At 36.5% G+C, this 104,378-nt stretch overlaps 12 protein-coding genes, 2 long non-coding RNA genes and 2 other non-coding genes across 22 annotated transcripts; 9 read left to right on the top strand and 7 right to left on the bottom strand.

The window, feature by feature from the left end:
- Positions 1 to 24,747: 24,747 nt before the first annotated feature.
- LOC147948777 (uncharacterized) lies at positions 24,748 to 25,292 on the bottom strand. Its single transcript, XR_015573732.1, has 2 exons — positions 25,163 to 25,292; positions 24,748 to 25,065 (listed from the first exon to the last, which is right to left on the bottom strand). It is a non-coding gene; the product is annotated as an uncharacterized LOC147948777 (long non-coding RNA).
- Positions 25,293 to 27,416: 2,124 nt separating this feature from the next.
- On the top strand, positions 27,417 to 28,883 carry LOC104724054 (F-box protein At5g49610). The gene has a single exon (XM_010442502.3). The coding sequence runs from the start codon at positions 27,680 to 27,682 to the stop codon at positions 28,754 to 28,756; it is 1,077 nt and encodes a 358-aa protein (XP_010440804.2). The 5' UTR covers positions 27,417 to 27,679; the 3' UTR covers positions 28,757 to 28,883.
- A 365-nt stretch (positions 28,884 to 29,248) lies between these two features.
- LOC104724044 (uncharacterized) lies at positions 29,249 to 29,957 on the bottom strand. Its single transcript, XM_010442492.3, has one exon. It carries the CDS (start codon positions 29,827 to 29,829, stop codon positions 29,320 to 29,322), a length of 510 nt encoding a protein of 169 aa, XP_010440794.2. The 5' UTR covers positions 29,830 to 29,957; the 3' UTR covers positions 29,249 to 29,319.
- A 1,480-nt stretch (positions 29,958 to 31,437) lies between these two features.
- On the top strand, positions 31,438 to 32,290 carry LOC147948776 (uncharacterized). Its single transcript, XM_087468501.1, has 2 exons — positions 31,438 to 31,446; positions 31,520 to 32,290. The coding sequence occupies exons 1-2, from the start codon at positions 31,438 to 31,440 to the stop codon at positions 32,288 to 32,290; spliced, it is 780 nt and encodes a 259-aa protein (XP_087324627.1).
- A 10,381-nt stretch (positions 32,291 to 42,671) lies between these two features.
- LOC147948775 (uncharacterized) lies at positions 42,672 to 44,698 on the bottom strand. Its single transcript, XM_087468495.1, has 3 exons — positions 44,561 to 44,698; positions 43,341 to 43,475; positions 42,672 to 43,244 (listed from the first exon to the last, which is right to left on the bottom strand). Exons 1-3 carry the CDS (start codon positions 44,696 to 44,698, stop codon positions 42,672 to 42,674), a joined length of 846 nt encoding a protein of 281 aa, XP_087324621.1.
- On the top strand, positions 44,425 to 48,199 carry LOC104751689 (uncharacterized). Of its 3 annotated transcripts, none has more exons than XM_087484714.1 (10): positions 44,425 to 44,843; positions 45,091 to 45,869; positions 45,941 to 46,070; positions 46,161 to 46,561; positions 46,643 to 46,723; positions 46,800 to 46,898; positions 47,060 to 47,221; positions 47,343 to 47,429; positions 47,597 to 47,668; positions 47,760 to 48,199. In XM_087484714.1, exons 2-10 carry the CDS (start codon positions 45,147 to 45,149, stop codon positions 48,045 to 48,047), a joined length of 2,043 nt encoding a protein of 680 aa, XP_087340840.1. In that variant the 5' UTR covers positions 44,425 to 44,843; positions 45,091 to 45,146; the 3' UTR covers positions 48,048 to 48,199. The 3 variants fall into 3 exon arrangements, with proteins under 3 accessions (XP_087340840.1, XP_010471995.2, XP_087340841.1); XM_010473693.3 differs by having other exon boundaries at positions 44,428 to 44,843; positions 45,088 to 45,869; XM_087484715.1 differs by having other exon boundaries at positions 44,468 to 44,843; positions 45,085 to 45,869.
- Positions 48,200 to 48,896: 697 nt separating this feature from the next.
- Positions 48,897 to 53,353, top strand: LOC104724027 (uncharacterized). 2 transcript variants are annotated; one of them, XM_010442484.3, is made up of 11 exons: positions 48,897 to 49,236; positions 49,398 to 49,555; positions 49,655 to 49,815; positions 50,027 to 50,124; positions 51,109 to 51,203; positions 51,354 to 51,444; positions 51,631 to 51,779; positions 51,884 to 52,062; positions 52,166 to 52,433; positions 52,529 to 52,692; positions 52,878 to 53,353. In XM_010442484.3, exons 6-11 carry the CDS (start codon positions 51,355 to 51,357, stop codon positions 53,033 to 53,035), a joined length of 1,008 nt encoding a protein of 335 aa, XP_010440786.1. In that variant the 5' UTR covers positions 48,897 to 49,236; positions 49,398 to 49,555; positions 49,655 to 49,815; positions 50,027 to 50,124; positions 51,109 to 51,203; position 51,354; the 3' UTR covers positions 53,036 to 53,353. The 2 variants fall into 2 exon arrangements, with proteins under 2 accessions (XP_010440786.1, XP_019090640.1); XM_019235095.2 differs by having other exon boundaries at positions 51,089 to 51,203.
- Positions 53,354 to 57,556: 4,203 nt separating this feature from the next.
- On the top strand, positions 57,557 to 61,745 carry LOC104724015 (peptide-N(4)-(N-acetyl-beta-glucosaminyl)asparagine amidase). 2 transcript variants are annotated; one of them, XM_010442471.3, is made up of 16 exons: positions 57,557 to 57,888; positions 57,988 to 58,155; positions 58,260 to 58,358; positions 58,466 to 58,552; positions 58,658 to 58,740; positions 58,988 to 59,101; positions 59,253 to 59,307; positions 59,389 to 59,475; positions 59,561 to 59,616; positions 59,710 to 59,769; positions 59,858 to 59,945; positions 60,052 to 60,807; positions 60,895 to 60,955; positions 61,043 to 61,145; positions 61,225 to 61,359; positions 61,499 to 61,745. In XM_010442471.3, exons 1-16 carry the CDS (start codon positions 57,757 to 57,759, stop codon positions 61,581 to 61,583), a joined length of 2,169 nt encoding a protein of 722 aa, XP_010440773.2. In that variant the 5' UTR covers positions 57,557 to 57,756; the 3' UTR covers positions 61,584 to 61,745. The 2 variants fall into 2 exon arrangements, with proteins under 2 accessions (XP_010440773.2, XP_087340822.1); XM_087484696.1 differs by lacking the exons at positions 61,225 to 61,359; positions 61,499 to 61,745 and having other exon boundaries at positions 57,632 to 57,888; positions 61,043 to 61,149.
- Positions 61,746 to 62,052: 307 nt separating this feature from the next.
- LOC104724006 (biogenesis of lysosome-related organelles complex 1 subunit 2) lies at positions 62,053 to 62,770 on the top strand. The gene is made up of 2 exons (XM_010442460.3): positions 62,053 to 62,301; positions 62,397 to 62,770. Exons 1-2 carry the CDS (start codon positions 62,218 to 62,220, stop codon positions 62,688 to 62,690), a joined length of 378 nt encoding a protein of 125 aa, XP_010440762.2. The 5' UTR covers positions 62,053 to 62,217; the 3' UTR covers positions 62,691 to 62,770.
- Positions 62,771 to 68,938: 6,168 nt separating this feature from the next.
- On the top strand, positions 68,939 to 70,660 carry LOC104723977 (uncharacterized). Its single transcript, XM_010442408.3, has 5 exons — positions 68,939 to 69,183; positions 69,570 to 69,683; positions 69,773 to 69,968; positions 70,101 to 70,120; positions 70,396 to 70,660. Exons 2-5 carry the CDS (start codon positions 69,586 to 69,588, stop codon positions 70,424 to 70,426), a joined length of 345 nt encoding a protein of 114 aa, XP_010440710.1. The 5' UTR covers positions 68,939 to 69,183; positions 69,570 to 69,585; the 3' UTR covers positions 70,427 to 70,660.
- A 299-nt stretch (positions 70,661 to 70,959) lies between these two features.
- On the bottom strand, positions 70,960 to 82,613 carry LOC104723984 (uncharacterized). 3 transcript variants are annotated; one of them, XM_087484681.1, is made up of 15 exons: positions 82,437 to 82,613; positions 74,738 to 74,816; positions 74,081 to 74,528; positions 73,918 to 73,986; positions 73,730 to 73,831; positions 73,576 to 73,644; positions 73,364 to 73,486; positions 73,102 to 73,149; positions 72,899 to 73,005; positions 72,744 to 72,815; positions 72,538 to 72,589; positions 71,772 to 72,397; positions 71,475 to 71,684; positions 71,273 to 71,393; positions 70,960 to 71,190 (listed from the first exon to the last, which is right to left on the bottom strand). In XM_087484681.1, exons 3-15 carry the CDS (start codon positions 74,504 to 74,506, stop codon positions 71,131 to 71,133), a joined length of 2,085 nt encoding a protein of 694 aa, XP_087340807.1. In that variant the 5' UTR covers positions 74,507 to 74,528; positions 74,738 to 74,816; positions 82,437 to 82,613; the 3' UTR covers positions 70,960 to 71,130. The 3 variants fall into 3 exon arrangements, with proteins under 3 accessions (XP_087340807.1, XP_010440722.2, XP_010440751.2); XM_010442420.3 differs by lacking the exon at positions 82,437 to 82,613 and having other exon boundaries at positions 74,738 to 74,885; XM_010442449.3 differs by lacking the exon at positions 82,437 to 82,613 and having other exon boundaries at positions 74,650 to 74,753.
- LOC147948774 (uncharacterized) lies at positions 81,380 to 82,060 on the bottom strand. The gene has a single exon (XM_087468491.1). It carries the CDS (start codon positions 82,058 to 82,060, stop codon positions 81,380 to 81,382), a length of 681 nt encoding a protein of 226 aa, XP_087324617.1.
- A 2,019-nt stretch (positions 82,614 to 84,632) lies between the features above and the next one.
- On the top strand, positions 84,633 to 85,167 carry LOC109127329 (uncharacterized). Its single transcript, XM_019231929.2, has one exon. It carries the CDS (start codon positions 84,822 to 84,824, stop codon positions 85,062 to 85,064), a length of 243 nt encoding a protein of 80 aa, XP_019087474.1. The 5' UTR covers positions 84,633 to 84,821; the 3' UTR covers positions 85,065 to 85,167.
- Positions 85,168 to 87,761: 2,594 nt separating this feature from the next.
- On the top strand, positions 87,762 to 89,029 carry LOC147948773 (uncharacterized). The gene is made up of 3 exons (XR_015573731.1): positions 87,762 to 88,173; positions 88,270 to 88,424; positions 88,527 to 89,029. It is a non-coding gene; the product is annotated as an uncharacterized LOC147948773 (long non-coding RNA).
- A 5,612-nt stretch (positions 89,030 to 94,641) lies between these two features.
- LOC147948772 (small nucleolar RNA R71) lies at positions 94,642 to 94,748 on the bottom strand. The gene has a single exon (XR_015586043.1). It is a non-coding gene; the product is annotated as a small nucleolar RNA R71 (small nucleolar RNA).
- A 2,196-nt stretch (positions 94,749 to 96,944) lies between these two features.
- Positions 96,945 to 97,051, bottom strand: LOC147948771 (small nucleolar RNA R71). Its single transcript, XR_015585895.1, has one exon. It is a non-coding gene; the product is annotated as a small nucleolar RNA R71 (small nucleolar RNA).
- Positions 97,052 to 104,378: the final 7,327 nt, after the last annotated feature.

Below are 104,378 nucleotides of genomic sequence, written 5' to 3'. Positions count from 1 at the left end.
TAACAATTATTTTGGAAAAGAAAATCTTAAATTTACAATTTTTATTATAGATTAAACTTTTTCATCTTAAATTTACAATTTTTATTATAGATTAAACTTTTTCAAACTTACATAGATTTTATTTCCATAGATTTTACCTTTTTCCTTTTCTTTAAAAATCTAAATAATATATAAATTCTGGAGATTTTTTTTAAATTGTTAATTAGTGAGGTGGCTAATCACTATTGGTGGGTTTTTAAATTTTTCTTTTTCTTTAAAAATCTAAATAATATATAAATTCTGGAGATTATTTTAAAATGTTAATTAGTGAGGTGGCTAATCACTATTGGTGGAGATTTTTAAAAATGTTAATTAGTGAGATGGCTAATCACTATTGGTGATTTTAAAGCTTAGGTGGATGCCTTTTTAATTTTTCTTTTTCTTTAAAAATCTAAATAATATATAAATTCTGGAGATTTTTTAAAATGTTAATTAGTAAGGTGGCTAATCACTATTGGTGGAGATTTTTAAAAATGTTAATTAGTGAGATGGCTAATCACTATTGGTAATTTTAAAGCTTAGGTAGACGCCTTTAAAAATGTTAATTAGTGAGGTGGCTAATCTCTATTGGATGTTTAAAATCCTAGGTGGACGACCTTAGGAGCTTATACTTTTTATTAGTATAGATTTATAAGAATAAGAAGGAGAGTTTGGTTATGTCTTTGAAATATTAACTATAAAATAAATTATATTGACGGAGGAAATAATAAAGACTTTGTGTTCTCTGTTCTCACGTCTCTCTCTGTCTCTCTCTGTTCTCTCATATTGATCGTCTTCAATTTAGTTCTCTGATTAAACTGTTTGTTCCTCCCCCCTTTTCATCGTCTTTATGTTCTGTTCTCTCCGATCGAATTCTCCAGCAGTCTAAACCCTCTTTTCATCGTGTTCTCTGTCTCTGCTAAATTGTCTCTTCTTTTTGATGATCAGCTTTGGATCTTATGCGAGCGAGTGTGTCTATGTGACATATTCATCTTTTATCTTTATCTAAATTTTAGGAAAAAGGCAAATTTATAATTTATAAAATACAAAACAAAACATTTTTTCTGTTACTTAATAGATTGATAGGTTCTCTTTATAATTATGAAGAAGAAAAAAAAACTACACAAATCTGTTTTTTTTTTTTGTTCTTTTGGTCCGGTAATAGTATTACCGATCACAAAAAAACGGCTACGTTTCCAATGACTTCATCACATGCACCTTACCCATGTGAGAGTGAAACTCATTACTTACAATTTTATTATCACAACTGATTTCTCAAAAGTTACAATAGCTTTACTTATGAAGGCAAACTAACTAAGAGACTTAGAAAGAATCTAAGTTTCTTTAGTACTTTTTTCAATTTGCTTATGATGCTCTAGTAGAAACATCTCAGCTAAGGCAGCAAACACTGCTGATCCAAAAGGAAGAACATTCTCATCGAGGAAGAAGTAAGGGGAATGAACGCTAAGTACAGAACCGATTTCTTCGTTTTTTATGCCGATTCCTAGATAGTAACCAGGTATTTCTTGTTGATAGAATAGAAGGCAAAATCCTCACCCGCCATTATCTTTTCACCCGGTTTCACCGTCTTGGGTCCAATCAATTTTTTCAAAACCTTTTCAGTGTATTCGTGTAAACTTGTGGTCGTTCACTATTGCTGGATACATAGGATGGCTATCTTCATGCATGTTTATATGCTTTGCATCTATAAACTTCAGCTTCTCCTTCAACCACCTGTCAGCAATAATTGCGTTAGCTTTCATTTGAACATTCATGGTATGGATCGTGGAAGAGAGCTTGTGGAAATAGCAATGGCTTGTTCCATGAAATTTTTACTAGAACAGAGTAACAAGAGACTCAGGAATCAAAATCAATAACTATACTCTTACTGATCACCAGGCAAAAGATGTAATATTCAAAGGTTGTTTTGAAATGCGCGTATGTATACATACCTCTTTCAACCTACGTATCAACAAGTTAACGTCTAAAGCTTTCTTAAACAATAGTTAATATCTGAAAGAAAAAAAAAATTATCTAGAAATAGCCTAAGAGTCTAGAGACTGTGACATAGAAGGCTATTTTTACTAAATTGTTGCATTTTCATTCAGCTGGTATAACTTTTTCGTTCATTATTCTTGTAATTATTTTTATATTTCTGTTTGGTTTTGGTTGAGTTTTGGATATGTCCGCATATAATTGAACAACATACAACATTAACAAACTAATAAAGTGGAATTTTAATTAATATATTTACTCAATCGATAATGTACTTATGTAAAATTCTACAGCAACGCCTTAGGTTATCATACGATTTTGTGAAAACTAATCTAGTTAAAGAGCTGATGTGGCAAGATTTTAGGATGTTAGATTTTTGCTGAGGTGGATAGCTTAAGGGCATCTCCGCTGGAGTTACTCTATGGGTTGCTCAACCCTTTTAAAACCTAAAAATAAATCAAAACTAAAATATATGGCTTACGTTTTAGAGAATCGTTTTTTTGGGAAGCACCAGAAGCAACGGGAAGCAACCAATAAGATAAAACACGCTACGTGTCACGTTTTGGTTGGATAATGAGTAAATAAAAAAGAATTTTTTTTCCCAATTTCTTCTTCCAATTTTTGCGACTCTCTCTCTCTTCTCTCTCTTCTCTCTCGATGGAACCGGCTAACCTCAAATCCATAGAAATCAATCGAATCACCGGCAAGCGCTTGCCGATTGTACCAACATCGTCTCCAGATCTTCTCGACAACAGCCATCTTCTTCACTCAAATTCGCGAATCCTAGTGTCACTTCTTCTCTCAAGAGGTTAGTCGATCAAACTATGCTCAAGGAGAAACCCAAAGATGTTGTTATTACTTCCGAGACTGCTTCCGAAAAAGCCTCTCCATCTCCTGCTCCTGCTCCTGCCACGAACTTTAGACCCGTCACTCGCCGTATGTCTGCAGATCTGGGTTCTCCGGCCTCTGCTATCTTGTGGCTTGTTCTCTATTCTTTTGAGATTTTTTTTTATCAGTCAGATAGATTAGATGAGATGACTACATAATATCTCCATGAAGCTGCAGGTTGAAAGGTACAACTTATTACTTTCCCCAACTTGCAGCATGTAGTACACTAGTACTAAAACACACATATCTCTTACAAATTGGTGTGTGTGTGTGTGTGTTATTCTTTAACCGACAACTGTTAGCTTGTTAAGAACATACTTTATCGTTTCTTATTTTCCTGTGAAAGTTGTAAATCCATGTAGGAAAGAGCAAAGAGCAAGGCGCTGTCAAAAGACTTGTCTCATCTTGCGGCTGTGCCAGGTTTATAGTTCATGTCTCTGCTTTGTGTTTTTGTGACCTGTAGTTTCATGTATTAACTTGTCTCATGAAGAAAGATTAACTCAATATAAGATTCACCAGTGCAATTATATATGAGCTTTAACACATGATGTTGTGTGTGTGTGTGTTTGATGTGTAGCGGAGGATGAGTTTGACATCCATTGTGGCGGTGAAGAGATACTTGTTATGTTGCAAGTAGCGGATTGATAAACTTCACGCTGCACTACATTGCATACTTGGATATTCCAATTAAAAGGTATAATGTGGATCCATCTACTAAAGAATCAAAAGCACAAAACCTAAAAGCTTGAACAAAGAATACTTCCTTTATTAATGTTTAGAAAATCTTCTCAAAACTAAATACAAGCTCTGTTTTTCCTTATGATCATACATCCTTCTTATGATCTTTATTTATATGGTTCTAGACTTCCTTTTCTAAAACACCCTAACTTCCTTTTTAGTTAGGATTACAACTTTCCTTTTCCTAACTAGATTTATAATTCCTTTAAGGATATCTATTCTAGAACATTCTAGAAGCTTAACCAACATTTACCCTCTTAAGCTTCAAGTTATTTTTCATGAGATCTTGAACTCCGATCATCTCTCTCATTTCAGAAAACTTGTTCTTCGCCAAGGCTTTGGTAAGAATGTCTGCACGCTGCTCTTCTCCAGGTACATGCTCCACTTCAAGTAGTCCATTCTCCACACACTCACGAATGAAATGGAAACGTTTGTGAATATGTTTACTCCTTTTGTGAAAACAGGGTTCTTTGTAAGTTCTATGGCCGACTCATTGTCAATACGAATCATAGTCTTCTCATACTTTTTCCCGGTGACCTCACTTAGCAAATCTTGAATCCATATAGCTTGCTCTGCCGCTTCCATATCTGCAATGAACCCTGCTTCACATGAGGATAAAATAACTATTTCTTGTTTTTGCGAACACCAAGTTATAGGAGCTCCTCTGAGATAAAACACATGACCTGTTGTGCTTCTTCCGTCATCAGGATCCGTGTTGTGGCTACTATCACTATAGCCTATAATTTCTGGTGCTCCTCTCTTGTATGAGACTCCATAGCTCACTATTCCTCTCAAATACCTTAAGATTTGTTTCAGTACAATGCCATGTGATTTTCTTGGATTATGCATGTACCTGCTCAAAATCCCTACCGAGAAAGCAATATCTGGTCGAGTATGTAACATATATCTCAAGCATCCAATCCTTCCTCGATACATGGTCGCATCAATTTATGGTTTATCAAGTCCTTTTGACAATTGCAACCCGAACTCCATTGGTATTACCGTTGAGTTACAAGAATCTAAACCAGCTTCCTTAAGAATTCGACGAGCATAGGCTTCTTGCTTGATTTCTATTCCATTGATTCCTTGACTAACTTCAATACCAAGATAGTAAGTAAGCTTACCAAGGTCACTCATCTCGAACTTAGTAGACATTCCTGCCTTAAACTCCATGATGATCTCTACTGTACTTCCTGTGACAAAAAGATCATCAACATACACGGCCACGATCAAAATCTTAAGTCCTTCTTCCTTGCGATACACAGAACTTTCTTTCTGGCACTTGTTAAACTTCATGCTCTTAAGGATTTGATCGAGTTTTGTGTTCCATGCGCGGGGAGCTTGACGTAGTCCATAAAGAGCTTTCTTGAGTTTGAAAACCTTGTGTTCTTCTCCCTTCTTTTCAAACCCTTCAGGTTGTGAAACATAAACGTCCTCTGTTAGTTCACCATGTAAGAAAGCGGTCTTAACATCGAGATGATGAATTTCCCATCCATGTGAAGCTGATAATCCAATCAACATTCTAATTGTTTCCAGCCTTGCAACTGGTGCAAAAACCTCATCAAAGTCAATCCCTTCTCTTTGTGCATATCCTTTAGCAACGAGTCTAGCTTTGAACTTGTTGATTGTTCCATCAGCATTCCTTTTGATCTTGAAAAACCACTTAAGACCAATCACTTTAACACCAAATGGTTTCTCACCTAGATCCCATGTATTGTTTTTGTTGATCGAGTCGATCTCTTCTTGACAAGCCTTTGTCCATTCGACTGATTCTTTTGCTTCATGATAGCTTATAGGTTCATCATTTAGCGACAGGAGGAGCATTCACAATCTAGATCAGCTAGAAGTGCAGGATTGTGTTGTCGACTAGATCTTCTAACCGGAACTGGCTCTGTTTCGACATTTTCACGATCCTGCACTTCCTCTTCTTCTGCAGTTTCTTGATCCTCTGTGGGTTGCGAACTGTTGTCGGTGAATGGTCCTTGTCCACTGTCTATAGTTTCTGCCCATGTCATTTGAAACATCCCTGGTTGATCTCCTTTGTTGTCTGCTCCCTTCCAAGTCCAAGATTCCTTCTCATTAAAGACCACATCACGACTTACCACCACTCTTCTCGTTTTTGGGTTGTAAAGTCGATATGCCTTAGTTCCTGGTTCTATGCCGAGATGGACAAGTGTTTGTGATCGATCATCAAGCTTCTTTAGATGTTCAGCTTCTACCTTTGCATGAGCGATGCAACCAAAATTCCTAAGATGTTCGATACTCGGCTTTCTTTCTCTAAGGCATTCATATGGTGTTTGATTCTTTAGAGCTCGAGTAGGAACTCTATTGATCAAGTATGTTGAATGTCTTACAGCTTCTCCCTACAAATAATTTGGAACATTCATTACCTTAAGAATGCTCCGAGTCATCTCCATCAATGTCCGGTTTCTCCTCTCAACTACTCCGTTTTGTTGAGGTGTGTAGGGTGTTGTAAGGTGCCTTCTGATTCCATTTGCATTACAAAAATCTTGGAAATCTCTTGCTGTAAACTCTCCACCTCTGTCTGCGCGTAGAGTTACAATCTTCTTGTCACATTCCCTCTCGACAAGTGCTTTAAACGATTGGAACTTCTCAAATGCTTGACTCTTCTCTTTGACCAAGATTGTCCACATATATTTGGTGTAATCATCCACTATTACAAAGATATACTGATTTCTAGCAAGTGTGGCTGGTGATATAGGTCCACACAGATCAGCGTGTAACAACTCCAATGCTCGAGTAGACCTATATTGAGTTGCATTCGGAAAAACATGTCTCGTCTGCTTTTCTACCAAACATGATTCACACAACTCTTTCTTACTTGTGATTAGGCATCCCTCGAACCATCTCTTGTGTAGATATAGAGTTCATCGTTGTGAAACTGATATGACCAAGTCTCGCATGCCACTTCCATGAATCATCTTCTATCCTCGAGTGTAAACAAGTTGGTTTGCATACCTTTAGGCTGATCTTGTAAAGTCTATTGGGAGAACGAGTTACTTTGACTAACAAGCATCCATTAGGATCACGTAAAGTGAGATAATCCGCCCTCATTCTCACATCGCAGCTGTATTCAATAGCTTTTCCTAAGCTAAGAATATTGCTCTTTAATACTTGAATGTAGTAGATGTCTGTTAAAAGTCTCTGTTCTCCGTTTTTTCCTTCAAAGAGGATCGATCATTTTCCTCCAATGCTGACACAAGATCCATCACCAAATTTTACGGTTCCTTTGATGTTCTCGTTTAACTCAGAAAAATATATGTTCTCTCCTGTCATATGGTTGCTTGCACCATTATCCAAATACCATATCCCATCTTCTCTTTTGTTTATCTCGTACTTCTTTGGATTTACCTTCTCCTCATTTAAGTACACGATTTCATGCATATATAATGTTGTGTTTGCTTCCTCTGTTTTGTTTTTGTTGAGTTCTTGTTCCTTTACGAACTTCACTGGACAAACAGAGGCAAAGTGTCATGGCTTCTCGCATCGAAAGCATATAATTTGAGATATGTTCTTTTGATCTCTATTTTGAAAATTTCCTCTTCCTCGTCCTCTGCCTCTGTTTCCTCGACCACGTCCTTTGCCTCTGCCGCGTCCTCTACCTCTACCGCTGTCTCCTTCCATATTTGAGAACAAGAGGTTTTGTTGAGTTTCTTGTGCTGCTTGCCCGTTTATATGAGCCTCAAAAGCTTTAAATCTTCCAATGATGTCTTCAAAACTAGTTTTGTTTAGATCTAAGACTTGTTCAAGAGAAGCAATGAGGTGTATGAATTTATTGGCGGGCAGGATATTTAGAAAATTCTTCACCAACATTGGTGCATCAAGAGGTTGACCTAGAGAGGCTGATGTCGAGGCTAACTCTGATAACTTACATGAGAAGATATTGATAGTATCTAAGTCTTTCATCTTCAGATTCTCGAATTCAGACATTAAGGTTTGAAGACGAGCTTATTTGACGCGCTCTACTCCTTGATTTATCGATTTGATAGCTTCCCAAATATCCCTTGGTGAGTCTTGGTCACCAATTTGCAGAATTAGGTTATCTGGTACAGATTGATACAACAAAGCTGTTGCAACATCGTTCTTCTCTTCATTGTCCATTCCAGGCTGAATTACAATCCAAGCTTTGAGAACTCTTAACGCCGCCTTCATCTTCAATGTCCAGACGGTGTAATTGGTTGAATTCAACATCGGACATTGAACTGCAGAGGTTGATGTCGGCGTCTTCTCCGATGGTTTGGTCTCAGCCATGATTCGTATGAGCTCTCCATACTCCAGGATTTGCTCTGATACCAAATAATGAATCAAAAGAACAAAACCTTAAAGCTTGAACAAAGAATTTGTTGTAAATGTTTGCTTCATATGGGCTTATTTGGTCTGAACCAAGAACTGGGCCTCTATTGGTGTGAAGCCCATACAGGATCCGTGTTGTGTGGCATGCAGGACTAAACCGACATAAGCTCTAGGGTTTCACTATAAAAGGGAAACTAGGGTTGAAGAAACATGTATGCTGAAGAAAGCCGCAGAGCACGCACTAAAGAAGCTGGAGGTACATTGGTGACGGCTGTAGGGCACAGCGCAGGGCGCTGTGCATGGCAGACGCAGAGACGCAGGGCGCAGTGCAGAGAGCATGCGCAGGGCGTCGTACATGGAGCTTGAAGCTGTGCGCAGAACCATGATAAAGGAGCAGAAGCTCGACTGGGGTCGAAGGGCTGAGAGTCGGACATAACCTTGTCTAGGTTTAAGATGTCTTCAGGACACTCTGATGAGAGACGAAGGTGGAGCTGCTTCTTTGGGGTTATGGAGGTGTTTATGGGTTATACATGGAGAGGAGAGCTGAACCAGAGACAGAGAAAGAGGAAGAAGAAAAGCTAGATCTATTATGTGTTTTCTTCTTCAGGTTCTATGTAGTTGTTAGTTCTCTAAGCTTGTATATGTAATACTATGTAAAACCTTGGTTGATTGATAGTGGATGTTTGTGGGAGAAGGTTCCCACACGAGATGTACCCTCTGCATGAGGAGAACTCGTTAAATCTCTGTGTTATGTTTATGTTATGCAAACTGATCTGTGAAGTAGAAGAGGAGTAGGGGCAGAGTCGCGGTCTGCGGTTCACTACAGAGGTGAATCGGGGTCTGCGATTCTCAACAAGTGGTATCAGAGCACAAGCTCAGGAATTCACAGACTCAGGCATGACGCTAAAAGCATACAAGGAGGATCTGGAGACTGTTGTAGAAGACTCGAAGGTTGAATCAATTATGGGGTTGGTTTAAGGTGGAGTTATCTGCAGTATTTGATTCAGGTTCATGGATGGATGTGTGAAGGTGATTTGCACATGGCTGTGAAGAAGGAATTGAAGCATCATCCATAAGGCTCAAAACTTATCAAAACAGGAGTTCAGTTTTCCGCTGCGGTCACAAGGTACATGTGATGTTCTGTTTTGAAGCTTCTGAATACTCAAAGCTGTTTCAGTTTATGAAATCTAGACACTAGGAGAACGCAAGGATGTAGACGTCTTCAACTATTGAAAAGTCAGTTTTCGGTTGTTGAAAGTCTGTGTAGTGGTGTTTAGAAATTGGTTGAAGGTACAACTATTGGAGTCACAGATTTACTAAGGGACACCTTCAAAGGTAAATCTATGTAAGAGGGTTGTTAGGTCAGCTAGTTGTGTCTAAGATTCAGATGAGTATGAAGATGGACCAGGCAATTTGTGTTGAAGTGGTCAGATTTGAGAGGTGTTGGGTGAATGGTGAAGTCTCAGGAATGGATCAGGTTGTTAGAGATTTGAAAGGACTACAATCAAGGTAGGTCTACAGAGAATGGGAATGCAGAAGAGTACCAAGAGTCGAAGTTGCAGCCAATGCGATTTTATTTGTCAAGGTGGAGTTGGTTCTTCAAGGTGACTTAAAATCTCTAGAAGACTTTTGTAGACGTTGCAGGACTGTGCAAGAGTTTGCAAGTAAGTGCAAGAATCTACAAGGCTGGCGGAAGGTGACTGGGGTTAGGTTTTGCATTGAGAAGAGAATTAGAAACAGAAAAGTTTTGGTTCGCCTGTTTGCATCTACAGAGATGATCTGGTGGATGAATCTTCTGAAGGTATAACTTGTAGGAAGTTTAAGTGTTTGTTGACACTTAATAACGAAGCATGTGAGTATAAGGGGAGGATTCAAGTAGATCTCTGGTGGTTAAAGATGCAGGTTATGATAGACAAGACTAGTAGAAGACTAGTGGGTCTAGCAACATCATTAAGTTTTCTCAGGAGAGTCACTTACACGAAGGATAAGTGAGGATTCATCAATGGTAAAGACATGTCAAGTTGTATTGATGAATGGTGAGAAAAGGTATGATGCTGGTACCAAGGTTCTTCTTGGTAAGGTCTGCAAACGTGAAGAACTATTGCAGGGTTATGTTAACAGTAGGTGTGGCTTCAGGGATTCTAGAGTGAAGCACTGAAGGCTGTTACAAGGAGACTAGCAGAGGTTTTTAAGCTGTTGGTCGGACATCTGTTTTAACATGAGGTTGAACAGGAGGTTGTACTGTCAGATCGTACAAGCTGGATTCAAGAATCAATTGGTTAAACAGATGGGATGTAAACTCAATCTCAAGAGTAATGCATTGGGTTGAGATTGTTTACATGATGAATCAGAGATAGTTTCAGGATTGAAGCATGTATGATTCATGTGTTCTGCAAGAGATTCAAGGAAGTTTGGTTCAAGCTCAGTGCACATGAGGGGAATCAAAGGTCGACCAAGTAAATCAGGTTGCAGACGGATACAGATGATATACAATCATGATAACAGGTCTGTGGTATTTATCAGAAACCATGGAAGAGGTTGTGTGATTGTTGTAATCGTGTTCGGAGAGGTTGATGTCTCAGGTTTTACTAGTTCTAAAAGTTTCAAGATCAAGGTTCCATAAGCAAGCAAGGTGTTACTTGCGGGTGAATTAGAAGTTCTGGTTCTAGGTGGAGCTGTTGTGAGGAACAGGAGAATCAAGTAAAGGTCTTCATAAGTGTTTCTAAAACCAAGAGAAACAAGGTTGAAGAAGATGATTCGTGTAAGGAGTTACACGAACTTGTTGGGACAGCTGAAGAGCATCGTAAGCTAATCAGAGAAGCTGTCAAGAACAAGGTGAAGTTGTATTGCTTTGCAGACTGAAATTTCAAGAAGTTCGAATATAGGGACAGTCATAACACTATCTAAGGATTCGATAGGTGCGGGGGATTTCAGAGCAATGTCACAGGATGACATTGGAGAACACAAAGGAACTTTCAATGATTGGTTGTGTTCTGTATTGATTATCAAGAAACAAGGTTGTAAAGGTTTCTTCAGTTGTCGGGTTCAGTGGTCGGAGTTCGTCTGCAAGTGGGATTACAGTCATCAGAAGAAGGAAGCTTGAGGGAGAGTCGCGAATCTCTTTAAGTTTCTGAAGATGAAGTTAAAAATTCCTAAGGTGGACAAAAGATAAGGATCATTGGGAGTTGCAGATTCTACAGGAGAAGACAAGCTTTGTTTTTCTTTTCAGGAAAGAATCAACACAAAGGGGATTTTGTGAGTTGGACCAAATGAAGCAAAAGGTGGAGTTTGTTGTAAATGTTTGCTTCATATGGGCTTATTTGGTCTGAACCAAGAACTGGGCCTCTATTGGTGTGAAGTCCATACAGGATCCGTGTTTTGTGGCCTGCCGGACTAAACCGACATAAGCTCTAGGGTTTCACTATAAAAGGGAAACTAGGGTTGTAGAAACATGTATGCTGAAGAAAGCCGCAGAGCACGCACTAAAGAAGCTGGAGGTACATTGGTGACGGTTGTAGGGCACAGCGCAGGGCGCTGTGCATGGCAGACACAGAGACGCAGGGCGCAGTGCAGAGAGCATGCGCAGGGCGTCGTACATGGAGCTTGAAGCTGTGCGCAGAACCATGATAAAGGAGCAGAAGCTCGACTGGGGTCGAAGGGCTGAGAGTCGGACATAACCTTGTCTAGGTTTAAGGTGTCTTCAGGACACTCTGATGAGAGACGAAGGTGGAGCTGCTTCTTTGGGGTTATGGAGGTGTTTATGGGTTATACATGGAGAGGAGAGCTGAACCAGAGACAGAAAAAGAGGAAGAAGAAAAGCTAGATCTATTATGTGTTTTCTTCTTCAGGTTCTCTGTAGTTGTTAGTTCTCTAAGCTTGTATATGTAATACTATGTAAAACCTTGGTTGATTGATAGTGGATGTTTGTGGGAGAAGGTTCCCACACGAGATGTACCCTCTGCATGAGGAGAACTCGTTAAATCTCTGTGTTATGTTTATGTTATGCAAACTGATCTGTGAAGTAGAAGAGGAGTAGGGGCAGAGTCGCGGTCTGCGGTTCACTACAGAGGTGAATCGGGGTCTGCGATTCTCAACAGAATCCTTCCTTTATTAATTTTTAGAAAATCTTCTCAAAACTAATCACAAGCTCTGTTTTTCCTTATTATCATACATCCTTCTTATGATCTCTATTTATATGGTTTTAGACTTTCTTTTCTAAAACACCCTAATTTACTTTTTAGTTTAGGATTATAATTTTTCTTTTTCCTAACTAGATTCCTAATTCTTTTAAAAATATCTATTCTAGAACATTCTAGAAGCTTAACCAACATCTACTAGTCTATATAGTCATGTTTGCAAAGTGATGAGTTGATTTACTTTCTCGAATTTAACCAACATCTACTAACCAATACCCTGAAGAAACTCCAATGTCTCGACTACACCCACCACCATCTTGTTCCCCCTCAAGTACCAGGATCCGGAGGTCTGGCGCTCCTCTGGAATAAGGACCTGGAAGTTGAGATCCTTAGCTCCTGCCAAAACATCATCGACACCAGGATCAAAACAAAAGGAAAGTATTTCTACTCATCCTTCATCTATGGCAAACCAGATAGAGAAAAAAGAATGGAAGTTTGGAACAAAATCTCTCTACAAGGCGAACATAGAAGTGATCCTTGGTTCTTAACTGGTGATTTCAATGAAATCATCAGTCAGAATGAGAAATCTGGTGGTCCCCCTAGATCTGAGGGCTCCTTCTCGGACCTCAGGACCCTAATGTCCACTTGCGACCTGTATGATCTGCAACATACAGGCAACTGCTTATCCTGGAGAGGAAAACGGTACTCACACTTGGTAAGGTGTCGCCTAGACCGAGCTATGACTAATAGCGAATGGACCATCTCATACCCTTCAGGAAGAAGTGAATACCTCAGATTAGAAGGTTTTGACCATCAACCTTTAGTGACGTCTTTTGATCTGATTAGGAGAAAAAGAAGTGGCCTCTTCAGGTATGATTGAAGACTCAGATTTGAACCTGAGGTCAAGAGATTAATCATGGACGCATGGAACCACACCCCAGAGGCAGATGTAGACACTAGACTTCATCATTGTCGAATGGCCATTATTGCCTGGTCAAAAGAGCAACAATTGAACTCTCAGACTACCATAAATGATCTTAAAGACCAGTTAGAGGAAGCAATGTCTAATGATGACTACCCCCAAGAGGAAATCAATAGTCTAAACCAAAGGCTGTTGACCGCTTACCTTAAAGAAGAAGAATTCTGGAAACAAAGAAGCCGCCAACTTTGGCTTGGGAGACAAAAACACAGGCTTCTTCCATGCTGCAACAAAAGGAAGGAAAACCATCAACAATATCTCAGTTCTAGAATCAGACCAGGGTACTGCAATCTATGAGGAAAAAGATATTGTAGAGACTATAGCCAAATATTACCAGGATATGTTTTACCTCCCAGGGAAGCTCCCCATCGGTAACACCAGAAATGAATAAAAGGCTCATCAGAATCCCTTCGCAGGAAGAAATAAAGCAAGCCTGCTTTGCGATCCACCCAGACAAGGCTCCTGGACCAGATGGATTCTCTGCTAGCTTTTTCCAAACTAATTGGGATACAGTGGGAGACCAAGTAGTAGCAGAAATCCTTGCTTTCTTTGTCACGGGAAGCCTCCCCCTGAAAATTAACCACACTCATGTTAGGCTAATCCCAAAAATCAGAGATCCAAAGAAAGTCTCGGACTATAGACCAATAGTGCTACATTCAGTGTACTACAAAATCATAGCTAAGCTTCTAACAAAGAGACTTCAGCCTATCCTGAATACTAGTGTCTCTCAAAACCAATCGGCCTTTGTCCCGGAAAGAGCTATAACAGATAATGTCCTTATTACCCACGAAGCTCTACATTATTTGAAAACCTCTGAGGCGAAAGAAAGATGCTTCATGGCAGTTAAAATTGACATGAGCAAAGCCTACGATAGGCTAGAATGGGAATTCATACAAACTACGCTCAAAAGGATGGGTTTCCACACCCAATGGATCAACTGGCTAATGCAATGTATCACTACGGTTAGTTACTCTTACCTTATCAATGGACAGGCAAAAGGCCGAGTACAACCCCAAAGAGGTATTCGCCAGGGAGACCCCCTCTCTTCATACATTGTCATCCTTTGCAGCGAGGTTCTGTCAGGGTTCTGCAATAAGGCACAAGATCAAGGAAGATTAGTGGGCATTAAAGTGGCAAAAAGAAGCCCAAGGGTTAATCACTTACTTTTTGCAGATGATACGATGTTCTTCTGCAAATCTGACCAGTCAAACTGCAACCAGCTTTCTTTGATCCTACAAAAGTATGAACAAGCATCGGGACAACGTATCAACCAGGACAAATCCTCAATCACATTCTCCTCAAAAACAAAGAACGAGGTTAGAAGCAGGGTGAAGCGAGCTTTAGGTATATCTAAAGAGGTTTAGGTATATCTAAAGAGGGAGGACAGGGTAAATATCTAGGCTTACCAGAGCTGTTTGGACGGAAAAAGAAAGACCTCTTCACCCTGATCGTGGATCGTATCAAACAAAAGGCTGTTAGCTGGTCTTCCCGCTTTCTCTCCTCCGCAGGAAAGCTCACCCTCCGTAAGTCCATGCTATCCACCATGCCTTCGTACACAATGTCATGCTTTAAGATACCAAACTCCCTCTGCAGCCGCATCCAGTCTGTCTTAACCCGTTTCTGGTGGGATTCAAACCCTGAAAAGAAGAAAATGTGTTGGTTGTCTTGGGACAAAATGACTCAATCATACAAAGAAGGAGGCTTGGGCTTCAGAGATATCCAAACCTTTAATGATGCTATCCTTGCTAAAATAGGCTGGCGCATCCTCAAACAACCACACTGCCTCTTGGCAAAAGTTCTCCTGGGGAAATATTGCAGAAACTCATCGTTTCTTGAATGCTCTGTGCCAGGCTCTGCCTCACACGGGTGGAGAAGCATTTGTGCTGGGAGAGATCTCCTAAAACTTCAACTGGGGAAAGTGATTGGATCAGGGTAAACCACCCCGATTTGGGGAACCCCATGGATCTCCCTATCTGAACCTGTTACCCCAATGGGCCCACCAACTGAATCAAATGCAACCTTCATGGTCTCGGATCTAATCCACCCGGTCTCAGGGGAATGGGATTTAACCCGCATCCAGCAAACTCTCCCACTCTATGAAGCTGAGATCCTACAGCTAAGACCGAGTAAACATGGTGGTGAGGACCAATGGGCATGGTTGGCATCGAAAGATGGAATATACTCAGCAAAGTCAGGATATTACGAAGCCCTCAATACCAAGAAAAAACTAACACCCTCACCTGTTCTAGCCCCCACAAGAATCCCGGATACCGAATTTAATTGGAAGACGAATATCTGGAACTTGAAAACCTCACCAAAGATTAAACTTCTACTCTGGAAGTTGGCACAGACAGCATTCCCAGTGGGAGAAAACCTACGCTCCAGGAATATCACGAGTGAATTAAATGCCCACACTGTGGTGAACGAGAAACAGAGTCTCACGCTTTCTTCCACTGCCCCTTTGCAACCTTGGTTTGGAAGCTGGCTCCTTTCAAAGAACAACTAACACCAAAGGGGATAAGCTCTGTGAAGTTGGGAATCAATGTTACTTCAAAGCTGACCTGTCTACCTCCCACCGGAATTGGCTCTGGTCCTTTAGCACCTTGGATCTTCTGGGCTATTTGGACAGCAAGAAACAGACTGATTTTCAGTAAGATACAGCCGATAGCGGAGGAGGTCCTGAACACTGCAATCTTACGCGCAAGAGAATGGCAAGCAGCCCAGCCAACATCGCGACAATCTCACCAATCAAGTACCACCCAAACTGTAATCTCACCCTCTCCAATCGTTGTGGTCTGTTTCACTGATGGAGCATGGCTAGATAAAAAATCTGCAGGATGTGGATGGGTCTTCAAAGATCAATCAAACACAACCTTGACCTGGGGATCCATGGCGTACCCCCACGTGCGGTCACCTCTGATGGCCGAAGCACTCGCAACTTTCACGGCGATGAAAGTTGCTATTGAATCGGGCTTCACACACCTTTGTTTCGCTTCAGACTCGCAATTGCTAGTCAGAGCTATTGACAGGAAGATCCAATTGTTGGAACTCCACGGGATTCTATATAACATCCTCTCACTATCGTCTCAATTCACCTCTTGTACTTTCTCGTTTGTATCACGAGACAAAAATCGCCAAGCAGATCTCTTAGCAAAAGAGGCTCTTCGATTTCTCTGTACTGAAACGTAGTCGTTTTTCTTTTAATGAAAAATCTTGTTTGCCAAAAAATAAGAAAAAAAAGGGGAACATTTATTTAATTCCGTAATGGAATGCTCAATGTGCCACCTATTGGTCGTAACTGCAGCCAAGAAGAAACGATTATGAAATCTATGAATCACCAAAAACAATTGGCCATTCAAGTTAGTCACTTAAATATATTACACAATGTATCTCTCTGTTTGTGTTGAAGGTATTTTTTCATGACAAGTAGGATTGTTTCTGTTGCTGCAGTTACGAATCTAAATGACACAATGGCAAAATGCAAGGCTCTGTTTATGTCTTGAAACACAATCCATCTGGAGAAAACAGTCGATAAAACAGGACAATTACATGGAGGAAGCTTTCAAAATGAGGAACTTGCTGCATGAGTTTCTTGAAACGCATGGAGGTGTTGTCGTAATCCAGGGTATTGCAGCTGAAAATCTTACTAAACAGAAACTGAACTCGAAGATACTTCAAGTTTTGGCTTAGTCAATTAGTTCTGTTCTTTTGATTCTCACTAATCAAGATTTTGATTTTTTTCTCACTGATCAAATTTTTTATTGTATTTTGTAAAATATGTTTAATATTTCTGAATTATGTAAAATATTTTTGTTTTCTTTTAAATGTAATATAAGTAATTGAAATAATTAATCTAAATTTGATAATTAATAAAAAATTGTTTTAAAAAATAATTAATGATTGAGCAACTTTTTTGGGTTCTCTAGTGCAAGGATAATTTTGCTTAAGTTCTAATTAGATTGTTCTAATTAGTTTAATATAAAATATATGATTAGTTTATATTTGAGCAACTCAGTTGACTTGCAGGAGTGGAGATGGTCAGGGGGCTCAAATTGTCCCTTTTATTAGTAGTAATTACTCCACATATGCTCTAAAATGTTCAAACCATTATAGGATTCTATAATACTTAGTTTGTCAAATAGAAATGAGAAACTTGAGAAATATCTCGTTTGGTATATTCTTTTCAAAATATCATTTTTATCTATTCAGTTTTAAATACTCCTTATTAAATCTAAGATTTTACTGTATTATAAGACATTTGTGAATAGTAACTATTACTTGGAGACTCGGAAAAAAAAAGAAATTAAGAAATAAAAAAATGAGAGAATTCTTATTGATGTTAAAATATCATATATATATATACTAGATTAGGACCCGTCCGATGTGCGGGTTTAGATTTTTTAAAATAAAATTAAATTTAAAAGAATATAAAGTAAATTTTTAGTAATCTATCTATAAAAGTAAATAGATACACCGAGGTATCCAATAAATAGATACACCGAGGTATCAAATGTGACATTTAATGTAAAAGGAGCGATTCTACGGTTGAGACAATTAATCACGTTTTCTTTGACTGTCCTCGCTCGTGTGAAGTTTAGGATTTATCTCCGACTCTGGTCTCTTATCTCTGAAGTTTATTTTGTAAACCCCTTCCCTCTGGCTTGGGCAACTAACCGAGGAATTTCCTTTTAATTTATTGTTTGGTTGAAAAAAAAAAGTAAATAGATACACTTTTAGTTAAAGCAAATAGTTGTAGATGAGTTCAAAATTATTAAAATAAAATGAAATTTAACAAAGAATATATATATTCTTTTTGTAAGTAAAATCAATGTATAAAAATAAAGAGATAAAATTTTAGTTATAGAAAATAGTTGTTTTTTTGTGCTATAATACACTAATGTATATCCATTTACAAATATACTATTGACATTACCACTAAAAATGTATTTGTACACACACAAAAAATTTACTTGTAAAATATACTCTTTTGTCTTTACTACAACCAACAAATTTTATTTACGACACATTAAATAATCTATTATATATCAATTTACTTTAATATTTTTATAGTTACAAAAACACATACGTTAATCTTACATACTCATATCTTATATATATTACTTTTTTTGTCAACAAAAGAAATCAGCTCAGTTGAGCCAATTTGAGGGTAAATTGTTTACAAATAAAATAGGATGCGGATTAAAACGCGCTCGGCGTGCCAAGGAATCCGCTCGTACATTAGCATTTCTAGACACCGGAACCAAAGAGAAAGAAGAGAACTCCTCCCTGTCAGTCTTGATATCTTCTAGGTATGTTGCAAAGGCTGGCCAATCCTGAGGCGAAAACACCATCTTCACCAAGTCGGAGCAGTCCGTGTAGAAGAATACCTCCCGGCAATTATGCCCAATCATGCATCGCATCGCCCAAATAAAAGGTTCAACTTCGGCATGTAACGGAGACAGACTACGCCGGTAATTGGTTGCACCGTGAATCGGTGGTGACCCTTGAGATGAAGTACAAACCCACCCCGCACCTACAAAAACATTTGTTGCTTTCCAAGAACCATCCACAAAGCATCGATGCCCTGAAAAAACCGATGGGAGGGGAACATCACACCCCCCAGCCCGAGGAAGCCCCCCGCCAGGGGAAGAGGGAAAGTCGTCCAACTCGGCCTCCACCTGTGCCTGCTGCCAAGTGTGTGCTTCCCCAACCACCACCCGAACAACCTCATCAGGTCGCTCAACCTGATTCTCAAAAGCCCGAGCATTCCGTGGTTTCCATATATACCACATTATCCAAGAGAATGCTGCAATGTGTGATCCCGGGTTTGTAGAACCCAAAAAATGATCCACATTTGCATAAACAGACTCCATAGGGAAGTGTTGTGGCCCCACGGGAATGTGAGCTAGAGCCCAGACCTGGCGAGCTGGTGGACATAAGAAAATGGCATGATTTATAGTCTCCACCTCTGCCCCACACCGTGTACATTCGACATCACAGTCCACTCCTCGTTGTCTCAAATTAGCCAAAAGCGAAATACAACCCGTCAACACCTGCCACAGGAAGTGTTGTAGTTTTGGTGGGCATGAAACCTTCCAGACCTTAGCAAGGAGAGGAGTAATCTCTGGACCAGCCCCAGGAGCTTGAAAGGTATTCGGGATCGCCAAACGTTCCACCTCATACCCTGACTTAACCGTATATTTTCCATGTTTAGTAAAATGCCACCCGAAATAATCGGCCTTCGAGCAATTACTTAAAGGCAAAGCCTCTATCAAAGCTGCATTCACGGGATCAAAATGCTCAAGGAGCATATCCCTGCGCCAAGTATTTGTTTGACGATTGATCAAGTGAGTCAATCGAAGATCTGGGTCCTGAACAGGACCATTACTTAAAGCTGGTCTCGGGAATTGAGCTGGAATCCAGGGATCATGCCATATAGAAATGGTGTCCCCAGATCCAACCCTTTTAATAAGCCCCTTATTTACCAGAGAGCGAGCTGATACAATACTTCTCCATCCATAAGAAGGAGAATATGACCGTATAGGTTCCAAAGGATTTGAATTCCGATAGTACCTACTCTTAGAAACCCAAGCAAACAATGAGTCTGGAAATTCCATTAACCGCCAATTTATTATTACAATAACAGTATATATATATTTATTATTACAATCTTATATATATTACAATAACAGTATTTTTAAATAAATTATTTGATTGGTGAAAAAAAATGAGATAATTTATTATTATTATTTCCAACTTCAACAATCTTTTTCTTTATCTGAAATCTGAATGATACAATTGATACATGTCACGATCTTGTTAATGAGTAAATTTTGTTTTTCTACTTCAACAATCTTTTTCTTTTTGTAAAGGTGAGTATTTACATTTTCTTTAAATATTAATTAATTGTATAATTTTCACAATCATTTATTTATCTTATAAAAAAAAGTTATCATTTTACTTGTAAAATTAGCAACTTAAAATTAAAATAAGTAAACAATATTATAATTTCAAATTTCAAATTTCTATTTATTAAGTTTTCTTTTCTCTATTTTACTTTTATATAAAATATTTTTATGGTAGGTTTTGAATTTTTACATTTTTAAAAAAATTTTAATAAATTTAGAATTGACGCGTGTCAACATCCGAATGATATAATTGACACATGTCACGATCTTGTTAATAAGTAATTTTGACATCGAACTTTATATAATAAGATATATATATATATATATATCTATATATTTGTATTGATTTTATTAATTAAAAAAACATAAAGATACTAAGTATTTAATTTTATTTTAATTCTATAAGAAACTAATAAAAGATTAAGGTATGTATTACTTATGTATAATTTGATCTCTTAATCATTGATATTATTATAAAGATTAAGAATAAAGTATTATTTTATTTTACATTTATCTTTTATCTCCTATATATTAATAGAGGAACTTTTTGACAAAAAGCTGAGTTGTCAGAATTACAGAGCTCATGATACTCTTTCATTTATTTGTCATCAGCTTTTAAAAATATTTACATTTATTTACCATTGTATTTTTTCAAAAATACAATTAACACCCAAAATTAAATTTTTATATTATCTTTCTAACTTAATTATATCTTTTAATTATATTTTCATAAAATCTTTAAAATGAATTTTAAGAACCCTTTGTTCATATGATATAATAATATAAGATTGATATTATAATAACTCTCACTGGTTAAATTTTAATTATTATACAATTTTTTTATATAGATATATATTACACAATCGAATTTTAAATATTTCAATTACCCATAAATATAATAGATTTTGTAAATAAAAATTGCAGTAAAAATATTATATAATTATTTTATATCACACTATGTGCGGGTTGTTACCTAGTATACTTTTAATGATTAAGATATTATGTATAATTTGACGTGTGTTTGATCAAACATACCATATCTCCATTCTATAAAAGCAGTTCCACAATATCTCAAACAGCCTTAGCTACCAACCATATCCTCAACATATTTTGTAATAGGTTTTTTTTTCTTTTGACAATATTTTGTAATAGGTTTTTTACATGGAGAAACAAACAAATGTTTGCTTTGGTTAGTTTCGTGATTGTTACATCCGGTCGTTTCATATTTCATATATGTGTGAAAAGTACTAGTACATGTTTATGTTTATAATTCATAAAATTATATGGTTTGCTTTGTAGTGATGACTATCGTAATATTACGGGGTGTTGAAGCCACACAAAATTTATTGCCTGAAAAAACTACTTAGTTTGTTTTGCATCATAAAGGTTTGCCTATGATGGATCAACAAAATACGACCTGCGTTATCAAGTATCGTTTCCTCGCCAAATTCCTAGTCAAAAATCTTATATAATAACAGAAGGTTTTTCTCAACTTCTACTTAGAACATGACACCTGGCTTATTATATAACTGACACATGTCCTCTCTTAGTTTTAAAGGCCATTGTTTTTAAATTTTCATATTAGGCTTGACAAAATAAGACCAATTACAAGCCCAACAAATATAATTGACAGCCCTTACACCATCAGGAGTATATGAACCAAACGATGTCGAATTCACCTGTACTCACCTTCTCACAACCATCGTTCCCAGCAGCTACCACCTCCGATGTACCTTCACAGATCTCATAATCATTGGGTTTCTTTGGTTTAATTCTCCTACTCCACCTCCAAATTCTAAATCATTTCCGGTTTAATATTTGTGTCAAGATCCCGAACACCCATTTGAAGTTTCGAACAGTATGTAACATTAGTCCTCTCCAAAATCGTTTTCAAATTGTTTGGAATCAAATTTAAAATTTTTAAAAAAGGGGTTTAGATCTGCATTACCAATTAGAATCATATGAACATTATTATGATTACATTATTTGTATTACTTATTACAATCTTTAAGGTAATTAAAGACAGTATGTAACATTAATCCTGTCCAAAATCGTTTTCAAATTGTTTGGAATCAAATTTAAATTTTTTTAAAAAGGGGTTTAGATCTGCACTACCAATTAGAATCATATGAACCATTATTATGATTACGTTATTTGTATTACTCATTACAATCTTTAAGGTAATTAAAGAATTCCATTGAAGTATATCCTTCATTTTCATCTTTACGTTTACCACCCAATTATAATGTAATGAAACTAATACCAAACACCTATGATTTCATGGTCATTACCATTTCATTCCAATCCCTGATTAATCTCCCTCAATCATTGCATTAAATAACAACCGTTGACGACACTAACCTTCTCTCTCACACAGCATGGATAAAACTAAAACAATACCGCCCTACTCTACCCTTTATTCAACCTCCAGCGAAACACATAACACTGGTATTAATAGCATTGTTGTTCGGGTCATCCATATTTGGAAAGTTCGAGACTTTCGAAGAAACAATATCTTACTTATTGTTCCTGATGAAAATGTCTCCTTCCTGATGAAAATGTATATTATCTCTATTATTGTTCCTCTTGACCCTGATTTACCTCTATTTTAACATATTCATTTTGCCTTTGTTTCAGGATTGTGCTATACAAGCTTCAGTCCTTCCTAATCGTGTGCCTAAGTATCAAGATCAATTGGTTAAAGGCCAATTGTACAGCATCAATGATTTGATGTTGTCGCATCCTCCAACCGTTATCGTCGCACCAAACACAAGTGGAGAATTGTTTTCACGGAGAAAACGTCTTTGGAGACTGTTAAAAAACGACAATGCTCTATTGGTTTTGATTATTTTAGGTTCTCTACTTTTTCAGACTTGCTTAGACAAGAGTGAGGAGCTTCCAGGTAACAACCTATTTTGCCTTGTTCATATTTCTGGTATCCTAGCTTCCACTTTGTTCTTTAGTATATGATTTATATCTACATTTACCCACTCACCAGATGTTGTTGGCAAAATATCCTTATCTCGAACATCTGAAAACAAAGATCAAAACCACTCTTCGAAGACAACTTTCAATTTAACACTGGCTTGCATTTTTGAAAGGTTAGCTTACACTTCTATCAAAATATCAGTTTCAATGTTTAGTCATAAATTTATATTCCAATCTATTATTTATCTTCATCTAAAATTCTATATTGTCCCATAAATTTTAAACGGCCAAATTCTGCTACTATAATGGCTAACTGGCTGGTTCCTTAATATGTATATTTCATGTGTTTGTATTCTTACTCAAATTATTGTTATGATTCGAGGAAAGTTCTAATGTCTCTGAAGCATTTTTCCTTTAGATCACGTAAATGATTTGCTCATTGCACACTTTATTTTTAAATCCCATTATCGCCTTTAAAATCCCAATAAATTAGCTTACATTTATATCAAAAAATCAAATTCAATGTATAGTCATAAATTTATATTCCAATCTCTTATTTCTCTTTATATAAAATTCTAAATTATCCTAATTTCAAACGGTCAAATTCTGCTACTATAATGGTTGACTGGCTGGTTCCTTAATATGTATATTTCATGTGATTTTATTCTATTTCGTACTCAAATTATTGTTATGATTCGAGGAAAGTTCTAATATCTCTGAAGTATTTTTCCTTTAGATCACGTAAATGATTTGCTCATTGCACAATTCATTGTTAAATGAAAATGGAGGATTTAAGATCTCCGACAAGGAACTGAAGTTTATGCAAAAATGTAAAGTAGTAGTCTGGACAGGTGGTTAGGTGGAGGAGAAAACCTTTACGGAATGACCAAACAATCAAATAAAAAATTTAGTTATTTTTATTTTCTCCTTTAAGCTTTTTTCCTATTGCCATATTGAGTAAGCTGTAATAACATTTTCTGTTTTATCTCAACAAGTTTAAAATGTTAATTACGGTATGGAGACATCATGAGCCTACGTGCATGTACACTACGACATATTCATAAAGTCAAAACAATGTAACTTAGCCTAAGATATATATCACACAACGGTATAATTGTGTTAGAAAACGATAAGTTTCGTCGGAAAATGAGAACGAAAGCTTTCTCTCTCTAAAAGATTTGAGAGAGAGAAGAGAGAGAAAGCGTTCCAAAGAGGGGGTGTAGTTTAATTACTTAAGATACATACTCTTTCCCCAAAAATTAATATCATTTTTATCAATAAAAAAAACCAATTAAGAAAACAAAATACAGAAAGATGAAAATCTAACAGTAAAAAAATTTGCCAATAGAACAAATATGAAGATAAGCCCGTGCGTAGCACGGAACAACTCCTAGTATTTTTATATGTTTCTGCAAATGCTAATTTTATATCATATTTTATCAAAGAAATTATGTATTCATTAATTATTTGATATGTATCGTGTACATCAACGTTACATTTGAGAGTTGTATATATGGTGAAAACTAAAACAAACAACATACGATTGATATATATATATATATATATATATATATAGAAAATGATATATTGGTTTGTTGCAATAATTTTCTATGTTGATATATCACTATTTTCTTGTATATTTAATTCTCAACGTAATCAGAATTTCTTGTATCTGTCAACATACTCAGAATGTTCCATGTATTGTTTGGTTTAAACTGCATTTCATTATTTCTGGTTTTTAAATGTTCTATATATAAGATTTGTAGTTTAGAACATGACTTTGTCCTATATATAGAATATGGTTAACATCCAGTATACATAGTAAAAGAGGTCAGTGAAATCCTTAGATAGCTCAGGAGGGATATATAAAAGAGGGGGAATATGAATTCTAAGAGTATACAACAAACTCTTGATCTATTTAGTAAAACTAAACAACTGATCTATAAAGTTGACAGAATCGAGAAATCTAGAAGATGGAAATAGTAAGAAAGCAGAAAAAAGTGGAGAAAATGTCTTACAAGGTCAAGAAAAAAAAATATAGGAATACTACAATACCAATTATTAAAGCTCAGATTAAGATAGCGTCATTGTTTTGATCACGAAGCAGAAGTCTTGATCATCTTCTTCTTCTTCGTCTTGGAATAGCCTTTATGTCCTAAGCCTATCACAAATTAATGCAACTTCATAAGGCCTATATTACTTATGATCATAAAAAAAATGAACAACATATAATTATTTGTGTAGTCTGCGTGCATTACCTTGAATATGACACTTTGGTGGTTTTTCAATGCATGAAACGCTTTCCCATTTATCCATAGCTTGAGAGAATGATAGAGAGAGCCTTGCGTGAACTATATATATATATTTATAAAGATACACGCACGAACGTAGCTATTGGTTTTTTTTTGTGCACCCCGTTGCTATAGTCTATAGATACATCATGCATAAAGTAAATGTAGTATTCCTAGTACAACATATACACAATATCTTATATCTGTTTTGTCTATATAAAGTAAAAACAAAAACAAGAAGGTTAAAAAAATTGTTTGGATTCTCCGGTTAGCTTATCAAGCCTCAGTGTACATGATTTGGAAGGAACGTAACTCAAGGCTTCATACTGCCACTTCTAGACCAGCCTCGAGCCTGATTGTGGAAATCAAGAGTTTACTAAGGGCGCATCTCGGGACACTAACACTCAGACAAAGGAATGTTCTCCCAAATGACACACTCTTGGTTACTTGGTTCGGGGTGTTCTTTTAGTTTTGTAACATTGTTCTGTTTCAGGTGTTACTCATGACTGGAGGCACCTTGTATTGCTTCTTTTTTTGCAGTAATAGAAAATGTATGTGTTAAATAAAATAAAATTAAAAAAAAAAAAAAAAAAAAAAAAAACAAGAAGGTTATGTATATTTTCTTTTGACATATACTATTGTTATATTTTTGGTTCATTCGTTTGACATGGAATCTATATATCGACAAAACTTACATCTATACTCGTACCTCCATTATATTGGATCTATGCAAAAGCATCATCCGCTACCATGAATCTTCTTGTAGAGCCTTACCGACAAAAGAAACTAACACGTGCACCATATAGTCATTTAAAATAAAAAGTTAAACGATGTAGACTTAACTTGATCAAGATTTTAATACGCTTAATGTTATTGGATACAAAAGCTAGATTCAAAGTTGAACCATGCAAAAAAAAAAAAAGTACGTTACAAATATGGCTTCCACTCCAAGATTCTTGGTTATCAAATGTCAGAATCAATTTACTTGTAAATTCTAACACTACAAGATCATGAAAACTCGTATGCAGACGTGTCATCTTCTACAAGATCATTACGAATTTAATTAATTAGGATACTCTTTGATTAATACAGGGTTATCGTAAGTTTTGTAGATGTAAATTAATTAAGGTATTAGCTAGCGAACAAAACTACAAAAGTACTCCATTCCATATCCTCGGGAAAGACAAAGGGGTCGACGTGACAACTATGATCCAATCAATATGATGGAACAGGGAAATAAAGGAGAAAATAAATGGGAAAAAAAGGCAAAGGGAGAAAAAATTGAAGAAGCAAATGAAGCAACTTAAGTTGCCTGAGGAAGATGGGGAAACTGATGTGACCAAAGACACAAATCATTGAGACAAAGTCACCGAGTTCCGACAAATACTTCTCCTCAATTACACTTTTTACAAACTTTAATAATTCATCTATACACATACATATCATCAATTTAGCATGGTTATATCAAATATTATGCATGCATAAGGGGTACATATAAAAGAGTTTAATTTAAGGTTGGCCCAAGAACAAGCAAGACCTCAAAATATGCTTCTTGAATTGATGAGTAAATGAAAGAATTAATCCTAGGTTATATAACTTATAACTTGGCTGGCGTCTCTACTAGCTAGAAATCAAATTTTCATTCAAACTAGAATTCTAAAACCATTAAACTGAATCACGATATAAGTAAATTAAAAAAAATCACAAAATACACAATTAAAGAACACTAAATTTCTATATATAAAAAGATTAAATTCTTTCAAATTCAATAAAAATCCTACATCGACCCCTAGATGTATATCGAATAACACATTAAACAACCATTTGTCTAAGCGGTCAAATTATTTGTACAAACATTGTCATAAACACACTAAAACAGTAAAACCTTTGTCAAAATGGTTTAAATATATATAATATCCTATAATATTTTGTTAAGATACTATTGGCTTGGCATCCAATATTATAGATGGTGTAAGAACAAGAACGCATCTCCTAGTTGGTCTATCCATTTTATGGTAACTTCATAGGAAACAAATACATATGTGGCATTTTTACGGCTTATTTGTTTAGAAGAAAATCAAGAGATCGAAAAAGAAAAAACCATCTAATGATATATTCAAAAAGGCTTTTCATTTCTCATTGTTAGCAAATTTATATGGGCCTTGGGCCTAGATTAAACACAAGTGGGGTAAAAGGATGATGCATTTTATTGGCTAAGTCAGAAGAAACACGCGCTTCTTCCCCAATCACTAAAACTTGTTCAACGCTCAAAGCGATTCTAAAAAGTCTCATCTCTTTCGCCATTTTTTCCTCAGTGATCTCTGAAATGGTCATTTCTTCTTTCTTTTGGGTCAATTTCCTTGCTTCCATCAATGGTTAATCGAAAGACAGAAGCTTTGTTGCGATAAAATGAGAAAGTTTTAGTCTTTGACCCCATTGTTGGTAGATTCCTCTGTCTCTTGTGTATTTTGAGTTGATCTGATAATGGATAATCAAAAAGGTGCTCTCTTTCCCGATGAGGTAATTCTTCAGATTCTGGCGAGATTACCTGTGAAATCTCTCTTCAGGTTCAAATCCGTTTGCAAATCTTGGTACAGGTTACCCTCTGACAAGTACTTTACTAATTTGTTCAATCAAGTCTCTGTCAAAGAGCAATTGCTTGTGGCTGATGTATCAGATTCGTCGAGTTTGATCTGTGTTGATAGTCTGAGAGGTGTTACTGAGTTATCATTGGGTTTTCTTAGAGATAGGGTGAGAATTAGGGTTTCTTGTAATGGTTTGTTGTGTTGCTCTAGCGTTCCTCAAAAGGGTGTTTACTATGTTTGTAATCCTTCGACTAGAGAGTTTAGGAAATTGCCTAGGAGTCGAGAAAGACCCGTTACTCGCTTTGTTCCTGATGGTGAGGCGACTCTTGTTGGCTTGGCTTGTGATTTGAATAGGAATAAGTTTAATGTTGTCTTGGCTGGTTACCATAGGTCTTTTGGTCAGAGACCTGATGGGAGTTTCATTTGCTTAGTGTTTGATTCTGAGACAAACAAGTGGAGGAAGTTTGTTTCGGCGGTAGAAGAGTATAGTTTCACACACATGGGCAAGAACCAAGCTGTGTTTGTTAATGGGATACTTCATTGGTTGATGAGTGGTTTGTGTTATATACTTACATTTGATGTTGAACATGATGTGTGGAGAAAGATTTCTTTGCCTGATGAGATAAGATGTGGGAACGGTGGTAATCGGGTTTATCTCTTGGAATCCGATGGGTTTTTGTCGGTGGTTCAGTTATCAGATGGGTGGATAAAGATCTGGAAGATGATAGAGTACGAGACTGAAACTTGGAGTGTTGTTGATAGCATAAGTTTGAGGTGTATTAAAGGATTGGTACCTGGAATCTTCCCAATTTGTCAGACCGGTGAGTATGTTTTCTTGGCTACTTATAAACAGGTTTTGGTGTATAACAGACGAAGTAAGTTATGGAAAGAGTTGTTTTCTTTAAAAGGAAGCTATTCTCTGCCTTTGTGGTTCTCAGCTTACGCCTTTCGCAGCACCATACTACCCTGTAATTAAGTTGTTTATGTTGCCTTCTCTCCACATATTGTTTTTGTTTATTTTCAGCTCTTGGATCCTTTTTTTATGCAAATTTGTTTGAAACAAACTGTTCTTAAATTAACATGTAGATCCCAACTTTTTCCAATTCCTCTCTTGTATGTATTGTCTATTTACTCTATTTACATCAGAACCTCATTTTTTCATTTCAGTATCATAATTGTCCTCATTGGTGTTTTTTAGCAAGACACCTTCCTTAAACAATTCTTCACTCCGAAATAAGTAACAAAGATCAGGACAACATAGTACAAAATTGTCCAAATGCTTGTGGAAGTTCTCCTTGACCACATATATAGGATGAATACTTGCCCCAAGTTCATCAGAGAAACTAGAATATGAAATAGAAGGGCTCAAATAAGTAACATACACTGCTTCAACACAAAGTTTAGCAAATGAGACTCGCAAACAATTTCATATATGAACCGTTCTTAAACTAGCTAATTTGCGAATTAATAGACGAAATCAATTTAATATATATGTTTAGAGAATGAATAAACAGTTGATTTCTTATGTTTTTGTTTTAGCTAGTACAAATACATTTTGCTGTTGTTGAATTTTTGTTGAACCTTTTTTGGCTTCTCCTTGACATCATCATGAACGTCTTCAAACACGGACAAGGGCAATGACTTAGACAATAAACCGACCTGTGTCTTAAATGTAATCAAACTAGTGGACCGGTTCACATGAATCTCACCGAGAGAGATCCAGACCACGAACTCCTTAGCCTTAACCCCAGTGAGTTTCTTGATCTTGTTAGGTTCGAAGTACGCAGTGACTTCATCTTCAAAACATACGACAACGTTATCGAATCTAAACAAGTCTTGATACCTCCTTTTCTGATCTTCTTCTTTCTTCTTCTTGTGCTTTAGCCACACGAAACCAGTGTCCTTCACGTAACCACATTCTTCGATCTCCTTGTTACTAAGAAGCCGGTTAGGTAAACCGATTTCGGATAAAAGCGAACCGAATTTCTCTCTGCATGTCTTGTCTCCATGGTACACCTCTGCCTTGGCTTTCATGGCTTCTGTCACCATAAAGATTATATGATCAAATCTATCTTTTGAGTTTGGATAAGAGTTTTTGTGGAAATATAGGTTTTCAAAGTTGTCTTTTTAACCTTTTAATGTGTTTTTTACATGTTGTGCAAGTTTGAGAATATGCGTTCTCGAGTGGATCTCTCTCATGTCATTTTCTTTGCAAATTGAAATCAATTTTTTTGTTATATTCTTTTATATATAATATATATACCCAAAGGATATCCTTTTCTTGTTCAAGACTAATTTCTTTTTTTTTAATTGCACGTAAGTGAGATATAAACAATGCAATTACTATATTGATATTCAATATAATATTTTTTTTTCCCCAAGTAAGTTTAGAATAAATTGGGTTAGAATTGACGTACAATTAAAGATGAATCGACATATGATTAAGCATCAACAATATTTTTAAGAATACAAAACAGGTTTACCCAAAAACAAGAATTTAAGGCATTTGGGTAAAGTAGCTAGCGAACAAAGTTCGGATTGTACAACAAAGTTTGTGTGGAAACCTGTCTAAAATAAATACATTTAAAACCGTGTATCTCGTCATAAATACATTTTATGTAATTAGAAATTTGTTGTAAACCATTAAAAGATGGATCTCCATAACCGGTCCATACATGTCCAAGTCCACAAGGTCTATCATCCTACCTCCTTTTATTCCTTGTCGGTTTGTGATTCCTATTGTACTTAGGGTTTGTGTACTCTTATATATATGTACTATTATTGATTGAATGAATAACACACAAAAGAATACAATCTCTAGTTCCATATCTTTCATAACACGTTATCAGCACGAGGTTGCTCTAAAAGCTTTTCGAAAATCCCCTAACCTTAAATCACTAAAAACCACACATCAGTTCGTTGTTCGTGACCAGTCCGTGTTCGTGATCAATCTGTGTTCGTGATCAGCTCGAGGTTTTCCGTGGTCTTTAGCTCCCGGATCAATCCATTCAACCCCATCGGTGTTTAAGGTAAATAATCGAACTCATCGAACATATATATATCGAATCTGAATCTAATTGTATTAGAACCCTATAATCTACATATTCACAATTAACAAACAAAATCCCTAAAGCTTTAAATCCTAGATATCCTAAACTCTAAGTCCCGATTTTGAAACCCTAAATTCTGAAACTTTAAAATCCGATTACTTGAGGTTAAGGATTTCTTAGGATAGATTGTTTGCTATTAAACTGATTGTTCTATGTTTGAAATCCGATTGTTATTGACTGCTTATTTAAAACTGACTGCATGAAACCCTAAAATCAAATCTTAAAATCGGAACCCTAAGAAAAACATAATCCTATTCAAAAAAAGGAAAACTTAAAAGAGAAAACCCTAAAACCCAAAATTATTTGCATATTTTCCTTATTCATACTAGATCAATTTGTCTAGGATTGTTTCATGCATAAACTAACCATGTGACTATGTGAGAAATTGTTTACTAGGACCAGCATGATTCGGTCTCAAAAACCGCATGGCCTAGACTAAAATTGGATTGCATGATTCGGTCTTAAAAACCACATGACATAATCTAAGTCGATTGCTTGTGTGTCTTATAGATGTCAAAGATCAACACTCTCCAATATGCTGCACTTAATGTCTCTGGTAAAATTATTTACAATGGGTTTTGGATATTAAGATTACCTTGAAATCAAAAGACACCTGCGAATGCATTTAGGATGACAACGATACCACTGAAAAGGAAAGATATAAGGCGATTCTCCTCATACGTCATCACCTTGCTGAGAGTCTCAAAAATCAGTATCTTACCATTGAGAATCCTCTTGACCTTTGGGTAGAGTTGAGAAATAGATATGGTCACCAAAAGACGGTGTTGTTACCAAAGGCCCAATTCGATTGGATGAACCTAAGAATCCAGGATTTTAAAACTGTGGATGAGTATAACTCAGAGCTGTTTAAGATCGTTTCAATCTTGAAACTATGTGGTAAGGAGGTTACTGAGGAAGACTTGCTAGAGAAAACATTCTCAACCTTTCACACCAACAACATACTGCTTCAGCAACAGTATCGTGAAAAGGGTTTTAAAACATATGCAAGTCTAATCTCTTGTTTGCTACTTGCTGAGCAAAACAATGAGTTATTGCTAATGAACAGTGCAATGAGACCTCCTGGTTCTACCCCATTACCAGAAGCCCACAAAGCTGATATGATCCAAAAGGAGCCTAAAGGGCCTAAAGAGACTAAAGAGTCCAATTACGTCCATAGAGACAAGTATCATGGCTGTGGTCGTGGTAGAGGACGTGGTGGTCATGGCAATTACCAAGGAAACCATTATGATGGTCATGGCTGTGGGAATCGATCAGACTTCGGTCGTGGTCAAGGTAGAGGCCGCAGAATTTTCAAACCGCAACGCAAGACCAAATCCATTTGCCACAGATGCGGTATGGGGAACCATTGGGCAAAGACGTGCATGACACCATCTTGCTGATCTTTATCAAGAGAGTTTGAAAAAGAATCCAGAAGCTAACTTAGTTCATATCGATGGTGAAGGAGATTTCGACCATGAGAAAGATGATCAATTGGATTATGAGACTTCTGATTGCTTAAGAGAGGATAGTTAAATTTAAATGCCTATTGTCTTGATTTATTTTTAATTTCCATGCCTTATACTTTTGGGTTTTATTGAATTATGATTTTGGTTTAAATTCAATTACTTTATTACCTTCAATATGCATTAGTTATGCTTTATTCTTTTATGTCTAAAACATGATTTTTGTCTATATTAAGAAATGACTGAGGACAAGAACATACTTGTGGTGGATAGTGGATCAAGCCACACGATTTTAAAGGACAAGAGTATTTTGTAAATCTCACTTTGAAAAATGCCAATATTAGCACAATAGCGGGTATAGCTAGTCTCATTGAAGGCTACGGCCAGACCCATATTCTTTTACCTAAGAACACGCATCTTGAAATAACAGATGCTTTATATTCACCCAGCTCCAAAAGGAGCTTATTGAGTTTCAAAGATATTCATTTGAATGGTTTCTATATTGAAACTAAGGGTGAAGGAAACCAAGAGTTCCTACATATTACTGAAATCACCCAAGGCCATAAGAAAGTCCTAAAGACTATACCCGCATTATCTAATGGACTTTACCATGCCAAAATTAATATGATAGAACTAATATGGCAATGAACAAGATGTTCAATATGAACAATTCACTTTATGGCATGACCGGCTTGGCCATCCCGGTTCTAACATGATGTGTAAGCTAATCTTAAATTCAAATGGGCACTCTAAAAGAGAGACGAGTTATCCCTAAGAATCTCACGTGTGTAGCATGTGCACAAGCAAAACTCATTGTAAGGCCATCACCAGTCAAAGTAACTAAAGAGACTTTAAATTTTCTGGAAAGGATACAAGGAGATATATGTGGACCAATACACCCACCATGTGGGACGTTTAGATATTTTATGGTTCTTATTGATGCATCGACCAGATGGTCGCATGTTTGTCTATTGTACACTAGAAACCTAGCGTTTGCTAGATTGTTAGCCCAGATCATACGTCTGAGAGCATCCTTTCCAGATTTTCCACTTAAGACTATACGTCTAGATAATGCTGGTGAATTCACATCCCAAGCGTTTAATGATTATTGTATGTCCATGGGGGTAAGTTTAGAACATCCCGTAGCACATGTACATACACAGAATGGATTAGCTGAATCCTTCATTAAACGTATTCAATTGATTGCTCGACCATTACTCATGATGTCGAAGCTTCCTGTGTTGGCTTGGGGACACGCAGTATTACATGCAGCAGAGCTTATACGCATCAGGCCATCTAGTGAGCATAAATATTCACCATCCCAATTACTAATGGGTCATGAGCAAAACATATCCCATCTAAAGACATTTGGGTGTGCCGTTTATGTACCCATTACACCACCACAGAGAACAAAGATGGGACCTCAAAGGAGGATGGGAATATATGTTTGATATGATTCTCCCACCATTATTAAGTATCTAGAGCCAACCACGGGTGATCTATTTAAGGCTAGGTACGCGGATTGTCAGTTTGCTAAATCCGAATTTCCTACATTAAGTGGGGAGACAAACAAGCTGGTCAAAGAGATATCATGGAATCAAACATCTTTGAATTGGCAAGATCCTCGGACTCTAGCATATGAACAAGAGGTCCAAAAGATTATACATTTACAAAAGCTAGCTAATCAATTGCCAGATTCATTTGCTGACCCAAAGAAAGTTACAAAATCGTATATACCAGCTTGTAATGCACCAGTACGTATTGATATTCAAAAGGGACACAATCCAGTTGCTACAGAGTCTAAGGCACATTTGAAACATGGTAGACCAATAGGTTCCAAAGATAAGAATCCTCGGAAATCAAAGAAAGGTGCAATTCAATCCGAGGTTAAGGAAACCATAGACATGGCCGCGGCAAACCCTATGGAACCGATCAATGAGGTTTGGGACGCCAAACCTCAAGGTCCTGAAGGTATTGATAATAATGAGATCTCAATAAATTATATCATGTTTGGAATTCAATGGAACTGGAAAGATGTCGACATCGATGAAATATATGCATATAAGGTAGCACTTGAAATAAATGAGGATCATGAACCCACGTCTATATTAGAGTGCACTCAAGGATCAGATTGGTTAAAATGGAAAGAAGTCATAGACGTGGAGTTTATTTCATTAAAGAAAAGGAATGTGTTTGGTCTGATTATTAGGACACCATTCGATATAAAACCAGTGGGACACAAATGGGTTTTTGTGAGGAAGAGAAATGAGAATAATGAAATTGTGAGATATAAGGCACGGCTTGTAGCACAAGGATTCTCACAAAGACCAAGAATATATTATGAGGAGACATACTCCCCTGTGATGGATGCAACGACTTAAATTTTTGATAAGTCTGGCTATAAGAGAAAAACTTGACTTGCGGCTAATGGATGTAGTGACCGCATATTCATATGGTCCACTGGATAATGAAATATATATGAGATTACCAGAGGGTATTGAGCTCAAAGATAAGGATGGTTCTCGAGAACACTACTACAGAAGGCTGAACAAATCCCTTTATGGACTGAAACAAAGTGAGCGTATGTGGTACAATAGATTGAGTGAGTACCTAGTCAAAGAAGGCTATAAGAATGATCCCATCAGTCCATGTATTTTTATAAAGAAGTTTGCAAACAAAGGATTTGTAATCATAGCAGTATATGTGGATGATTTGAATATCCTAGGAACCTCTGGTGAAATTATCCAAACTGTTGAATATCTTAAGAAAGAGTTTGAAATGAAAGACCTAGGTAAAACAAAGTTTTGTTTGGGATTGCAGCTTGAGTACATAAATGATGGAATCCTTGTGCATCAAATGGCATACAATGACTCAAGAGATTTAATATGGACCAGGCACACCCATGACCAGCCCAATGGTTGTGAGAAGCCTCAATTTGGACAGTGATCCATTCGGTCCAAAGAAGGACGATGAAGAAGTTCTCGGTCCTGAAGTGCCATATCTTAGTGTCATAGGAGCTTTAATGTATTTGACTAGCCACACTAGACCAGATATATGTTTTGCCGTGAACCTCCTATCAAGATTTAGTTCATGTCCGACCCAAAGGCACTGGAACGGTATCAAACATATATTGCGTTACCTACAAGGAACGATGGATTTGGGTTTATTCTATACTAACCATAACAAAGAAGGTTTAGTTAGTTTTGCTGATGCAGGTTATCTATCGGATCCACATAATGCTAGATCTCAGATCAGTTATGTGTTTACACACGGTGGTAAAGCAATTTCATGGCATTCAATGAAGTAGACCATTGCGGCCACATCATCTAGTCATGCAGAAATTATGGCAATGCATGAAGCCAGCCGTGAGTGTGTTTGGTTGAGATCAATGACTCAACACATTAGATCATATTGTGGTATGGCCGATGACAAGGAACCAACTATCATGTATGAAGACAACACAGCTTGTATCGCACATCTCAAGGAAGGTTACATCAAGGGAGATCGGACGAAACATATATTGCTTAAGTTCTTCTTTACACATGAACTACAAAAGGCCAGTGAAGTTCAAGTGGTACAAGTTCAATCTAGCGACAACTCAGCCGATCTTTTCACCAACTCATTACCGATAACAACATTCACAAAGCTCACACACCAGATTGGGATGTGTAGACTCAAGGATTTTTAGTGATGTTCAGAACAGGGGGAGTAATATGTGTTGCACTCTTTTTCCTTCACCATGGTTTTGTCCCACTGGGTTTTCCTGGTAAGGTTTTAATGAGGCAGCATCCCCAAGCGTATTATGATGATCTCTTAGCATATGCACGGTTATGTCATCCAAAGGGGAGTGTTGTAAACCATTAAAAGATGGATCTCCATAACCGGTCCATACATGTCCAAGTCCACAAGTCCCATCGTCCTACCTCCTCTTATTCCTTGTCGGTTTATGATTCCTATTGTACTTAGGGTTTGTGTACTCCTATATATATGTACTATTATTGATTGAATGAATAACATACAAGAGAATACAACCTCTAGTTCCATATCTTTCATAACAAAATTGAAGAACAACACTGATGAGACAAACAAAACATTGATTTCAAATAAAAAATAGTTAATGATTAAATGATTGTATAAAAGACACCAAAAAAAGAGAATACGTTGTTTGTTTCAAAAGAACATTAGAAATATGAGGCAATCCATTCTAATTACAATTTCATAAAAGAAAGAAAGAAACATGTGTTTTAGCTTAGGACTCTCTTTTCCATTTAGAGTCTTTCTTTTATCCCGTGAGGGTGGGATATGCAGCCGGAAAGAACCTTCCTTTGCCGGAAAAGGGCAACTAGGGGTTGCGAATTCTTGGGGATATCGAAAGATCTGCAAAATCTTTTTCAAACAATGGATTTTGGGCGAATATTCGCGAAATATTTCCATCTATCCTTTGAAAGATTTAGGTCTATCATCTCCGCCTCTGAGATTTTTAGGGTTTCGGAGCTATAGATTCGAATCGAGAAAGGTACTTGGGCTCTTCCTACTGCTAATGGACGCATCTTTGAATCTGGCAATGGGGTCGATGTCGCTTGTTGATGACAATCCGGTGATTCTTACTGAAGAAGGAGATTTTGGTGTAGCTGTAGAGTGTAAACTGAGTCTTCTGGGACGACTTTTAAATCCGGCGGTACAAAAGATGGCTAAGATGATAATGAAGATGCCACGAGTGTGGGGAGTATACGAAAGAGTTAGAGGGATAGCTTTATCTCAGGATACTTTTCAGTTCATATTTCAACTGGAAAGTGATTTGGAAAGGGTCCTTAAGTATGGTTTCTGGACTTTTGATGAGTGGGGTATGATCGTAGACAGATGGGTGGAGTCGCCACCGGAAAATTTCCTCTGGACCTTTCCGGTTTGGATTAGGTTAAGCAATATCCCTGTTAACTTTCTGATGATCAAGACGATCGAAGCTGTCGCGGGGCGGATTGGTTATGTGAAGGAGATTGCCTTTGATCCGGCGAAATCCCAGTTTAATGCTTTTGTTCGTGTCAAAATTATTTTCAGTGCCGCTAACCCGTTGATCAAAGCTAAATCAGTCCAGCTTCCGAAGGGTGGGTTTGCAGTAGTGAATATTGAGTATGAAAGAGTTCGAAAGACCTGCTTTCACTGTTTTCGGCTGACACACGAAAAACAAAAATGTCCTTTCCTTGTAAAAGATGCTCGCGGTTCAAAGCTGGATGTAGAAGGAATACAACGGGGTGTCAACAGAGAGAACCTTTTTCCCAAAGACCTGGCTAATGCCGTTTTACCTCTGGTCAAGCAACCATATGTACCATGTAGTACACCGCAGTCTAACATTGTGGCCCCTGAAGTGCTAGCTGAAATGAAGAAGTATTTGTTGTCTGGAGATCCTTCAATGCTGGCTCAGAGGGAACAAATGCTTCGTTCAACTCTAGATTACATTGCCTCGGATCCACGTGCGCAGAATGCACTACTTCGTTTAGAGGCTCCTCCTTCCCTTACACAGGATCTTGGTAAGGGGAAAGGTTTGGTTTTTGGGTATCAACACGCTGCACTGGGTGAAGATAATATCTCTCTGGGGAATACGCATGAGTTGACACAAAAACGGGAGGAGGATATGACTATTTCGGCTAGGACATCTCCGCACAGGTCTTTTGTGCATACTACTATGGAGAGGGGTCATGTTGATCGTCTCACTTTCCACATGGGTCAAGCTGATGCGGGTACAAAGAACTCGTGGGACACTAATTAGAGGAATCAAAGCAGGAAAGCTTCCTGGAAAAGGAGGTCGAAAGAAGGAAGTGCTACTTCGGGTAGTGATGCTATTAGTACATCTCAGGAAGGTGCGAGACATGATCAGTCTGGTAATCTGAGTAAGAGAAAGGCTCTGGAGGATGGTGAGGTCTCCTCCAAACTTTTAAAAAGGGTTTCTGAGATAGGTCATGTAGATCAAGAGGGACATTTAGAGCCTGCTAAGGGTGGAGAGATTCCTTCTGGTGGGGAAAATTCTGTTGCTGTAAAAACGGGTTTGGTGGTTTTCCAGAAACCACCCAGTTCTCAATGAGTGTACTCAGTTGGAACTGTCAAGGTATGAGGAGCACCTCGACAGTTCGACGTCTGAAGGAAATGCGTAGTGAGCATTATCCGGACTTTTTGTTCCTCTCGGAGACTAAAAACTCCAGTGATCATGTGTTGGGAGTGAAGGATTGGATGGGGTATGATAATATCCACATTGTTGATCCGGTTGGTTTGAGTGGGGGGCTGGCTCTCTTTTGGAAAGATCAGTATAAGGTGGAGATTTTACATTCGGATTCGCGAATAATTGATACAAAAGTATGCCAAGGTGCCCTGGAGTTTTATATCACGTTTTTCTATGGTGATCCTGCAAGACATCTAAGAGATGAAGTATGGGAACGCATCGTTCGCATTGGTATTCAACGGGATGATCCATGGTTACTTACCGGTGATTTTAACGAAATTATGGATAATTCAGAGAAGATGGAAGGTCCAAGAAGGCCTGAGAGCACATTCTATCCCTTCAGGAATATGGCAAGATGCAGTCGAATTAAAGAGGTTCCCAGCAGTGGTAATCAGTGTCCTAGGGTGGTAGAAGAGATGGTGTGTGGGTCCAATGCCGATTGGATAGAAGTTTTGGAAACAGTGGTTGGTTTAATCTGTTTCCGCGGTCCAAAACAGAGTACTTAGAGCTCATGGGCTCAGATCATAGGCCTATTATCACTAGGTTTATTGGTGAGGAGATCAAGTTTCGTGGGAGATTTATCTTTGATAAGCGGTGGATTAATAAGCCTGAAACATTGGAGATTATTAAAGAACAATGGGCAACTGAGGATGTGAGACAAAATAAATCTGTCCTAAATGGGTTGGTCAGATGTCGAAAAGCTTTGTCAAGATGGAAGAAAACTCACCCCACTAACTCTCTCACACAGATTCAACTTTTGCGTCGAGACTTGGAGGAGGAAGCTACAAAACTGGATCCTAATTTTCAAAAGTTGAGACAGATTAAATGGGAGTTGACGGTTGCATATAGGGAGGAGGAGATATATTGGAAATCTAAAAGTCGTGAGTCCTGGCTTCAAGCAGGAGATAAGAACACACGGTTTTTCCATGGGTGTGTGACTTATAAGAGATTAAAGAACAGACTCAACTCTCTGATTGACAAAAATGGGTTTGAGTGCTTTGAAGAGGGTTCTAAAGGTAACATAGCGGCTGAGTATTTCATTGATCTCTTCAAGTCCACGAAGCCGTGTGATTTTGAAGACCTTCTATCAGGGATGGAACCACGAGTGAATGATATGATGAATCAGCAGCTCATTTCTCCAGTTACTGCTCAGGAAATAAAACAGGTTGCTTTCAATATCAAGGGTGATAGTGCTCCTGGAGCTGATGGCTGGACTGGGGCTTTCTTCCGTCGCTATTGGTCTGTGGTTGGTCAAGATGTTATACAGGAGATCCAAGGATTCTTTGAGACTGGTATTCTCCCACAAGATTGGAATCACACGCAGATTTGCCGAATTCCAAAAAAGGAGAATGCTAATCAGATGGTGGATATGAGACCGATCAGCCTCTGTTCATATCAAAGGTTCTCTGCACAAGGTTGAAACGCTTTCTACCGTCTCTGATCTCAGAGACTCAAGGGGCGTTCGTGTCTGGCAGGCTCATTTCGGATAACATACTCATCGCACACGAGATGGTGCATGCTCTACGGACTCATGTCAAGTTCAATTCTGACTATGTTGCTATTAAGACTGATATGTCTAAAGCTTATGACAGAGTTGAATGGGACTTTCTCGAGCAACTTCTCCTACGTATGGGTTTTCATAGTCAGTGGGTGCAATGGATAATGTTGTGTGTGAGGTCAGTTAGCTACTCGGTGCTGATCAACGGGTGTGCCTTTGGTTTCATTAAACCGGAGAGGGGAATCAGACAAGGGGACCCCCTATCGCCATTCTTGTTTATACTCTGTGCAGAAGCACTTATTCATGTTATGAACCGAAGCAAGGCACAAGGGAGGTTATCTGGTTTCAGTTTTAATGAAGATTGTCCAAGTGTCCAGCATCTCTTATTTGCAGATGACAGTCTGCTGTTTTGTAGAGCAACAAGGGCAGAGTGTGAGGAGATCCTAAATTGTCTTCATCTGTATGGCAAAGCCTCTGGCCAAAAGATTAATTTTGAGAAATCTGCCGTCACTTTTGGTAGTAAAACGCAAGACCCAGTGAAAGTTTTGGTTAAACAGACTTTAGGGATATCAGCTGAGGGTGGTACAGGTTCTTATCTGGGTTTGCCAGAGTGCTTCAGTGGTTCAAAGCAAGCTCTCTTAGCCTTTATTGGGGAAAAACTGAAAAAGAGATTGCATGGATGGTATGCTAAATCACTGTCTTTAGGTGGTAAAGAGGTTTTACTTAAGTCTATCGCCATGGCATTACCTGTTTATGCGATGTCATGCTTTAGACTAAGTAAGAATCTTTGTCGGAACCTCACAAGTGCTATGTGCGAATTTTGGTGGAGTAACTGCCAGAGAAAGAGGAAATTAAAACATTTCTCTGGCGAATGTTATCTGGGGCTCTGGCTGTTTCTGAGAGGCTTGCTTCGCGGGGATTAGTGTTAGATACAAGATGCATGGTGTGTGGTCATACGGAGGAGACTATCTGTCACATGTTGTTTAAGTGTCCTGTCGCTAGACAAGTTTATGCGGTGTCGAATGTCCCATTGCCTCCTACTGGTTTCTCGGATCACGATGTGGTAAAGAATTGGGAGTTTTTGATGGGTTTGATGTAGGAAGGGAGACTGCCAGAGGTGACTAGCCGAACAATCCCCTGGTTGTTATGGGGAATATGGAAATGGCGAAATAACTTTATCTTCCAAGGCAAGCAAATGGATATTCAAGAAGTGGTGAACAAAGCTTTTCAGGAATCCTCACAGTGGATCGCGGCTCAAGCTGTGTTTAAATCTTTGGATAAGTCTTTGGGTGTTAAGCAACCGATGATTGAAATGAAGTGGAGAAGACCAATGGTAGGGGTTGTAAAATGTAACATTGCTGCTTCATGGAGGAATAAGTTATCAATGGTTGGTGGAGCGTGGATTACTAGAGATTGTCAAGGGCAGGTATTACATCATGCAAGGACTGCTTTTCAGGCTTCTGACTCGGGGATGTTAGCAAGTTTACGATGCTCACTATGGGCATTGGAGGCGTTGCAGATCTTACATATAACTCGGGTGGAAGTGGTGTTGGATAAAGCTGAAGTGGTTGACGTAATTAATAATCCAAGTGCGTGGTCAAGATACGCTTTCATTTTGAGAGACATTCAACTGTCCCTAGCAAATTTTGAATACTGGGAATGTCACCAAGTGGCTGTATCAGCGAACCAGGTGGCGGTGGCGATTGCTAAAAGTGTTACAAAAGAAGGTAGGCTCCAGTCATATCTTTCTCTTGGAGGCCCTTCGTGGTTGCAGGATCAAGTACGGATTGATATGGGTTTTTAGGTGGTCTATGAATTGGTAATGGCAGAGAAGGGTTTGCGGAGAGTCGGGCCAAGATTATGGCTCTATGTGGTGCTGCCTTGTCTCAGGGTTTTTCTTCACTTGGAGAGTCGATTGACTTCTATATCAAGTGTTACTTTCATTGGTTTTTGTCTTTGTTTCTTGTTTTTTTGAACTCCTGTTGTGACTTTATTTATTATCAGATGACAAAAAAAAAAAAAAAAAAAGACACCAAAAACTATTTTAACATGTCTAAATAGTTTTAAAATCGTCTAAAACTGTTTTTTCCTTAATAAAAAATACTTATCAATATAATTTTATGTAATTAGAAGTTGAAGAATAACAAAACATCAATTTTAAAAAAATATATTTTAATGATTGGTCAATTGTATAAAAACACCCAAAAGTATTTAAGATCCATCCAAATCTGTATAATCGTCTAACTGTCTTTTTTTAATAACAAAAATATATATTTTAATAAACGCGTTAAAATCAGTATTCTAAAAACAGGTCTAAACAGTCGTTTAGGCCCGTTTAGGTGCTAAGCTCTCAAATGACGCCAAGACAACCTCCTCTACTGCCTAACTCACATGAGGCTTGTTTTAATGTATTTCTTTGTCAATTTACAACTACATAAATTTAAGTTTATAAGTTTTATTTCCATACACACTATTATAAACGTTAATATTTTTTTTTTGTCAACAACTAAAGAAGATTGACTCAAATGAGCCCATGCGAGAGAACATTGTTTACATAGGTAATGCAATGTAGTTCTGAACGAACACAACGTGCCAAATTATCCGATTTACTATTCTGTGTGCGAGGAAGCAAAGCTATCGAGAAGTACGTAACCCCCCTTATCAACCTGTATGTTCTCCAAGTAAAGTGTAAACGCGGGCCACTTAGAAGGCGAAGAAACCATCTTCACCAGATCAGAGCAGTCGGTGAGGAAGACAACTTTATGATTATCCACCCCAATCATACACCTCATGTCCCATATTAGGGCTTCAATCACGGCATGGAGAGGCGTGAGACTACACCTGATATTCGCTGCCCCCATAGTTAGTGCCTCCCCTGAGGGTGGTGAACAGTACCATCCTCTTCCTGCAAATTTATCAGTCGCCTTCGAGGAACCATCTACAGAACATAAATAGGTTGTCATACTCCTAACGGGCAAAACCCCACAACCTTTTGTTGTCCAAGAAACCTCATTGGGAACCTCAACCAAATCCTCAGTTTGAGCTGCAAACCAAGTCTTAGACTCAGCCTCTGCGACTTGCAGAACTACAAATGGGTTGAAATCCACGTTAGCAAAGATTTTATCATTGCGCGCTTTCCAAATATACCATAATATCCAAGGATAGTACTCATGTGGAGTAACCTGCGGGAGACGCCAAAATAAAGATTCCATGTTCGTATATCGCGATTACGAAGGAAAAATCCCAGTGTTGTCGAGACCTGAAGATAAAGCCCAAACCTGCTTTGTCGGTGGACAATCAAACAAAGCGTGATTAATCGTCTCGTCAGAACAGCCATATATAGAACATTCAACATCACAACTCAAACCTTGCTTTCGAAGGTTAGCCGTGATTGCTACATAACCAGTAATTGCCTACAAAAAAAATGTCGAATTTTAGGTGGGCATTGAACTTTCGAAACAAAGCTCTATAAAGGAAACAAGTTTAGACCAAACATTTCGTAGGGGGAACGATAATATGTTGTTTGATTGATATAAATTAAATATATATTTTTGTCTAATTTTTGTTTAAGATTTAATATTCTAAATTTTTTAATGGATAAATTTGTATAATTGTTATCTATAATATCATATTTATAATGTTTTATGTTGGAACGCCTAAATTATCTAAGATTGCTTATATTTTAACTAAGTGTATTAGGTACTAGGCGCTGGGTTAGTGCGTGCTAATCAATATAGTACACTAAATGGTATTATATCTTGTCACCAAATTTCATTAAATTAAATTTGACCATAATCTTTTTTTTTTCAATTTATATACTAAAAAGCATGAATTAGCTCAGTAACCAAAATAAAAAAATTATAGAAGAAAATAACACTATATTCAAAAAAATTAGGGAATCAGGATAGGAATAAGGCAAAATTACCATTTTAGTGTTTTGTATGGTGGAGAGAGTGGTGGTTGTTGAGGTGGCCGGCGACCGGAGTAGGTAGCCGGAGGTCGGCGGCCGGAGTAGGTGGCCGCAGGTCGGAGGTGGAGGAGTTGACTGGAGGTCGGCGGAGGAGGAGTTGGCCGGAGTAGGTGGCCGGAGTAGGTGGTCGGAGGTGGGAAGCGGAAGAGTTGGCTGGAGTAGGTGGCCAGAGGTTGGCGGCGGAGGTGTTGGCCGAAGGTCGGCGGTGGAGGAGGTGGCCGAAGGTCAGTGGTGGAGTAAGTGGCCGGAGGTCGGCGATGGAGAAGGTGGCCGGAGGTCTCGGCAGAAGAGGTGGCCGGAGGTGGTGTTTGTGGTGGGTGGAGGTAAAGTGGTGAAAGGGTAAAAAGTGTTATTAATACATATTATATAGAGTATATAGTAGATATATGATTAGTATAGTTAGTCTTTAAATTATAGAATTTTTTTTGGTTATACAGCCCAATTTGCCAAAAGCATACATATATTTTCCAAAAAAAAAAAAACTGAATTTGACCAGCTCATCTTAAAAAGCCAAAAACAGTGACACACCGCCGGTCTAAGCCTCCGTTTCTGTGATCGGTTCTTTTCCAATTCATTCGGCAAGAAATTGAAAGGCGTGTTTCTTTCTTCTCTACCCTTTCTTAATTCAACACCAAACCCACACTTAAATCCCAGTTTTGGTTTCATCGATTACGAGCTCCCCCAAAAAAATTGATCCTTTTAGGGCACACTTGTTGTTGTGGGCCTTCTTCTTCGACCATTGACTTCTCTCTCTTTTCATGGAATCTTCTATGCCCTTCGGTACGCCACTCGTTTGGAATCTCAGTTTCAGGTACTCCTCTTCTGTGCAATTCCCCTGTTTTACAATCTCAATTCGATTTCTGGGCATGTGTTTTTGCTTGATTTCTTGAATAAACTACGAAATTCAAAAGCTTTTACTTATGGGTTTGATCTCAATTACTTCAAAATCTTGTTCAATTTCGTATTTTTATTCAAAGGTTTGAACTTTGTTCTATTTCTGCATCTTCGATTTGATCACTTCTTGCTTATATGGGTTAGCTCTTCTTCTCTAGTAGCAGGGGATGTTAGAGAAAGTTTAAGATTTTGAGTGGTAGAAGTTTGTTTGAATTTGGTAATGGCTCGAAAAGGAAGTCATCAGAAGAATGGAATGGATAACCAAACGAAGCAAAGAAAGAAAGCTTCTGATTCTATGCTGTCTACAAAGGGACAAGGGAAAACTAGTGAAGCTGAGAGTGTTCTGAAAGAGAATTGCCAGGATGATAAGCAGTCAAGAGGTAGTCCAGTTTCTGAAACTTTGGAAAGAAATGTGGATGCTGTAGAAGCCGCTAAGGATATAGATCAGCCTGTTGCTTCGGAGAACGATGAATCAGGGTTTACCACTGATGAAACTAGATATATTCCTTTTGGTCGTGAACACATCGAGAATGTTGTGAGAAGCTTGCTAGATATATTGAGCACGAACAGCCCGTCAGAGAATATTGAGCTAGCGTACAATGCAGTACTCAGGAAACTGAGGATATCTGCTGCTACTATATCAAGGGAAATGACTAAGTGTATGGAAAGACACAGGCCTTTGATTGATTCTGCCAAATCAAGAGTTTATAAAGCCCGTGATCTTGTTCTAACAAAAATGCGGCAAGTATTCCCGGTTGTTTTCAGATGGCTTATGCATTTTGGCAGCATAGTTCTTCTTCTGTCTCTGGTTTGGTTGGACTGTGCAATCCGGGGTTTTGATTCTTTCATTCGGATGGGAACAGCATCCTTTTTCTCTATCTTGTGGTGTGGTCTCTTTTCAGCGTTTTCAATGATCGGCATGACCAAATTTATACTGATCTCAGTAAGAATCTCAACTTTGATTTCTTATAGTGTTTACTCTTTAACCATATCTAAAATATTTGAGAAATACAGGTTGCAACTGTTCTCGTGTCGTTGTTCATTGGCTTCGTTGTTGGGTCTGTTACCCTTGCCATTTCTGGTTTGATTTTGCTATGGCTCTATGGTAGCTTTTGGACAACACTGCTCTTCCTTTTCTTCGGAGGTAAAGTCCTTCCTACCTCAATCTTGTAGCAACGACCCATTCTCTCTCTTTCATTCTTTTGCTAACACTGCAGTGTTCGTTGTTGTAAAGGTCTGGCATTCATGATGAAGCACGAGCGCATTGCACTGTTTATCATCACAGTGTATTCAGTCTATAGTGCAAAGAGTTATGTTGGGTGGCTAGGTCTTCTTTTGGCTTTTAATCTTGCTTTCATCTCAACCGATGCTCTCATATATTTCTTCAAGAATAAAGTAAATCAGCAGAGCACTGCTGGTGGACCACCCGTAAATGATTCATCTTTTGAAAACGGCCCTGGCTTTCCGGGAGACCGTGGCCCAGGAGTCGCGTCAACTAGCGGAACAGACTCTGAGTTAACATCTGAAGATGAAGTTTCTCGGTTGCTGAATTGTGCGGACCACTACTCAGCTTTGGGCTTAGCTCGATATGGTAATGTTGACATGGCGTATGTCAAACGAGAATATAGGAAAAAGGTAATGCTGTTTATTTCTCTCTTTGGATACTTCTTAGCAACAAAAACGCGTGTTGAGTTTATAAGCATTGTGAATGATTAGGCGATGCTGGTCCATCCTGATAAAAATATGGGGAATGAGAGAGCAGCTGAAGCTTTTAAGAAACTTCAGAATGCATATGAGGTAACGTTCTTTTTTTTTTTTTGCATTTCATCAATTTGTAGTCACTGCATCTCTGATCTCCCTAGCTGGCCTGTAGGTATTACTTGATTCTGTAAAGCAAAAATCGTATGATGATGAACTGAAGAAGGAAGAACTAATGAACTACTTTCGAAGGTTTCAGAATTCTTCTCAAAAGGTATGTTTCTAGTTTTCTGGCTGTTATATTAATCTTCTGAAATACATATTTGTTGCTAAAAGTGTCAGTTTTTTCCGTCCTTCATACTTGTACACAAGTAGGCATGTTTCTCTCTTTGTCTTTATTTTAAGTTGCTAATGTAATTCATCATAAAAAACCAGGAGACTCGAGGACACGGTTTCTCTGGCTCGGGTTTTGGAAGCTCAGAAGGTGAAGGAGAGGAAGCATTTAGAGAGTGTAGACAAATAGCATGTAAAAAATGTGGCAATCTCCATGCCTGGTATCTTACAAAAAAATCAAAATCTACAGCAAGATGGTGCCAGGTTTATTCCAACTCTTTCCATATGCATCTTTAAGATCGTAAATGTTACACCAATGATGAAACTTCTTGAGAAGAAGTATAATCCATAGTACTTACCTGACTTACTGCTTTTTTATCTCAAGGATTGCAAGGAATTCCATCAAGCAAAAGATGGAGATGGTTGGGTTGAACAATCTTCTCAGCATGTCTTGTTCGGGCTGTTTCAAAAGGTATTATTTTATAACGACAAAAAAAAAATCATTTCATTGGTACATAATGTATGTAGAACTAGACGCTCTGCGCTGGTTGATCATCAAGAAGACAATTTTGCACAATCAGATGACTTGATTGATATACTTCCCATGGTCATGTGAAAGGGTTTGTTGTTGTAACGCAGGTTGATATGCCGCGTGCTTACGTTTGTGCAGACAGCAAAATATATGAAGCTTCTCAGTGGTATATTTGTCAGGTACTGAGAACCAGTTGCTTGCTTTTGGCAAGAGATTTCTTGGTTTTTGTTTGTTGGAAAGATTGAATGTTTTTGTTTGAATTGTTGGAAGGGAATGAGATGTCCAGCAAACACCCACAAGCCGAGCTTCCATGTGAACATGAACGCAACAGCGTCAAAACGAGGAACAAGTGGTTCGTCAGGGCAAAGAGGAAACCAAAGAATGCCAAACACAAACCCGGATGAAACAATGACAGAGGATGAGTTCTACGAGTGGTTGCAGAACGCCGTGCAAGCTGGTATGTTTGATAATGCAAGCGAAAGCCCGTCTTCAGCAACTGCCAGTAGCACTAGTAGTAGTAGCAGCAAGAAAAAGAAAAAGGGAAAGAAGCAATGGTGAGAAAGGCAGAGCCAATGTTCGACTATATTAACATGGTGAAAAGTTTTGTACCTTTTCGTTTCAAGATATTAAACTTGACTTTATTATGATAACTTTTATTCATACAGAGCAAAAAGCTCTCGAAAGGAAGCCTGTTTGGTAGATTTCAATTATATTTTTGTTCAACGGAGAACTCAAATTGAAATCCCCAAACAAACTTGAAAAAAAATAGTTTTGTTACTCTCAATACCTCTCCTTCTCAGATTCATATGACTGTGAATGTTACTGTCCATAATAATCGTTACTTTTAGTAATGGTCAGTTAAAATATTAGTAACTAGGAAGAATTTTACAGATTAGATGAAATTAGAAAGTTTGTAATTGATAAATGGTGAAATGGGAAAATGATGTAATTAACTATATAGTGATCTTAGTTGAAATGTCTATATATATTAGTACAATTATTTCACACAAAACTTTTAGATAAATATAATAATATAGATATTTTCTAGTAACTACTAACATGTGTTATTTATAAAATTTATCATGCCCATGCACGGTGTGACTGACCAGCTAAATTTAACTTTAAATTAAAACAAAACAAAACTATAAATTATATCATAATATTTACAAACATTTTCCTAAACATATGCACAAGTCTTGCCTAAAATTGACCAAACTTATCCAAATTTTTTAAAAAAATATTGTGTGTTATATTTTAAACTCATAATATATGGAAAACTATAGTAACAATAATGTTTAAACTCAATCAGTCATTTCAATCTAGACATTCTTTCCCTAGATTACATTTGTTAGGGAAAACAATCACATATTTGTCTATTAAAATACTGTATAGGTTTCATTTTATTCCATTCGACAAACAATCACATATTTGTCGATTACAATTACATTTTTTTTTTTTTTTGGCAAACAATTTTTTGCGCGTAATTTTTTTTTTTTTTTCCTTCTCTTCCTTGTCTCTTTCTAGTTATATCCGAAAAAACAAAAACGAAGAACGCAGATCAATCGTTTGAGTTTGAGAGTTTAATCGAGAAGCAAGTAATATCTAATCCGATGTGATCATTATCCACACTGAGTCTGTTCAGCATCAGCAATCGAAAGAGCCGAGAGTCACGATCTGCGAACGAAGAGTTGGGTGAACCAAATCGATAGAGAGTTTGGTGAAACGATGCTCCAATCTCTTTCTAATGGTACGATTCTATCTATTGGTTGTGTTCGATTTTAGGCTTCTCACAATTGGGATTTGATATGTTAGATATTTAGGGTTATCTGGTCCAATTCTCCGTGGGATGCATTGCACCCTTCACTTTATTGAGTTAGTAACTGCTTGCGAATTTTGTTTCTTATAAAGGTGTTCATTAATGACTTGGATGCCATTGCTCCTGCCCGGAAAGAAGGAGGCGAAGAATTGTCTCAGAGGATGGTAGCTAGCTACGTTACTGAATTTTAATGGATGGAATAAGTAGGAGTGAGTGATGGCCTTTGTAATTTCTGCAACTAATAGACCAGGTCTGTCTCTATTTCAGGTTTATCAGTATAGTCTTTAAGATTGAGATCAGAGGTCCATTGCTATAAATGCTGACATTTTTGTATATGTTTTGTATAAAGGCTTTGTGTGGGGTATCAATTCGTTTGACCAGTGGGAAGTTGAGCTAGGAAAAGTACTGGCTACTCAGGTGAGGAAGCAGCTTCATTCATCACCCACTCAAGGTACAGCTCTCGAGGGATTCAATTACAGTACCACCACACTTTTGTAACGAGATCTCGAGGTATGATTCTGTAACGGCCTCTCACATTCTCATATTTCGTTAATGGCTTGTTTTTTTTTTTTTTTTTTTCAACTGTCCCTAATCAGTATACTTCATGGAAAGTGCTTCTTTCTGTTCTTGATTTAGTTTGAATGAGTGTTTGTGTTCTTGAGTAAGACTGATTTTGTGTTTGAATTTCTGATCTTGAATGAGTATATGCGGGAAAGAGCAGAGAGTTGAGAGCAACAACACCAACAAGCCCACATCAACTTGTACTCAGCACCAACAACCCAAGAGCAACTTCAACCTTCTAGTCAGCACCAACTTCAGGTGACTCTACGTCCTCTCCCCTCTGTTTCGACGATTCTTCTTCTTCTTCCTTTGCTTGAAGTTGAAGCTTCTTCTTCTTCCTTTGTTTAAAGCAAGTTTTTGAAAAGAGTTTAAGAACTTTGAATTAACAACTTTACCATTGGAGGTGAATTTTTTACTTGTATCTTAGGAAAGTTTTTAGCTTTGAATTTGTATTTTTTCTAATAAAAATAATGTTAACATATTTGCTTACATCTTTACAAATAAAATATATACTTTATGAAGATTTTTATTGTGCAAAGAAACTAAAAGAGGAAAATGTAAGTGAAGAATACCTAGGTAAATAATAGTTGCGGTTCACAATAAAATTTGTTGTAATTTATTACTGTGTTAATAAAAAATAGTTTGAAACTTAGAAAAAAATAATGAAGTAAATCATATATGAGGTTTTTAACTAATTTAAATTAAAGAATATCTTTATCATATAATCATATACATGAAAAATATTTATATTAAACCATAAATTAAAAAACATTTAATCTTCACATTCAACTCACATTTTAATATAAAACTGAAATCATATAAATTATACATTAACTATATTTCTCCACTCAATTATATTAAAACAATTATGCATTAACTATATATCTCCAGTCAATTGTATTAAAACAAGTAATAAATTAGAATTATAACTCACATTTCTCTAAATATGATTTTCCATCACTTCTCTTCCTATAAATACTTATTCTCGCATTCTCTTAAATCTTTAATTGGTAATATAATAAAAGTTGATCTCCAAATAGCAAATTTAAGAACAATCTACATTTTTATGTTCTAAACACAAATTATATATAATATGTATCTCTCTCTATCTGATAAAATCCTAATAAGGTAGACTAATGGACTTCTCATTGCATTGGGCTTTCTAAGGGATCCACTAATAGTTTTAACACTTATATAAAACCGCACACCTATCTAACCCTAGAAAATGTTGAGAGCTTCCAGAAGTTTCTATAAGCGACGCTGAACACTCAACAAGTGTCACAGGATCTCTCCTCTTCAGTCTCGTCTCGTCTCGTCGTCCCTCGTTGCCTCTTAAGGTACGTCGGAATGTTTCTCAAGCTTTCACAAAACCTTGTCTTCTGTAGTTTTGTAGCTTCTCTGGAATCTATAGCTCTGTGTGTTGTGTGTACGTCGTTTCATATTTGGGAAATTCTAAATCAAAAGCTTGTCTTTGTGTAACTGTGTAGAATGGATAGAAGAATGGATTTTGCTGCATCAGCTTTTGCTATGATGAGTAATTGGAGAGCAAATCATCCTCCTCCTTCTTCTTTCCCTCAGGTTCGTTTTAATTTTTTCTCAAGCTTTCAACTTCTTCTTCTTCTTCTTCTTCTTCTTCTTCTTCTTCTTCTTCTTCTTCTTAGTCTTAAAGAACATAAAGTTCAAAACTTGCTGTAGCTTTGTGTGGCTTGATTAGTATTTGGGAAAATTCTAAATCAAAAAAACCTCTCTTCTGTTGTTGTGTAGAGGGGTTCAAGTGTACCAGATGTTGCAGTTTTGAAGAGTTGGAGAGATCATCTTCCTCCTTGTGCTTCTGTTGTCAAGCTTTCTCAGCTTACTACTGTCAACAACAACAGAAACGAATCCTCTGTTTTCTCGTCTGGTGGATACAGCTGGTATGTGATCTTGTTCTAAACTAAAAATTTCATATCTTTCACCACTTTTAAGTAAGAAAGTTTGTCTTTTTATAACCGATCTATCTCAAAATTATGAAAATCAGGAGATTGGTTGTATACCCTAAAGGAAATGAAGAAGACAATGGAAAAGGATTTGTGTCAATGTATGTGGAACTTGACAAGAGCAGCCTCTCATCCACATCAGCACCACCCACGGAGCTCTTTGCTTATCTCTCTTTCTTTGTCTTTAACAAGAAAGAGAACAAGTACCTTTCAGTTCAAGGTTCGTATGCACATACCCTTGTATCTCTCTCTGTCGTATGAACATATATTTTATGAATGCGTCAGTGATATGTGTATAACATCCTTAACGTATTGACATGTAGATGTGGAAGTAAAGAAATTCGGTTCTTCAAGAACGGTCTGGGGAGTTTCTCAAGTTCTTCCAGTTGAGGCCTTCAGTGACCCTGCCAATGGATACATCTTGGAGGGAGATGAACATGAGTTTGGTGCTCATGTGAAGATTGCTTCACAACCTGTCGCTGCTGATGAAAATCTCCCTTTTCACAAATTCTCTTGGAGTGTTAGGGATTTCTCTCTTCTGAAACAGAGTGATTACGTCTCAAAAACCTTCCAAATGGGAGAGAAAAAGTGGTGAGTCTATGAATGTTTCTTTTTGTTTTTGTGATATAATTGTTGTATAAGTGCTGGGAACTCTTTCTAACAAGTGGACAAATAATGTATTACAGGACTCTAACCGTGTATCCAAAGGGAGACTCTAGCGCAGGGGGCCAATTGTCCAGCTATGTGCATTTAGCTGAAGGGGAAAACTTATTGACGGGTGAGCTGGTCATGGTGCGAGCACAGCTGCAGGTTCTAGACCCGCGTGGATCGAAACACCTTTCAGGATGCCGTAAGTAAAAAAATATTGCTTATTGTCGGTGCTAATGCATGGGATAAAATAGATGCGGATGACATTCTCATTAGGCGTTTGGCGTTCTTAACTGATGATGTCTGATGTCCTACTATACATTGACTATAACCTAGTGGTTTTGAGTTTATAACTAACGTGAATTACACACTTGGCTTGTTTTGTAGTTCAAAGTTGGGTCATGACCTCGAACGCAGGGAGGGGCCTTGCTCAGTCCATGCCTTTAGCTGAAATTCAGGAGGGTTACTTGGACCATGAAGATACCTTGAATGTAGAGATGGAGTGCGAAGTTGTTAACGCCAGAAAAAACGACCCCTTCTTTTAGGGTATCTGTTTAGCTGCTACCTCTCTCCGTCTGCGTGACGTACCTAATCTGTTTTATGCGAATGTGAAGTTAACACTCTATCTATGTTTAGGATAATCTTATTATCTACCATGCATTGCATGTATGACTAGTCTGTTTTATGCGTAGGGATTGAATGTGATGTGAACGCTCTTGGCTCTATCTATGTTTAGGATAAGCTCTTCGCTCTATCTATGTTTAGGATAATCTAATTATCTTAATTCTTATCTCTATCTACCATGCATGTATGACTACTCTGGTGTATGCGTTTTCATTAATGACCTTATTAGTTATTTAATTTTTGTTTGTGTAGATCCTTGTTTCTTTCTTAAATCTGTTTTGTTATGGTTTTGGTTTGGTTTATATCTCCTACTCACCAATTTATTTAAGTTATATGTGCCATTTAGCAATTTCTTCTTGTCTTCTTCTATTAAGGTAACACCATCTATCTGAGTGTTGAAATCTAACTGATTATTGTTCTGTAATTATTTTAAGTTTTTAATTTATTTACATGATTACATCCCCACAAAAGGAAGAGAAAAATATATACATAATTCATAAATTATCTCATAAAAATTTCTCAATATACCATTAAATCACATTTTTAGATGATAAAATATAAACTTTTTCATTACACTAAAATATATATATATATACTATATTTTTTTGTTCATAATTTGATTTTTTACTAATAAATTATTACTAAGAAATGCGACTGCAAATATAAACCGGACTGGACTTATGATGGGTTTGATCATCCCAATTCCCAAGTATCATTTTTTGATCGCGACTTCGAAATATTTCAGACAATTTCTGGTTTTTATCTCTGTTTATTCCGTGGGAAGATGAAATCAAATCGTAACAGATGTGTAAAACAAAGAATGCACACAAGTTGTTCGATAAAATTCCCCATTGAGATATAATATCGAAGAGAAAAAGACGACACCACGAGTTTGGGTTTCTCTTGTCACGTGGATCTCACGTGATATAAAGCTTCACCAACTCGCGTAACGTGGATCACACGTGATAAAAGCTTTCATCTTGTTGTTGTTGTTATCGTCTCCGTTTGATTTTTCAAAATCATAGAGGAGTACAGACCAAGTAATCGCAAGTAGAGCCTTGAGGAGAATCGCTCGTTACTCTTTTCTCAAAAACATGAAGACTTTGTCTTTCTCTTTTACAATGAAAGGTTTTAGACTAATCCAAGCTGCTTCTAAAGGAGGGGAATTTCGAGCCATCGAAAAAGGAAAAGGAAGATGCTTTCCTGCTTCAGCTACTTTTCTGGTTCAAAAGATCCTTCAGGTTTTTCCCTAAGCTCCCTTTTCCTTTGTCTTTTAGGACTTCTCAATAGTTAGTTCGTATTTGGAGCCCAAATCGATATTATAAGTTACATTACTGAGATCCTTGATGGGGATTCATATCATCTTCTCATTGGTTTGTAATGTTCTTTTTGTTCTCTCTATGTAAGCATAAAAATATATATTGGCACAGTGTAGTTTTAAAGAACCTCTTTTATTAAGTTGTTTAACTGGGTGATAATGCAGATGGGTCAATGAACCTCCTTGTGACTTTTGTGCTAACAAAACCACAAAATCTATATTAATCACATCCCTAATATCTAAGCAGCAAATATCACTCTTTTTTTTTTTTCTTTTGGCCCATTCTTTTTTTTTTTTTTTTTTGAGCACACTTTTTACCATTCTAGTGTACGTTAATTAAAATGTTTAATAAGGACAATAACATTTCCTACAAAACAAAAAAATTACAACATTAAGAAAAATAAAAGAAACAGTTTTCTTGGGAGAAAACTCACACAACTCCTCAAATAACTGTACACTTTAGATTTATTTTCATGAGAACGTTTTATGTCGGCAATAAAACGCTCTTCAACATACTTCATCTCATTGCCATAAATTACTAAACCAAACCCGTATTGATAATTATGATGATGATCACACCAAGAAAAATCCAACCGACTGGTGCATCAGAATAATATAGACCGACGACCCCCCATGCCATCCCAAATAAAGTTAAGCCAGAAATATACCAATTTCCGAAGCCATCCACGGGAAGAATTAACTGAAGCAATGAGATTGTAGCGAAGATGGAACAAAATATAAGAGCAGAAACATCCAACCGCTGCCACGTGTAACTGATGAGGAACATAGCTACGCTGACAACGAATGGTAAAATGTTGATCAAGATTTTGTGGGCTTTGTAAGCCGGGTTTGGTAAATCTGAAGAGACTAATCAACTTGCAAACGTAACAGTAGGCGCACAAGAATCCCAAATACCTAAATATAGCAAAACCAAAACTCATTCCTTCTTTGTATGCAATCACAGAGTCACATGCCCTCGCGAAGCCAAAGATGGAATTCAATGCTAAATCAAAAAATAATGCTCGGGTCTTCATGTCGTTGACACCAACAATTTCAGTTGACCTATTGGACAACATTTTTGCGTTGGAGATAACTGGCATTGCATAGATATATTTTATACTATATATGTTTGTCGTATTTAATTTGTTTATTTTTAATCTTTATTTACTGTGAAAAAGATATGGTTGTATAACTTAAAATATTACAAGTAATGATAAATAGTCTCTAGTTTCTAACACCTGTACAAATAATATAATTTTACATATTTTTTTTTTAAATACAAATATATAATGATTTTTACTTATGTTATCGTTTTCATTAATAAAGTTAAATACTTTTGATTTTTCCTTTTAATATTTGTGATTGAATAACAACAGATTCTAAACAAATTTTCTTGTTTTAAGACTAATTATTAGTTATGTAGAAAAAAAAAAAAAATTATAGCATAAAAGAAAAATGGTGTATTAGTATTAAAACTTAAATTCTAGGTTTTCGCTTCCTCTTTCATTATAGAGCTTCGTAGACAACACAACAAACATAAAATGTACCGGTTGGTGAACTTGGATGAAATTAAAATAAGCTCGGACGCACTCATACAGAATCCCACCAAATTGTTGATGATATCATAGGAGTAAATGATCGAATATCACGAACACTATGGATCCATATGTCCATTTTATCCATATTTTGTGGTGGAATAGCATGGGAAAATATATATCCATACAAGGAAGAGATGAGCTTCGAATATGCATGTCTAAGGTACGGGGGGTTGGGTAGCATTTTTGGTCTCGTTCGCATATTAATTGATTGCATCAACTCTTCAAGTTCACCAACTCCAGTTTTCAAGGCTGTTGATATCAGAAACAACAACTAAATGGATTTGAGTAAGAAATAAGATCTGGGCAGACTTTTGGTTTAAATCGACAAGAACTATGAAGAACGACAAACTGGATTTGTATTGATTTGGTTTCTTTTGCGTGGTTAAAAATTACATGTGTCTTTTCTCTTTACAAACTTCGAATATTTAAACTAAACGAACTTGAACTTCTCCTGAATCTCCTCCTATGATCTCTCGACCTACGATCTCTCGACCTCATCTCCGGTTTGACTCAGCATCTTAATCGAATTCTCTTCATGGGCCCGCGTTAGGCCCATTAACTGGTTTGGCATCCGCTCCTTAGTGGGCTTTCTTTCGGGCCTCTAACTCGTCGAAACCCAACACCAACAAAGGCTAACCGATTTATCCTTAATATTTTCCAATTTATGGTTAGCCTAACCATGTTTCTGATCACTTCTATGGATCAGAGGTGGGATATCTTTTTGATATGGATTTGTATAATCCTCACCGTGATCTCATTTGTTCAATTGAGTTACCCTATCGATGGGTTTGAGATTCTATATATTATGATGGTAGCCTTATCCGGATTTGCTTCGGGAATCGCCGGTCTATATTTTGATATTGAGTCAGTAGGAGGTAATTCATCATGGTATTGGGCTTACTCCATCCTTGTTTTCGTTTTTGTAATTTTTACAAGTCTCTATCGGGAGATGATATTAATCCCGTTCAGAAGGATTTTAATGGTAAAAGTGAAAGATGATCGCTGAAGTTAAACTATTCTCAAAATAAGTGTTTTTTTTTTTTTACGTTGCTATTTTTCCTTGTTGCTTTTTTACTTCGATTATGATTTCAGATTGCTATTAATAAAATGCATAATGTCTTCTCTAATAGTAGTTTTCTTTTCTTGATCTTGGTTCAATTGAATTTCAGTTAAAAAAAAAAAGATTGAAACATACCCTTTGATGATTAAAAAAATATATAAGATGTATATATTTAAGAAATTTAATTTTTCAAAAATTAAGAAATTTAATTTAAATTTAAACATGTATTTTCAAATTAATAATTTCTTAAAAATTTCTTAAATAATGTATTTTCTTAAATTAATAAGTTTAAGTTTAAATTTAATTTAAGTTTTTTTCAAAAATTTAAGAAATTTAATTTTAAGAAAATACATGTTTATAATATTCAATAATCGTAAATCGAAGTGTTAACGGTTTGAAATTTTGAAATTTTGAAATTTTGTGCAACGGCGAATAAATATATCTAGTCATGTTCAGAGGAGAGGTTAAACAATGAGGTGATGAACCAAACATGGTTTAGACTTTAGACCATAAAATCAAATCGTACCAAACATGGTTTTCAGAAATAAGAACAAAACCGGAATAAGTTTTCTCGTTCTTGTTTCTTCAAGACTCTGTTTCTGTACTCCAAGACTTGTTAAAAAGAGGAATCGATCAATTTGGAATTCTCCATAATCTGAGAAAAAAATGGTGGCTCGAAGGTTTGTCGTACGCCACGAAGATTCGAGCTTCGATGTCGACTACGACACTGAAGATGGCCTTGAGGTCTTACGATTTCAAATCTTCTCTCTCACTTTGGTTCCTCCTGAAGAACAAAAGGTAACTCTTCCTCTTCTTCTTCTTCTTCTTCTTCTTCTGCTTTTTTTGTTAAAGGAATCTTTTGATGATATTGGTGATCAAATTGGTTGATATATATAGATCGTTGTGGAAGATGATGATCGATTGGTATCAGATGAGTCTGATCTCGCTTCTATATCCGATAAACTTCGATTGCTCTCAATTGGAGGAGGAGGAGGAGAAGGTTCTGTTGAGACTTCAGATGCGGAAATGGTGAAATCAGATGAAGAATTGGCTCGAATGTTGCAGGTTTTTTTTTTTATTACTTCATGGGAATATTTATGAATTGATTTGATGATAATGATGATGATGAAACCTGTTTTGATTTGTTTGTGTGTTTCTTGGTTTTACAGGCTGAAGAAGATGCGATGATGTTTCAGCAGTTTGTTGCAGCACGAGATAACGGTGGGTTCGAAGGGAGAGTTAGGCCTTATGTCAGCCAAGTTCTCATGGTGTGATGATGATACACTTAAGATTCTTTGATTTATGATTTCCAGTTTTTGTGTGTTTTTTTGGTTTGATGTATTGATTGTAATTATTTTTGTGTATTTGTGTTCAGTATGAAGATCCAGTCCGTCAAGAAGCTGCTCGAAAGACTGTTCCTAAAGACGAGCTCGAGGAGAAAGCATTGGTTTCTCTTGCCAAGGTTTGAGTTTATTATATTCACCGATTAACAGAAACTAAATAATTTCTGATATTGATCTTTATGTGAGAGACTTTTAACTGATTCAAGCTTCTAACAAACACTTAGGAGGGGAATTTTGAGCCATCGAAAAATGAAAAGGACGATGCTTTCCTGCTTCAGCTACTTTTCTGGTTCAAAAGATCCTTCAGGTTTTCCCCTAAGCTCCCTTTTCCTTTGTCTTTTAAGACTTCTCAATCGTTAGTTCGTATTTGGAGCCCAAATCGATATTATAAGTTACATTATAGAGATATTTGATGGGAGTTTATATCATTTTTACGCTGGATTGTTCTGTTATTTATTTTCTCTGTGTAGCATATTTACTTTCAAGAATATATATTGGCACAGTAGTTTTAAAGAACCTCTTTTCCTAAGTTGTTTTACTGGGTGATAATGCAGATGGGTCAATGAACCTCCTTGTGACTTTTGTGCTAACAAAACCATAGGCCAGGGGATGGGTGACCCACTTACCTCAGAGCTTGCTTATGGAGCCAATCGAGTTGAATTATATCGGTACGTAAAATTACTATGTACTTCTGTATAGTTTCTTTTGTGCAGGAAATGTAACATGCTAGCATGTGTATTAGATTGAGAGCAATAGTTACTCGTATTTTCTGTCGTTAAATTTAATTGACGTATTATCATTTGACTATAACTTATACAGCTGTACCATGTGTCCAACAATTACTCGTTTCCCTCGGTACAACGACCCTCTAAAGGTAACTAATCAGTTTGTACATTGGAAGATATATGTTCTTGACTTCATTGACAGGTTCTATTTTTCTTCCCTGTTCGTGCAGCTTGTAGAAACAAAGAGAGGTCGTTGTGGAGAGTGGGCAAACTGCTTTACGCTATACTGCCGCTCGTTTGGCTATGATTCTCGTTTGGTAATCCTGCTAACTAACATTGTCACTTCCTGCAAAAGTTTTAGTTTTTTTCTTTTGTTATGTAATATTTGTATTCATTTTACAGATACTGGACTTCACAGATCACGTCTGGACAGAATGCTTCTCTCAGTCGATGGAGAGGTAAACTTCATGAGTCAAACAAATGTCTAATTGGTTTCCTTTGTAGGATCTTACAACTGTGAAGCAATTTGTGCCGTTTTTGTCTTTTTGCAGATGGATCCATCTTGACCCTTGTGAAGGAGTGTATGACAAACCTATGTTATATGAGAAAGGGTAAGATTTTGTTGCTTTTCATGTTCTACATTGACAATCTTCATAATGGAAATATATGCCGTATTCTCACAAAGTCTCTGCCTTGTAGATGGAATAAGAAATTGAATTATGTTATTGCGATTTCCAAGGATGGGGTTTGTGATGTTACTAAACGATATACAAAGAAATGGCATGAGGTAATGCTACACGAAAACATTGAATGTTCTGTCTGTTTGACTAAGTATCTGGAACAGGATTTACATTCATCACTCATGGTCTTGCTGTTCATTTTTCCACTTTTAGGTTTTATCTAGAAGAGCTCTCACAACTGAATCATCTTTGCAAGATGTTGTTCGAACCCTGACAAGGGAACGACGAAATAGCTTAATGTACCAATCTTTACCTAAGCTTGAAACCCGAGACAGACATGAGCAGGAAGAACTTGAGAGAAATCTGTATTCCCCAGATGATGCCTCAGTTTCTTTACCTGGAAGGCAAAGTGGTGACAGGGAATGGCGCATTCAGAGATCAGAATTTGGTTCAGATGAAAATTCCTCTGTCAGCTCTTCCTCTTGCCCAGTTCGCAAATGCGTTGATGACCATGTGACCAACATTTATGACTCGTTTCTGCCTATCCTGACTCAGTTAGTTGACGACGGCTTACCTGTAGCAAGAGCAGTTGAGGTACTTAAGATGATCAAGCAAGTCCTAGATGATCTGAAAAATGCGCCGTACAAAACAAGGAAGGCTCGCTTGACTTTAGATTTAGATAGCTTAAGTTCGTTCCTGCATGCACTGGGTGGTTTGCTTCTCGCTGTTTCTTTAAAGAGCGAGAAACTAGACACAGATGAGAAAAGTGTCATACTATGCTTGGACGGGAAACCCACAAAAACTGCTTTAGCATTGCCAGTTGCATTGGACGCTTTAAAGGAACTGGTTACTGACCTCAGCAAATGCCAAAATTTGAACAAAGATTCACTTTCTTTTCCACTTGTGAAACAAAACAGGGTATGCTCTGGTTCTGTTCTCGCAAGTGGTGAAGAGCTTCCTGCTGGCATTGTAAGTAGTACACTAACTACAACTCTCATCTTACCATTAGTTAAACGCATTGTGGTTGTTCCTAAATAGCATGCCTCAATGCCTCAGGCAACTGCAGCTTTTGATGGAATCCAAGAGTCCAAATGGGAAGAACCAAATGGTGCAAAAGGTAATGAAATAAAGCCTGATTCAAAATTTGATATTTGTTAGTACATGTTATGATACGATATACCAATCTCAATCGCTCCTCTTACAGGCTGTTGGATCGTGTACAAAACACTCTACAACCAGATGCACCAACTCATAGCATACGAGCTCATGTCTGCTAACGATGCCCCAGAGAGAGACCCCAAAGATTGGTAATGTCTTTTTCCTATTATTCAAAGTCTAAACATACACAATTGATGCTTTAACAACACTGTTTGTTGCCTCACCCAGGGTTCTTGAAGGAAGCAACGATGGTGGACCGACATGGTGTGTTTTGGACAAGCAAACTTGTCAGGTATTCGAGGAGAGGTTCCAACGCAAGTCCTACAAAATAACAACACCTGGATTCCAAGCAAATCTTTTCAGGTATGTTAAAGAACTTTTCCCTGATCAACGACTTGGTTGTGAGAGTCATATAATCACAAATGTGTTTTGAATCGAGTTTTTGACAGTCCCATTTGCTTTTCTTTTTTCCAAATGTCATGATCTAATGTGTATATTGCAGGTTCCGGTTTCTTAGTGTTAGAGACGTGAATTCGACCTCAAGACTACAACTAGGGAGCATCGATCTGTACAGAAGCCACCCGTAAAATCAAGGATGCATATCAAATGTACTTTTTGTGTATTTATAATACCATAAACATCAAATTGTTTGTCTTCACTCCTCTGCAAATTGGCCTTTTGTTGTATAATGTGCATGTGAAAGCTATTGTTATGGTTATAAGTTATAACATGTAACTTCATGAGACCAATTGTTGTGTGTTTGATGTCTCTTTAAGTAGCGTTATTGGTCAGGTTAACAAAATTACCTCAGTACCAAAAGCTTTCATTTGGTACTAATTTTTGTAACTATTCTCAGTGAATTCTAAACTGTGAACCGAAAACTTTGCAATCATTTTATTCATAAATTTGCGAACTATTTGTGGAAGCTTTGTGATTTTTGTAATCTCAAAAATGTTTTTTTTTTCTTTTTTAAGGAAAATAATAATATTCAAGAAAATATTACGACATTTTGCTGAATTATATCCTATAATTTCTAACAAATTCGAATTAACACATGAAACAATCAAATCAAAACCACAAAAAAAAACAAAAAAATATCAATTATAAATCAAAGTAAACAATTAATTCAATGAAAGGTCATATAACTAAAAAAAACAACAACAGAAGACTCATCATTTATTTGTGTATTCCGATTGTTGTATCTCTCTCTCTCTGCTAACAATGGCGGAATCGCGTGATGATCTAGCTGAATCGCTACAAAACCTCTTCACAAGTGTATCAACCATGGTCAAATCCGAGCTCCAGGTCAACTTAACTTTTTTTCAGCTTTTTTGTTTTTTGATCAATTTTTTAAGAAAACAGATCTGAAACAAAATTTGGAATTGGATTAAAAAAAACAGGGAACGAACAACCATCTGGATTTATTGGAGAAGATGAATCTGAGAGTTGCGTCGGAGTACGATGATCTCGGTGACGTGGCAGCCGGGCTGAGGGTTTTCGCGGAGCAGATGAAATCAAAAAGTGGTGGCTTTGATGAGTTTGTCGGACAAATTGACGCAATCGAGAAACAAGTGTCCGAGTTTGAAGCTGTGATCTCTGTCCTAGATCGATATGTCTCTGTTCTCGAGTCCAAAATTCGAACTGAGTATCGTCATCCTCATCGTCGCTCTAATGACTCTGTTGTTACAGATTGATTTGATTCAATTTAGCACCAACCATTTGTAACAACAATACTTTGTCATCGTTTGTGGTATGTTACTGAGATTCGAACGTATTTGGATTTAGGCATTTAGCTAAAATTGAAGCTAGCTAGATAGATTTTGTCTCCATTATGTTAAGTTTAACAAAGATATTAATTAAATATATGAGAGATTTCATTAATCAATCTGAACTAAACTTGTTTTACTAAGTTAGACCAACTCCAACCCATCTCCATTTCTACCTCCAAAGAAAAATCTTTTCCAACCCCACTCTATTTCCATTTCTATTTCCAAAATGGAGATCTCTATATTTGTCTCTATATTTGGAGATTTTTAATTCATTTCTCTATTTTGGAGTTGAGATTTTTTATTTGCAAATTAATCCCTTAAATTTATATAAATTTATATTTTATATCTAAATACAGTTAAATATTATTATTTTCTATTTAAACTTATAAAATAATAATTTTAAAATTTAACAGTTAACATATATAACATAGAAAATAGACAATACAAACAAAAGTACAAAATAACATTACTACCAATAAAATTTAAAACACATAATATAACTTAAATTGAAGATCAAAAACAACTTAATACAACAAATACTAATAATTGATGAATGTTATGTAATGTAATACTAGGTTCGGACCCGCACGTACGTGCGGGGTTATGTTTATAAACTAATTTATTTTAGTATTCATAATCAAACTCATACTAATTGAGATTTTAGTTTAATTTTTTTGTTAGTTAATTAATTTTTGAAAATTTAAAATAATAATGAGTTCACCAATATTTTAAAATTCGAAACAACATAATGGTTGGACTGACAACAAACTAAATCAGATAAATGGTTGGTTAGATTCTATTAAATTAGTGAACTATCAAATCAAATATATAACCACTAACAATGATGAAAACCCGTTGGAGACAAATACGAATATTTAGGGGTGGACGTAATTCTCTTTCCATTTTATCATGTTCCATCATGTCCTACATCCGTTCTCAAATTTCCGTTGCATAAAAGAAAACATTTTCAATATGGAACATTCCGAATATGGGACCAATTTTTATTTTCGATCGAAAACATACATTCTCAAACCATACATTCTCAAACTCCCTTATAGAACAAACATAAATATAAATATAATTCATAGTATATTTATATCATATGTTATAATAAAAATATTACAAAATTAATTGACTTCTTTATTCTTATTATATATTATATGGTTCATTGTTAAAGATAAGTTATAAATGAGGAACATAGGCATGTATATTTTGGACATTCTGTGTCCACCAAATATAAATTTTTGTTATATAATATTTTTTTAATTATTATTTGTTAGACAATATTTATATTAGTCCAGCGGATAAGAGATCGGAAAAAGAATATCCGTATTTGGTTGTCAAAAAAAAAAAGAGAAAGCTTCTAACGGGATATCCATGTTTTACATTTGATTATTTAACTTTTACAAAATTAATCGAAATTATACAAACTTTCTTTATATTTTTAAAAAGATTATCTGTTTTTTAAAATCCAAAAATAGCTGAATTCTACAAAATATATGTTCTTAAATTAACCCTTACCAAAATTATTAACAATTTAAAAATTGAATGTTGTTATCTAAATTTTCTAATCTCATGTGGTATTTTTCGGAGTAGTCTTGTTTTTTAAATTTTATAGACTTTTTAAAGATAATGATGACTTAAAAACAAATTTCAAGGTATTCATATTATAAAATTTTACTGCCATGTGTGTTGTTTGTTTTCTTTTCCATATACATAACGCTTATAGTGTCATTTTAATAAAGACTGTTCACATCATATATTTGAAAAATAAGAAAATAATATAATTTAATACATACAGCTGATTATAAATTTACAATACAGTCATTGAAGATTAAATTATACTTTTATTTGTTGGTTTCCAAAGTGAATTGATAATGTTAATGCAAGGCTCAACTAGATGCCCTAATAAGAATTTTCTATAGTGTTTACTTAAATAAATCTATATAAAACTGAAGAAAACAAACACTAATATAGTATTTTGTAACTTATCGGGTTCATATAAAAAATGTGGACTTCTATTAAGCAATCAAATGTAATTTCCTTGTTTTGTAGATGCTATGTCAATTGGATGAACACCTGTTCATACCACAATCCTTCTTTATATACAATCTCTAGATAAAAAATGTATGAAAAAAAATCTTGATTTGTATAGGCTTATGTACACGACAAAAAATTATAAATTTAACAATTCGTAAGAATAACAAATGATAAACAGGACATAGAACATAGTATTAGTGAACTAAAAAAAGAATATAGTAGATGTTAGCAAGGTATATGCATATATGCAAACTTTAATACAGAGACACATACATAAAATAAATCATCTGTTTAAATTAAAGTTAAGTTATTTTCATATTACTATTCGAAATTAATTAGATACAATTGTTATGGAAATCTTGTTAAATGATAAGTTTTATTAATTGCAAAAATCTCTTATTATTTTATAAAATTCTAAGAACTATATAAAATTCAAGATTGTCATTTTGTAATATTTAAAATTGTCATTTTGTAATCTTATTGGCTATAATTTTTTTTCTAGTGACGGTATGTCAAATTTTTGAATTTTTTATTTGTAATTAATATAAATTCATAAAATATAGGAATGCATCTTTTATAGTTAATATTGTTTCCTAAAATACTGGAATATTTTGAATGAATATAACACATTACTAACTGTTTTTAGAAAATTATAAATGTTTAATATTTAATTTAGAAAACTTTTTGAAAAACTTTATATATTCGAAATTAGTTATATACCCATATCCAAAATAGGATCCAAAATCTAAGTATTATAACCAATTATGAAATAGTTAATCATTTATTTCTTTAATAATTGTTACCATTGTTTTAGGAAATTTTATTTTTTATTTGTAATTAATATAAATTCATAAAATATAGGAATGCATCTTTTATAGTTAATATTGTTTCCTAAAATACTGGAATATTTTGAATGAATATAACACATTACTAACTGTTTTTAGAAAATTATAAATGTTTAATATTTAATTTAGAATTTTTTTTGAAAAACTTCATATATTCGAAATTAGTTATATACCCATATCCAAAATAAGATCCAAAATCTAAGTATTATAACCAATTATGAAAGAATTAATCATTTATTTCTTTAATAATTGTTACCATTGTTTTAGAAATTTTTTTTTTCTTTAATTATGTAAGCAAGTTGGTCTGTTTGGCAACATGGATATATGTCATATTTTTTGTTTTTATTTTATCCCTAAGTGTACTCCCCATTTAATAGTATAGATTGTTTAATAATAAATTTTAAATATAAATAATATGCTAAATTTTTTTTTTTTTGCTAAAAATAAAATAATATGGTCAAATTTGTAATTTTAACAAAATAAAGGATCATTATATAAATTAATAATAAGATATAAGAAGAATATTCTAAGAATATTCTAAGAATATTTTAAGAATTTTTTAAGAATATTCTTAGAATATTTTAAGAATATTCTCTTTTGGAGTCAAATATGGAGAATTAGGTTGGAGCAAAACCATCTCCAAAACGAAGTTATTTAGAGTCAAAAATGAATAAATGGGTTGGAAATGTCCTAAATCAGTATCGATCTGAACCAAAGTACCAAACCATCAGTGGTGGTGGCTACTAATTGTAGGCTTGTAGCAAGTAGGAGTGAGTGAGTAACAAAACTTCAATCCATGCCCAAACCGTTGGGTTAAGTTTTTTCTCAACACAAACAGTTTGGTTTAGCTTGGTTTCAAACCAAAGCACAATTTTCTTAGGATGTCCACTAAACAACCTTAAACATACTTTTTGTAAAACTTTGCTAGTTGTTTTGTCTAAATATTTGAGCTGATATTTTATTTTTATTTTTATTTTAGTTTATGAGTTTGATTGATGACTCTGTAAAAGCGATATTTAAAGCAGTATGCTAAATATTTCGAATCGATTTCTTTTGTTATTCCTTACATTTTCTAACTAGTTTAGTGGCCTGTTCGGCAGATGATCGCTGCGACCATATCTAGCGACAACAAATAACAAGGGAAAATAAACTTATTTGGGGGGGAAAGAATGTGGAGATTATTATTAATGTTGATTATGGAGGACGCTGCGATTGATTTTGCTATCGCTAAAAAAAGCAGCGACTGAAATACGTCTCCTCCGTTCATCTTCTACAACTGTAACAGATTTCCAGCGTCCATTTTTAGCGACAGATTTTTTTCAAGGTTGTAATTTTGTCTTTGTTGTAGTCGCTGGAAATAGTCGCAGCGTTCACTAAATGGATGTTTATCTAACAAGTAACGAAGATGAGTTATGTTTGTTTTCTCTGTTAAACATACTAAAACTAAACTGAACTATATAAAACCAAAGCAACAATCTATTTTTTTTTTCTGTCTATTTGTTTAGAAAAAAATACATCGGTGAAATACATAAATTACTGAAAAATACGAATCAGAAATTTAGTCTTGACTATAGTTTTTATTAAAACCTAGTCGAAATAAGCTTTTTTCTCGTCAAAAATTGTGACAATGTAATTATGTTCTGTTTCATAATCAAGCAATTTTATACTAGCATAGTTGGAGTTTTTGTTAATCTATATATATATATATATATATTTGAAGTATATTTTGGGTTTTACCCTTGTAATATTGTTTATTTAAAATTTTAGTCCCTATAAAATTGCACTAAAAACAATAAGTAAAATATGGTAAATTGACAAAATCGAATTTTTTATAGAAACTAATTAATTTTACCTAAATTCTTTATTAATAGCAAATTTGTTTTCTATATATGTATCCCAAAATAAAATAAAAAATAAAAAAATCAATCATTAAAGGGGCATTCTCAAAAATGCCCCTTTTTCCATATCTCTTTTTAAAAATACCCCTTCATGTTGACCATTTTTAAAACTACCCCTCTTTATATACAAAATGACCAAATTACCCTTTTTGAGTGACAGCAAGAATGTACAGTCATCAAAATCGAAAATATTTTCCCGCCAAAAAAATTTCCCGCCAAAATTTTTTTTCACGCCAAAATCGAAAATTTTTCCCCGCCAAAAAAAAAAATTTCCCGCCAAAATCGAAAAATTTTCCCGCCAAAAATATTGAAATTTATACCTTTTAAAAACCTTGTAAATGCTTTTAAAAAACTTTTAAAAGCGTTTACAATGTTTTTAAAAGGTTTTTAAACACATTGTAAACGCTTTTAAAAACCTTGTAAATGCTTTTAAAAAGCTTGTAAATGCTTTAAAAGGTTTTTAAACACCTTGTAAACGCTTTTAAAAACTTTTTAAAACCATTTAAAAGGTGTTTAAAAACCTTTTAAAAATTTTATAAAAACTTTTACAAGGTTTTTAAAAACATTGTAAAAGGGTTTAGAAGGTGTTTAAAAACCTTTTAAAAATCCTTTAAAAAACCATTTGAAAACCTTTTAAAAACCTTTTAAAAACCTTTTAAAACCTTTTAAAAACCTTTTAAAAATCTTGTAAAAGCGTTTACAAGTTGTTTAAAAAATCTTTTAAAACTCTTTAAAAAATCTTGTAAAAGCCTTTACAAGGTGTTTATAAGGCTTTTATAAGGTAGAAACCTTATAAAACCTTTTAAAAACCTTGTAAATTTTTTTTGGCGGGAAAATTTTTTTTTTCGAAATTTTTTATCAAAAGTTTTTTGACAAAAAAAAATTTTGGCGGGAAAATATGTCGGAAATTTTTTGGCGGGAAAATTTTGTTTTTCTTTTTATTGAATAAAATAATTTTGTCTAAGGGTAAAATGGTCATTAAAAATTAAAAGAGGACATAAATAAAAATGGCCAGAAAAGAGGGTATTTTTGAAAAGGGGTATATCAAAAGGGGCATTTTTAACAAATTCTCATCATTAAACTGTACTGTATACACTAAAATTAAACAATCAGTTAAATTAAATAATTATATATTAAACAAAACAATAATAGTATTATTTTAAATAAATACAAAATATTATTTTGATTAATTATACATTATAGAAACAGTTATATTTTATAATTTTAGTGTTTTATCCTGATAAAATTATAATACTTTAAGAATAATTATTTCACCGCTTAAATATAAAAAATACTAAAAATTAAAAAATATAAATTTTTATTACTAAATTAAATACCGTTAAAATCAACATCATTATAAATAAAATTAAATAATTGGTCTGTGGTGTACCTAGTTTTGGATTAAATAGTGGACAATTCAGTTTATCGTTTGGTTCCGGTTCAATTTTCCGGTTTATATATTTTTTTTTTTTGTTAAAAAGATCTGATTGGGTTTAGAGAATTTGAGAGAGAGATTTACGAATTCTCGTCTGATTGTTCTGTCTCTCTCAAATTGGCTCATCCTCTCCATTAGTTCCTCTCAAGTACCACGCAAGCTGCTTCGGTCTATCTCTCGCCTGCTATTGTTTCTAAATTGTAAGCCTTCTTCAAATCCTTTTCCAATGTTTGTTTATAGATCTCAAAGTAGATCGGAATTGACTTCAAGAGATCGACAAAACCAGATCAGATCAACCATAGTTGCTCCTCCCACTCTCTTGTAGGAATCTTACCTAGACTACTTATGATATCATCGTGTAAAGTCTTACAATTTAGGATTCGTATTTACGTAGCAAAAACCCAGTTATGGAATCATTGAATCAAAGTAAAAAAACCCTGATGTGTTTCTGTGGAATTTGCTTCAAAATCAATACTTTTTAGGGTTTCCAATCTAACATGTACTCCATGGTGTCCAAGTTCGTCCCTTTTTCTTTTTTCTGTAATGTAAATTCCAGTGTAAAGATTTGAAATTTATGTTGTTTCAGATTTTTGCTATCTTAAATGGGTTCATCTGAGAAGAGATCAAAGGATCTCATGAGTGACATCCCAACCTTCAGTGCTGAGAATTTGCAGAACAATTTGAAAGTCATACAGAACAGGTCTGTGATTCTATACTATATATCTCTCTTTTGTTTTCCTTGAAAAGATGATCGTTCTCGTCGTCCCTAATTTTGTCTTGTTTTTGCAGCCGGACGTTTCTGTCTATCATAGCTGGTGTCCTTGCAGGAATAATTGGATTCAATGGCTTGACTGGTTTTGTATTTTACTTTGTTGTGATGTTGATCACATCAGTTGGGCTCATGGCTAAGGCAGGATTCTCAGCTGACTTGTACTTTGATTCGTTGAATCGGGTCCTTTTTGATGGCTTTCTTGGTGGCCTTATGGTATGCCATCATTTCCTTTTTCTTACATTGTTTGTTGCTTTCCAGATACAATCCTTAGATTCAACTATTTTTATGTGCTTATCAACCTGTTATGCTCATAATACTTGTGGTGTTGTTTTCTCTTTTTTGCAGTCGTTTGTACTGTTCTGGACGTATCCTTAATCTCAACATCTGGTTGTCACACTTATAATATGAAAATTTGAAAAAGTAAATTGAAGGTTTGAGTAGCTTTATGAAAGAATATCTATGGTATGATATGATGTAGGTAATAATAGATAACTTCCTAGAAACATGTGATTAACCTAGAAATGGCCTTTTTGGTTTAGTAAACACGGTAACTTCGTATAGAGAAAAAGTTTATGTGCACTCGAAAATAGTTCTCTCTTGCCTCTCTTTGTCCAAGTTGGTTTCCTTAATGTTGGAGTAGATTTGCATATGACTTGGTGCACATATTCTGAGGGAACTTCAGCAGCAAATGAAGATGGTGAAATAACACACAAGAGTGAGTTCGGGTTTGCAGCCTCTTCAAGTAACTGGATAGATTGGACAATGTTTCTCTGGTTCCCTTTTTAAACAACAGAATATGAGTTCGTATTACTTTTTTTGTTTTTGTTTTAAAGTTACTTGAGATCACATCAACTATGAAAACCTTTTAGATTGAACAGTTTCAAGTATTTTTACACTTTCCTCCAGTTTTCAATGTTTCCATTGTTTTCTTTTTTCTTTTGTTCACTTGCATGTTTTAAGTATACCGGAAGATGCCTACTGAGATAAGTTAATCCATAAAAATAATTATGACACACTCTCAGTCAAGTTTGAAGCTCTTCTATGGGCAATGCAATGGGGATTGATTGTCTAATCCAGCTTTTGGGATTGATTGTATGTAGTTAAACTAATTCGACTAGGTTTGGAACTCTAAAGTTGACCACTTCTTTTCCAATAACAGTGTGGCTTGTCTCACCAACTCTAGTTGAGTAATAAAAAATAGATGTTTGATGTCAAAGAGGAAAAATAAATACTAAAAAACTCTCAAAAATTACTGAACCGTTTACAAAATGAATTCTCAGGATATATCAAAATTTATAGATCCTTATGAAAACCTATTCTCTAATTTTCAATCTCTAGTCATAATGATTTGTGAGTGATGATCCTGAAGAACTCATCATCGAGCTTTCTGTAAAACCCATCCCGAAGAGTTGGTTTCACAGAGGTCGTGCATCACCTGCGGCAACACAGAGTCAGAGACTAAAACAACAACACTTTTGGTCAAAACACAGAAAGTAGAAGAGAACTCAAGTGAAGACCTTTATGTATTCGTTGTTGGTGATTTCACGTTTAAGCTCGGTCCTGCCTTCTGTAAATACCTGAGCCTTCATAAGCCTTGTTCCAGGTGGATTATCACGTAAGAGCTTAATCACCACTCTCCTGATGATAACGAACACAGACATTAGAGTTTCCACAGAAACATAAAGAACCAATGTGAGTATGCTCCAACAAACAAGTAACCTCAAAGCATCATATTCTGGGTGGTCTGGAGACGACTTAGAGACAAAAGAGCCGTAAATGTCAACAGCCACATCACTTATAGCTTTTTGGAGAACGTCTTGGTAAGCATCTACAGCTAACGCCACATTCACTGCCATGCCCGAATCAGCTTTTGGATTATTCGATGTCGAAACTGCAAGATCCCTAAGTCCTTGGCAGATTGTCTCGTAGCTGCACAAAAAAATCCGTTTCATATCCAATAATCTGAAATATTTCAAAGTTCAGATAATTGAAAAGTATAATTCTAACGAATCTCACCTGCAAACTTTGTGAGTTTGAAACACCTTCTTTAAGGCCTTTGGTAACGCCCTTTCAAGTTCCGGTGGCATTGTTTGTCCATCAGCACGAGGTATCGTATTTCTTGAACTTCCTCCTTTGTCAGAGAGGGTTGTTGGAACCTCCGGTTTAACTGTAACTGATGCATTTTTGCCAACAACATTCCTCCTGTTATTAGCTCTACTTTTTCCTCCTTGGGTACTCATTACTGACTCTAGCTTCTTTTTCTTTTCCGTAAGAAAATTATCTTGCTCCGTAACAATCGCTGGGTAGGATTTTATGAATGAGACATCAGTGGGCTCTTTGAACTTCCAATCGTTTAGCAGAGGCCTTTCTTTGGCAAATGCAGTCAACATAGTTTTCGCCTTATCCTTAAGGCCACCCATCGCTTCAACCTCGGAGTACTTTATAGTTGTCTTCTTGCTGAACAGACACAGGAGATAATCCCTGGAAGCTCCTACAGGCCCGTCTAGTTTTAGTAGACTAGTTTTGGGAGTCCATAAACCTTGAACTAACCAGCCATATTCTTGGAGGGCCTCTAAGAAATCCTCGTCTGAGAACTCAGAGGCATAATGCTTAAGAACACTGTATCGAAGCAGCGGTGGTCCCTGTTATGATAGAACGAGTTAGACAAATGGCTTATATTTTACTCAAAACTAAAAGAGCACAAACCATATAACTTTCATCTTGAAAAACAGAAAAGAACAGGAAATTGTGAAACATAACGCTGACTACAATAGCTACCAACCTCGCAGAGCAACTTTTGCACACGTTCTTTAAGTGGTAAGGAGAGCAAGTCCCTGTAGGCAGAAGACTACATCTTAAGGAACATAATAAAAGGGTGCAAACGTTGACTAGATGACACATGAGACCAGACATTGGTAAAGCGACAGTGAATTTTCTTTTTGATGATTAGATGACAAATGTTAACTAGATGACCCTGATATATTGTACCTTTTCGATGTTTCTTTCGATTCAGAGTTTTTGTTGCTTCCTCCACGGCACAGTTCATTGATATAAACGCCCCTTCAAGGAAATACAAGTTTTACGGTAAGCAGGAAAGCCCCAAATTCTCTAAGGCGAACTAAGTGAAAAGGAAGACATCATACGGGCTCATGTTGAAATCTAATGAAGAGTTGCCATTCGACATCATCCCGTTAAGATATTTGGAGCAACTTTCGGACTGAAGTCCATGATACGTGAGTGCAACCCAATTCTAAAGGAAGAAGAAAGATAGCAGCATAAGTTTACCAAGCCATATCCACCAACAAACCAAAGAAAAGATCACATAAAAGCTAAATAAAAGTCATACATCTTCATTATTTGGTTTCTGATCCGTCGAAGCCTGCACTCCCTTGTTCTGCCACAAATAGAATATATAGACTCAAAACTAGAATCACGTAAACGGTGGCATAAGCGTAGCCAAACTACTCAGGCCAATCTTTGACACAGCAGAAAGAAGAAATGAAATAGAAATAAGACTGAGCAATAATGCTAAATCTTCAGCGCTTTAAAAATTGAACCAAAATCAATAAACCTCAATTCTTTTGCAAAATTTGGATCATGATCTATACCTGTTTTTTGGATGTTCCGACAGATTCTTCAGTGGATTCTGCTTGTTTCTTTTTGCCGTCAGATGAAAGATACTGCATAGACGGTCGAAGCTGAGCAACAGCATGAACAGGGTTCAAATGTAACTGCAAGTCAACAAGTCCAAAATTAATAAGGTATCCAGTCCACATTCCACAACAATGTTATCAAGCTTTCGAAACGAGGAAAACAATACCTTATCACCTGAAAGAACCCCAACAGCATAATCCAACGTAGGAGGCTGCTTCCAAGTTGTTTTCAAAGTCTACCAAAATGAACAAAGAAAAAAGAGAAATGAAGTTGCATCACAAAGATCAAACATAAATCAAGGTTGGAAACTAAAACCCTACCTGCTTAGTCATATTTACTCCAAACGTGGAGTCATAGTTCTTCGAATGAACATCCATAGACAAATCAATTTCCACTTGCGATGTAGAAGGATTCACTCTAACCTTAAAACACATAAATAAACGAAAAGATTAGAACCAAAAGAAAGATGCAGATCAAGTAATAGCAATACACAAAGTAGAACACTCACTTCTTGGCATCGCTCATCCATTTCGTATGGACGCCAAGACGGTCTTAGAGGATATTGTAGAACATAAAGCTGTCACATTTAAGAAACACACACATTAATCAAAACTCCATAAACAATTAGGAAAACCAAAAATGTCGTTTGAAGAATCTAATCCAATACAGACCTCGGTATTAGCATCAATAGACGGTTTGAAGAAAACATCGATTTCACGAACAACAACATCTTCTTCTTCTTCTTCTTCTTCTTCTTCTTCATCTTCTTCCATTTTCTCTTCCTGTAACGGAAGCTGTTCTTCCACAATCAACTCAGTTTCCATGATCTCCGGTTCTTTATCAACTTTTGGATCAATCTCCATTTTCACAGCACCATTATAGACCTCAGGTGGTTCAACCTTAGCAGCACCAGTGGACTTGGCATCAACGTCATGCTCACTCTTGCTCACAGACTCAGTTTGTGACGACGCCGGCTGCTCCGGTTTAGCTGCAGGGGGTTCCGGTTTAGGTTTCGGTTTAGGCTTCCCCGCACGGCCAGGTGCGAATCTACGGGTTTTAGCAACCTCCTTTGGCTTGGGTTCATCATCAAAGTCCATATTTTTTTTAGCTTTTTGCTTCCTGTGACAATTGCAATTAAGGGTTTTAATTCATCAAACAAAACAAAAGACCGATCAAACCCAATACGTAATCATAACAAAGATTCAAACTTTGTCTAAATCACTATTTTAAAAACCAATACTTTCAGAAATCTTAATCGATAAATCTTGAACTGTTACGAACTGAGATAGAAACGGAAAGTGTGCACAAGAAAGAAACAAGGTAAAAACCTGTAAATCAAGAACAGAAGAGAAGATATAGTCACACTCCTCCGGGCAAAAGAGAAACGTCGGCGAAGAAAGTGAAAGACTGAAAAAAAAAAAATTGAAACCTTTAAGGCTCGAACCAGAGATATATGAAAACAAAAACTCGATATTATGAGACGAATTCTCCAACAGAGCTAGTAAACCTTTTAGGGTTTTTTTGTAAAAACTAATATTTATTGAAGTTATAAGACCAATTGGGGGAGTATTAATTAAGTTTAGAATATTTAGTGTATTTAATATATTAAAATCATTAAAAAATAATGAAAATATATTATTAGTTCAAATATGATGATCTATGTCTCTTTATAAAACTTTAATTGTATATACTGATTTATAATCAAGAAGAAGAAAAAAAAACAATCCTACTATATTAATTGAGAAGTACAAATATGAAATTAACCTTAAAATGTGTAAAAAATTACATTCAACTGCCATTAGAAAAAATTAATTAAGCTTAATGAACTAATTTAAGTAAATATAATTAAATTAAAAATAAAAACACTCACATATCAAATACTAAAAAATCTAAAAAAAATCTAAAAAAATATTTTCTCTCTCTAATAAATTATGGACGAAATTACTAATTATTTATTTAGAAAATATATAAACTAATCAGAATTTTAAAATCTAAGATTTTATATTCAAGTATACAATACAATTATTTTTAATAACTAAATTCGAAGATTTTGTTAAGATTTCAAATTATGATTCTCCTATCATCTTTATTTTATTTTATTTTATTTACAAATTGTTTAGAACTTTCATATAATACTTATAATTAATAAAATGCATATTTTTTTCTGCATATGCTGTGATTTGAATTTTTTAAAACGAAGATATATTACTCAATATATGAAAATATGTGTTTTAATTTCCACATTGGCGGGTTGGTAAAAATAAATTTATGTAAATTAATAATTTTTATTTACTCACAATTATAATATTAAAATTACTATTTTATATTTCACAAAATATGATGCAAATACAACAAATAAACAATATAAAATTATAATAATACGTCAAAAATAAAATACTATAATATTCTAAAATAATTAGTATTCAAATAGACTAATAGATTTATATAACAATTAAAAATAAATATTATCTCAAACAAAATAATTAAAAAAAAAATAAAACAATAATTTTTATTATTATATTATAAATTTTTTTTTAAAATGTTGACATGTGCTATAAGCACGGGATATATCCTAGTATCAATTAAGAAAGACTACAATATCTAAGAAATTTTCATTATGAACTAAAACATAAATTTATTGGGCTTTATTAACAAAGAACAAATCCAAAAGATGTAATCAGAACAAATTTTGAGTTCCAAAGATAAAACCTATTCCCTGAAAATTCAAATCATTGGAGATCATGCTTTGGTCCCTAAGTCCAGCTCATGTGGTTGGTTCATTGGCTTTAGGTTTGGGATCTATATCCACGAAGCTCCATCCATTGGCCAACAGTGTTAACTTAATAGTTAATGCTACGTAGAATCTTAATTTTATTTTATTCTTTTTAGGAACGGGAGTTTAGTAAACTGATGGGTTTCAATTTGGTTCATAAAAGAATATCTTACTGTGAATGAAATTTAGAAGATCCTAGCTTGAAATTAGAAACCATATACACAATTTGTTATTGTCTCAAAATGTTGCTCGAAATTCAATCCTATATAAAATATATCACAATCTCTTTACTTTCTACTAGTTAATAAAAGTTAAAATGTTGGTAATTCAGCTTAAAAGAAGTTTTAAGAGTAAAATTATACAGAAAAAAAAAAATTAAGCACTGTATATTCCCAAAACATAATTGGATGTTAATATAATGTAATGTCTACTCCTTAATTTCTCCTAAAGATTTCATTTGAATTGGAATTTGGTTTTTCGCTGATTGTATCAACATATAGTAGTAGTAGTAGTACCCACAAAACACAATGATCATTATTGATAATCAGCCACCAAAGCAAAAACAGTGGGACACACAGAAGAAGAGCCCAAGGAAACATGAAACACGTTCGGATGAATATGGGACCAAAACATCAACAAGTATTTAACTTTCGTCCTCACAATAAAAAAAAAGTAGGAAAAACAAAATAGCACAAAAAAAATTGGGTGACATGTAAATCGCAAGATTTTTTGTAGGATCTTATATATATTTCAATGTTTAACTTATTAATGTTTTCAAATAGTACAACAAAATAGTACATGTTGTGAACTATATCATAAGCTTAGAAGCAACAAGATGATTGTAAGAAGGATCAAAAGAGAAGAGAAGAGATCTAGAGATGAGTGTATGAAAAATGGAGGGATGGTAGAGAGAAGCTAGAGAGAAACTAGAGAGATAGTAAGACTTCTCATTATCTTTCTTCTCTTGTACATAACTCTTATTTATAGAGGTAGGCGACAATGAGAGGTTGAGGATAAGTGGTGAACAAGTGTTCCAAGTGTTATCTAATGAAGAGGAACACATGTTGTAATGGATACACACATATTTTACAACATTCCCCCTTGAGTATCCATCACCAACAATGAGTTACACACTGCCTCATTAAAAACCTCATCATGGAAAAACCCAGTGGGATGAAAAACCATGACGAGGGAAAAAGAGTACAGTAGTGTAAACTCCCCCTCGAAAAAACTTCACAGATCTCGTAGATGCCGCATTCCAATATTATGAATATGCTTTCTGAATGTGGTAGTCGGAAGCGCCTTTGTGAATAGATCTGTTGGATTGTCACATGAGCGGATATGTTGGATATCAACTTCCTTCTTTTGCTCGAGTTCTTGAGTGTAGGAGAAAAATCTTGGAGGTATATGCTTTATTCTGTCGCTTTTGATGTAACCTTCTTTGATTTGGGCAACACAAGCAGCATTGTCTTCAATAATGTTGTTGGCTCTTTGCTGATGACTATTCCACTCGATTCTTGTATATGGTTAGTCATTGATCTGAGCCATACACATTCCCTTGATACTTCATGACGAGCAATTATTTCTGCATGATTTGAGGAAGTGGCGACCAAAGTCTGTTTCTGTGAGCGTCACGAGATTACAGTTCCTCCAATTGTGAAAACATATCCAGTTTGGGATCGGGATTTATGTGGATCTGATAAATATCCTGCATCTGCAAAACCAACTAGACCAACCAAAGAGTTTCTAGGATAGAATAATCCCAAGTCAATCGTACCTTGAAGATAACAGAGAATATGTTTTATCCCATTCCAATGCCTACGAGTAGGAGATGAGTTGTATCTTGCAAGTAGATTCGTAGCAAATGCAATATCCGGTCTAGTGCAATTTGCAAGATACATGAGTCCACCGATAGCACTCATATAAGGTACTTCGAGACCAAGTATTTTCTCGTTGTTTTCACAAGGTCTGAATGGATCACTATCGACATTCAGAGATCTGTTGACCATTGGAGTACTCAAAGGAGTCGCTTTGTCCATATTAAAGCGCTTTAAAATCTTTTTCGTATAATTTGATTGATGCACAAATATTCCATCTTGGAAATTTTCTATTTGGAGCCCAAGATAAAATTTAGTCTTTCCAAGATCTTTCATTTCAAACTCTTCTTTCATATGAGTTCTTGCATCATCAATCTCCTTTTGAGTTCCAATTATATTTAGATCATCAACATATACAGCAATGATCACAAATCCCGATGGAGATTTCTTTATAAAGACGCATGGACATATTTCATTATTAACATACCATTTCTTCAATAGGTATTCGCTTAAGCGATTATACCACATGCGCCCGGATTGTTTTAATCCGTAAAGTGATCGATGTAATTTGATGGCACAAATTTCATTAGACTTAGAGTCTAATGCCTCAGGAATCTTAAATCTTTCTGGAATTTTCATGTATATATCATTATCCAATGATCCATATAAATATGCTGTCACTACATCCATTAGGTATATTTCTAAATTCTTAGAAGCCGTTAGGCTCATTAAGTACCTGAATGTAATTGCATCCATGACTAGAGAATATGTTTCTTCATAATCAACTTCAAGTCTTTGAGAAAAACCTTGTGCAACAAGTCGGGCTTTATATCTTGTGATTTCATCTTTCTCATTTCTTTTTCGCACAAATACCCACTTGCAACCAACATGTTTTACATCTTTAGATGCAGTGACAAGAGGTCCAAAGACATTTCTTTTATTGAGGGAGAGCAACTCTAGTTGCATAGCCTTTTTCCATTTCTCCCAATCAGGCCTATGTTGGCATTCCGATACGGACCTTGGATCTGGATCATCTTTTTCATGATCAATCTCTTTAGATACAGAAAAAAGGGAATATTCCATTATCATCATCGATTTCATCTCTATACCATAACATTCCATTTTGGGCATAGTTAATAGAATCCTCACATTTTTCTGTATCATCCTGAGGACTTTTCTCTTTATTTGGTTCTTCCTGAACCTTTTCATCTCCCATTTTTTTTTTTTCGGGGATTTTTATCTTTAGAGCTCATTGGCCTCCCCCTTTTCAATTGAACCTTAGGTTCATTAGCTTTGCTCCCATCAAACTCTTCTCTAGGAATTTCAACTCTTGATGGTGTATTTGCAGCGGGGATATATGACTTTGTCACCCTTTTTGTATCTATGAACGCATCTGGTAATTGATTTGCCAAATTTTGTAAATGTACAATTTTCTGAACTTCCAGTTCACATTGGTTTGTAGGGGGATCAAGATATATCAAAGATGGTGTATACCATGTAATATTTTTTGGTACTTGTTTAATTCCTCCCCCTAACGCTGGAAATTCATCTTCATTAAAATGGCAATCGGCAAAGCATGCCGTAAACATATCACCAGTTTGCGGTTCAAGATATCGAATTATACTCGGTGATGCATAACCGACATATATACCCAATCTCCTTTGTGGTCCCATTTTTGTTCTTTGCGGTGGGGCTATAGGAACATAAACCGCACATCCAAAAATACGGAGATAGGATATGTTTGGCTCTTGGCCAGATGCTAATTGTAAAGGGGAATAGTTATTCTATGCGCTTGGTCGTATTTGGACCAATGCCGCAGCATGCAATATAGCATGACCCCATATAGAAATTGGGAGCTTTGTTCTCAATATTAACGGTCTAGCAATGAGTTGTAGCCGTTTAATTAAAGATTCAGCCATGCCATTTTGTGTATGAACATGAGGAACCGGATGCTCAACATCGATTCCTATTGACATACAATAGTCATTGAAAACTTGTGAAGTGAATTCACCAGTATTATCAAGTCTGACTTTCTTTATGGCATAATCATGGAATTGAAATTTCAACCTGATTATTTGGGCAATGAATTTTGCGAAGGCCGTGTTTCTTGTTGTCAATAGACACACATTTGACCATCTACTAGATGCGTCAATCATTACCATAAAATAACGAAACGGCCCACATGAAGGGTGGATAGGTCCACATATATCACCATGTATTCTCTCTAAGAACAATGGTGATTCATTCCCAATTTTGGCTGGCGATGGCCGAATTATGAGTTTTCCTTGAGAACATGCATCACATGAAAACTCATCAGATCTAAAAATCTTTTTGTTCTTCAATGGATGACCATTGGAATTTTGCACAATTTTTCGCATCATGACTGAACCAGGATGTCCAAGTCTTTCATGCCATATCTTAAATGTTCTAGTAAACTTAAAGTTTATTGTAACATAAGACGCAAAATTATTTATTTTTGTGCAATATAATCCAGAGGATAACATTGGCAATTCTTCCAATATATGTTTCTCCTCAGATGTTATGCAAAGATATTCAATGCCATTCTTATTCAGAGTCTCTATATGATATCCATTTCTTCGGATATCTCTGAAACTAATCAAGTTTCTATGAGACTTAGGGCAATATAATGCATCAATTTCAAATTTTGTTCCCCTTGGTATTGAAAAACTGGCTTTTCCAGAGCCTATAATAATATTTGCATTACCACATATAGTGCTCACGCTTCTAGCAGAGTCTTTTATTTTGAGAGAGGAGAATTATTTTTTCTCTTTAAGTATTGAGTGCGTTATAGCACTGTCTGCTAGACACATGTCTCCATCCTCAATCTCAAAATTTGACATTTTCTGAGATAAAATATTTATAAAATAAAAATTAATAAAATAACATAAAGTCTTACAAAAAAAGCTTATTATATATTACAATAAACCTACTATTCAAAAAGACATTTGTTAAAACATAAAGTACATATCAAACTATGACAAAGCATATCTGGCATATAGGCCTTATTCGCATGATTTTCCATTTTCATTATCAACGAGAAAATCTGCTATATCAAGATGGGGTCCATCGTTTAGGCCATGGAAAGAAGGTCCAGCTTTATCATAGATGAGGTTGGTCTCAACATCCCTTTCTTTTGCCTTTTGGGATGCTTGGTACAGATCGGCTAAATGTTTTGGAATACGACAGGTCTGATACCAATGTCCTTTCATGCCGTATCTGTAACAAGTACTTTCATCTTGTTTCTTTATAACGCGACCAACATTATTGATTTGAAGATGCTTGTTGGTTTTTCTTGCGTTGAAGTCATTAGGAGAGAAACCTCTTCCTCTTCCTCGTCCACGACCTTCTCCACGACCTCCTCAACGACCATGACCACGGCCTCGACCGCGTCCGCGTCCACGTTCTCTTCCTTGCCAATTATTATAGCTGGATGTAGCAACATTCACTTCTGAAAGTGGAGCTGATCCAGTTGGACAGGTTTGATGATTTATCATCACGAGCTCATTATTTTGTTCAGCAACATGCAAAACTTGCATTAATTCAGAATATCGAGTATACCCTCTTTCTCGATATTGTTGCTGCAGGAGTACATTTGAAGGATGGAAAGTTTGGAATGTTTTCTCGATCATATCATAATTGGAAACTTCTTCTCTGCAGAGAGCCATCCTTGAAGTGATTCCGAACAAAGCGGAATTGTACTCACTTACACTTTTGTAATCCTGAAACCTCAGGTTTAGCCACTCATGTTTGGCTTTTGGTAAGATCACATACTTTTGGTGATCAAACCTATCCTTGAGCGCGATCCAGAGATCTGCAGGATTTTCTCTCGTGATGTATTCATTTTTTAAACCATCGTGGAGATGGTGACGCAAGAACATCATGGTTCTTGCTTTTTCCTCTTCTAACCCCGTTTCTGACGGATCAAGGGTTTTGAGAAACCCATTCCCTTTCAGATAGAATTTTACATCTAGTGCCCATGTCATATAATTTTTTCCAGAGACATCAAGGACGGCGAATTTAAGCTTTGCCAAGTTTGACATGATTACTATATAAATAATAAGACAATTTGTTAAATATAAAATTTTATGAAATAATTTTGTAAAATATTGTTTTAGCAATAAATCTAAACTATAAAACAAAATTATAAGCTATATAATAAATTCATAAATTAAAACAATCATTTTAGGAGGCATAGCCTTCCATATGATTTATAAATATATAGATATGAACATATGATCAAGGAGGCAGAGCCTACCATTAGATCAAGAATGTAGATCTAAATGATCAAAGAGGCAGAGCCTACCATTAGATCAAGAATGTATATATATATAGTCTTTTACTCTATAAATAATACATATAGTAATGTGCATGTAAGCTAATTAAATTTAAACAAATTTAACATAACTTAAATGTTACCTCAAACGGATGACGGATCGAGAGTTGATCGTGCTGATAACGTGTTGTGAACTATATCATAAGCTTGGAAGGATCAAAAGAGAAGAGAAGAGATCTAGAGATGAGTGTATGAAAACTAGAGGGATGGTAGAGAGAAGCTACAGAGAAACTAGAGAGATGGTAAGACTTCTCACTATCTTTCTTCTCTTGTACATAACTCTTATTTATAGAGGTAGGAGACAATGAAAGGTTGAGGATAAGTGGTGAACAAGTGTTCCAAGTATTATCTAATGAAGAGGGACACATGTTGTGATGGATAAACACATATTTTACAACAGTACATAATTATTGAAATAGTACAAAAAAAGAAAGATCTACTTGATACAAACCATATTGTTTTCCTTACATAAATACTTGAGTTCCTTTACCTCCTTTTTGTAAACCAATGAAAATATGCCAAGTAATACTAAATATAAACACTTCAAAATAAATCAAGTTAATTATAGATAAAGAATTATTTGAGTGACATTGATAGATTTTGCCATTTCCTTAAAATTATTTTAAATTTTCTATTTTCTTATATTTAAAAACACAATTACACATTATGTTTGGGTTGATTAGGTTCCATTTTCTTTTAGGGTATAGTTTTTGTTATTATAAGTATGTATTTTATGGAAAAAAACATTCCCTAATTTTTAAGTTTAGTAAAAAATGGCAAATTTTAAAAATGGTTAGGCAAAAATGGCATTTTAGAAAATCATCCCATTAAAATCAAAATAAAACAAAATAAATTAGAAAATATATATGTATTAATATTTTGTGACGTCCCCTCTTTTCTTAATATTTAGATTAGGGATTTGTGTATTTATCTCTATCTTTATTTATCTTAGTCCTAAGTCCTAACATATTATTAGAAGTTTTGAAAAAATATCTAGAATCCTTTTGTTACGAAAATCAGAAAAATTAATTTAATTAAACCGAATCTGATACATAAACTCGTTTAAATTATAAAATTTAAATCCGATTTTTTTTTAAACCCAAACTGATATAGAAATTTGTTTGATATTATAAAATCTAAAATATAATTCTCATTTATAAACTTAAACCACCACATAATAATTGTAAACTCAAATTCTCATTTATAAACTTAAACTGACATATATTCTCGTTTAATTGTACAGTCTAAACCCTAAATCCTCATTTATAAACCAAAACCAACGTATAATTTCGTTTAATCAAAAATTGAAATCATAATCCTTTTATATAAATCTAAATTGACATTCAAACTCATTTAATAAATTAAAAAGGTCTACATATTTTGTTTCTTTACATGATTTTGTTTTTAAGATTTTAATTTTGATTTTTTAAAAATAAAGTATTGTTTCGCATTTTTCATTGGTTTATCAAAGAGAACGTGAGCAAAGGGGTTCACCTCGGTGAACTTAAGTATATTTCTTCAATGTTTAGCTTATTAATGTTTTCTATATAATGTTAGGAATATAAAAATATGAAATATAGAGGATATTTATTGCAAATTTTAGTAGAATAAATTCTCTTTTAGCACCTTATCTATAATATTATTGTATATACTGAAAAAGTGTGAAAAATTATGACTGGTTTTATCTTGGCAAGTTATGAAACTTAAGATAGGAGTTATGTTATTTTTAAACACTCTGGTATACTTAGAAGAAAATTCGATTACTAAACACTTTAGCCGTGAGCCCATGAACATTTTTGATATATATTTTTAAAGTCTGTTGAAGATATAATTTCTTGTTTAGTTCGATAAATCTAATTTGTCGAATCTCTCATTTTGTGTATGTTTCATTTATGTTTGACATCTTTTATCATTGTATTCTATTTGTTTTTTTAATATCAGTTGCTTGCTTCCTTTTTATAGAGTTTAGTTTTCAAAAAAATTTGTTTTTTCGCTGGTTTTATTTTGTAATTCTCAAAGTATCCCTCAAAAATATAATAAAAGAAAATAATAAAGAAATTTTATGCTATTCAAGATAAATACGCAATTATATTCTTCTTTTTTCAACGTGTTATTGGATATCCAAATTTCCAAAACGGATCAAAGTGGATTTGCATATACTGATATCCAAATTATCATCATTTGTGGAGTATTTTTATCTGGTCCTACTAACTTGAGATATTTTGTCGACTAGATACGTTTATAACATAGAATATAATTAAAAGAATGACCTCTATATTAAAACCACTTGTCATAAACAGTGACTCACATCATTATTTTAATAAATACATTTTCATTTTTGTCTTTGCAAAACAAATAACACAATTCTCCTATGTCTTTTTAGAACCCAGAAGAAAAGATTTGTATAAACAAAAAGAACAAAAATTATAAAACCAAGAAGAAAGGGAGGGAGGCAAAAAAAGGTGGTGATGTCAGCTTCCCGATGGACTTTGATGGATCTACCATCGTATCTGTCGTCATCATGGGCATTCCGGTGGCCGGAGGTGAATCTTTCTTACCTGAGCTCCGGTTGGAACATGAGATTGTTGTCTTTGTCGGGTAATCTCTCCATAATCGATGATCTTTTGTGGAGTTTTGTCTCGATCGTTGAATCTTTAGCTATCGCTACTACGATCTGTTGCTTCTTCTTGTTTTGTGGTTGTACCCTCTAATTCCTTTTCTTAATTATTTAATTTTTCATATTTGTACCGGATCTTATTGCCAACTAAAATCTTTGTAAATAGAATAATCAATGAATTCGAGACTTTTCTAGCATCCTCCATAGCCTGTCATGTCACCAAGTTCTTTAGTAGCTTCATGATAAAAAAATCTAAAACTAAGAAAAACTTGTTTTTGTTATAATTTTATAACAACTCTTCCCAATTTTGCTATTAGACTATTTTAGTACCATTATTTAGGTCAGAGGTTTCTTTTGTACATAATAATGATGACCCCCAAAAAATGTACTTTAATCGTACACTAATTCTTATGTTTGTAACTATGGAATTGGATTGCACATTTCCGCTTACTTTGGTCAGTTTAGTTTGGTTTTTAGGTGTTTTACACATGCCAGAATTAAAACAAATACAGATTTGAATGGATGCAATGTAATTACATAGCAAAAAAAATTGGTATGTTAGCTTACAAGAAAACGTAGATGGATCTGTTTCCATAGTAAAACACGTTAAACGAGACGTAGATGGATCTGTTTCCATAGTAAAATACGTTAAACGAGACGTAGATGGTACGTAAGAATAACATTCTATTTTTAAATACGAGTCAAATCTTTTAGTTAATCTTATAGTGGAATAAAATAACTAGTCACCTCACCGGAACTCCTTACAACGAGAATCTTCCACGGTAATTTAATGTACCAAAGTTGTGATCAGTTTTGTTGAAAGCCAAGCCAAAACAAGAGGCAATCGAGTCATGTTGCTGGTAAAGATGGTGGACTTTTTGGAAACTATAGAGCTAACATTTCTGATTTTTGAAAAAGATCAACAACAACAACAAACATACGTTTCATATTCTCATTAACTAGGCATGAAAACATATTATTATCTATATCATACCTTCGGAATCAAGAAACAGAGGAATGAATCATATAACATTTTTTTCTTATATACTTCTTCCGTTTTATAATATAGGATGTTTTAGAGAAGATTTTTTGTTTTATAGATAGTTTTAAATTTCTATACAACTTTTAAATTTATTTAATATTTTCTATTATGCGATATTGTTTCTGATTGATTAAACTTTTAAAAATTAAACACTTCTTAATTTGTGTATTTTTGGTTAAAACATCCTATATTTTGAAACATATAGAGTATTAAACATATTTATATAAGCTTGCTCGTATATATTACATACAATATATAGATACAATATATAGATACACTGATGCAATCGGCTTGGAGTCTAAGATAGAGGAAAATATATCAATTTCCAAGGTGATTGCAAACTCTTGATAGACTCTGACCGGACAAACACCCAATCTACAGCTACGAACCATATATTGCGCATGTTGTCTATACACTTTGTTAGAGAGGAGAAGTGATCTTTGTCTACAAAATGGAAGAATCGATACAATTGTTTAATGAAAGGAGCTCTAGAGCATCTCTAGATCATAACTCTCTCTCTCTCTCTCTCTCACCAGCAACACATGCGTCACTTTACATTCACAAACAAAAGCATGAAATCTTCTAAACATATAATGTACGATGGTTTATATACAACAGGGTCTAAAAGCCAAAGTAAACCAGCTCTTCTAAACCGGTTCTCTTCTCACGCGACAATTCCGAGTCTTGGTTTAGTCCTCTTCCAATATAGTGTGGCAAGATTGCATTGCAACGACATGACACGTTTTCTCAAGATGTGGACAACACATGTCGATTCTTAATTTCCTTGTCTCTTCTTCAATAATTTGTGTGACTCATCCAGAGATTCCTATAAACAAAAAATTTGGGTTTTGGTATATTTAGATAGTGTATTCAACTTACATTTTAAGTAATTTGTGTAAATTTTACAAATTTTATGTTATTTAATTATGAATTTTAAAAAGTCTATTAAAATTCACTGTTATTAAATTTATGATTTAAAAATCTACTTTAAAATCTATTGTTATTCAAAACAGTTTATGGATTTGGATTTTAATAAGTTTTAGAGATTTTGGAGAATTTAAGAGGATTTGTTTAGTTTAAAATACATAAATCTAAATTTCATGGTTTTAGGTGGGATTTGAAGTTTGCACAAAAATAAAAAGGTGGAATTTGAAATTTTTTTTATCATAAATCATATCAATTTCCCTAAAATCTATCAAAATTCCAAATTTCCTAAATCCCATAAAATCCTCCAAAATTATGGTTTCAAAATCCTATAAAACTAGATAAGGCCCACGTTATTACTGTAACAACCCGTCCCGTTGACCCCACTAGCCCACCGCTAGCCGCTCCAACGGATCCTAATCTGGCCCTGCAGGGCATCGATCCTAACCCTTTATCGTGGACAGGAACTATTCATCCAAATCCACCAGTAGGTTATTGGTGTACCAGACGTTCCTGAACCCTAGTCCCACCCTTTAACAACCTTCCTATAGGACAAGCTGTCACCAATTGATCTGCAGCTCAATTGGTGACAGCTTGTCCTGTGGGAAGGTTGTTAAAGGATGGAAACCAGGGTTCGAGGAACGCCTGGCGCACCAATAACCTACTGGTGGATTTGGATGAATAGTTCCATTCCACGGTGAGGGGATTTTTATATGAAAACCCGTCCCGTGGACCCCACTAGCCCACCGCTAGCCGCCCCAACGGACCCCAAGCTGGCCCTGCAGGGCATCGATCTTAACCCCTCACCGTGGACAGGAACTATTCATCCAAATCTACCAGTAGGATATTGGTGCGCCAGGCGTTCCTCGGACCCTGGTCCCCACTCTTTAACAACCTTCCTACAGGAGAAGCTGTAAATAGAGTTTGAGATATGTTGAGTAAACCATAAGAGTGGATTTTAATGAATTTTGGTTTAATTAAATCCTGTTTTAATCTAAGTAAACCAAAAATCCCTAATCTCTTTCTCAAAATCAGGCCTCCTCTCCTGTTTTAGCTATTGTCGACATTGTTATGAGAGAGAGAGGGAGAGAAAGGAAGAGATAGTGAGAGAACTCTTGGTTGTTTAGTGTAAAGGAGGAAGAGAAGGAGATGAAGCTTTTTCTTTAGAGTAATGAGAAGAATAAAACTATCAGGGTTTGGGAGAAGGAAGATACGATTACTCAAAACGTTTCGAAAGGTATTGATTTTTGGTAGGGTTGTAGCTAAGAGAGTTTCGTACACTCTCCTTTTTACAGAAGTGAATTTGAATTAATATTCTAAGAGATATTGACAGTTTCGTGGAGCGTTTCGTCTCAGTCGCGGATTGAGACTAACAGATGTTTCGGGATCGATTGCGGTTTCATCTGAGATCTGATCGTGCTAAAATTTTGTGGGAAGCTTCTGGACGTATAGACTTTGCTTTTCGCCGGAGGGATTATAAAGTTAACGGTTCGTTTTGATTTCGTGGTTTCACTTGTGAGGTTGTTCTTTTCTGTTTTTTTTTCTCGCAGTTTGTTTTCATTGTTTGTTTGTTGTTGTGATTGGTTGTAGGAGCGATTTTGGTTGTTCTTGGATATTGGTAGTGATGTTCGTGAATCACTTGTTAAGGGGAGTGCGTGACCATGAGCTTATCTAAGCGATTGGGTTGTATGACTTATTTTGTGTGATGATGTGTAGGTGTGGTGAAAGTATTATTAGTAGTTCAGTTTAATGGTTGGTTTGTTATATTTTATTTGTAGTTGTACTCTTGATTTGCTTGTGTTTATAGCTCGTAAATGGGAGGATTGCCTCACTGGGTATTTCTGGTAATACTCACGCATCTCATTGTGTTTGTGGTGCAGGTAGATGCAAAGTGTGACCGTGGGATCATGACAATGAAGAGGAGGATGTTCTAGTGCTTGGTTGTTGTCTGGCTTTTGTTAGGTTGCTAGAGTTGACTCTTAGAATATTGTTTTGGATTGCTGGTTCTCTTGTTTATGTGTATTGGATCTTTAGTTTATGATTTTAGAATTATTTTTGTTTGTTTGATATTGGTTATTGGTTTATTGGTTATTTATTGGTTTTATTATTTCCGCTGTTTGATGTGATTGTGGTTAGGTGGCTAGTGGGTATGTGTAGTTTAGTTGTTTATTATTATATTATATTTATATTATATTTATATATTTATTATTTATTATTTAAAAAAAAAACAAGTCGGGTCCTTTTAGTTTATGTGACAACCCGTCCGTGGACCCCACTAGCCTCACTGCTAGTTGCCCCTATAGGCTGGCCCTACAGGGCATCAATCCTAACCCATCACGGTGGATATCTAAATCCACCAGTAGGTTATTGGTGCATCAGGCGTTCCTCGAACCCTGGTCCCTCAGCCTTTAACAACCTTCCCACAGAACAAGTTGCCACATATCAACCAAATGAGAAAAAGAAAAATTAACATTTGTCAACATCTAATCAATAGATTTGACACGTATCACGATCTCGTTAATGAGTAATTTTGACATCAAACTTTATATAAAAAAATATGTTTTGGGTTATTTAGAAAAGTTGTTGTAGTTTAGTCAAAACTCAAAAGATTTGGTAAATAGAAATTATGGAACGTGGGCTTGGGTCGGATTATTTTGCTTCCCCGTGGGCTTGGGATTTCCAAATTTTCAATCTAATGTGTGTGGTTTATAAAAGTTAGGTTGTGTCTCGTAAAATTTTGACAGTTAATAGCTTATAAAATTCGGTCTTTTGTAGACCTAAACATTTCTTTTTGTGTTTGTTTCAAAAGTTAAATAGAAGAAGAATGATTACCGGTCTGATTAAAGCAACTAAACACCTCGTTTGCAAACGAATTGGTCTAATGATCACCAATCAACAAATCGTTTAAAGAAGGCGGTTGGATATCATGGTTTGAACAAACGGTTGAAGAGAGTGGTTAGAGCCTCTTTTTGGTGGTTGTAAACACCAATTCTGACCACTAACAAAAACCAACATTTGTATTATAAAGAGGTTGCAAAGTTCTTTTTTGTTTTTCACAAAAGGTTGCATAATTTATATTTCTTTGTTTTTTTGGCTTATTAACCTTTAAACAAAACATATTGAAAAGAAATAACAACACATAGTAACTTGCTTTTTTTATATGGAGATTATAATTTTTTTTAATATCATATAATGGAGATTTAAAATTAAACATTTGATAATTTTGTTAATATCACATTTGATAATTTCCTTAATATCCTTTAAATATATTAATATTTTCTATTATGAATTAAATAAAAATTTATTATTCTATTTTTTCATCTTTTGGCTAAACAAATATCAATTTTTATAATTTACTATTACTTATACTATTCAATCCCTACAATATTACCAATCAAGCTAAATACTCAACCGCTTTCTTTTACAATACCATCTTTTCCATCCGCTATTTTTAACCAGATTTTTACAACCGCTATAAGTTGTTAAACGTAGTTACCAATCGAAGTCGTGATCGTGACCATATTTTCAACTGTATATAAGATCTTCTCTTTAATATATATCATAATGTTTTTGGTAAAATGTTCCTAGACAATGTATATTTTTTAATTTTAATCACGTTGTTACTTATGATGAATTCCAATATCAACATAAGGAAGAAAACATCACAAGCTCTTAATTACGGCATTTAATTTCCCACAATCATTACAACGTACAATTAAATCAAATCCATTTTCAGGGAAGAAATGACAAGAAGGTATCGACACTAAAGAGGTCACTAAAGAGATGTTGGTCGACACCAAAGAGGTGTCGGTCGACACCAGGTTGGCAGTGTCTAGCGACAATGGTATGGTGTCGGTCGACACCAACCTTCGTTGGTCGATGATTGCTTGTTTCCTGGTTTGATTGTTATTGTTTGATGATTGCTTAATATTGGATTCTTAAATGCTTGTGTGTATAGCCCAGTAGATGGGATGATTGCCTCACTAAGTATTTATGATAATACTTACGCATCTCAATTATTGTTTGTGGTGTGCAGATAAAGGAAAAGTGTGATCGTTGAATCAAGACGAAGAGGAGGAGGATGTTCTAGAGGCTTGATTGATTGTGGTCTAGCTATTGTTAGGTTGCTAGAATTGAGTTGATAGAACATTGTAGGATTTTGGAACTTGATTATTTCATTGTTGGTTTTGGATTATTGAATTGGTGGTTATTGGATTATTCATTTGTTGGTTAATGGAATTATTTGTTATCCGCTGTTGTTGATTGTTGTTAGGTTGTTAGTGGGTATGAGATCACTTGAGAATTATTACTATTAAAAAATAAATGGGAAGGGTTGTTTCATTTTGGTATCAGAGCTCTTACGGTTCTAGGTCTAGGGTTCATTGTTGCTTTTGCTGTTGGTGTTTAGGATTTCATGCTAGAATTGATTATGTGAGTTGGTCAATTGCGTGTGGCATGAGGTCCTAGAACATCATCTTCGAGCTTGCTTTGTGATTCCACGGTGAGTTGTATTCTTGTGTTATTAGAATTGTTTGATTGCTTAGCCTTCTGTTCTTGGTGATACAGATGGTTAGAGGTGAGGATGCTGTTGGTCGCGGGCGTGGTCGTGGTCGTGGTCGTGGAAATGGTTGTGGACGTGGTCGTGATCGTGGTCGGGGATGGGGTCAGGTTCCTGAGACCAGTGAGAGTGTGACCCAGAGCATGGCCAGTGAGGAGGTGGCGGAGTCACAGGTTCATCCTAGAGTATCTGGAGACCAGGCTGGTTTGGGTGTCGCAGGGCGTATGGGCCCGGTGTTGCCCCGGGTGTGGGGGTTGCAGCGGAGGGTGCTCCAGGCAGGGAGGATGTCCTGATGGGCTTGCTAGCTCAGGTTTTGGCGTGGCTTCCAGCAGCAGTGCCGCCAGAGGTTGGTGGACAGGTTCCAGGAGTGCCGCCAAGGGTTGGTGGGCAGGTTCCAGTGGTGCCGCTAGTGGTTGGTGGGCAGGTTCCAGCGGTGCAGCCTGAGGTTGGTGTGCCGGCAGTTGTGCAGCCGGGGACCGGGGGAGTAGATGCACATTATGTTCGGATGATGGTGCAGCTACGACATGTGGTTACGGGTTCATTCTCGGGAGGCACGGATCCGAGTGTGGCTGATGAGTGGAAGGAGCGGATGGAGGATATTTTCCAGCCGCTTCGGTGTCCTGACTAGTACAGGGTGGATTTGGCAGTGTATTACTGATATGTATATATTTTACACTTTTTCTTCATGTATTTGTCATTCATTTAGTTCTCTTAACTCATTGCTTTGTATTGTTTTTAGTCTCTTTTGCATAATATGAATATCTAGGTAGTCTTTGCATTGGTCTTGCATGCATCTTGCATATTGGAGTTGTTTCAGGTGTTTTAGGGATGTCCAAACCATCGAAAGCAAACAGGGAGAAGGAAAGCAGTCCAGCGACTCGATTAACACTACCCAGTGACCCAACCTTCCACGTCTTTGATCGAGTCGAGTGAAGATTTTACTTTGGGATTCTGCTTTCAACGTCTTCATCAAAGTTGTAGGGAATTGGGTCACCTTTCCAATGCTGTTTATTTCAAGACAATCGGAGTCGTGGTTTACGAGTATCGCCGTTTTAGTGGATGCACGTACGTTCTGAATTCCGACTCGACCTGCACGCAAAGGAGAGCTCCCACACGATCGGATGTTAGCAGCGACTCGACCAAGACGTCCCAGGAGGGCTCCTGAGCACCCTCAAGATGCGACTCGATCAGCAGCTCTCAGACGACACTTTTCAAGCAGCTCTCAGACGACACCTCTCAAGCTGCCACTCGATCGATGATTTCAAGCTGCCACTCGATCAACGATCTCAAGCCGCCATTCGACCAAACTTCCTAGACTCCGACACGATCGACACTCTCACGATGCGACTCGATCGACGCTCTTAAACCAACGTTCTTGTTTTGTTCTCAAGACACGTCTGAGAAGGGTTCCCGAACCGACGTTCTATCTTGTCGTTTTATGTTTTAGGGATTTCCTTGTTTTACTATAAATACGTTTTGTTAAGTTTTTACCGAGACATCTCGTTTTTGTTCTTTTCCTTAAGGTTGACCTAGCCACCTAAAACGCTTGAGACTTTGTAATCCAGATAGCTTTGATTTTATTGAGTTTTTGCATTGGATTTCTTATACAAAGTTGTTCATCCCATTTTTGTCTATCTCATGATGATTGATTCAATATTTTCTGGGTTTGCATCCTTGATGATGATTTCTGGATCTGAGTAGTGAACTAGAGTTCTTAAGGATTGGATAGCTTAGGTGGAAAATCTTAGTCTAATAGGACGCCTAAGCTTAGATCGTTTGATTTCCGTTCTGGATTAGTGTTCTTACTGCTTATTTCTTACTGATCATTTGGAATTAGATCTTAAGCATCTCAGCATCCAAAAGGTGTTCCATGAGATGTTTGAACAAACCAATACCAGAGATTTACATACCTAGCCTAAGAGATTGGATGTCTAGGGTGTCTATTGACGTGAATGAACTTGTTTGTCATGCCTGCTTAATCATGTTTCTCTAGCGAGAGTTAGGTTTGGAAGTGATTGAGTCTGAGTAGCTTCTATCAAGAGATTGGATTAGCTAAGCTGTGATGTTCGTTGTCTAGGGATAGCTTGATTGTGTTCTGTTAGGCATTCTAGGTAGATTAAGAGACTCCACCAAAATCAATAACCCCATCCTTAAGGCCTCTACTTATCTGATTGTTTCTACATCTTTAAGCTTCTTCTTTGTTTTAGTTGCAATAGCTTGCTCATTTTTCTCTGCACGTTTAGCTTGTTTTGCTCTCTTCTGTTATTGCATTTTAGCTCTTGTTCTGCAAACTCGTTTTGTTCTTGTATCTCGTTCACTCAAGTTTGTTAGACAAAAACTCATTTGAATCTGGCTTAACTTGTGACCGCTTGATTGCATCTTGATTGCTAGCAACATCTCATTTGGATTGACACCTTAAGTACTACAACTACATAAGGTTAATTGAGACCTACTAGGATAGACACACACAAATCCTAGTATCAATTTGGCACCGTTGCCATTTGGGATTCGTATTGCTACATTTGAGATTTCAAGTTTTGCAAGATTAAGTTCTGTTACACTTATCATTCTGAGTACTGACTTGCTTTGGTTGTCTGCTTGTTTGTTTTGCATCTCAGGAACCTATTGATTGCAACCTTGCATGCAAACCAGATCAAGAGGGCATCAGAATCTCCTTCCTATTATTGACGACATCAATCGGTTACAAAGACCACGACAAGCTCGTCTTCTCACTAATCATCCCGCACCAGTCACTATGGAACAACCTAATGGACCCAATCCAAGACCGCGACACATTGGTGTTGGAGATGCACCGAACACTCATACTCAGCATGCTGGAATCGTCTCTCATGCTGTGCAGAACAACAACTTCGAAATCAAAAGTGGTATGATCTCCATGAGCCAAGGAAACAAGTTTCACGGGTTGCCTATGGAAGATCCACTCGACCATTTAGACGAGTTCGACCGTTTTGGCAGTCTCACCAAGATCAACGGAGTAAGTGAGGATGGTTACAAGTTGACTCTTCCCATTCTCCTTGGGAGAAAAAGCTCATCAATGGGAGAAAAACATTCCCAAGGGAACAATCACCACTTGGGATGATTGCAAGAAAATTCTTGGCCAAGTTCTTCTCCAACTCCAGAACAACACGTCTCAGGAATGACATTTCTAGCTTTACTCAGAAGAGCTCAGAATCATTCTGTGAAGCCTGGGAGCGTTTCAAGAGTTATCAGAGCCAGTGTCCACATCACGGATTGATAACTCTCTAATTTACATGTTTTTAGCATCTTTTTGTCCATATTTTGCATTGTTCATACCCTTAACTTAGCATTTTTAGGTCATTAATTGTAGGAATTCACTTTTAGGCCATTTAGGGTGTTGCATTTTTGCATTTACATATTTTGGATGAAAACAGGTGCTTAAGAGCCTAAAATAGGGAAAAACAAGGACAAACCCGAGCATGTACCCAAATGAGCCATCGAGCTGGAAGAACGAGTCCGAGCCCCAACACGATCGAGGAGGATCCAAGAGCCGATAGAACAACCCGAAGATCTCCCCGAGGAGTAACCCAACCTCATCCTCGTGTACCCCATCGAGTAGACCCTCAGGCAAGACTGGGAAGCTAGGTCAAAGGGGTTTCCATATATAAACCCCTCCTCTCCTTCCTCGCAAACGAGCACGCCGCAGACCCTCAAACCAGAGAGCGAGAGCTTCTGTGAGAGAACTGAGCGACTCAAAATATTTTTCTCCTTTTGTTAAATTTTATTTCATAACTTTTTATCATTTCTTTAGATTTCTATCTTGTATTCTTACTTCTCTACTCTATTGTTTATTATAATGCAATTTTTGTTCATATATGCTGTTATGTTTCTTGCTATGATTTCCGAGTAGTGTAGTAAAGTTTCTTGGGATGGGATAGATGATTTTGTGTTCTTGATCGGTTAGGATGTCTTAGTTGATTGTATATGTTTAATAGATTTCCTTCTAGATTGGTGTTCTTAATGCTGTCAACAAACCAAGAGGGTGAGATTATATCTAAGGTGTTTTACCATCGAGAGGTGTAGATGAGATGCTTGAATCAACCAATGCTAGAGGTTTACTCACTTAGCCTAAGAGATTAGATGAGTAAGGGGTTTACTGACAATAATGAATCGGATCTTAATGCCTGCTTGGTCATGTTTCTCCAACGAGAGTTGGGTAGGGAAGTAATTAAGGTTGATTGTTTATATCATGAGAGTGTTTTAACAAGATTTTAGAGATTCATTATCTAGGAAATATTTGCTTGAGGCATGTAAGACATATGTACTGGTCAGGAATACTTAGGATTCGATTACCCCATCCTTAGAAGCTTTCGTATTTTAATTGCTTGCATTTCATTCATCACTCGATCCCTTACCTGATCAGGTACACGATAACCTGCATCGAGTAACCCCTCGAGTTGTTCATACCATCTTTGCTTACTCGATCACCCCACCCGATCCTGTATTCGAATGCTTGCATCGAGTGCTTAGGTCGTGTGGTTCTTTGTTTATATTCTTCCCTTTTATTATTTTAGGATTGTTAGATAAAACCCCACTATTGCTTGGCTTGACTTGCATTATTCTGATTGCATCATTCCTGCTAGCATAAACAACCATTTGGATTGATAACCATTTGTACTACAACTGCATAGGGAATTGATACCCTGGGTGAAAATCATGTTATCAATTTGGCGCCGTTGCCATTTGGTTGTATTTATTTTGCTACTTTTAGGATTTCAGCACTTGTTAGATTAATTTATTTTATATCTATTGGTTCAGAATCTGACTTGTTTGCTTTCGTTCTTATTTGTTTTGAATCTTAGGTACAACCCGAGCACTCACCCGACCCTTCACTTGATAACCTGGATCGGGTTGACCCTCGCGTAGACACTCGGTCATCTACTTGTGCATGCAAACATGATCCAGAGGTAGCCAAAACTTGAGTCCTTTTCATCAACAACATCAAGAGACCAAGGCTACTCATACAACAACAAGTTCAACAACCGCAACCAGCAATCATTGAGGAGACAATAAACAATCATAACGGTCCACCAGCTCCTCCAGCAAGGACCAACATAGGAGCAGGGGATGCTCCATCTACTCACACTCAAAGGAATGGCATTGTGCCACCTCCTGTCCAGAAAAACAATTTTGAGATCAAGAGTAGTCTCATCCAGATGATACAGAGTAACAAGTTTCATGGACTGCCAATGGAGGTCCCATTGGATCATCTGGATGTATTTGATAGGCTCTGTAGCCTCACCAAGATAAATGGAGTTAGTGAGGATGGATTCAAACTCCGGCTTTTCCCATTCTCTTTCGGGGACAAAGCACACATCTGGGAGAAATCACTCCCCAAGGAGTCCATCACCACTTGGAAAGCGTGCAAGAAGGTATTCCTGGCAAAATTCTTCTCCAATTCCAGAACCGTAAGACTGAGAAATGACATTTCCGGCTTTGTTCAGAAGAAAAATGAAACGTTCAGTGAAGCTTGGGAATGTTTCAAGGAATACACTACAAGATGTCCTCATCATGGCTTTAGCAATGCTTCATTGCTGAGTACACTTTACAGAGGAGTGGTCCCTAAGATACGGATGTTGCTGGACACCGCAAGCAATGGTAACTTCCTCAACAAGGATGTTGATGAAGGTTGGGACCTAGTGGAGAACTTGGCTCAATCTGATGGCAATTACAATGAGGAGTATGATCGCACTATGCGATCTACTGGAGAGGAAGATGCCAAATACAAGAGGGACATGAAAGCCCTCAATGACAAGCTTGATAAACTACTCAGCCAATAGCAGCATGTTCATGCAATATCAGAGGAAGCAGTTTTTACAACAAGATGGGGAGATTTTACAAATAGAGGATGTTAACTACATTAACAACCAAGGCGGTTACAGCAAAGGGTACAACAATTACAAGCCGAATCCGAATCTGTCCTACCGTAACCCAAATGTTGTCAGTCCTCAGGACCAAACCTACCCATCTGCAGTTTAAGGGAGTCAGGTCCAACAAAAGCCTTTTGTTCAGTACAATCAAAGCTATGCCCCTAAGCAGCAGTACTCTGGAAGCTACAACAAACCACCTGGATTCCAACAACAACAAGGCCCGCAGAACCAATCACAAGAAGATTAGTTACACGGCCTACTTCAGGAAATGATTCAGAATCAGGCTTCAGCAGCTATGGACACCGCAAAACGTTTTCCGGAGATGAGCAACAAGATCGACTCAGGATACAATGATTTGAACGCCAAGTACGAATCGCTCAATACTAAGCTGAGATACCTAGAGGGTCACCACAACAACCAACCAGCTCCCAGGTAAAGCTGTTCAGAACCCTAAGGATTATGCCACTGCCAAAGCCATCTTCCTTGATGATGACTATGAGGATTACCTCACTGAGGACAGTGATGTTCAAGATGGGGAGGATATGGATCACTATGGGTTAAACAAGGCCAAGTACTACATATCCGAGTATTAACCCGAACCTTCACCCGAGGAGACTGATCGAGTTGATGATCGAGCACTGGCTCGAGAATCACAAATCGAAGAACCACCCAAGGCTGAACCCGATGACCTACCCGATGATGGTGATCGGTTGATACATCGACTAGATGTTGAGATGAGAGATCAACCTCAACTACCTGTAGCAAAGGAAGAGGAACTAGAGAAAAGGTTCAATGCTGCACTTGACATCCAACTGGAGGCGCTTTCAGAGCATATGGCCAAGCGTAAAGCTCCACCATCTAAGCTTTTGCCACCACACCAACTTCAAGAGGAATCTGCCAAGGAGGCAGCTCGGCTGGAGAATGAGGTTAAGGAGGATGTCAAGAGATTGGGTTTGAGATTCTCAGGAGTGGAGTGTGTTTAGATCATGAGCTGCGAATCGAGGAAATATTGGATGATCCTAGCTCTTTTACTTTGCCATGCTCGATAGGAATTCGGATTTTCTAGAATTGCTTGTGCGACCTTGGAGCTTCAGTTAGCATTATGCCACTGTCAATTGCCAACAAGTTGGGTTTCAGCGATTTTAAACCGAGTAGTCTGTATCTGGTTCTAGCTGATAGAACAGTCAGACATCCTATTGGGATCCTAGAAAACTTGCTACTCAGGATTGGAAGAGTGGAAGTCCCTACTGATTTCATGATCCTTGATATGGATAAGGAACCAGACGATCCACTGATCCTAGGAAGACCATTCTTGGCAACAGTAGGTGCTGTGATTGAGGTAAAGCAAGGCAAGATCATAATTGAGCATGGGGAGCACTTCAAGATGAAGTTTCATGTGAAGAAGGGGATTAAGAGGCCAACCATTGATGGTCAAGCTTTTTCCACAAAGACAAAGCAGAGAAAAGTCAAACATCTTGAGGAAGTCAACACCACATTTGCCTTGGAACCTGGACAAAACCTGGAGAATCAGTTGAACCAGCCTGCTACAGTGGAGAGGATTCCAAAACCTCTCCCTCCTAGATCCCATGCTTAAAGAGCATGATGAGTCAAGCTTAGTGACTTAAAACAAGCTCACTTGGGAGGAAGTCCTAAAGGTATCTTCTATTTAATTTTCTTTAATTTTATTTGTTTTAAATCTTGTTTTTATTTTTGTAAATTTATAAAAAAAAAAACAAAGAGGAAAAGTGAAAAAAAAAAAAAAGGAAATTGAGGAACCCAAGGGTCAACCCGACACCGTACTCGACGCTCCTGATCGTGTCCCTGCTCGGGTGGCGAGTGGAGTCCGAATTCCGCAAGCAAGCCCACTCTCGGTGAAGCCCATACCACTAACCCAACCCTATTCAAGGGTTTCAAACCCTTCTCTCTCAGCAGCACCGATAAGTCTCTCTACCCTAAAGCTTTTTGTTTTCCATACTTTCTATTCTCTTTCAAACTCAAGTGATATTCGATTTTCTTTGGGAATTAACCCTATTAACCTCGAAGCTTATCTTTTTCTTCTCAAGGATTCGATAATGGAGCCACACACGAGAACCTACCAAAGGAAGGGAAGAAGATCAACCTCCACCGCTGCTACAACTGGAGGTGATGCCGTCAAACCTTGAGAATCCCAAGGAAGAGGAAACGTTCCGCATTCCCAACCGCTGGCTGGACGTTTTGCCTCACCCACCCGATACTCAACCCGATCCACCACCCGATCCGGTGCTCGAGCAACCGATCGTGTAGACCATCGAGTTCGCTCACCAAGTCCGATGGCGAGTGCTGTTCGCCGATATCCTCGACGTAGGGACCTGTCTGCGTCCGAGAGAACTGTTACCGACCCCATGGAGGTTGATTCTGATGCTGGTGAAGAAGAGCAACGGGAGATCCAAACGTCACGGCTAAGGAGTAGAGCTGCGGTTGCAAGAGGGAAGAGACCAGCCTCGGAGAAGGCTGAGAAGATAGCTCAGAGAGCAGCTGAGGAAGAGGATCGAGACACAGAGGAGGAGAACCGTGAGTGAGAGGAGGAACTGAGAGAAAGAACCCGCCAAGCCTCGCGGAGGCTGAAGCAGAAGGACGTGGAGACTCCGGCAAAACTTTTCAAGGTTTTCTGGAAGATGGGCTTCGTTGGTACCTGCTACCCTCACCGTGAGACGATGAAGTAGTTGGGCAACGCTAGAGATGTCGAGTTCCTGTTCGACATGTGCCACATGGGCCATATGATGCGAGCTCACCTTAAAGCTTATGAGGAGGAGACGGTCCACTTTCTCTCCACACTTCGATTGCACTACTTTGAGGACCACCCGACCCTACTACCCGATGGGGGGGATCAAGTTCATCACCTTCTCCGTGAGGAACAAAGAGTACCGGCTCACTTTCAAGGAGAAGCTGTATGGTTTCAAAGCTGGTAGTGGAGAAGGAATGGAGGTTAGCAAGGAGGAAATGAGGTCCTTATGGCTGACAATAGGAGACAAGCTCCCCTACAAGTCCACAAGCTCCAAATCCGCTTAAATAAGGGGCCCTGTCTTGAGGTATTTTCACAAGTCCCTTGCATGCACTCTTTTCGCTAGAAAGAAGACATGAAATGTGAATGATCACGAGCTCCAGCTGCTGGACATTGCATTGTGTGGAATTTTGGACAATGCTAGGGATGGTACAACGCTAGTTGGAGATGTTGCAGATACTAGCATGGTCTTTGTGTTGCTCGATCAGTTCCTCTACCTCAAGTCATGGGCTATTAAGAGAAGAGAAGGAGGCGGAGAGATCTCCATTGGAGGATTGGTCACACCGATCTTGGTGGCTTGCGATGTGCCCTTGAAGGGAGTGGTACACAAACCGAGATGGCTGGACGTGGACTACCTCGTGCTGGCGAGATTTTTGGCCTATGAGAGGCCTAACGACATGATGCTCTTCAAGTTTGTCCATCCAACCGCCGGAGCCGCCCAAATGATCCTGCCTAACATTATGTGCACCAAAGTCCGGCTGGGGGACACAATCGACTTTGCACCGCCTTTGGAGGAATTGTACAATCCGGAGGAGGAATCCGAAGCTGAGAAGAGAGAGACAACCGGGCAGAGACAGGGAGATAGCTCGGAAGATTTTGACTTTGAGGAGTATACTTGCTCTTAAAAGCAACCTGTTGGAGTGAGGGAAGCCCACAAGAGGATCGGATGGCTTAAGAAGATGAACAAGTATTTGGTGAGAAAGGTGAAAGATCTTACCGGTTTGGTGAAGACTATGGGAGGTCAGATCAATGAGCTGCAAGACAAGGCAAGCTGTGCCTCAGCCCCTACCTCGGCATACGCACCAACTTGGATGGGGAGAAGCGGACCGCTAGGAGGAATTCGAGGACTGACACCTTCAGAGCCTCACAGAGCATCATCTTACGAGCCCCAAGCTGAGGAGAACATCACACGACCATAAGCATCGCTGAGAAGCCATTCAGACGCCTATCCGATGCCTAACCCGATGGGCTACTCGATGCCTTATCCAATGCACCCATCGAGCACAAAATCGGGTGATTACACAGGACTCTTCCCTCCACCTTACCAAATGCCATACACGATGCAGTATACGATGCACCCTGCGAGTGGCTATACGGGTGATCATTCTGGACCTCTTCAACCATGCCCATCGTACTACCCGATGAGCTACGCGATGCCCCCCTCGATCAACCCCTTGGATGCTGGTCCGAGTAAGTCGTCCGTGCATATCACCGAGCTCTCTGACGAGCAAACCCCGGCACCTGCTGAAGCCGGAGACGACCCTGGCTACACGTTGGCGAGTATGGAGGCTGCTACAACCTCCTTCTTCACCAACCCATGAGGTACCACTTCCATCCAATCTTTGTAAATAACATTGCATTTAGTTTTATTTCATTTTATGTGATTCTTGGATTCTTTTTCCAACTTTTATTTACACAGAGACTGTGTAATTTAAGTTTGGGGGAGGGTCCTAGAATATTTTTAACATTGTGTTTTATTTTTTTATTTTCTTATTTCAAATTTTTGCATGCTAGTTTTATTTATTTGAGTCTGCATCTATGTGCATTGAAAAACCCAAAAAAATTTGAAATTAAAAAAAAAAAAAAGAGTGTTCATGTAGGTGCATTTACATATTAGGATTGAGTCTAGTTTGTTTCATATAGGATTGTTGCATATGCATCTTAGGGGACAATGATTAAAACTACCTTGTTTAAAATCAAACCCTAGGATTGAAGCTATAGCCCTTAATCACAGTTCATTGTTGCTAGATCAATCTTTGGAAAAAAATGAAAAATCTTTGCTTAAAACCTTGTGTCTTTTGAATGTTTCCTCCACTTGTTTGAACATTGGGTTAACTAGTCTTATATTATTTTCTCTCTCTCTCTCTCTCTCAAAGTGCCGCTTCTATAGTAACCGTTTTTTTATCTCCATCAATTCCGGCCGGCGCTGGCTTCTCCGGCGTCGGTCGGCTCTTTCTCCTTAATTCCAGTTCTTCAATTTCTCTTTCTGTATAGTTTTTTAGTTAATTATCTTGGCAAATCTGGTTTCCAATTCTCCATCATTTGCTTCATTGGAAAGACGGTGTGGACATATCTGAGTCCAACAACTTTCCTGGCACCATTCTCGACATGTATGGTCTTTCATCACACCCAAAATTCACCGGGAGTCTTGCATTTGAGTCGGAAAAGGGTTGTGTCGCTGTTTCGTCTCCGTCGCGGTTGGAATTTTCTTCAAACTCGCGTTTTCATTCTCTTCTTATGGAAGAGTGTATTTCTGACCTTACTCAAACCACAGCCCAAGAGTAATTGTGTCAGTCTCTTTCCATCTCTGATTGATGGTTGTTGTTTCATCTCCCATATATGTTCTGTTCAATCTAATTTGTATATTTACTACATGAGAAAAAGAGATCAGATTAAGACTTGGGATCCTGGAGTAACCTTTGGTGATTCTATTGTTTGGGGGATGGGTTTAGGACTACATCAATTAGGCTATTGTTGTACTATCATATCGAAATTAATGGTGGGATTGATCACATATGGGCGACAATATATTATTGGTAATGGGCAGACATTGAGTTTGAAGAACGTTTTAACAAAGCTTCGATGCGACTTTATTGTCATGATAGGGTCACAAGGAATTAGTTTTTATGATACTCAGGTTACGTTGTTGATTCAGTTTGTTCAAGAGAAGGAGACGACTTGGCTTATTCCTGTGGCAATGATTTTACATTTGCAAAGTCAAAAACTTCCGGTTGTGCCTATTCCAATACATTGCTTTTTGGGTGTTGTTGATGATGGTGTTGGCCAAATTATAAAATCAAATAAAGTATTGTGGGTTTCTCTGAATATTACAAAGTCGATATATGTCAGAAAGACTTTGGTACGGAAGCATTGGTACCATTATGTCTACATTTCAGAGTTATGTTTGGACACATCGGGTTTACAGTTATGGTTCTGAAACAACCCTTCCTGTTTTTTTTTTTTTTTTTTTTTTTATACCTTAAATTACTAGTGGTCCCATACCCACTAACAACCTAACAACAAAACAATAACCGCAGATAACCAAATAAAACAATTCCATTATTCCAAGAAAATTCCAACATAAATAATCCAATAACATCATAATCCAAACAAAAGAACAACCAAAAGCTAACATCCTACAATGTTCCAATGACTTAATCTAGCAACCTAACACCAGCTAGACCACAATCAATCAAGCCCCTAGAACATCCTCCTCCTCATCGCCTTTGATATCACGATCACACTTTGCCTTTACCTGCACACCACAAACAACAATTGAGATGCGTAAGTATTATCATAAATACTTAGTGAGGCCGTCCTCCCATCTACTGGGTTATACACACAAGCATATGAGACCCTCAAGTTTAAGCAAAACAAACAACACACAACAATACATCAAACCAGGAAATCAAGTCTCGACTGAGACCAGTGTCCACCGATGCCTCACGGTGTCGATCGATGCTACAAACAATGGTGTCGACCGATGCTAAACAGTGTCGACCGATGCCACTCCAAATGGTGTCGACCGATGCTTCCTAGTGTCGATCGATGCCTCCTCTGCAGACACAATCTGCGCGAAACCGAACATCGAACTCTCCTTCCCAATCATCTCGAATCCGTCTCAAACTCACCCAATTACCTCAGAAATCACTGGGAATCACAAAAACAACGAACCCAAGCAACAAAACAACACAAACAGCAAAGAAAACACACAAACAAGAGAGATCTCATGCTTAGATCAACCATGGTCAAGCACTCACCTCAAGAACAGGAAGATTGGATTGATAAACGTGGAAGACAACACCTCCAGAAGCTTCCCCTTCGTTTCTAGCAACAGCTAACCCTCCTACAGCCTCAGATCTCTCCAAAAACTCCAAGAACAAACCCAGAAAGTCACAGAAACGTTTTCTCTCTTTCTCTCAAAAGCGGCGACT

This window comes from Camelina sativa, chromosome 2 (assembly GCF_030686135.1).
Source record: "Camelina sativa cultivar CO46 ecotype springtype chromosome 2, ASM3068613v1".
Lineage (NCBI taxonomy): Eukaryota > Viridiplantae > Streptophyta > Magnoliopsida > Brassicales > Brassicaceae > Camelina > Camelina sativa.
Note: the sequence above shows the minus strand (reverse complement) of the source record. Positions and strands in the feature narration are given on the sequence as shown.

What these genes read in the sequence shown, in the direction of transcription:
- LOC147948774 (XM_087468491.1), bottom strand. Translation starts at nt 82,060, where the DNA reads ATGTCAAACTTGGCAAAGCTTAAATTCGCCGTCCTTGATGTCTCTGGA.
- LOC104751689 (XM_087484714.1), top strand. Translation starts at nt 45,147, where the DNA reads ATGGCTCGAAAAGGAAGTCATCAGAAGAATGGAATGGATAACCAAACG. An exon ending in CCAAATTTATACTGATCTCA is followed by an intron (nt 45,870 to 45,940) that starts GTAAGAATCTCA and finishes TGAGAAATACAG; the next exon opens with GTTGCAACTGTTCTCGTGTC. An exon ending in GCTCTTCCTTTTCTTCGGAG is followed by an intron (nt 46,071 to 46,160) that starts GTAAAGTCCTTC and finishes GTTGTTGTAAAG; the next exon opens with GTCTGGCATTCATGATGAAG.
- LOC104723977 (XM_010442408.3), top strand. Translation starts at nt 69,586, where the DNA reads ATGGGTTCATCTGAGAAGAGATCAAAGGATCTCATGAGTGACATCCCA. An exon ending in TTGAAAGTCATACAGAACAG is followed by an intron (nt 69,684 to 69,772) that starts GTCTGTGATTCT and finishes TTGTTTTTGCAG; the next exon opens with CCGGACGTTTCTGTCTATCA. An exon ending in GCTTTCTTGGTGGCCTTATG is followed by an intron (nt 69,969 to 70,100) that starts GTATGCCATCAT and finishes TCTTTTTTGCAG; the next exon opens with TCGTTTGTACTGTTCTGGAC.
- LOC104724054 (XM_010442502.3), top strand. Translation starts at nt 27,680, where the DNA reads ATGGATAATCAAAAAGGTGCTCTCTTTCCCGATGAGGTAATTCTTCAG.
- LOC104723984 (XM_087484681.1), bottom strand. Translation starts at nt 74,506, where the DNA reads ATGGACTTTGATGATGAACCCAAGCCAAAGGAGGTTGCTAAAACCCGT. An exon ending in TTAGATTTCAACATGAGCCC is followed by an intron (nt 72,816 to 72,898) that starts GTATGATGTCTT and finishes ATTTCCTTGAAG; the next exon opens with GGGCGTTTATATCAATGAAC. An exon ending in CCAACAACGAATACATAAAG is followed by an intron (nt 71,191 to 71,272) that starts GTCTTCACTTGA and finishes GTGTTGCCGCAG; the next exon opens with GTGATGCACGACCTCTGTGA.
- LOC104724015 (XM_010442471.3), top strand. Translation starts at nt 57,757, where the DNA reads ATGGTGGCTCGAAGGTTTGTCGTACGCCACGAAGATTCGAGCTTCGAT. An exon ending in AATCGAGTTGAATTATATCG is followed by an intron (nt 59,102 to 59,252) that starts GTACGTAAAATT and finishes TAACTTATACAG; the next exon opens with CTGTACCATGTGTCCAACAA. An exon ending in CCTATGTTATATGAGAAAGG is followed by an intron (nt 59,770 to 59,857) that starts GTAAGATTTTGT and finishes TCTGCCTTGTAG; the next exon opens with ATGGAATAAGAAATTGAATT.
- LOC109127329 (XM_019231929.2), top strand. Translation starts at nt 84,822, where the DNA reads ATGTCAGCTTCCCGATGGACTTTGATGGATCTACCATCGTATCTGTCG.
- LOC147948775 (XM_087468495.1), bottom strand. Translation starts at nt 44,698, where the DNA reads ATGAAACCAAAACTGGGATTTAAGTGTGGGTTTGGTGTTGAATTAAGA. An exon ending in AACGGAGGCTTAGACCGGCG is followed by an intron (nt 43,476 to 44,560) that starts GTGTGTCACTGT and finishes TTTTTTTTGTAG; the next exon opens with GCAATTACTGGTTATGTAGC. An exon ending in ATTGTCCACCGACAAAGCAG is followed by an intron (nt 43,245 to 43,340) that starts GTTTGGGCTTTA and finishes CGTCTCCCGCAG; the next exon opens with GTTACTCCACATGAGTACTA.
- LOC104724044 (XM_010442492.3), bottom strand. Translation starts at nt 29,829, where the DNA reads ATGGTGACAGAAGCCATGAAAGCCAAGGCAGAGGTGTACCATGGAGAC.
- LOC104724006 (XM_010442460.3), top strand. Translation starts at nt 62,218, where the DNA reads ATGGCGGAATCGCGTGATGATCTAGCTGAATCGCTACAAAACCTCTTC. An exon ending in TGGTCAAATCCGAGCTCCAG is followed by an intron (nt 62,302 to 62,396) that starts GTCAACTTAACT and finishes TAAAAAAAACAG; the next exon opens with GGAACGAACAACCATCTGGA.
- LOC104724027 (XM_010442484.3), top strand. Translation starts at nt 51,355, where the DNA reads ATGGATAGAAGAATGGATTTTGCTGCATCAGCTTTTGCTATGATGAGT. An exon ending in CTCCTTCTTCTTTCCCTCAG is followed by an intron (nt 51,445 to 51,630) that starts GTTCGTTTTAAT and finishes GTTGTTGTGTAG; the next exon opens with AGGGGTTCAAGTGTACCAGA. An exon ending in GAAACACCTTTCAGGATGCC is followed by an intron (nt 52,693 to 52,877) that starts GTAAGTAAAAAA and finishes CTTGTTTTGTAG; the next exon opens with TTCAAAGTTGGGTCATGACC.